Raw genomic sequence first — 131506 nt, 5'->3', positions numbered from 1 at the left:
ACAAGGTTAAGTACTTGGGACTAATTTATGATAAAAAACTTATTTTCAAAGAGCACATTGAGAGTATACAAGCCAAGTGCATCAAATATACGAGATGTTTATATCCTCTCATTAACAGGAATTCTAAACTTTGTTTAAAGAACAAACTTTTGATTTACAAACAAATTTTTAGACCAGCAATGCTTTATGCTGTACCGAAACGAAGAAAACGCTCCAAAGGTTTCAGAATAAAATTCTGAAAATGATTTTGAAGCGTCCTCCTTGGTTTGGTACACTCGAATTACATAGACTTACTGGTGTTGAACCATTAGAAGCTATGTCAAATAAAATTATTAACAATTTTCGACAAAAATCGTTGCAATCCTCAATTGCTACGATAAGCTCTCTTTATAGCCAATAAGTTAGCATTTAAGTTAGTTGTAAGTTTACTTCCCCTTTCCTGACAAGTAGGTTTAAATCCCTACGAATGATAAGTCCTAATTGCGAAAGCAAACAAATCCTAACAATTAAAATTACAAATTTCTAACAGTGTTGAGAAGTCACCATTTGTGATTGGACACACATACTCATTATTTACTAATATTTATCATAAATACTTATGCTACTAACAAATCCCTTCTTAAAAAAAAAAAACCTCACGTCTGTAACGTCTGAAAAGTGCCGTCCATCAATCAGAACGTGGTCAATTTGAGAGCAAAGCTCTCCATTCGGGTGCATCCAGGTGTGCTTACGTATGTTCCGGCGTGCAAAATAAGTGCTACAGATAGCCATCCCCCTAGCTGCAGCGAAATTAACAAGCCTCAGGCCATTGTCGTTCGTAGTAGAGTGGAAGCTTTCCCTACCAGTTACGGGGCGGAAGAAGTCTTCCTGCCCGACCTGTGCATTTGCATCTCCGATGACAATCTTTATATCGTGTCCTGGGCACTCATTGTATGTCTTTTCCAGGAGCTCATAGAACTCCTCCTTTTCGTCATCGGGTTTCTCGTTGGTCGGTGCGTACACATTTATTAGGCTGTAATTGAAGAATTTGCCCTTAATTCTCAACACGCATATACGGTCACTGATCGGCCTCCATCTAATGACACGCTTCATCTGTTTTCCAATTAGCACGAAACCGACTCTTCTTGCTGCTTTCACGCCGCCACTGTAGTAGATGTGGTACTTAAATGAAGTGTCCGCAATAGGATCTACTGCTCGGAATTCGCGTTCTCCCGATTTCGGCCACCGCACCTCTTGGATAGCTGCAACCTCCACATTCACCTTCGGCAGCTCTCTAGCCAGGATACTTGCGCGTGCCGGTTCGAGTAGAGTCCTTACATTCCAAGTACCGAGTTTCCAATAATCGTTGACAGAGGTGAATGACCACAATAGGATCTCAAGTGACACGTGTCCAACCATTCGCCAACCTGAACGAGCTACTATTCCTCTTGAATAAAATTCCAAGTTTTTCCAAATCGGCCGTTCCAGTGCTGAGCACACGAGCATTTTCAAAAAAACAAGTTTCGTCCCGGGTCTTAACGGGTTAAATAAATTTGATTAACCATATTGCATACGTGTTAATTGCATACGTGTATCGGTGTTATGATTTTCGGCCTGTGTGCTCGGTGCCAAAATTAGCATGATTCAGTTTCGAAAAATCTATTTTTATTCTTTTTTTGCTCAGTGATATAATGTGCAAAAAACACTATTTCATGATGTTTCTATTTCTTCATCACAACGATTCCTTAAAATGATAGTGAATGTTGTTAGGTTCATTGTGCGAAAACCACGAAAATATAACACGTTTTACTTTATACTGAAATCGTTTCACTTTCCACAAATTTTATTCTCTGCCAGAATTGTAATTTTGCTATCTTTAACTTAATCTTAATCGAAACCAACAAATTCAAAAAGGTCAATGAATTACTCATAGACTTATTTCCCATCAGCCACGTATAATCAGTTTTGATGATTAGTTTAATCACTCGTCATATGGATTCCTCATTCATCGATAATCTTAACAAACAATCGAAGGCTTCAAATTGTTCGACAATGGAAAATCCTAAATGAAGAAACATTGTCAAGATTCAAATTAAATTTAAAGTTGAGTTTCGCAAGGGAAGGAGATAAAAATATTTATTTTTGGAAGAGGAGCACAGAAGAAATGGGTTCTATGAAATATTTCGAAAATAAGTTTGTGCGAATTTTTTTTACTGTTTGTCACCTGCGCTAATGACAAGAGCCAGAGAAAAGTTATCAAGGGATGGTTCCTAGAGGATACATGGTCATTAGGGCGCCAATCAACGTATGGAAAAAAGTGACCAGAAAATTAAAAAAAAAACCTATACAAAATGTTTACCTGCTCGAAAAAACACCCTTTGCAAAATTTCAGCTCAATCGGACTTAAAATGGAGTGGCGCAAAGCGATTGAAGTTTGGCTTTTTTGAAAACTGAAAAATCGCCCAAGGGGGGGGTACGTGGAATTTTGGTTTTCGAAAAATTTTTTTTTGATGCCAAATGACTTAAAAACGCATGAAACGTCGAGAATTGGTGTCATCTGGAAAAAAAATGTGTCTTAAACTTTTAAATGAAACGGTGGGAACTGATGGAATATGTTATATTACTTTGTTAGAAAAATCTACTCTCTAAGACACTTGCACTCGTCTTTCGAATGTTGTACCAGACAATTTATTCGTTTTATTTACCACAATAATGTCCTTTGCCAACACTTGATTGAACACACAGTGCTCTGGCTTATATAATCGGACAAAAGACTGTATCGATGTTATTCAGTGATAATGAGAGTATAGGGATCTCAATCAGATACGCAACACAATTGACTCGTTGTTGCTGGGTTTGCGTCGTTTTGACAGTTCGACCGTACATTTTCTGTCAAGTTTACATCATAAGAACGTGAACGTGCCCATTGGCCTAAACTTTGCATAGACGTTTTTATAGGCAAAAGATGCCATTTTGTGCTATTGGTTTAATTTATTGAAACACAACTCATTTTTCATTCATTGTCTTGCTTTCGTTTCGAACAGACGCAAATTGTTTTACTCCGGTTGATTCGAAGTATAACAATACGGCACACGAGTTGTCGTTCGACGGGTATTGTTTTATCGGTTCGTTCTTGTGCAGTGCCCTGTGCGACAACAATAGCCTGCAGTTTATCAGCAGAAGCATCTTTTGCGCACTGGCAGGCTACCCCACCATTCGCCGGTCTGGTCACGCAGCTGGAATCATAGCAGCAAAAACATTCCCTCGCACCGCTGGTACCCCGTTAGCAGCACGGATCTCCATACGGCCGAGTGAGTGGATTCAACTGCAAGTCTCATCTACAAGGCCGCGCGCAAATAAGACCACAGTGATACAACACAAACGGGATCATTCGATGTCGGCATTGTTTGTTTTGCTGAGACACTCTTCCTGATTGATCCAACTAGCAGCCATCAGGTCGTGCAGGCAAAAGACCTAGACGTTCGGTGAAGTATTCGCTTTATAATTATAAATTTTATTTTCATTATCATTATTATTATAATTGTTATTATTATTATTATTATAATTATTATTATTATTTTTCGTCCCCAATACGATTGTCTTTTTTTTCATTTGATCCATCTTAACTTGAAAAATTGTTTTTTTTTTTATTTAATACCAATGATTTAATACCCCGTATATTCGGATAATTATCGTTTGTGTGCGGTAGAGCGTAACGCTCCCGCAAAAATGGACAACAACCAGATGGAACTATTCCTGGATGTGGAAACAAATGGGGAAGAGATTGAAATCTCCCCCTGTAGTTTCCCCTGCCTTCCGCGTTCCATCCCCGCTACCTAGCTCTGTACCAAGGGTACTTGAAAAACGGGTGAAAGCTTACCCAGATGCTTCGAAAGGTCCGTCCACAGTTTTTTCAGGCCCATTAAGAAGCCTCTAATACAAATCGGCAAGGACCTGACAAAACAGTTTTCGGACGTAACCGAAATTATTAAGGTTAGACCGAGCAAACTGCGAGTTGTCGTGAGTAGCTTGAAGCAAGCAAATGCAATTGCTAGCTACTAGCTCTTCATGAGAGAGTACCGCGTGTACATCCCTGCCAAGGACGTGGAGATCGACGGTGTGGTTACCGAAGGAAACCTCACGGTCGATGACATTTTGCGTCACGGGGTTGGCTGTTTCAAGAACCCCCTGATTCAAAATGTAAAGATACTGGATGTCAAGCAATTGCATTCAGTATCCATCGAAGAAGGGAAGAAGAAATTCCTCCCTTCGGATTCCTTCCGTGTAACATTCGCCGGATCCGCACTGCCGAACTACATCTCTTTGGACAGGGTTCGTCTGCCTGTACGCCTGTTCGTACCGCGGGTCATGCATTGCCAAAACTGCAAGCAGTTAGGTCATACAGCCACCTACTGCTGCAACAAGGCACGCTGCAGCAAGTGCGGAGGCAATCATGCTGAGACCGCTTGCAGTGAGGATACTGAAAAGTGTCTTTACTGTGAAGGAACTCGGCATGACCTTTCGGCGTGTCCCGCGTACAAACAGCGCGAGGAAAAAATTAAGCGTTCCCTCAAGGAACGATCAAAGCGTTTTTTTTTTTGCAGAAATGCTTAAGAGGGCTGAGCCACCCTCGACAGGAAACATCTTTTCCTTTTTGCCAACCGATGAGGGTACATCTGACGATCCCGTTGAAGGGTGTTCTTATGCCATGCCAGAAGGATCTAGGAAGAGGAGAATGCTTAACTCTCCTAATCTTTCTCGCAAGAGTCGTAAGATAACCCCTAGCGGAATGACCAATAAGCCAACACAAAAAGGAAGTAGTGAAAAAAAACCGAAGCAAGTACCTCCTGGTTTTAATTTCAATTCAAACCAGGAGTACCCACCGCTTACTGGGGCACCAAAAACCCCTCGTGCACCCTTTGCTCAATCAGAAAATAGAAAAGAAACAGGGTTCATAAATTTCTCTGATATTGTGGATTGGATATTCAAAACGTTCAACATACCAGATCCCCTTCAAAATATTCTTCTTGCCCTCCTCCCAAACAGTGAATACCTTTTTGAAGCAACTAGCAGCAACTTGGCCCCTCATTTCAGCTATCATATCTTTCGATGACTAATACGTCGAAAGAGGTTAGGTATTTTATCACTGTATTACAGTGGAATTGCAGAAGTATCATCCCAAAATTCGATCTATTTTCTCATTTGATAAACACACACAATTGTGACGCGTTTGCGCTTTGTGAAACTTTTCTCAATTCAAACGATCAACTTAATTTCCACGATTTCAACATAATTCGTCGAGATCGAGACTCACACGGAGGAGGGGTACTTTTAGGGATCAAAAAGTGCTATTCTTTTTTTAGAATCGACCTCCCCTCGATCTCAAATATTGAAGTCGTTGCCATTCAAACGAATATGAATGGAAAAGACCTATGCCTTGCTTCGATATATATCCCTCCGTCCGCTCCGGATTGAACAGAGGCAACTTATTGATATAGCAGAGTTGCTGCTAATTTAGAATTAAAAAAAAAATGTACTTGGCTCAGTTAAACATAAATTGTATCGTGCCGTGTCAAATAAACTATTTTAAACTAAAAAAAAACACAACTCATTTTTGAAAAGCTATTGAAAAATGCTATTTCGGATAGGTATTGATGATTACAAAAATTTTTAGTGCCAACACGGTTCATTTGAGCGGTGTGACATCTTCGGCGAAGTTGTAGATAATAGTTTTGTTTTTTAAAAAAAAACCTAAATTAATCCACCTAGCGGTCAGACCCAGCCTTTCTCATTCAATTTTTTATTTGTAAAACTAGATTTACATGAATGCTTCAATCCAATAAATGTATATTCACTCTTTAGGTTCTAAAATATTGATGTTGTAATCTTTGCATATAAAAATGCTGCAGTCAAGTCTGTCTGTCTGTCTGATCCATATAGGCCCGAAAACTACCGAACCGATCGACGTGAAAATTTGTATGTAGGGGTTTTTGGTGCCGATAAAGATTCCTATGATAGTTTGAGACCCCTCCCTCTTATGGAAGGGAGGGGTCCCATACAAATGAAACATAAATTTCTGCACAACTCAAGAACAAATCAAGCAAATGAAACCGAATTTAGCATGTGGATGTTTTAAGGGGTAACTAATATGTCCATAATAGTTGGATGAAACACAAATTTGTGCAGATCTCGAGAACTAATCAACCAAATGGAACAAAATTTGGCAGGTAAATGTTTTTAGTGGTAACAAATATGTACATATTGGTTTGAAACCCGACTCCCTCTTCTATAAGGGAGGGATCCCATGAAAGTGAAACACAAATTTCGCACAGCTCAAGAACCAATCAAGAAAATACAACCAAATTTGGTATGTGAATGTTTTTTGAGGTAACAAATATGTCCATAAAGGTTTGGCGCCCCTCCCTCTTCTGGAAGTACATGTTTCTTCACAAATTTCTGCACATCTCGCGAACTTATCAACTAAATGGAACCATATTGGCAGGTGAATGTTTTTAGTGGTAATAAATGGTCGGTGTTAAGTCAGACCGGACCAAGTGCTATTTTGATCATTTCGAGAAAAACGAGTTTGAAGTTTGCTGCTCTGGGAATTTTGAAGTTTTCAATATTTTTGCGCAGTTTTGATGTTGTAAGTTGGAGTAACTCTCTAACTGTATCATACAACATGACAATTGGAAAAAAGGAGTGCCGTGAGCACAAAAAGGACAGGTTTGTAACTGATTAAATGTACTTGGTCCACTCTGATTGAATCAAAGAAGAATCATTAATGACTTGGTCCATTAGGACTGAACAATTGAACAAATAATTTTTGTCCATTGATCGTCGAACAGTCAAAAAGTTTTTAATCTACATGGTTAGCTTCTGCGACATCAGAATTATTGAAAATAGTTTGAATAAACTTTAAACTGTGTTTGTTTCAATAAATCAATGGTAGGAGCGGAATGTTTTAATGGAACAAAAATATGGTAAATTCACTCAATTAAGTTATTCGTAATCATCCACTTTCTCTGCAACTTTGGCCAAAATTGCCGTAGAATTGATAATGGACTGGATGGTTTCCTCGTGTTTTGGTTCTGGGATTTCTGTCACGTTTGGATGTAGTGCTTCAAGGACAGCTTCATGAAAAGTTGGCACAGGTTCTCCATTATTGATTAGAAAATAATATTGAATAGATATTGACAACATGCTTTACACACTCAAATGTCAATCGAGTCAGCATCTTCTTGTATTAATATGAAAGGTCTTCTCCAAACAATCGCTTGTATTGCCTTTAGCTTCGTAACTCCATTACGGTCATAAATCTAATAAGCTTACATAAAACAGTAACAAACATACACTTACCACTTATTTCAACCTCCTGAGGATATAATTCATTGGTAAAATCATCAAGTTTTAAGTCGGTATTATACTACTGTAACTTGAACTTGTTTCTGCAATTGTGAAATGTTGTGTCACCCACACAAATGACTAACGTTTATCATTTACGTGTTCAATCAGAGTGGACCATGTACATTTTCCTCATTTACTGGTAAAGTATACTTTTTTGACTAACGGGCAAAGAAGCATTCCGATAAGTTGCCTGATAGTGTTAAAAAACATTTATGTTGACTTCGAACCGATGCTGTAAATTCCGATAATTTCAACTTTTTTCTGCTTAACACATGGTTCACTTTGTCTGCACACTATAAGGCATAATATCAGGTCATGTTAGTGACAGCAATAAACGGTCTAAAAACACATTCAAAACCACGGCAGTGCGTGAAACTTTACAGATTCCGATGGGGGGTAGGTGAAAAAGATCTCTGATACAAAGAAATCCGGAAAAACCCTTGAAAATTCTTCCGTTCGTTCGCTTTTATCAATAGCTGACAGAAGGCAGTCTCCTTGAAAATAAACACTTGGTCCATTCTGACTGAACACTGTAATCGCTTTTCATTGGTCATGCAGACAAAAATCATGCTGTTATTTCTGCTGTTTTACAGATAAATAAAATCTGATTGTTGTGTGATGTAGCTTAAGAAAATCTTTATCCAATACTATTGTTAACTCGTTTTTTTCCAATTTTGCGACTTGGTCCGGTCTGACTTAACACCGACTAAATATGTTTCATAATCGACCTCAGACAACATTTTGGATTGTAAGATGGCAACTTCCGGTTTCTGGAAAACAGCCGAAAATGGCCGATTTCCACCCAATATAATAATATTCGGATCTAGAATAATACACAGGAACTAAAATCGACTACAGATAGCATTTTAAATTCTAAGATGGTGACTTCCGGTTTCTGGAAAACAGCCTGATATGGACGATTCCCATTAAATATTAGTATTTCTGGAACCAGAAAGATGCACAGAAGCTAAAAATTGATCACAGACACAATCTTGAATTTTAAGATGGTGACTTCCGGTTTCTGGCAAACAGCCGGAAATGACCAAATACTATTCAATATGAATGTTTTCGGAAGCAGAATTACGCCCAGATGACAGAAATTGATTTCACAGGCAATTTTAAAGTCCAACACAGCCCAAAACCGAGCAACATGGCGACAAATTCTTGATACAGCACGAGCCACCACGGCTCTCGTCTGATTGGTAAAGTAAGGTAAGGTAAGTTTAAAGTCCAAAATGACGACTTTCGGCTTCTGAAAAACAGTCCAAAGTGACCAAATATCACCCAATATGAGTTTTTCTTTAACCAGTATCCTAAATACCATTTTGAAATCCAAGATGGCGACTACCGGTTTGTGAAAAACAGCCTAAAATAAACAAATACTATCCAATATGAGTATCTCTGAAACCAGAATGATGCAAGGAGCTAACAATTGACCTCAGGCACCATTTTGAATTGCTAAATGGAAACTTATAGGCAACAGTCGGAAATGACCGAATAATACTCAATATGGATATTTCCGTAAACGTGATGATGCATAGAAACCAAACATTGACCCTGGACACTAATTTGAATTTGAAGACGACCACTGTTAGTTTCTGGAAAACAACCAAAAATACCTCCCAATATGGGTATTTCCGGTGTCAGATTGATGCCAGAAAGTCTGCTGATAATGACAGAATACCACCCAATATAAATATATTCAGAACTAGCTGACCCGGCAAACTTCGTACCGCCGCCTTGAGTTTTGTTGACTGTTGTATTGCAAAAACTGAAATATCTAACTGCTGCTAAAAAACATACCTACGATATGTTTTGGCTCTGATTTGTTTTTAGTTTGTTTTCTCAATCCCGCGCCCGAAAAATTATCCGTTTTTATTTCATTGAACATTATGAAGCACCTTTTAACCATAATCAAATCATTTCAATACATTTTTGAAAATAACAGTCATTCTTTTAAATATTCTGAAGGAAATTATTACATTATTTTTTCAATTATTCAAAAGCTTGGCTTAATGCAAATATAGTAATACCCTTCTGCCTGGCCAATCTCACAGGAACAGATTTTATAAAAAACTTCAGAATTCTAAATAATTCAAGCTTAAAACTCGTAATACAGTCATACCTCGCTATAAGGCAACCTCGATATAACGTAACTCGATATAACGTAACTTTTACCTCGATATAACGTAACTTTTTAAAATGTATTGAAATAGAAAATTAATGATACAGCAACTGTTTTTGGGCTATAAATTGCTTCAAAAAATGTTTGTAGTAAGTTTTGAAACCAATGAAACCAATCCGAAAATTGTTCAAAATGTGCATAAGGAAAGTTCAAAAATACTAATAGATGATGGGAAATAGGTCTTAACGCATCTTTCAGTAACAACTCACAGTCTTGCATCAATTAGAAAAAAAATTTGTTTTCTGCTTGTTGAAATTTTCTCTAAATGGGCATAAGAAAGGTTTAAAAATACTGACAGGTGACGGAAAATAGGTTTTCGCCCATCTGTGAGTAACCACTAACAGTCTTGCATGAATTAAAAAAAATTTGCTTGTTGAAAATTGTCCTAAATGGGCATAAGAATGGTTTAAAAATACTGATAGGTGATGGGAAATAGGTTTTCACGCATCTTTGAGTGACCTCTTGTATCAGTTGAAAAAATATTTTTTTTGCTTCTGGAAATATTTTTAAATGGGCATGAGAAAGGTTTAAAAATACTGATAGGTTATGGAAAATAGGTTTTCGAGCCTTTTTGAGTAACCATTAACATCCTTGCATAAATTAAAAAAAAAAAATTTTTTGCTTCGATATAACGTAACTCGATATAACGTAATGAAAATAAAAATAAAGGTGCCTTATATCGAGGTATGACTGTATACGAAACATGTGAAAGTGGTCGAGGCGGTCCTAGCCACTAAATTCTATATATTCTACAATGTCGGGGTCAGGGTCACGTGAACATGCGACATAGAGCTGTCCATGTGAGAAGCATAAATACTCGGAGTTTATGCCACAAATTTTCAGTGACTGTCCTTGGGTTTTATCAATAGTCATCGCGAATGCGCGACGCACGGGATAGATCGGGTAGTGGCAGCAATGCATCTGTTCGGTGGTAAATTTGACCTTGAATCTATGAAGTAGTAGTATTTGAAAATATTTGATTCACATTTTTTTCTCAATTGAGTGTTTAAGTTATTATACTTTATTTTTCTTTTGTTTAAGACTCGTTTAAAGACTATGGAAACTAAGTGTGTAACTGACGATTTTGAGATATATGAGGTGTTGAACGTCGTGCATTTCGAGCTCGTCTTGTTCTTAACCGATCAACTTCTCTTCGGGACTCGTATATTTCCTGACTTTTTAATATTTTATCTTCAGTGTTGCGCAGCCTGACACTTCTATTGACCTGCTACTACTCGTGTCTTAACTCGCAAAACTGGAACAAAAACAACGAATTTAATTTTAATTCAACGGCATGTTAAGTATTTGAACATTCCACTTACAACAACTTCATCTGAACAAAAAACACTTCGACCACAGCAGAAATTTGTCAAAGTCAACTGGAAGATATGCAAGAATCAGTTTGGTCATGTAGATTAGGGTACATTTCTTTTATAAAATACCCTTAGCAGCACCTTCGTTAGGAAGCATTCCCACTACATGTGGAAGAAAATCATTCGAAACAAACTGAAACCAGTATGAATACTCCTCAGAATTCTCGCAAAACCACATTATTATTTTTAAACTATTATGTTTATTACGTACCGACAGTGTCTTCTTCTTTCTTGAAAAACAGTCACAGCACAAATTAACAGCAACCGACGTTGAATTAAAGTGGCATCAACAGAAACCAATACGTAAATCGTATAGAACTATTCAATAAAATATTGAAAAAAATGAAGGCTATCGTTTAAGTACGCCCCGGTGATGAAAACTTGGTTCGAATTTTTCCGATCAAAGGCAACAAAAAATCGTTACTCACTAAAACTCACAGAAAACCTCTCAGAATCTCAGAAGGGCTGGAAATATCAAGGGTTGGTTTTTAACGTTTTATAACTTTTCCAGTTAATTTTCGTTATTGACAATTTGGTTTTGTCCTGAACAAAAATTCTCGCAAAATCTAATAGCCAACCATTTTTCGGGTATTTTTTTTTTTTTTCAAACATACATGATACCAATTGTTTTTCACGTGACCATGTGATATAAAGCTGTTTATGCAAGAATATACATGTTTTAGGTTTAATGCCACCAGTTATCAGAACTTTGGGCATTATCGATTATCACCAAACTGCGGGGCGCGAAGGTACATACAGGCGCTTGAAATTAAATGGTGAATTGGTAGGTACACGGAGCTTCGAAATTCTCGCTTCAATGACATTAATATTTCATCTGCTTTTTGAGGCAGATCTGCTGCCTAAGAACAGTGAAATTGACACTTCGCAACATTATAGTTTTCAATTCAACATTAAACAATTAATTGTAAATCCAGAGATTAGTAGGAATGCAATAGTGCCTATTTACCGAAACATGAACAGAAATCAATGTTTTTTGAGAAGCAAAAACTACACGTTTATTTTACCAGCTAACAGAATCATTGCAGCATGAGCAAATGTCAATGATCTAAGTCAGTGTGCATTTTGGAGAAAATTGAACAGATTGATCCGATCCGTGCAATGGTAAATTAAATTATCACACATGTAGCGTTATTCTTGTTCTTTCTGTTCATTTATCAGATAAATAAAACGATTATATGCAACTTTGCTCAAATAAGCCAGAAATTTAATTTACATTATCAAGTATATGCCTTTGAATAAAATCAAAGCCACGTTGAGAGTATTCACATGGGGTAAACAGGTATAATACGCCCCCCCTAAGGAACATCGTCAATATTGTAGCTATGTTTATCACAAACAACAAATCTTTCACGCAGTTGGATACACTATTTAGTTGGTAATGCACTGCTATTATTTTGTTTCGTAATTACTGTTACACAAAAACGCCATAATTTTATTAAAAAATATGACAAAATTGCAAGCTTTCCAATCTACCGGGGCAAAACGCCCCAGATGCAGTATAATATGCCCCATGCAGTAGCTTCATATGGCAGCTCAGCACGCGAAGTGAAACAGCGCTTGAAGTCTCAGAAGCAGAAGCTCAGTGCGTCTTGAACTGTCCTACAGATCAGACGTTTTTTCGGTTGCTTGTGGACTGGTCTTTGACTGCCTATAGCTTCAAAGTTTGTGTTTTGTCAGTGTGTCTTTTAAAGACTACCTGAAAGTTATTTCCCATCAGTCTTTCTCAAGACTACCTACTTTTGAATTTAACATTTGTTTTAACTTTTTTCGTATCACCTGAAATGGCTGGACGGAAAAAGAAACCTCGCATCGCTGCGGGGAGGAAAAGAGAGGCATCTCTTTCTGACACATCGAGTGTCTGTAGTGACAATCCTTTTGATATTTTGCCTGAGCAAGAAGCTGGTGAAATGGAAGTTACCAATAATGAAACTATACAAAATATAAAATCTTTAAAAAAGGAGAAAGTTCCACCTATTGTGGTAACTATATCTTCTGAATTTAATATATTCAAAAAGGAACTTTCAACGTTTGTTTCTGACGTTAAAGTTACCTATCAAATTGGCCGTAGAGGTGAATGCCGCTTATTAGCCGACTCAGTAAAGGGTCGTGATCGTCTTGTTCAGTATTTAACTGACAAGATGTACAAATTTTTTACATATGACACCAAGAACGCCAAGCCGTTCAAGGTTGTCTTGAAAGGTCTCACCAACGATCAAACCGTTGATGAGATCAAACTTACTTTAACAGAATTACTTGGCATAGCCCCTACCCAAGTAATTCTAATGAAACAAAAATCACGAGGCGAAAACAGTCAGAGAGCTGGAATTTCCCTTGTTAATTATTTAATTCATTTTAACCGCAATGAGGTTAACAACTTAAAATTTTTTGAAAAAGCACATGCTTTGTATAATGTGCGTGTAAAGTGGGAAACTTATAGGAAGTATGGCGGAGGTGAAAAGCATATCACCCAATGCCGTACTTGCCAACGTTATGGCCATGGTTCCAAATTCTGTAACATGGACCAAAAATGTCTTAATTGTGGAGACTCTTCTCACAAAAAGGACACATGTCCTGTGAAAGAGAGTAAAAATTTTCGCTGTGCGAATTGTAACGGCAACCATATGTCAAATTTTTATCAATGCCCAGTCCGTTTAGCAATTGTTAAGGCAAGGCAAGGTAAACAAAATTCAATTTCTCAATTAAAACCAACTTCAAAACAAAATTCTCCAAGCGTACCAGTGACGCATAGTTTACCTACTCCTTTGCATACCCGTTTAACTTATGCACAGGTTACAGGTAGTTCGAACATTATACCGCCTAGTGTTGGTAGTTCGAAAATGACCGTTAATATGGGTAAGCAAAACACGCTAAAAAATAATTGTACACCTATTACTCCAGCTAATATTGCTGCCGAAAATATTTTTTCTAATGTCAACTGTCTGGGGCCTATTACGGCAGGTAAACTTTCTTTTTTGCAACAGGCAATGTTCGATCTTATGAACGCCATGTTGCAGGCAAAATCAATGTTTGAAGCCATTCAAATAGGCACAAATTTTACTATTAAAATTGTTTCTAATTTAAAATTTAGCAATGATTTTAAATAAAACAATTAAAATATTAAATTGGAATGCTCGCTCATTGAAGGCCAATGAGAATGAGCTTTTTAATTTTTTAACAGTAAATAATGTGCATATTGCAATTATTACTGAAACATTTTTGAAACCTAACATAAAATTAAAACATGATCCCAATTACGTGGTTCATAGATATGATAGGATTCAGGGTTCCGGCGGTGGAGTTGCAATTGTTATTCATCGCCGAATCAAACATCGTGCTCTTCCCCATCTTGAGACGAAAGTTATTGAAACTTTGGGAATTGAAGCTCAAACTGAACTTGGGATTTTATTTATTGCCGCAGCATATTTACCATTTCAATGCACACGCGAGCACAAAAATTATTTTAAAGGTGATTTACAAAAACTCACCAGAAATCGTTCGAAATTTTTTATAATCGGCGATTTTAACGCTAAACATCGTTCATGGAATAATTCTCAAAGTAATTCCAGTGGCAAAATTTTATTCAATGATTGTTCTTCAGGATACTATTCTATTTTGTCTCCGAATAGTCCTACATGCTTTTCTTCTGTAAAAAACCCTTCAACAATTGATTTGGTGCTTACAGATCAAAGTCATGTATGTAGTGATTTGATCACACATGCTGACTTTGATTCTGACCATCTTCCAATAACTTTTTCTTTATCACATGAATCAGTTTTAAACCCTATGAGCTCTGTTTTTAATTATAACAAGGCTAATTGGGAAAGATACAAAACTCATATTGAGAGAAATTTCAATAATGGGCTTGATTTGCAAAACGAAGTGAATATTGATTCCGCTTTGGAAGCATTAAAATGTGCAATTGTTGATGCCAGGAATTATTCTGTTCCAAAGGCTCAAGTGAAATTTGATTCACCAATAATTGACGAAAATCTTCAACTTCTAATTCGTTTGAAAAATGTCCGCAGACGTCAATATCAACGTTCTCGTGACCCTGTTTTTAAAACTATTTATAAAGATTTACAGAAAGAGATTAAACATAGATTTACTCTTCTGAGAAATCAAAATTTTGAGACTAAAGTTGAAAAATTGAAACCATATTCAAAACCATTTTGGAAGCTGTCGAAGATTCTTAAGAAACCTTCAAAGCCTATTCCAGTTTTAAAAGATGGTGAACGTTTTCTTGTATCCAATGAACAAAAGGCTCAAAGACTTGCTCAGCAGTTTGAGAGTGTTCATAACTCAAATTTGAATTTTGTGAGTCCAATTGAAAATGAAGTCACACGTCAATTTGATTTAATTTCTTCCCAGAATTTTTTACCTGCAGAAATAATTGAAACTAACTTGAATGAGATTAAATCAATTATTAAAAATTTCAAAAATATGAAAGCACCTGGTGACGATGGAATCTTTAATATACTAATCAAACATCTCCCTGAGAGCACAATGGAATTTTTAGTGAAAATTTTCAATTGCTGCTTCAAAATTGCATATTTTCCCAAATTATGGAAAAATGCAAAAATTACTCCCATTTTAAAACCGGATAAGAACCCAGCTGAAGTTTCAAGTTATCGACCAATCAGTTTGCTTTCTTCAATAAGTAAACTGTTTGAGAGAGTTATTCTTAACAGAATGATGTCACACATCAACGAAAATTCAATTTTTGCAAATGAACAGTTTGGATTTCGCCATGGGCATTCCACAACTCATCAATTGCTCAGAGTTACTAATATGATACGAGCTAACAAATCTGAAGGTTATTCCACTGGAGCTGCTCTTTTAGACATAGAAAAAGCATTCGACAGTGTTTGGCATAAAGGTTTGATTGCGAAATTGCAAACTTTTAATTTTCCAATTTTCCTAATCAAAATTTTAAAAAATTATCTTACTGATCGAACTCTGCAGGTTGTCTATCAGAATTCAAAATCTGATAGATTTCCTGTCAGAGCAGGTGTGCCTCAAGGTTCAGTCTTGGGTCCAGTCCTGTACAACATATTCACTTCAGATCTTCCTGATTTGCCTCCAGGATGCACAAAGTCATTGTTCTGCGATGACACAAGCATTTCCGTAAAAGGAAAAAGTCTTCGTGTCATATGCAGTCGATTGCAGAAAAGTTTAGATATATTTTCTTCCTACTTGCAAAAGTGGAAAATCTCTCCCAATGCTTCTAAAACTCAAATGATATTTTTTCCGCATAAGCCTAGGGCTTCTTTCCTCAAGCCAAACAATAATCACGTTGTCAAGATGAATGGGGTTATTTTAAGTTGGTCCGACAAGGTTAAGTACTTGGGACTAATTTATGATAAAAAACTTATTTTCAAAGAGCACATTGAGAGTATACAAGCCAAGTGCATCAAATATACGAGATGTTTATATCCTCTCATTAACAGAAATTCTAAACTTTGTTTAAAGAACAAACTTTTGATTCACAAACAAATTTTTAGACCAGCAATGCTTTATGCTGTACCGATCTGGTCAAGTTGCTGTTCAACAAGGAAGAAAACGCTCCAAAAGATTCAGAATAAAATTCTGAAAATGATTTTGAAGCGTCCTCCTTGGTTTGGTACACTCGAATTACATAGACTTACTGGTGTTGAACCATTAGAAGCTATGTCAAATAAAATTATTAACAATTTTCGACAAAAATCGTTGCAATCCTCAATTGCTACGATAAGCTCTCTTTATAGCCAATAAGTTAGCAATTAAGTTAGTTGTAAGTTTACTTCCCCTTTTCTGACAAGTAGGTTTAAGTCCCTACGAATGATAAGTCCTAATTGCGAAAGCAAACAAATCCTAACAATTAAAATTACAAATTTCTAACAGTGTTGAGAAGTCACCATTTGTGATTGGACACACATACTCATTATTTACTAATATTTATCATAAATACTTAAGCTACTAACAAATCCCCCCTTAAAAAAAAAAAAAAAGTCTCAGAAGCAAACGCTAAAGCAATGAACAAATCAGCCCGGCTAGCGGTGGGGCATATTGCCCGGAGCTGTAAGGTAGCAGAAAGCATTAAAAACTTAAGCAAATTATACAATTTTTATCGTTTCTTCACTAGATACAGCTGATTAGAGGTTCATTTGAGATATATAAGCGCAAATACCAGGTAATAAACTTTATACGCTAGTGAAAAAACGTTACGGAAACGCTGCAAGAAATTAGATCTGAAGCAGCTCAAATCAAAATTGATTTTTGTTTATTTTTTGCTGCTAGTGACAATTATCAAACTTGCACAGAAGGTTGGTCCTATGACTCGCTACGGATTCCCAATAGTCTCATGTTTTATTTTTTGTGTGTTTCCGAATAAATGGACTGGGGCGTTATGCCCCGGGGGGGCGTTTTATACATATTTACCCTGCATGTCGAGTTTGCTGCTATCACACTATAGCGCTTTTGCATAGAAAAGGTGTAGTAGGCAGCGAAACGAATATCACTTTATATGTGAATCATTAAAAGGGGCTTGTTTACTCAACAACGACGCCTCAATAACGACGCTACAACAGCTTGTCTACCACTCATAGCCTGCAATCATAGTAATCTAATGACGTTGTTTTTGGTGTAAAAGGCGGGAAAAGGCGAAAATATATTTCATTTTTTTTTTAAACTTTATCAGTTGATTATGTTATTTTTATGGCTTATTAACTCGTCGAAGATCCAGACAAAACAAACACAAAAAGAATCATTCAAATATTTTGATTCTATTTGGAGTGAAACGCCGTTATACAGACAACAACTTATTTTTATTTAATAGAAGATTAAGGCGATGTAAGACGAGGATGTTGTCATTTCGATAAAACCAATCATTTCAAACGATTTGTTATTTGACTTTGATCATATCCTATGGCCGATTCGTCGTGCATTTGCAGACTTCAAACAAATCGCAAGGAATCAATGAACTTGGAACGTTCAAATAGTACGATACCACATTTAAATTATGTTGAGGCCACATATATCGATCAAAGCAGGTTTAGTTTTAAATAGTCTTTGAATTTCTCTTCTTTCCATAACTTTTGAGCCACATATCAAATTGTTATGAAGTTTGTTATTTGTGAGTTTGAGAGATGACTCGTTCGTATGACACTAGTTATGTTCAAATAAGTCATGTAATCTTTGAGATAATAGACTTTTGTTGTTTTAATAACAATTTAATGCATAACGGTTGCTTAAGTTCGATTATAATCAAATGAAATGGGAACGTGTAGGGCAGCCAAACTTTGAAACCACGTGTTCAATCATAATTCATCAGTTAACCCTTAACTAGCCCGCTCATCTGATAATAATAATCAAATCGGTTGTGTAGATTCTGAGATAATGAAGTCTCGTGATTTTCACAAGTCGGCACATTACAAATGAAGTTACAGTTCGATTACAGTTAAATTCAATAGGGTCTTCTGATGCAGCTAGACCATTCATTTGACACTAATTTTGTGGAAATCGGGTCAGCCATCTCTGAGAAAAGTGAGTGAGTCCAAGTAGTCTTCGGAATATGTTCCTTTGCATAGCTGGATTTCCCATTTTTAAACATAACAGGCAAAGTAATAGTCCGATTGCAAAACAAATCAATAAGGTCTTATGGGGCAATTAGACCTTCCATTTGACACTAATTTTATGAAAATCGGTACAGCCATCTCTGAGAAACATGAGTGAGATTAAACAGTCTTCAGAACACGTTTCTTTTCATAACTTTTGAACCACAAGTTCAATCTTCATGAAATTCACAACTTAAGGGTTTTCCAGGTAGCCCGTTCTTTTGAGACCAATTTTGTTCAAATCGGTTGTGTAGTTTCTGAGATATTAATGTTTCATGATTTTCACATTTTTAAACATAACCTCTAAACTAAAAATCCGATTACAATAAAATTCAATAGGGTCTTATGGGGCAACAAGACCTTTCATTTGCAATTATTTTCATGAAAATCGGTCCAGCCATCTCTTAGAAAAGTGAGTGAGAATAAAAATCTGAACATACACACACACATACACACACACATACAGAAAATGCTCAGCTCGTCGAGCTGAGTCGAGTGATATATGCCATTCGGCCCTTTGGAGCACTTTTATACTCTCGGTTTTGCAAGTGATTGCTATACCTTTCTAGGAGAAAGGCAAAAAATATACACTCTGAAAACAAATTACTAATTTTTAAAACAAATAAAAGAAAGTTATAAATTAATTATCGAAAACAGCCCATTTAAAAAACCGATTTTTTTTTTATAAAAACTACGAAAGTTTTCCTGAACAATGAAACCGGCCATGGAGAAATCAGAAAAAAAGTTATATATTTTAAATTATTTTTTTTTTCACAGGGTTAATTTTTTTTTGAGGAACGAAGTTATTATTTACAACTTTGCCAGATACACTATGCCAATCAAATAAACCGTCGGCAAAGTTGTAGATAATATTTTGTCCTTTCAAAAAAAATATGCCTCTTAAAAAAATTATTGAGAACAATTCTTTTTTTCAAAAAATATATATTTTTTTTAAATGATTACTTATTTTTCTTAATTTCTATATGATCGGACTGGTTTAATTGTTTTGGTAATCTTTCGTAGGTTTTATTTAAAAAAAAATCAAGTTTTTAAAAAATGAGCCCTTTTGAATAATTAATTTTTAATCTTACTTCTAACTTTTGAACGATTTTTTTTTTGAGTGTGATTGTTTTGGCAAGGCCGAATTATTATCTACAACTTTGTCGAAGACGTCACACCAATCAAACGAAACGAAGTACTTTTTTTTATTTTATACTCATTTTTCACAATATTATGAACCACCCTATGCCGAATAAATGAACCACCCTAATGAAACATAATGTATTCGATGCTAGTTATAGTGTATATCATTATAAAAGCTATTTCGAGAGACTAGTGATCAATTTCAAAAGATAAATTTTAAACATTTTGAACTCCGCCTTCCACAATTGAAAAAACGGCTAAACGACTCTGGGACAGAGTAAATTTTTGCAAAAGAAATTTTTTTCAGATGACACCAATTCTCGACGTTTCATGCGTTTTTAAGTCATTTGGCATAAAAAAAAAAATCGAAAACCGAAATTTCACGTGGGTGATTTTTCGGTTTTCAGAAAAGCCAAACTTCAATCGCTTTGCGCCACCCCATTTTAGGTCCGATTGAGCTGAAATTTTGCACAGCGTGTTTTTTCGAGCAGGTGAACATTTTGTATATGTGAATATGTGAATGACATTTTGTATGTGAAATTCGAGATGACCATTTTGGCTGGCACCCTAATGGTCATCTAGAAGCCATTCGAAAACGTTTTTGTTAGAAAAACTTTTTTCCTCAAGATTGCCCACCTTGGTTTGTTCAGAAGAGTTTCAAGCAACTGAATAATCTATTTTAACTTGCTTCAAAAGAAACCTGAGATGACTGATTTTTTCATGCTAATTTGTTTCAAAAAAGGTCAGTGTAGGATCTCCTGGTATTTTTGCACAATTGGGCTTAATACTCCACAACACTAAAAATGTACATGGTGTCACCGTGAAAGTGAAACACTTTTATAATGCCATAGTATTAAAACAGATGAATATTTCTTATCTGGTTCTTTTTCATTATCATGGTAGAGTAGTAAAGTTACAGTTGAATTGCATTGGTTTATGGCCCGCAAGCGCCTCTCAAAATATCATAAGCCGCACGCACGACTTCGATCGGCACTTCATCCCAAACTTTTCCTAAACGGTTCTTAAAAGTGTCCAACGTCATGTGTTTTATTCCACCTAGCTCTCCTACAATGTATCCCCAAATGCTTAAGTCCAAAGGATTCAAATCAGGTGAGAATGTGGGCGTTCGGAAAATTGGTTTGGTCTCAGCTTTCTAATGCTTGTCGCGAACAGAGTCAAAATCGCATTTTTCTGATATAATCCGAAATGGCAGTTAAATTCAAGATAGCGGGCAAAATTCTGATCACTCCAAATGAGTGCCATATCATTCCTCTTTACAGAAAAGTGCTTCTTGTAGTAGGTTCCATAACTAATTTAAGAGATATAGCTCAAATTTCTAAATTTCTTGCTAAAATTTCATCTTTTCTAGAAACTATTTCACCCCTTGATAACCGAGGGGTCAACAAATTCGATCAATCGACAATGGCATTATCAATTTTTATCTATTTCTATCAACTATATGCGTTTGTATCAAATTCGAAAGACCTTGTGCACCTAGTGGCATGGTATCAGCGAGAATTTCTCATTAAGAAAAATACTCAATATTTTAAAATCTAAACACAACTTTCAATCCACTTAGCGGTGAAATTGTTATAGCGTCACTTGGATTATAATGATTATGAAACTTTCTTTTATATTGCTTTCCCCTCATCAAAAATGAGGAAATCACTTGCGTAGCCTTTCAAAAAAACCATTTCCGAGGTTATCAATTCTGGTTTTCGCCTTGCAAAAACCAGTATGTACTAGGGAAGTGAATGAACGATGCAGAGCTGCACACTGTAATTCAATTACTGTAGTTTGTATGAAAATAACTCACGAACAATCTTCAGAACATTTAATTTGTAATGCTTTCGTAACTTATAAACCATCCGTATCGATTATTTCCGATTAACTTGCTCAGTTGTTTGCTTTTAATAGGGATATCGCATTACGATAAACTAGTCATTTCAAATCACGATTCCTTTCAAACACCACAAGATATTCAAATATATTGGGAAAAACGAAATTGTGAAAAAAATTCTATTTTGGTTTAATCTGGTTTATTTGACACGGCACGATACAATTTTATGTTTTACTGAGCCAAGTACACTTTTTATTAATTCTAAATTAGCAGGAAAAGGAGGGAGGCACTTTTTTTATTTCTCGCGGCCGACTTCGAGCTAGTGGGGATTAAAGGTGAGAGGAGGGGAGATACAATTCTTGCTTAAAACTAATTGAGATATATAATCTATTTGTGTTTCGACTGGAGTTCTTTTTGTTTTTCAAACATATATGTAGGCTCTTCGTGTTCGTGTCTCCAGCGTCGTATACGGGTATTCTGACAAATAGACAAAAGAATTTTAAATTTTAATGTCAGCATTCTTCAAAAAACAGTACAGCTGTGTCATCCCGGTAATTTTTATCTGTTAAAGCACTCAAAAACCGCCGTATTTTTCCCAGGAAATACGGGGTGTGCTTCACAGTCTTCATCGATTGCAGAGCCTCAATGGCACTGGACTGTCTGTGAAGATGAAGTAGTGGTCTATGGGCAGGGTTTCGATGATCCCAAGAGAGTACTGAATAGCAGCAAGTTCTGCGACGTACACGGAAGCAGGAGCATCGAGTTTGTAGGAGGCGGTAAAATTTTCGTGGAAAACACCGAAGCCAGTGGACTCATCTAGATTAGATCCGTCAGTATAAAACATTTTATCACAACTAACATGCTTAAGCTTATTTGAAAAAATCTTAGGGATCTCTTGTGGGCGCAATTGATCCGGGATACCAATAATGTCTTCTTTCATGGTGTCATATAGTCATATAGTCAAAATATAAAGTCATAAATCTGCTTTGGGATTGAAGGTCTACCAACCTCTCGAAATTTTCAATTACTAATGTGTTCATGATTGTACATCGAATTAGTAACCGGTAAGAGAGATTCCAAAAACGATGTTTCAACGGAAGAATACCCGCTAGCACTTCAAGACTCATTGTATGGGTCGACTGCATGCAACCCAAGGCAATACGCAAACAACGATATTGTATTCTTTCTAGTTTCAAAATATGCGTGTTCGCGGCGGAGCGAAAGCAGAAACAGCCGTACTCAATAACTGACAACATCGTTTTTGGTATAACCTTAGAAGGTCTCCTGGGTGATCACCCCACCAAGTTCCGGTAATCGTACGAAGAAAATTAATCCTCTGTTGGCATTTTCGTGTCAGATACCTAATATGGCAAGCCCAGGTGCATTTAGAGTCGAACCAGACCCCGAGATAGTTAGCGACTAAAACCTGAGAGATCGTTTTACCCATTAGTGGGAGCTGCAGCTGAGCTGGGTTATGCTTCCTAGAAAAAACGACCAACTCAGTTTTCTCCGGAGAGAATTCGATACCCAGCTTAAGAGCCCATTCAGACAAATTGTCTAAGGTATCTTGCAATGGTCCTTGCAGATCGCTAGCTTCGCTACCAGTAATGGATACAACGCTATCGTCTGCAAGTTGCCGTAGCGTGCATGAATTTGCAAGACATTCATCGATGTCATTGACGTAAAATTTATGTAAGAGAGGACTTAAACATGAGCCCTGGAGGAGGCCCATGTAACTAATTCGGGAAGTTGTCGAATCGCCATGTGAGAAATACATATGCTTTTCTGACAACAAATTGAGCAAAAAGTTATTCAAATTTGGTGAAAGTCCCTGCGAATGAAGTTTCGCGCTTAAAACTTCTACAAAGACAGAGTCAAAAGCCCCCTTAATATCCAAGAACGCAGAAGCCATTTGCTCTATTCGAGCAAATGCGAGTTGAATTTCAGTAGAAAGCAACGCTAGGCAATCGTTCGTCCCTTTGCCCCGGCGAAAGCCAAATTGAGTATCTGAAAGTAAACCGTTCGTTTCGACCCATTTGTCTAACCGTAAGAGGATCATTTTCTCCATTAATTTCCGGAGGCAAGAGAGCATCGCAATCGGCCTATATGAATTGTGATCAGAGGCAGGTTTCCCGGGTTTCCGAATAGCAATGACTTTTACCTCCCTCCAGTCATGCGGAACAATATTTAGCTCAAGAAACTTGTTGAACAAATTCAACAAGCGTCTTTTTGCAGAGTCGGGTAGATTCTTCAACAGGTTGAATTTTATTCTATCTAACCCTGGAGCCTTATTGTTGCACGAGAGGGTGCCATTGAACATTCCAACATCGAAAATGGAGGCTCTTCCGTAGTAGCCCAGTGCCTCGTACTTTCGAAGTAGGTTGACAGTGCCGTACTCCCGGTAGTTCTTATACGCCGCGGACCTTCGCGCGTACAGCTCAGAGCACTCTTTGTCCCACCATTTGTTGGGAGGGCGCTGTCTAATCGTTACCCCGGGTATCGGTTTCGTCTGAGCTTGAGTCGCGGCGTCGATTATCAAGCCAGCTAAGAACGCGTATTCTTCCTCCGGAGGAAGTTCCTCGTGAGTCTCGATAGATTCCGCTATAATAGACTCATAACGCTTCCAATCAATATTACGTGTAAGGTCGTAGGAAATATTGATTGGGTTCGGTGGAGTTGAACCATTAGCAATTGATATAACGATTGGAAGATGACCACTACCGTGAAGATCGTTGATTACTTTCCATTGGTAATCTAACGCCAGTGATGTCGAGCAAAGGGAAAGGTCAAGCACGCTTTCACGTGCTGGAGGATTAGGTACACGTGTCGCTTCCCCAGTATTCAAATATGTCATATTGAAGTCGTCGTTCAAGTTACAGATTAAAGAAGATCGGTTGTTGTAGTACAGCGACCCCCATAGCGAACAGTGAGAGTTAAAATCTCCCAAAATCAAAAAAGGCGCGGGAAGCAACTCTGCTATATCAGTAATTTGCTTCTGTTCAATCCGCGCGGATGGGGGAATATATAATGAAACAAGGCAAAGGTCTTTTCCATTCATATTCGTTTGAATGGCAACGACTTCAATATTCGAGATCTAGAGGAGGTCGATTCTGTAAAAAGAGTAGCACTTTTTGATCCCTAAAAGTACACCTCCACCGTGGGAGTCTCGATCTCGACGAATCGTCTCACAGAGCGCAAACGCATCACAATTGTATGTGTTTATCAAATGAGAAAATAGATCGAATTTGGGGATGATACTTCTGCAATTCCACTGTAATACAGTGATAAAATTCCTAACCTCTTCCACCGTATTAGTCATCGATAGATATGATAACTGAAATGAGGGGCCAACTTGTTGCGAGTTGCTTCAAAAAGGTTTTCACTGTAGGGAGAAGGGCAAGAAGAATATTTTGAAGGGGATCTGGTATGTTGAACGTTTTGAATATCCAATCCACAATATCAGAGAATTTTATGAACCCAGTTTCTTTTCTATTTTCTTATCGAGAAATGGGTGCACGAGAGGTTTTTGGTGCCCCAGGAAGCGGTGGGTACTCCTGGTTTGATTTAAAATCGAACCCGGGAGGTACTTGTTTCGGTTTTTCTTCACCGCATCCTTTTTGTGTTGGCTTAGGCTTATTGGTCATTCCGCTAGGGGTCATCTTCAACCTTTGCGAGAAAGATTAGGAGAGTTAAGCATTCTCCTCTTCCTAGATCCTTCTGGCATGGCGTAAGAACACCCTTCGACGGGATCGTCAGATGTACCCTCATCGGTTGGCAAAAAGGAGAGATGTTTCCTGTCGAGGGTGGCTCAGCCCTCTTAAGCATTTCTGCAAAAGAGTGCTTTGATCGTTCCTTGAGGAAACGCTTAATTTTTTCCTCGCGCTGTTTGTACGCGGGACACGCCGAGAGGTCATGCCGAGTTCCCTCGCAGTAAAGACACTTTTCAGTATCCTCACTGCAAGCGGTCTCAGCATGATTGCCTCCGCACTTGCTGCAGCGTGCCTTGTTGCAGCAGTAGGTGGCTGTATGGCCTAACTGCTTGCAATTTTGGCAATGCATGACCCGCGGTACAAACAGGCGTACAGGCAGACGAACCCTGTCCAAAGCTATGTAGCTCGGCAGTGCGGATCCGGCGAATGTCACCCGGAAGGAATCCGAAGGGAGGAATTTCTTCTTCCCTTCTTCGATGGATACTGAATGCAATTGCTTGACATCCAGTATCTTTACATTTTGAATCAGGGGGTTCTTGAATCAGCCAACCCTGTGACGCAAAATGTCATCGGCCGTGGGACTTCCTTCGGTAACCACACCGTCGATCTCCACGTCCTTGGCAGGGATGTACACTCGGTACTCTCTTATAAAGAGCTCGTAGCTAGCAATTTCATTTGCTTGCTTCAAGCTACTCACGACAACTCGCAGTTTGTTCGGTCTCACCTTCGTAATCTCGGTTACGGCCGAAAACTGTTTTGCCAGGTCTTTGCCAATTTGGATGATATTTAAAGGTTTCTTTATAGACCGGAAGTAAACAACGTAGGGACCGCTAGCTGCATCTGGGTAAGCTTTTACCCGTATTTCCGGTACCCTTGGTACAGGGCTAGGTAGCGGGGATGGAACAGGGGAAGGTAAGGGAGAACTGCTGGGGGAAATTTCAATTTCTTCCCCATTTGTTTCTATATCCAAGAAAAGTTCCATCTGCGTGTTCGCCATTTTTTGCGGGAGCGTTTTGCTCTACCGCACGTACACGAAAAATATTTCAATGAAAGGGGGGGGGGGGGGGGCAAGTAATTGGTATTAATTTTAAAAACAATTTTTCAATAAGTTGGATCAAATAGAACAAAAGAATAAATATTGTAGAAGAAAAAATATTTATATATATATATATATATATATATATATATATATATATATATATATATATATATATATATATCATGGCAGAGCGGTATGCCACCACGGGTCGGTAATTGGCGATTACCGAAGGCCACGGAAGTGCTCACTGCTAGCAAGCAGTCCCGGACCATCAGCGGGAGCTAGCCTAGGTCGTGGCGAGATTCAGGCACTGGACCGCTAAATTCTCGCAAAAGCCACACTGGCCGGAAGCAGCTCCGACGGAGCGAGTAGTGCCGCTCCCACCACCCAAATGCACTATACCGCCCATTGGGACTGATGCCAGTAATGTTCCCAATTACGGCAACTGGTCGCATCACTATAGGATAAGAGTCGGATTTCGTTTTCGTACCATGATTTTGGGCTGGCACCTGCGCCGAGCTCCCTTAGTAATGTCGTGTGATAACGGCTTGAAACGGCGAGACAACAACCGGTGCAGGGGTCTCCGTCCCGTAAAACCTGGCAGGCCTTCCAGTACGTTCCGAGTCCATTGCCTGGTGGGAACCCGGCAGGAGTAGGATCAGATGTCTTTTCCTGACTTGCGCCGGTTGGGGGTGTCATAGTTGCCCATAAGGCGCTATGGCAGCCGCCCCTAGCCATGGCCTCACTGCTCCGGCATAGACTACCTTGGGACCATTTAGGCGACTACTCCATTATGGATAAGGATAGCGGCTGGTAGGAGGACCCAATAAACAAAAATGCAGCAAAACAAAACTCTGGAGATGGGGGCAGATGGGTTGGAAAACCCATTTGCGCGAGGTGGCATCCAGCGGTCTCCGCCTAGAAAAGTGGAGACGGATGCAGTGAAGGTCGCCTGCGAAGACGGTAAAGGCAGTACGCCTACCGGATCTTCGCAAGACATCGCGGTGGCTAGTCCACAGCTATTAAAGGCGGTCGGAAGACAGCGGGACACGCTACCGAGGGTAGTGGCCCTGTCTGAGCAGCTCGATGCTATAATCGAGTTTGCAAAAAGTCGCAGCAATACAACGAAGTACTTGAAGCAGGCCCTCTACATGCTTCGGTCCTCCGTCGATGCTGCGAAAAAGGAGCATGCCGAGCTCGAAATGAAAGCTGCGGCTGCGGAGAAAGAGGAGACGAAGGTGACCGAGCTGGCGACGAAGTCGGTCCAAACGGACGCCAGCACGTTTGCGGCGGTTTGCGCGGCAGGACCAGCTGCCAAACGAACGCGACAGTCCCCGGGAGAGACGGCCCCCGGGGGCACCAAGAAGCGTTTAATCGCAAACAGCCCTCAGACCGGTGTAGGAGTGGCGCAAGCAACGCCCACGGTGGCAGCCAAGGAGCAGAAGGCTCCCGGTAACCCGTGGGTAACGGTTTCGGGAAGGAGTAGGAACCAAAAAGTGGTGGCCAAAAAACCGCGCCCGGTTATAAATCCTGCGACGAAGAAAGTTAAAAATAAGGGCGACGCACTCATCCTTAAGACAGAAGAGTCAAAGTACTCGGAAGTCCTTAAGGCAATGAGAGGCGATGCGAAGCTCAAAGATCTGGGGGCAGATGTGCGCAGCATCCGCCGATCCCGCAAGGAAGAAATGATCGTCGAGCTCCGCAAGGAAGCCAGAAACAAGGGCCCAGCCTATCGGGCATTGGCTCAAGAAGCGCTTGGAGATAGAGTGCAGGTTCGGGCACTCACGTCGCAGGTAACCCTACAACTTAAATACCTGGACGAAGTCACCGAGGCATGCGAAGTCGTGGATGCCCTTAAGGAGCAGTGCGAAGTGGTTGTGGCACCAGAGGCAGTTCGACTGCGCAAAGGCCCAGTAGAAACCCAGACCGCCACTGTCAGGCTTCCGTCAGTAGACGCAAACCAGGCGCTAAAGGTAGCGGGGCTCAAAGTGGGCTGGTCAATGTGCCCACTCAGCATCAACCAGCCGCCGGAGGTCTGCTTTCGATGCTTCGAGCAAGGACACAAGTCCTTTAGCTGCAAGGGGCCTGACAGGAGCTCCCTATGCAGGCGGTGCGGTGCTGCAGGCCACAAAAGCAAAGACTGCGGAGAGCCCCCGAAGTGCTTGGCGTGCGCCGGGAAGCGTGACGCGAAGCACATAATGGGAGGCCCGAGGTGCACGGCCGGTAAGCCGACTAGCAAGCCACGGGCGTGAGAGTGACACAGCTAAATTTGAACCACTGCTTCGCGGCTCAGCAACTGCTATACCAAGCAGTCACTGAGTCGTTGTCGGACATCGCCATAATCCCGGACCCCTACCGAATTCCTTCCGGAAACGGTAACTGGATTTCGGACGGGTCCGGTATGGCGGCAATATGGACGACGAGCAGGTTCCCGGTTCAAGAGATAGTGTCAACTTCAAACGAAGGATACGCGGTTGCCAAGGTGAACGGAGTGTACTACTGCAGCTGCTATGCTCCGCCTCGTTGGTCTACCGAGCAGTTCGCAAGGATGATCGACCGAGCCACCGATCGGTCTATCACCGTTGGTAGTGGCGGGCGACTTCAACGCATGGGCAACTGAGTGGGGAAGTCGACGCACAAACCAGAGAGGCCGGATCTTGTTGGAGGCTTTGGCGAAGCTCAACATAGATCTGGCCAACGTCGGCTTGAAGAGCACCTTCAGTAGAAACGGCGCGGAGTCGATCATCGATGTGACATTCTGTAGTCCAGGATTGATCACGAACTGGAGGGTAGACGATGGCTACACTCATAGCGACCATCTGGCGGTCTGTTATAGCGTAGACTGTAAAACGAGACCGCATGTGGCGAGTAGAATTAACACTCCAGGGTGGAGGATATCCCACTTCAACGAAGAGGTATTTGCGGAAGCAATTAGACTAGAACACGAGGCGAGCAGAACTCGTAACCTGAGCGCTGATCAACTTGTTGCATTACTTTCGCGGGCGTGCGACGCCACTATGCCTAGGAACCGCCAGCCTAGGCATGGAAGGCCACCAGTCTACTGGTGGACCGACGCGATAGCGGACCTCCGCAGAGCGTGTCTTCAAGCGAGAAGAAGGATTCAACGTGCGCGAACCGACGAAGAAAGGGAAGATCGTCGAGGGGCATTCAGTTCCGCAAAAGCGGCGCTTAAGAGAGCAATAAAAGCTAGTAAACGTGCGTGCTTCGAAAGACTGTGCGCTAGTGCCAACACTAACCCGTGGGGTAACGCCTATTGGATGGTGATGGCCAAGACTAAGGGTGCGATGGCGCCCGCAGAAAAATCACCAGCGATGCTTGAGTGGATCATAGAGGGACTCTTTCCACGCCACGAGCCAAATCCTTGGCCTCCGGCTGGCGAGTCACTTCACCGACGTTCCAGTATCTCAAACTCAGACCAGAGGTGGTCGGCCAACCTGCCGAACACCCAATATATGAGTGACGGCGTTAGCCGTGCCGAGGCAGAGGAGGCGGAAACGGTTACGAATGAGGAACTCATCGCGATCGCCAACTCCCTGAAGGTGAGCAAGGCACCGGGATTGGATGGGATTCCGAATCTGGCTGTGAAGAAGGCCATCAAAGAGGCCCCCAGACTATTCCGGGAAGTCATGCAGAAGTGCCTGGATGACTGTACATTCCCAGAGAGATGGAAGCGACAGAAGCTGGTCTTATTGCCGAAGACAGGGAAACCACCTGGTGACCCGTCGGCATACAGACCGATATGTCTGCTCGATACGGCGGGTAAGGTGCTCGAGAAGGTTATTCTCAATAGACTGGTTAGGTACACCGAAAATGCAAACGGTCTGTCGAGTAACCAGTTCGGCTTCCGAAAAGGCAAGTCTACGGTGGATGCTATTCTGTCCGTCACCAAAACAGAAGAGGTAGCACTCCAGCGTAAAAGATGGGGCATTCGCTATTGCGCAATCGTCACGTTGGACGTGAAAAATGCGTTCAATAGTGTTAGCTGGGATTCCATAGCCCACTCGCTTCGGAAACTAGACATTCCGGTATCTTTGTACAGGATTCTGGGAAATTATTTCCAGAATCGTGTGCTAGTTTACAGCACAGACGAGGGTCAAAAATGTGTCCCAATTACCGCAGGGGTTCCACAAGGTTCCATCCTGGGCCCGGTACTGTGGAATATCATGTACGATGACGTGCTGAAACTAAAGCTCCCCCAAGGGGTTGTGATCGTTGGGTTTGCGGACGACATCACACTTGAGGTCTACGGCGAGTCGATCGAGGAGGTTGAGTTGACGGCTTCGCACTCTATAAGCGTCGTCGAGGACTGGATGCGCTCCAAAAAACTGGAGCTGGGGCATCATAAGACGGAGATTTCAGTTGTCAATAACCGCAAGTCGAAGCAACAGGCGTTGATCAGTGTCGGGAATTGCACCATCGCCTCTAAGCGCTCCCTGAAGCTGCTGGGGGTGATGATCGATGACAAGCTCGCCTTCGGGAGCCATGTCGAATATGCCTGTAAGAGGGCTTCAATGACTATTGCAGCATTATCTCGCATGATGTCCAATAGCTCAGCAGTGTACGGCAGCAAGCGGAAACTTCTAGCTAGCGTGACTTCGTCCATACTGAGATACGGCGGGCCAGTGTGGTCCAAAGCACTAGGTACTAGTAAACATCGGAGTAAGTTGGAAAGTACCTACAGGCTCATGTGCCTGAGGGTTGCGAGCGCGTATTGAACTGTGTCAAACGACGCAATCTGCGTCCTGTCCGGCATGATGCCTATCAGCATAGCCATTAAGGAGGACGTAGAATGCTTCGATCAACGTGACACAAGGGGCATACGAGGTACCAGAAGATCATTCTCGATGATCAGATGGCAGCAGGAGTGGTCCAATTCCGTGAAGGGTAGATGGACGCATCGACTTATTCCGGATGTATCCGGATGGGTCGGGAGGCGCCATGGAGAAGTGAACTTCCATCTGACACAGATTTTGTCAGGCCATGGTTGCTTTAGGCAGTATCTACACAGATTCGGGCATGCGGGGTCCCCCATGTGTCCCGAGTGCGCGGAAGCGGAAGAGACTGCTGAGCATGTCTTCTTCGTGTGCCCTCGTTTTGTGCATGCGCGGAGCGACATGATGGTAGTGAGCGGGCCAGACACCACTCCGGACAACCTAGTTCGGAGGATGTGTAAAGACCCAAACATTAGGAGGGCGGTTTGTACAGCCGCCTCTCAAATAGTTTTAGAATTGCAAAACAGGGCAGACATAAAGAACCAAGAGGGTGCACAGAGCACAAAAGCTGCTCCCCGAAGCAATACCTAGCGGTGGTCCCGGGGAGTATTATGGGCTGGAGACTGAAGGGGTTTTAGTGGGTCCGGTCACTGATTCAAACCAACCCCACACTCCCTGAGGTTGGTCACCTCAGGGGTTTGGATGCAAATTTCCCCTTCACCTGAAACAAAAAAAAAAAAAATATATATATATATATATATATATATATATATATATATATATATATATATATATATATATATATATATATATATATATATATATATATGTATATATATATATATATATATATATATATATATATATATATATATATATATATATATATATATATATATATATATATATATATATGTGTGTATATATGTTTGCATAATAATAACGTGAATACTTCACCGATCTTCTGTGTTGTTATCGTATAAGACACGACCTCGTGGCTGTTAGTTGGATTAATCCTTCTAAGCTCCTAGCAGGATGAACAATACACCGGCGGCAGGCTGAAGAGATCATCCACGCCGCTAGTGGGGTAGCCGGCGGCCGGCGGCGCGAGAATTTCCCCGACTGCTAGATGCCTTCTGTTGTCACAGCACCGGAATCAAAATCACAAGCAGCACCCGTTCTATCTGCAAACAATGCACAATTTACTTCCAGCTACTGGATAACCAGCGCCCGGCGACGCGGGGAATTCGCTCCGGCTGCTAGACAGCTATTGTCTAGTCAGACCGGTATCGAAAAACACAAGCGATACGCGTACCGTACACACAAAGCGGTATTGTTTTTTCGATCGAGCAAAATAATCACGAGCTATCTTCAGATGCTTCTGTTCTCGACGATAGCAGAGAAACGAATGAAAAAAAAACTATGTATTACATGGAAAAATACAAAAAATATATCATTTTCAAATAAGAGGACATTCGTTGTTTCGCCTTCGTCTCGATTAGACGCAAATTGTTTATCTCCGTTTGGTTCGCAAAATAACAATACACGAGTTATCGTAGGGGTGTTTTTTTTCGATTAGTTCTTGTGTGCGATAACAATAACCTGCAGTATATCGGCAGAAACATCTTCTGCACACTGGTAGGGGCAGGCTACCCCGCCAGTGATCTGATACGCAGCTGATACATCAGCAAGAATAATTCTCCCGCACCGCTGTTACCCCGCTAGCAGCACGGACCACCATACGATCGAGCGAGTGGAAGTCAACTACAAGTGGCATCTACAAGGTCGAGTGTAAGATACGGCCACTGTGTCACAACACGAAGCTGGGTCGTCATTGTTTGTTCTGCGGAAACACTCGATTAATCCAACTATCAGCCGTGAGGTCGTGACTTAGACGTTCGGTGAAGTATTCACTTTAGAATTTTTATCATTATTATTAATATTATTATTATTATTATTATTATTATTATTATTATTATTGTTATTATTATTATTATTATTATGATTATTATTATTATTATTTTTATTATTATTATTATTATTTTTATTATTATTATTATTATTATTATTATTATTATTATTATTATTATTATTATTATTATTATTATTATTATTATTATTATTATTATTATTATTATTATTATTATTATTATTATTATTATTATTATTATTATTATTATTATTATTATTATTATTATTATTATTATTATTATTATTATTATTATTATTATTATTATTATTATTATTATTATTATTATTATTATTATTATTATTATTATTATTATTATTATTCTTATTATTATTATTATTATTATTATTATTATTATTATTATTATTATTATTATTATTATTATTATTATTATTATTATTATTATTATTATTGTTATTATTATTATTATTATTATTATTATTATTATTATTATTATTATTATTATTATTATTATTATTATTATTATTATTATTATTATTATTATTATTATTATTATTATTATTATTATTATTATTATTATTATTATTATTATTATTATTATTATTGTTATTATTATTATTATTATTTTTATTATTATTATTATTATTTTTATTATTATTATTATTATTATTATTATTATTATTATTATTATTATTATTATTATTATTATTATTATTATTATTATTATTATTATTTTTATTATTATTATTATTATTATTATTATTATTATTATTATTATTATTATTATTATTATTATTATTACTAGTATTACTATTGTTATTAGTATTAGTATTACTGTCTTTTTTTTTTTTGATCCATTGTAGTTTGAAAAATTGTTTTTAAAATTTAATATCAACTACTTGAACCCCCCACCCCCCACATTCGAATATTTATCGTTTGTGTGCGGTAGAGCATAACGCTCCCGCAAAATGGACGACATGCAGGTGCAACTATTCCTGGATGTGGAAACAAATGGGGAAGAGATTGAGATCTCCCCCATCAATTCCCATCTACCTTCCCCGCTACCTAGCCCCGTACCAAGGGTACCGGCAACACGGTTCAAAGCTTACCTATATGCTTCGAAAGGTCCGTTCGTAGTTTTCTTTAGGCCCATAAAGAAGCCTCTTAACGTTATACAAATAGGCAAGGACCTGGCAAAACAGTTTTCGGACGTAACCGAAATTACAAAGGTTAGACCGAACAAACTGCGAGTTGTCGTGAGTAGCTTGAAGCAAGCAAACGCAATTGCTAGCTACGAGCTCTTCACGAGAGAGTACCGCGTGTACATCCCTGCCAAGGACGTGGAGATCGACGGTGTGGTCACCGAAGGAAGCCTCATGGTCGATGACATTTTGCGTCACGGGGTTGGCTGCTTCAAGAACCCCCTGATTCAAGATGTAAAGATACTGGATGTCAAGCAATTGCATTCAGTATCCATCGAAGAAGGGAAGAAGAAATTCCTCCCTTCTGATTCCTTCCGTGTAACATTCGCCGGATCCGCACTGCCGAACTACATCTCTTTGGACAGGGTTCGTCTGCCTGTACGCCTGTTCGTACCGCGGGTCATGCATTGCCAAAACTGCAAGCAGTTAGGTCATACAGCCACCTACTGCTGCAACAAGGCACGCTGCAGCAAGTGCGGAGGCAATCATGCTGAGACCGCTTGCAGTGAGGATACTGAAAAGTGTCTTTACTGCGAGGGAACTCGGCACGACCTTTCGGCGTGTCCCGCGTACAAACAGCGCGAGGAAAAAATTAAGCGTTCCCTTAAGGAACGATCAAAGCGGTCTTTTGCAGAAATGCTTAAGAGGGCTGAGCCACCCTCGACAGGAAACATCTTTGCCTTTTGCCAACCGATGAGGGTACATCTGACGATCCCGTCGAAGGGTGTTCTTATGCCTTGCCAGAGGGATCTAGGAAGAGGAGAATGCTCGACTCTCCTAATTTTTCTCGCAAAGGTCGTAAGATAACCCCTAGCGGAATGACCAATAAGACAACACAAAAAGGAAGCGGTGAAGAAAAACCGAAGCAAGTGCCCCCCGGTTTAATTTCAAATCAAACCAGGAGTACCCACCGCTTCCTGGGGCACCAAAAACCCCTCGTGCACCCATTTCTCGATCAGAAGACATAAAAGAAACAGGGTTCATAAAATTCTCTGATATTGTGGACTGGATATTTAAAACATTCAACATACCAGATCCCCTTCAAAACATTCTTCTTGCCCTTCTCCCTACAGTGAAAACCTATTTGAAGCAACTCACAGCAACTTGGCCCCTCATTTCAGCTATCGTATCTTTCGATGACTAATACGTCGAAAGAGGTTAGGAATTTTGTCACTGTGTTACAGTGGAACTGCAGAAGTATCATCCCCAAATTCGATTTATTTTCACATTTGATAAACACATACAATTGTGATGCGTTCGCGCTCTGTGAAACTTTTCTCAATTCAAATGACCAACTTAATTTCTACGATTTCAACATCATTCGTCGAGATCGAGACTCACACGGTGGAGCGGTACTTTTAGGGATCAGAAAATGCTATTCTTTTTTCAGAATCGACCTCCCCTCGATCTCGAATATTGAAGTTGTTGCCATTCAAACGAATATGAATGGAATAGACCTTTGTCTTGTTTCATCATATATTACCCCATCCGCCCGGATTGAACAGAAGCAACTCCTTGCTATAGCAGAATTGCTTCCCGCACCTTTTTTGATTTTGGGAGATTTTAACTCTCACTGTTCGCTATGGGGGTCGCTGTACGACGACAACCGATCTTCTTTAATCTGTAACTTGATCGAGACTCACGAGAAACTTCCTCCGGAGGAAGAATACGCGTTCTTAGCTGGCTTGATAATCGACGCCGCGACTCAAGCTCAGACGAAACCGATACCCGGGGTAACGATTAGACAGCGCCCTCCCAACAAATGGTGGGACAAAGAGTGCTCTGAGCTGTACGCGCGAAGGTCCGCGGCGTATAAGGACTACCGGGAGTACGGCACTGTCAACCTGCTTCGAAAGTACGAGGCACTGGGCAGGCAGATGAAGAGCTTAGTAAAGGCGAAAAAACGCGGGTACTGGCGGCGGTTCGTAAACGCGTTGTCGAGGGAAACAGCGATGAGCACTCTTTGGGATACCGCCAGGCGCATGCGGAACCGTGACGTTTCGAATGAAAGTGAGGAGTATTGAGATCGCTGGATACTCGATTTTGCCAAAAAGGTCTGTACCGGAACAGAAAACCTTTCGCGACGCGTTATTAGTAACTACGAAAGAGCCTCCATTTTCGATGTTGGAATTTTCAATGGCTCTCCTCTCGTGCAACAATAAGGCTCCAGGGTTAGATAGAATAAAATTCAACCTGTTGAAGAATCTACCCGACTCTGCAAAAAGACGCTTGTTGAATTTGTTCAACAAGTTTCTTGAGCTAAATATTGTTCCGCATGACTGGAGGGAGGTAAAAGTCATTGCTATTCGGAAACCCGGGAAACCTGCCTCTGATCACAATTCATATAGGCCGATTGCGATGCTCTCTTGCCTCCGGAAATTAATGGAGAAAATGATCCTCTTACGGTTAGACAAATGGGTCGAAACAAACGGGTTACTTTCAGATACTCAATTTGGCTTTCGCCGGGGCAAAGGGACGAACGATTGCCTAGCGTTGCTTTCTACTGAAATTCAACTCGCATTTGCTCGAAAAGAGCAAATGGCTTCTGCGTTCTTGGATATTAAGGGCGCTTTTGACTCTGTCTCTGTAGAAGTTTTAAGCGCGAAACTTCATTCGCAGGGACTTTCACCAAATTTGAATAACTTTTTGCTCAATTTGTTGTCAGAAAAGCATATGTATTTCTCACATGGCGATTCGACAACTTCCCGAATTAGTTACATGGGCCTCCTCCAGGGCTCATGTTTAAGTCCTCTCTTACATAAATTTTACGTCAATGACATCGATGAATGTCTTGCAAATTCATGCACGCTACGGCAACTTGCAGACGATAGCGTTGTATCCATTACTGGTAGCGAAGCTAGCGATCTGCAAGGACCATTGCAAGATACCTTAGACAATTTGTCTGAATGGGCTCTTAAGCTGGGTATCGAATTCTCTCCGGAGAAAACTGAGTTGGTCGTTTTTTCTAGGAAGCATAACCCAGCTCAGCTGCAGCTCCTACTAATGGGTAAAACGATCTCTCAGGTTTTAGTCGCTAACTATCTCGGGGTCTGGTTCGACTCTAAATGCACCTGGGCTTGCCATATTAGGTATCTGACACGAAAATGCCAACAGAGGATTAATTTTCTTCGTACGATTACCGGAACCTGGTGGGGTGATCTCCCAGGAGACCTTCTAAGGTTATACCAAAAACGATGTTGTCAGTTATTGAGTACGGCTGTTTCTGCTTTCGCTCCGCCGCGAACACGCATATTTTGAAACTAGAAAGAATACAATATCGTTGTTTGCGTATTGCCTTGGGTTGCATGCAGTCGACCCATACAATGAGTCTTGAAGTGCTAGCGGGTATTCTTCCGTTGAAACATCGTTTTTGGAATCTCTCTTACCGGTTACTAATTCGATGCACAGTTATAAACCCATTAGTAATTGAAAATTTCGAGAGGTTGGTCGACCTTCAATCTCAATCCAGATTTATGACTTTATATTTTGACTATATGGCTCAAGATATTAATCCTTCTTCATACGATTCCTCCAATGTCGTACTTTTAGATACTTCTAATAATGCTATATTCTTCGACACCACCATGAAAGAAGACATTATTGGTATCCCGGATCAATTGCGACCCCAAGAGATCCCTAAAAAATTTTTCAATAAGTTTGAACATGTTAGTTGTGATAAAAGGTTTTACACTGACGGATCTAGATCATCTAGATAGATGAGTCCACTGGCTTCGGTATTTCCACGAAATTTTTACCCCCTCCTACAAACTCGATGCTCCTGCTTCCGTGTACGTCGCAGAACTTGCTGCTATTCAGTACTCTCTTGGGATCATCGAAACCCTGCCCATAAACCACTACTTCATCTTCACAGACAGTCTCAGTGCCATTGAGGCTCTGCGATCGATGAAGACTGTGAAGCACACCCCGTATTTCCTGGGGAAAATACGGCGGTTTTTAAGTGCTTTAACAGATAAAAATTACCGGGTTACCTTAGCGTGGGTCCCTTCTCATTGTTCCATTCCGGGCAATGAAAAGGCTGACGCTTTAGCTAAGGTGGGTGCTATTGATGGCGATATTTATGTAAGACCAATTGCTTATGATGAATTTTATAGCATTTTGCGTCAGAGAACACTCAACAGTTGGCAATTATCATGGAACTCACATGAACTGGGACGGTGGCTATATTCCATTTTTCCTAAGGTATCGACGAAAGCATGGTTCAAGGGGTTGGATGTAGGTCGGGACTTCATTCGCGTGATGTCCAGACTTATGTCCGATCACTACACGTTAAACACGCATCTCTTTCGTATAGGGCTTGTAGACAGTAATCACTGCATTTGTGGCGATGGCTACCATGATATCGAGCATGTTGTTTGGTCGTGTACCGAATACTGTGGTGTTAGGTCCGAGCTTATAGATTCCCTTCGGGCCCGAGGAAAACAACCGAACGTTCCCGTTAGAGACATTCTGGGAAGCGGTGATCTCCAGTACATGACACAGCTGTACTGTTTTTTGAAAAATGCTGGAATTAAAATTTGATTTTTTTTTATCTATTTGCTAGATTACAATTCCCGTCATAAAATGAATGAAAATGATACACCATGGTGGAGACACTAAAACGAAGACTCGGCTCCTTCATGTTCACGCAGACACCTCAGACCAAAACTGCTCAAATGGAACATCACTGCTTAGCCATGCACAAATAAATGAATCCTGTAACTCAATATAGTTAAAATCAAAATTGTAACTCCCCTCCTCTCACCTTTAATCCCCACTAGCTCGTAGTCGGCCGCGAGATATAAAAAATGTGCCTCCCTCTTTTCCCTGCTAACTTAGAATTAAAAAAAAATAGTACTTGGCTCAGTTAAACATAATTTGTATCGTGCCGTGTCAAATAAACTATTTTAAACTAAAAAAAAAAATATGAGGATGCTTCTTATTTGCTACTAGCTGACCCGGCAACGTTGGTCTCGCCCTTTGTGTCTTTATTTAAACATTTTATTTTAAACATTTCAAATTGATTTGTTTATAGTCTGCAAATGCACGTCGAATCGGCCATAGGATATGATCAAAGTCAAAAGACAAATCGTTCGAAATGATTGGTTCTATCGGAGTGACAACATCCTCGCCTTTTGGCTTTTGTACATCACCTTGATTCTGGAAATATCCAAAATGGGAGGAATTCGGTCATTTTCAGTTGTTTTTTTTTTTTTGTACCGATCTGACTCCAAAAATACCCATATTGGGTGGTATTTAGTTATTTTGGCTGTTTCCCAGAAACCGAAAGTGTTCAATGCTTGGCTTCCATGCATCATCTCCAATACGGAAATATCCATATTGAGTGGTATTCGGACTTTTTAGGCTGTTTCCCAGTAGCTGCCATCTTACAAATCAAAATTGTGTCTGAGGTATTGGGATAGTATTTGGTCACTTTTGGCTATTTTCCAGAAACCAAAAGTCGTTATCTTGGATTTCAAAGTGGCATGGGAAATCAATTTTTGGCCTCTGGGCGTCATTTTGGTTCCAGAAATATTCATATTGGATGGTATTTGGTGATTTTCGGCTGTATCACAAACACCGGAAGTCGCCACCTTTGAATTCAAAATGGTGTCAGTGATCGAATTTTAGCTTCTGTGCATCATTCTGGCTCCGAAGTTTTTTTTTTTCTGTGTGGACTTATCACTGCGACCAGAGATTAGATCTATTGTGATATTGCCCAGGTGTTTTCTGTACACTTCATATTATTGGCAATATCACTAGTGAAGTAAGTGACACGCTTATCATTTATATCCGTGCTTGTGTGTAATTTTTTATCTTTCCGTTTCAAGCTTACTGCTCTACTAACTATACCGAGCCTTTGTCCATCCTAACAATATCGCCTAATTACAATTCCCTGGAAAGTTCACTGGAACTTTCATACGTTACTAAGACCAGTTTTATTATAAAAAGGGTTTTATTTTTGTTAGAAGGAAAGTCAACAGGGGTACTGTAGAATTCAGATTGAAGGGAGGGTACGTGGTGGGGAGCCTGAGAAGAAACCTATGCTAAGCTGAAGTCCTTTGACAACCAAATGGCCTGATTCTACTAAGATTCGAACAATGCGGACTCTGTAACCTTGCGGCTACGAAGCTCCTCTTGGTTCCGAAGTAACTTATATTGGGTGAAAGTCGCAATCCTGAATTTTCAAATGGCATTTGTAGACGATATCTGGCCTCAAGGTGTCATTCTGATTTAGGAAACATGCATACTGGGTGGTATTTGATCATTTTTGGTTGTTTTTTCAGAAACCGGAAGTTTCCATCTTCAATTTCAAAATGGCGTCTGGAGTCCTGATTATTTCAGGATGTTTTCCGGGAAAACTGGTTGAAATATCTGTTTAATTTGTATGGGAGACCTTCCCCCCTTTCAGAATACGGAGGAGTGTCAAGCCACCATAGAAATTTGTGTTTGATTTGTATAAAAGCCCTTCTATCCATAAGTGTCGAACTACCATGGAAATTTTTTTTGCTCCTAAAAACTTCCTCATGACAAATTTGGTTCCATTTACTTGATTAGTTCTTGAGTTTTGAAGAAATTTAAGTTTCATTTGCATGAGAGCCCTCTCTTTCAGAAGAGGCAGGGATGTCGAACCACCATGAAAAATGTTCTTGCTCTGTGTGATTTGTGTTTTATTTGTATGGGACCCCTTCCTTACGGAAGAGGAAGAGATTTCGAACCATTTTGGACACATTTGTTATTTAGGGGTTCACATTCACATGCAATAGTTGGTTCCATTTACTTGGTTAGTTCTCGAGATGTGCAGAAATTTATATTTCATTTGTATGAGACCCTTCTCTTCTAGAATAGGGCGAACTATTTTAGGGGCCGTCCACATTTCACGTGGACAGTTGGCATTTACAATTTAATTTATTACTCTTGGAGCAGATTTCTGATTAATTATGGCTATGTAACCTTTCAAATACATTTGCATTTCTATCGAGTCAGCGGCGGCAGCGGATACCAGCAGCGGTGGCAGCAGCGGGCACTAGCAGTGGTAGTGGTAGCAGCATCAGCGGTAGGTGCGCGTTTTTCCTAACACGGTCGACAAAATATTGTACCTAGTTAACCGGGAATGCATCCTGTATGAGGTCCTACTTCAGGAGACTTTATTGTTTGAAATTTGTTTGGATTCTTCAGCTCAGCTCACACAGTTTTAAATTTTGACGAAGGTATATTTTTTAGGATATAGAATATTTGAGTTATTAGCGTTCAAGATGCGTCTCCATCAAGTATTGCAGTAACCAAGAGCCTGCATTGAAGAGTTACAGTGCTTTTTTTCTTTTTTTATCGCCTCGTTTTGACCACCCATATTCCATTTTCCGCGTTGTTACTTCATGCTTTCTCAGAGACAGGGTGAGAGATGCTGTACATTAGGGTGCCAATCACTTATATGGGAAAAAGTAACCAGAAAATTAAAAAAACCTACATAAAATGTTCACCTACCCGAAAAAACACTCTGTGCAAAATTTTAGCTAGATCGGACTTGAAACAGGGTGTCGCAGAGCGATTGAAGTTTGACCTTGAGATATTCGAAAAATCAGCAGAATCGTGATTTTGCGTATGCTATCAGATCTCGACGTTTCATGCATTTTTAAGCCATCTGGTACCAACAAAAATTTCGAAAACCGAAATCTCATGCACCCCACTCAGCTGGGTTAATTTTTGGATTTTTAAAGGCCAAATTCAATCGCCACCCCATTTTACGTCCGATTGAACTGAAATTTTGTACAGGATGTTCTTCGGGCAGATCTCCCAGACGGTCTCGAGGTACGATGCTGGCCTAACTAGCCAGTCGTCGTAGGTTAGAGTCTCGGCTTGGGAGAGACTGTTAGTTGCTAGCCCCGCAATTGTCCTGTGCATAAATAGTCGGCTGCGAAGTCTGTGTATAAATATAACAGAAGGTCGAGTTCCGAATCGCTTTTTGCTTTTTTGTTTTTCGAGCAGGTGGACATTTTGTATAGGGTTTCACAAAATGACCATTTTATTGGCACCCTACTGTACATAGTCAAAACCCCACCTGAGTTTTTTTACTTTTAAACATATTATGAACATTATTCGCACGATGATCTTACAGATTTTATCCGAAAATCTTACCGGCAACCACATAACGAAGTGTCCTTCTGGCCTCTGTCCAACCAACTTGGCTAGTATCATTAACCTTGCGCTCTAGGATTGACGCACTACTGGTAATTTCGGCCCTCGTCTTGCCCGCAACATACTACAAAGCACCGACTATATGGAAAAAACGAAACTTGATAGCAGAAAGCCAGAACCAATTTTTTTTGTTCTATTTAGGGCTCCAAACAATCCTAAATTATTCGGAAGTCGATTGGTTTTGTCTCCGCTGGGCGCATTGCATTTCAAATTTATATGGAGATTTGTATGGAAAAACCAACTTTTTTGCATAAAGAGCTCAAAATCGCTCAGGTTCGCATAAGATTGATGACTTCAAATGGTAGGTTTTTTATGCCATACAACTTGACCGAAGACACTAAAGAGCTAGGGTGTCCCAAAAAATACTAGAGCTGTTAAAAGTTGAGAATATCGAAATTTATGTTGCAAATCATTTTTCTGCCAACACTGCCAGCGTACAGGCGTTAGCCAGATTTCCATCAGAAGTAACCTCTGAAACACGTTGTAAATTCTACCTGCGCTCAGAATATTGACCTAAATTTGTTTGCTTCATCCAGCTGAGTGTATAAACTCGTTACGACAGGTTACTTTTGATGGGAATCCTACCCAAGTAACAATTTAAGTCGTATTGCTTTCTTTTAGCGGTTTTCATGACCAATTTCGCAAAACTGCTGTTAAAACTAGAAATACTATCAGAACCTCCTGATAACCTCTATAAGTTTGCTTTACAGCCAGGTGGCCCACCCATGCCGAGCTTATTGAAGCAATTATAAGAATGGCAATAAAACTGCTTTAAAACCACATGGAAAGAGTACCGCATGCTATAAGCAGCTGGCATTACCTCTTTAAGAGCGCAATAAGTTTGGTTGCATTATTGCGCTCTGCTACTTGCCACAATAAGTCCAATTCAACTTTTCATTGCTTGACACCGTAATAAGTTGGTTTGTTGTGCCGTTCCTGCACTTACACCAGAACATCACGCCACTTTTTTAATAAGAAAATCTCGCGTCGCGGGAGAAATGTTTCACCTGTGTTGGTTATCATCGTGCAATTTTATTTGATGGTGGTATTGTAGAAAGATAAGAAATAGAGAGGGGGTTTTGGTAGGTTTTGTAGCTCTCAAGCATATGCATGAAATTTTGTCGTGCATTTTGAGAACATAGGCGCTTAAAATTTATGCGCCATCAAAATAGTACGAGCTTACAAAAATGATTTCATTGTTAGCAAAAATGAATTGGATTGTTTCAGCTCGGTTTTTCAGAAAAAAAAATCTAGCCGTGTTCTTTAATACAGAGATAGATCAAAATCAACTTTGGATGTTCAATTTATTTGTTAGTCAGACGACGATTCGATTTTCGTTTCAAGGTCATAAAAAGTCTCAAGAATATCAATATGGCGCGGTTGGTAATTAGTTAGTATCAATGGTAGCCGCAATAAGCCTAGTTCAATGATATATATTTTGTAAAATGCGGCAAAGGTGGGATGCCTGTATTATTAAAGAAAAATATGGTAAATCCCTGGGGCCTAGACAACTTTATTTTTATGAAAAATCTGACAACACACCGACGATAATGAGGAATCAACGAGCTTTGATATAAATAGAGGTGCACGAAAAATGCTTGTTTAATTGAATATTGAATATATTTCCAAATATATCAATAGTGTCTTGCCCCTATCTTATTTTTAAGGACGCATAATTTAACGATACAGGAAATTATTTTCAACCGAAACAAGACAAAACTGGCGATAAAATTTGAGAAAACTACTGAACAGTACTAAGTACTAATACTAAATTTGCCGTGTTAATTTATTAGATTTATGGTGTTCTACGTCATCAATGTTTACAAATGCGCTGCAAGTTGCTCTAAAGCATTTTACACACATCTTACGGAGACTGTGACAGAATTCTGCATCACACTAAACCAACTAGGCCGCTTTTATCTCACCTGTATGTATATCATTGCCTGCATATATTTGTTTACAAGTTTGACAAGTTAAAACTGTGCACTTATTAGAATTTTATAAGATATTTTTCATAGCCAACTAGTAGTTTTTTAGATTTTGAATGATCGCAATAAAACTGGTTTCTATGTCATATGACAGCAAGCTGGAGTGGTTTTATGGGGCAATAGATAGTAATAATAAAACCAATAATAAAGCAAAATCGCATTGACTCTTGCCGGTTTCATTATAAGTTTTATTATTTTTTATTATAGTGTAGTGCATTATTAGAGCATTATTGAGCTCTCTAGAAAGGAATTTATCTACCTGCAAAAAAGTAGGTTTTCTCATATAAATTTTCATAGGAATTTAAAATGCAATGCGCCAAGCGGAGACAAATCCAATCGACTTCAGGTAAGTTTAGGGTTGTTCGGGGCCCCAAAAGGAACCAAAAAAACTTGGTTCTGGAAAATCGATCACTTTGCCCACCCTAATACTCAAATACAATGCTCAAAATATGGTCGCAATGGTTCAGGCTTCTACAAGGGAAAAAATGCTTAAATACATACGCCCGCTTGAAAAACTACTATTAGGTCTAAAAAAAATTTCCATCCTCGCAAAGTACTCAGTTCGCTAAGCCAAAAACTTGTGCAAAGGTTCATTTAAATAAAAAATGGTCGAATTTATACTCAGTCAATGATAAAAATTTCTATTTCATTTGGGATTTACTCAGTGCACCCATTGCTTCGAAAATACTTTCCTTTCAACGTGCAGATTTCGCTGTGCGAGCCAATGATTGTTTTTACTTCATTCGAAAAACATGACTTTTCGAAGATAAACATAAACTCGGCTATTTTACTCGGAACGAGACGCGCGCGCATCCACCGCCAGCCGAAGCCGCGTGTACCAATCGCACGCAGACAACTACCGGTATGAAAGAGAAAACCTACCACCCACCGCCCACACACCCCAGGCGGTAAAACGCCCCAACGAGGATAACTCGAACCATGACAGGTCGTCGGACGGATCGCATTCTGATCGGCCACCGAGTGCACACAGGACCCCGCCGAATATATTTTAAGCGAAAACTTTCAACCTTTTCCATTACGAGCCGCGCTCAGTTACGAGCGGACCTCTGACGGGAGCGGAACTTGAAAAAGTCCGCCCAACAGCCAGAACAGAGATGATCTTCTCGCGGATCAGGAATCTAGTGGCACCGCTGTGCTGTCTGTTGGTTTTGAGTAGTTTACTAGTGAACAATGTAGATTGTGCGAAAAAGGCTACCCCGAGCCCCTCGGACGCCACGATCGAGGAAGTTTCGGCGAAACAATTAGAACGGATACTAGAGGATAAGGATTACGTCGCGGTGTATTGGTGTAAGTGCTCGATGTACTCGAATTCGTAGCGCCGGTCTGCGAGACTGGAGCTACAAGCATCCAAATGTATATGGAAAAATTTGTCGACTTGGAAGTGAACAAAAAGTGCCATAAAAGGAAAATTAACTCGTATTGCCATGTTTGGTAGTGAACAGAGAATGGATATCTTCAACGATATCTGCAACAATTTTATTCAATGAAAACCATTTTCCAATTGAGTTTTTCTTAACGAATATTTCGAGAAGAAAAAGCATTGCGCAACCGGAATTATAGAGAGCTAAATTATTTTTAAAAATAATCGTGAAAACCGAACATGTAAAATGAGAGGAAAATCTACGAGAGAAGAAAACAGTGTGCTGAAAGTGAATGGGGTGTGATTGGGAAGAAGAAAAAGCAAATTGACAGTTTGGCAAGGTGGAAGATTGCTCGAACGATCCTTAGACAGCCTAATAGATAGACAAGATACGTCAAACTGGACGATTGACGTCCAGTCGTGACAGGTATTCACCTCTCAAGTATGGCGCTAGTTTACAGTGTTCATGTCCCACCACATATTATAATTTTGTAGCAGAGAACTGTCGAATTGTACCAAATATTCCTTCAAATTATTCAGCTATAGTATAGCTAATCCATACATGCTGACAGTTCACTCATATTCTCGCTGTGTGGCTCTATCCGCTTCCTACATACTACAATCAGAACAAAGAGTACAAAAATAACCCACCTAAGATTCAGGATACTGAAATAATTCAAAGCGACCAATACGCAACAGCGAACGGTCAGCGGCGGTTGAGCGCTTAGCTACACAGTTAACCTCTGCGGGCATCTAGGCAAAGCAACCGACACAAATTGACACCCGAACCAGCCGAACGACCAACGGAAAGGCAAACGCAACACACTGATCTGACATATAGTTTGCAGGACAAGGAAGGAAGATTCACACAGTGAGAAAAATCGACGCAAAAGAAAGTGAAAACCCGGTGAAATTCTTCATCTGTTTCCCGACCCGATCTACATTTCTGTTGGGACAAAAACCAGATGCCACTTTGCCTCCTAGTTCACTATATAGATGTTAAGCCGCACGGAGTAGGCGTTGAAAGGGGCACGCACACGATCTCTTTTTGAACGCTCTTACCAAGGAACTGAACTAGTTTTCTTCTGTGCAAACAGGTGGAAAAGAATGCCGCTGAGTAGCGGCGATTGCCGACCTCATTATCCCTCTGGAATGGTAGCGTAAGATTGCTGTTGAGAGATGCGTTGCGTACGGTAAATGTGTTTAAAATTTTGAAAACATGAAAGAAAGGCTTTCGTTGTTATCTGCGAAGTCTTTTATGGCAACTTTAGACTGAAAATAATCAATGTATTTGTGCAATTTATTGTGCACGAACTTTTGGACTCTTTATATCTTGGCAACATTCTGAACCAAAAGAATGTAGTCATGAAGTTACCATAATCTGGAATCTAATCTAACAAGACAACCCCAAACACATCATGTCATGATAGAAAAACGATCTGTTCTGGCAGAGCACCTCTGAAATGAGAACAGCATTCTAATTCTGACAAAAAAAACTTCAAGAAAAATGCAAAGGTCGAAAGCACATTTTTAATACTACATTCAGCACATGTTCAATTCATGTTAGTACCACATGGTTTCTTGCCTAGAAAAGCATAGCAGCCATTGAAAAAACTTTTTTTTTGCTGGTCGCATTATATCGTGTTCGAATAAAACGAATAAAACATTTGGCTAGGTCAATCTAGTTCATTATTTTTATATGTGCGCATGTATGTGCAGAAGCAATACTCGAAGTCTACCCCTCTTTTCTCAGAGATGCCACGTGAATCACATTCTAATTTCGTGATAAAAAAGGCTCCTAATTTGTTTTCATGTAATTTACAGTTGGTAATATTTTTCACACCACAATGTAGTTAGAATTGGATTGGGTTTGTGGTTTAGGAGTTATGAAAAGTAAATATTAGAGATAATAAAATTCTTTCTTTGAAATGGTTTTAGCCCACAGATATTCGCCTCCGATTAAAACAATTGATTTTCGCACCAGGACAGAGTTTTTCACTTTCATCGTCATCATTGTCTTACGACTGAATAGTGTTTTATTTTAAAGCTGCTCGATGTTTTATGATGAGCCCAACTTTATCCAATCGAGCACAAAGTATGCTGGTCTGGAGGTTCTCTGCTGATGCAATAAGCCGTCGAATCACGGCTTGGGAGTAACTGTGAGAACCAGATGGTTCGTGGCCCCTGCAATATGTAATTACGGGAATTCAAGTTCCGGTAGCGAAATCTTGAGGCCTGATGGCTTTGCTTTGTATACAAAGCATGACAAAGCAATATTCGTGTGTCCTTGTTCTTTTTAGAACAACTATTTCGAGCTGTACGGAAACTTTTTTCGCTTTTATCGGCCAGTGTAATCTTTTGCCTACTCCCTGGAAACTTTATATGAATGTGTTGTTCTTCAACATTTATATTATTCTTTTTGTAATGCACCTAAGCATCCTGAAGGAATTCAAGTTAACACCTTTAGTAATAACAGTCTCAGACAAATCCCAACATAGACGTTCTGGGAGTGCATTGCAACACTCGGGGAACTTTCCCGTCTCAACAAAGTTATGCTACTTCGGATACCCAGACAATGTGGAATCGAGGAAAAATAACATGCCGACAGCAAGACAATGATCAGCTCAGCAATTTATTGGACCGGAACCGTTTCTGGGTACCTGCATAACCGCTATTAAAAGCGAACTAAGTAAAGTACATGGGAAAAGCTAGAAATAGCATCTCATTGGCAACATACGCACGGTTGTAGACAAGCTAAACAGTTTATCTACCCCAACCTTGGTTACCAAAAGGCTACTTAGTTTAACTCGTAGTGAACTACGCATCACCACGGGACTCCTTACCGCTCTCTATCATCTATTCGTAAAGTTCCAGCCGACAATTGCCGCTTCTGCTACGCTGAACCTCAGTGCTCAGAACGCTCAGTGAATTTTCTCTGCTATTGCAGAGCTCTTGCTTCATCGAGGTTCAACTTTTTCGGAAGTTACCTCTCAACTAGACATACAAAGAGAGAAATTCGATGTTAAAAAGAATCAGACATTTCTATAGCATTTAGCAAAATTAGAGAATTAGTGATTCACACGTCAAACTTTTGGCAAAGCTAACAGTTTTGTTAGCTACCTTAAAGTATTAGTCAAAACCAGGGATGGTATTCTACGCGATTTTTCGGGACTCGTAAGTAATCTACGTAGAAAACTGTATTCTACGTTTTTTACGGTAGAAAACCTCTTGCAAGTAGAAAACTCTCAAACACTCGAAAATTCACAGTATGAGTAACGAAATGCCTTTAGCTGTGCTGATTAAATGTATCCAAGTTACGGGAGAATTAATATAACAAAAAGAAAGAAACACGACGAAGCAAGAAAGTGTATTTCCGGACTACTTTGTGATTATGGCGAAACAAGCAATGATAAAGAAACTCAAAAAAGCAAACAAAGTTTACACGCAATAATTTTAATCGCAATTCACCGTTCAACAACATATTTGTTGTCATCCAAAAATGCCAAAATCGCATAATATTTATACGTCACAAACAAAATCAGTGCAACAGAAAAGGCGCATCAAGGCCTGATTTCTACAGAATTATGCTATCGCTGTCAAATGCAATTAGATCATACAATCAGTCATACAATTAGAGCGTACCCAACATCTCAATGGTTCATGGTTCCCTTCACATATATAAGAAAAGCCCACCAAAAATTCTATCCACCTTTAACGGTCGCAGGAAGAATTCTTTACACCCTCGGGAAAAATAACTCTAAAATCAGTATGATTTGACGCATTTTCGTAAAAAGTAAAACAACTCATAAACTGAGTAACTCCGTAAATACGCATAATTGAGTAGCAAGGCGTTTTAAAAACTGAGTGATTGTTACTCACTTTTTGGGTACAGTATTATTCAGTTTTGAGTTAAGTAATTACTCATTTTTTGGGTTCTGTATTGCTACTTAATTTATTTTACTAATTTATATAAAGTTTCGAAGATAAAATTAAACATATCTGGGTTTGTTGTTTGTACTGGCTAGAAAGCACTAGAATGTTTTGCATACGGGAGGTATTTCTAATCCGAAAACTTATAAAACACATCAAAAGCAAAATCAATCGATGGAGATTAAAAGCAACGATTTTAAATGTCATATTCGTTCTCAACTCACACAAAATAGTCATCACAATTAAAAATGAATAATATTTTTAAACTCAAATTTCCTTTATTCTTTATGTAATTCACCACAAAAATTTCTCCGCAGGTTTTCGTAGAATACTCGCTTTTGGTTAGGTATTCTACAAAAGGTATTCTACGTAGAAAACTCGTCGAAAACTACATGAGGTTTTCTACATGACATCCCTGGTCAAAACGCTAATTGAAAATTATTAAAGATTTAGTAAATGTTTAGCTGTTTAATGTTTCACTTTTCCGAGACCCAATTTTAAGCGATATTATCAACTAAAATAATAGTAAAATCACTAATCGAAAACAAGCATCATAACCTGCAACTTTGTTTCGTATTAACGTAAGAACAATTTATGATTACGATATAAAGGATCAGACGCCAACACTTATCAATCTTACTAGTTATGCAAGGGAAAATTTAATTACTGTCGATCGTTTCCGATCAAAATTGTGTTCAGCATTCAGCATGAGGCCTGACGTCGGATGTGGGTTGGACACCTATTTTTACCTATAGAATAGGGTTGTTTAGCTACTCCCCGGTTTCTAATATTTATATCAGGTAAAAGAGTGTAATTTTTATCGCAAAATGTGAAATCATTGTCCTTCGTTTTTTAATTGAAAAATAAACATTATTCCGAACCGCTACAATGACAGTTGGTATATAAACGAGTTGTCATTGTGGCGATTTTGAGCAGTTTTAATTCGTGATTTAAAAATTGAATGACAACGCTAGATTTTTTTTAGCTCTTTCAGATGACACAAAAAACTATTATAGCTAAACAACCCAATTAGTAAGAATGATAAGTGTTGGTGTATTTACTACTATGGTCCTTGTTATCGATACCGTTAATTACCTTTTCGCAAATCTGCAAACCTAAAAATGAACGCCAAGAATATTCTTAGTAGATCAATTGTTTCTGCAAAATATTTGATTAGGAATTCATATGGAAACAAACGCGTAGCACTTGGTCAAAATGAGTTTTAATTTTCAATAAACATCACTTTGGGGAGAGCTTATGGTGTCAACATTTCTTAAAATTGCTTTTGTTTAGTGGTAGGCACCGCAAACTGAAAATTTAAAATTTTTAAACAGGAAAATTTAGCTCGATAATCGCTGAACGCTAAGCCCATATTAGCGGAACTTTCGCTAATTACTAATCGCTATCTCATTAATACGCAAATTGCCATATGGATATGTTTATAGCTCATAAAAACACATGAATATAATTACTTTTGAGTGCTATTTAGAGGTTCAAATTCAAGAAACGATCGTTTTTGAGGATTTTGTGAAAATAAGAAGACACAAAAGTGATTCTGCTTGTGTGTAAAATAAATGCTTTCAGGAACGTTTTCGTAACGCATGAAGGGGGGGAGGGGGGTTGAGTCTGCGTTACTTATTGTTACATAGGGGGAAGAGGGGGGGGGGGGGTAGTAGGGACAGTTACGTACCTACGATGTTGGCTCGAAATTGAAAATCTTGAGGGGGTAAGGTTGTTCAGCGTTACGTAATTAGCGGTTAGCGTTTCAAAGGCCAAAATTTTAGCGACGCTGATAGTCCGCTAACCAGCGCAAAAATTTGCGAAATCACTAAACTGCTAACTGAATATTAGCGTCGCTAATTAGCGATTAGCGAATTAGCGGAATTGTGCCCACCACTGCTTACGTGTGAGAACCTTATGAAAAACTAGTACCTACAAAACCTACCAAACTTAAATTTCATCTAAATCCGCCGAGATTTTAACAGTTGGAATGGGATGAAATTGATCACCCAAAAATTTTTGATTAAAAGTACTCATCAAAAAACACTGATTATTAGGGTAGGGAATCGGTATATGGAAAAGACGAAACTTGATAGCAGAAAGCCAGAACCAAGTTTTTGTTGTTCTATTTGGAGCCCCAAATAATCCTAAATTTATCGGAAGTCGATTAGTTTTGTCTCCGCTTGGCGCATTGCATTTCAAATTTATATGGAGATTTGTATGGAAAAACCAACGTTTTTGCATTTTCCATTCTAAAGAGCTCAAAGTGGCTCAAACCATAGGTTTCATGACTTTAAATGGTAGGTTTTTTGATGCCTAACAGCTTGGCCGAAGACATCAAAAAGCTAGGGTGTCTTAAAAAAATACTGGAGCTGTTCAAAGTTGAGTATGTCGAAATTTATGTTGCAAATCATTTTTTCTGCCAACACTGCCAGTGGTACCGGCGTTAGTCAGATTTCCATCAGAAGTAACCTCAGAAACACGTTGTAGATTCTACTTATGCCTAGAATATTGACCTAAATTTGTTTACTTGATCCAGCTGTGTGTATAAACTCGTTACAACAGGTTACTTCTGATGTAAATCAACTTTTACTCAACTTTGAACAGCTATAGCTCTTCTTATGGACATCCTAGCTCTTCAGTGCCTTCTGCAAAGTTGTTAGGCATCTAAAATACTATACTTTTACATAATGTAGTGCATTATTAGATCATTATTGAGCTCTCTAGATAGGTAAATGCAAAAAGTAGGTTTTCCCATATAAATTTCCATACAAATTTGAATTGCAATGCACCAAGCGGAGACAAAACCAATCGACTTTCGGTAAGTTTAGGGTTGTTTGGGGCCTCAAAAGGAACCAAAAAAACTGGGTTCTGGTAAACTGATCACTTTTCCCCACCCTACTGATTATACACCCAGAGCCTGACAAAGTCATTTTCAATTGAAAATTCTCAGGTTACAGTGACGCTGTTAACCCTCGCTTTCAATTGAAAAACGTTTACTTCATTTTCGAGCAGTTTGTGAGTCAAAGAAAAACTACTCGAATGCCCTGTTTTTGATTTTGACAACTGAAGAGCTCGAAAACAGAGATACCAGATGTGCAGATTTGTCTGAAAAACGCAGATTTTCACATTCCGTGCGCACACTTTTATTGATATTTATAGTTTTTTTTTTTTTCATAGTTTCCGCAGGTTTTGCAGAGTCTTACCATGTTTGCACAGACTTTCTCAAATATTTGCAGATTTTTACTGACTTTTGCTTGGACGAGCGCACGGAATGTTTTTGAAGATTTCAAACAGATTTTTCCGGTTTTCCTAGTATTTACAAATTTTTCAAAAATATCAAAAAGTAAAGAAATGATTTTGAATTACAAGCAGAGATTAGTAGCGTAATTATCACCTGGCAATTGTCAATTGAAAATTGTTTTGAGGGTTGACGGAAACAGGAGGCTTCTATGCAGTACTCCACGCATATAGAGGGAAGAGGGAGTAAAGAAAATTGTGACCCGAAATATTGGTCGGGACTTGCGTGACGTATTTATTGGATGCCTTTGCCGTTTCAACTGCGGCTTGCGAAAACTATCATCAAATGACATGATGCGATGCTAATTTCATGGTGCGTATTTATTTCAAATTGTGTAATCAAAATCGCGTACGGACAAATCCGAAAACCATTTTTTTATAAGATTTGCACCACTGCGACCATTATTTTGATCTTTTGCGGTAATCTGTAAACCATAGTTGTGATTGTCATACCACTGTTGATAGTGATAGGTAATGGAGCGAACTAAAAAAACAACGCGTAGTTGTCATGGCAATCAAACAAACCTGTTTAGTAAAGTGTCACTTTCCAAAATTGAACCGTAAAATAGGGTAAATTTGACCGGTGCGTTGAAATTGATTACTTAAAAAATCAGAATAAAAAAAAATTGATCAAAAGATACTGACTTTACAACATTTACGAGCATCATATACCTACCTGTCTAACTTAACCCCTAAGTCCACGGAGTAAGTTTACATATTTTCGTTAAATTTCTCAAATTTTCTCAACCCATTTTGATTGAACAAATTTCAAAATGTTATAAACTTATTCAATTTATCTGAAGTCAAGTCAATTAAGGGTAAATTACATTGAACTTAGAAACTGAGTAAAGTTTGATAAAAATGCTAGCTAAATTCCTAATTTAATTTTTGATCTTATGTAACAAACAGAATTCAAATCGGTCGAACGACGATGAACTGAGATTTCATTAATTTATAAATTTCATTTCGTGAGCCCCAGTGAATAGAATCAAACCAGAATTATCGTTGTTTTAGTTTTTAAAAGTCTGTGATTGATAGTTTTCAGTTCAACAATTCACATTCACCATGCACATATCGAACAACAGCACATTTCTTTTTCAATAGCACATTTCATTCTTCATTCACAGAATGCATAGATTTCATGGGTGATCAATTTTACCCCGATTGATCTTATAGAAACTTCAAGAATTCTCGAATTCGTTTCATAAGGTGAAGTTAAAAAAATTAATCATAACAGTTCCTTAGGCAAAAGATTATACCATGCCATTAATGCAAAACTGATATTTTACCGTTTTCAACAAAGCTGTGAATGGCATTTTAGAATCAAAGAATCATCATATAGAATAATAGCACATTTCCAATAGATTGGGTCGATTTAATGGATGATCTATTTCAGTCCGATTTATCATACGAACCTTGGAAAACTCTTGGGTTTATTTCATGAACTAAACGATAGAAATTTCACTCATAGACATAAAGGTTTTCTTGGGTAAATACAAAATCGTTTTCAGTAATTACTGTTTTAGGAAAAACTAACATGAAGCGAGTTATTTTGAAAGTATTGTAAAGATAACATTATTATAATATAATATTTTCTACGATTATGCTAAGTATTAAGAACAGTTTTCTAAATAAAAACTGGCTTTTGAGCTATGGCACTTAGTAAGAAAAATAGTATTAGGATGATCCAATTGAGTAATTCTTGCTGAAACCGCCCCACTGGTAAATCGAGGTCTTACAAAAAAAAAAAAGTTTTGTGTCTAAATGATTAAAAGTAGTGAAAAAATGAAAATATCGCTTTGGTTAGTTCATATTACTAGATCCCTCGGGCACCATGGGGTCAAACGGGTTTTAAAAAAGCTGTATTTTTCGAACTACCAACACTAGGCGGTATAATGTTCGAACTACCTGTAACCTGTGCATAAGTTAAACGGGTATGCAAAGGAGTAGGTAAACTATGCGTCACTGGTACGCTTGGAGAATGTTGTTTTGAAGTTTGTTTTGAATTTTGTTTACCTTGCCTTGCCTTAACAATTGCTAAACGGGCTGGGCATTGATAAAAATTCGACATATGGTTGCCGTTACAATTCGCACAGCGAAAATTTTTACTCTCTTTCACAGGACATGTGTCCTTTTTGTGAGAAGAGTCTCCACAAATGAGGCATTTTTGGTCCATGTTACAAAACTTTGAACCATGGCCATAACGTTGGCAAACACGGCATTGGGTGATATGCTTTTCACCTCCGCCAAACTTTCGATATAATTCCCATTTTACACGACATTATATAAAGCATGTGCTTTTTCAAAAAAATTTATGTTATTAACCTCACTGCGGTTAAAATGAATTAAATAATTTACAAGGGAAATTCCAGTTCGCTGACTGTTTTCGCCTCGTGATTTTTGTTTCATCAGAATTACTTGGGTAGGGGCTATACCAAGTAATTCTGTCAAAGTTATTTTGATCTCATCAACGGTTTGATCGTTGGTGAGACCTTCTAATACGACCTTGAACGGCTTGGCGCTCTTCGTATCATATGTAAAAAAATTATACATCTTTTCAGCTAAATACTGAATAAGACGATTCCAATCTTTCAATGTTTGGGCCAGTAAACGGCATTCGCCTCTTCGGCCAATTTGATAAGTAACTTTGACGTCGGAGAGAAACGTAGAAAGTTCTCTTTTAAACATATTAAATTCAGAAGCATGGTTACCACAATAGGTGGAACTTTCTCCTTTTTTACAGAAATTTCACTTTGAATAGTTTTACTTTTGAACATTTCAATTTCGCCGGCTTCTTGCTCAGGCAGAATATCATATAAATTTTCACTGCATAAGCTAGTTTCAGAAAGTGATGCCTCTCTTTTCCTCCCTGTAGCGATGCGTGGTTTCTTTTTTCGTCCTGCCATTTCAGGTGATACGAAAAAAGTTCAAATATAATATCAAATTGCAAGTATTGAGAAAGAAAAAAATAGGTAGTCTTGAGAAAGACTGATGTAAGTCAACTTCCAGGTAATCTTTAAAAGACACACTGACAAAACACAAACTTTGAAGCTATAGGCAGTCAAAAACTAGTCCACAAGCAACCGAAAATACGTCTGATCTGTCGGGCAGCTCAAGACGCACTGATGCGTCGCAGTAGGCTTTCGCTAGCAAATGGAGAACAACTGTCGCATCTCGCACAAAGAAAAGATGGTCAATACACACTCGCGCATCACAGAGATGCACACTGTCATTCGTTTGGCTATGTTATTTTGGCCTATTTCTGTTTATTTTTTACCAGATTGAAATAAAATAATTATTCATGGAGGGTGCAGCTACAGTGAGATTCCACCTGTTTGGTATATATGAAATATATTTAATTTAAGCTCAAAATCAAAACAGATCTGGGTTAATTTTGGGACATTGCACTACTAATTTCTCAATAATAATACACAATAATATCTCAAATAATATATATCTCTCGTCATCCATAACATTCAAAATCAAAAATTCATGCTCAAGACCTGAATTCACTAATATCTAGCTATCTATTCGGTTTCTTAAGACGCGTCGGTTGTTTTGTGCTCTACATTTGTAACCAAATTCAATCGTTACTTGGCACCTACTACAGTTGCCGATTACGTACAAATTGCTTTGGCTGCATGCCGATATTGCTTCGACAGACTGCTCCGGATGACAATTTATTTTCATCAGATAATTTCATGAATTAGTATTTGGTTTTTCTCCGCTTTCCGGTAGTAGCAAAAATTATAAATCGGTTGAATATCGAGCACTATATTCACGACTGTTTTCAATCCAAGAAATTGCAATGTTTCTTTGTGTTTCTGTGCGCTGTGTATATAACATATGAGAAGTGCCATTCAGAGATCACTGAATAACAATCACGATGAAATTATCAAACGTTCTAGTAAGTCATCATCGTTTGTAATTGTCATATAATCGATTACAACTACTGTTATAGCAACCAAGAACAAGTTAGGTATCTTAATAGCACCTTGTTACGTAATCTTACTAAATGGAATAGCTTATCAATATTATAGAAAAGCTCGACGAAATCGGAAATCGATAGCCATACACCATTAGTGTTTTCTATTAACTGTCTACGCTTCGACTGAAAAAGTTTCAGTAAATCAAAGAACTGTCAAACTAGAAGGCCAAGACTATCACAATGGGGTTTTAATATTGGTGATATCTGAACCACAAAAAATTATTGCTGCTATGAGTCACTCCACATTGATATTGTTGACAAATTCAGCCCTCGAATTGGAATCCTATATTTTTCGTCAAAACCTTAATTTTAAAAATATTTGATTCAATGTCATATTTTCCATTTATCAATACGAAATTGGCACTACTATTAAAAAATGTTGCTTTTTTTCTCGCATCACATAAACAACAGCAACTCGTGAGATTCTTTATTTTTTCGTTCAGTCTGGTAAACAAGTACAAATATTACTGGTGTGAAAATTTTAATTATTGGTGGCCAGTTTTCCTGTCATTGAAACAGTATTTTAATGATGATGGTACACGAAGGGTTGTATTGAGGAGGCATTTTGCTGTCAGAAATGTATTTAAAATATAGAAGTAATGGATGTATTGTAGGATTGAATTCACTTCATACTATTGACGAGATATCAAAAAATCTATACAGGTTATCCCATTTAAAGTTTATTTTTCAAACGAAGCGTACGATATTTCTGGACTAAGTTAGTATGATAATTAGTACACTAGAAAAGAACACTATCTTATTTTGCCATCAGGTAATCTTCGAAAGTTTCTTCACTTTTTATGTAAATGTAACACATATTTAAAGTAGCTTAGCACTAAAACCAGTTTGTAATTATGAGCGCAACTAGAAGCTAGAATCCCGACAGCAATGAATGAAAATATTACGGCATCCGTTGAAGTTTATACAATTACCACCCACATGAGACATAGTGCAGCTCCCGGCAAACATCATCCCTGTCAGCTACAATTAACGACCAGCAACTGACGGCATTAAACAAGAACGTCTGCTGCTTACCCGCTCCCAACTATGACACACGAACGCGTGTAGTCTGCTGGCACCAGTAAGATTTAAAAATAACGCAGTTTAAAACAAAAGCAAAATTATCTAACTTTACGGTGCTGAAAATCCGCATCGGAACCGATCACAAAAAAACTCGGTTCTACGGTGAGCGATAGAAATAACGGGTTGCGTGAAAAACTGACGATTGTCGACCCACGGCCACTAGCAGAATTCATGTTTCTGCCGTAGCCGACGCCGCCGCCAGCGAAAAAATGTGAGTTTTAATCTTCCGTTGCAATACAATGTCTTATTTAACAGTGCAAATAAATTGCCTTCCTATGTTCCTCTCCCTTTCGCCAACCAATTTTGCAAATCGCATAGAAATTTAGTGAATTTTTAACTTTTGTTTGAGCAATAAATTTTTGTCATACAACATGTAAAGCTGTAATGCAACTTCAAAATAGAAAACGACCAAACAGAAACGAACAAAATTTCGAATAGATATACAGCCCGCCACAACGATATACTTTAAACTCACTGTTCACTTCTAACTAGAGAGCGCAAATATTTATTAACACATAGTTCAACTTAAACGATAAACAGTTGAGATATAATCAGAACCAGCTCTCATTCATTTGTTTGGTATTTGGGATTCATGTTGGAGAGTAAAATTAATAACCAATTCACTCATATTTATACGAACAAACAGCAATATTTTGAGATGTCCCTAATATCATGAAGAGTCACAAATTGCCATTGAAAGACGAAAAGGGTCAAAATATTTCAGAAAGTTCGTTTTTAAAGTGGTGAAGAAAAAACGTAAAACCGGTATTTCTTGAGTTTTCAAATTGTAGAATGTTTATTATCAATTTGATGATGAACGCTATGCCCACTTTGTATTGCAATTTAATTTTTAGTACAGAAAAACGCAAGTTTATACTGAAATTGTTCTTTAACTAGTCAAAAGGGTGCGCCGTAGGCAGTAAGGATGGTTCGTGAATATTTCTGATGACTACTATTTGGCCAAAATCGTATAAATTCTGAGATTCTCTCAGACCTTGATTTCACGTACTAGAAAAATATTTTACCAGATTGATGATTAAAACGACCTTCTTTACCATTTACTCAAATGTTAATACCTCATCTTCTGAGAAATGAAAAAAAAAACTTTTTTCAATGCCTCGAAAATGGATAACATGTGCTTAAGTACGTAATAATCGAGAGTATTTAATTTCTAAAACCTCTATGCTGAGTCAAAAAGCGTCGTTTACATGTGAAAATAGTAAAATTCAAAAATTCACAGAAAGTTCTTCTACTAGAGCAGGCTTGTCGTTTCTCTTTAGAGAATCACTAGCGTGCAGGAAAATAACTGCTCTCACAATGCACAATGAAACCGAATTTAGGGGGAAATTTGGATGAAGAGGTCGAAAGCATTATTTTAGATTCAACCTTTCTGCTACAAAGTTGTTAAATACAATAAAGTGCCTACTTGAAAAATTTCAATTTTTCTCTATTTTTTAAAGTGACCGATTTAGATTGAAAAAACACAATTTTCGTTTTTTCGTACTTTTTTACTTTGATATTCACATTAAAATTTGAACAACTTTTGGGGCTTTCAAAGAGAAACAATTTGCAATTCCGACATCGTAAATATCAATTCTTCTCAAAGTTATTGATATTTTTCATCGAAAAATATGCCTTTTTTATTTGTTTGTCGTTCTTTTTGGGGCAAACATAAACAAAAAACCTACAAACAACAATGTTGCACGCTAGCCTGGGGGCTAATGCGGTCTCGATCAACTAGATTAGTTGAGAGAATTCGTTATCGATTTTGTTTTCGGCACATTTTGCACGTTGCAGGATAAGTACAACGATACACCGTGCCCCAGTGCTGAGTCGAGAAAATTTCCAGCTCGAAAAGTTTCTCGACCTGATCGGGAATCGAACCCGATATCACAACCGTATGGGAGAGCTAGCCGACCGACATCGCTAACCACAGAACCACGGGGACCACAAACAAAATATCTACTGGTCTTTGTTTAAAGGGCACATTTGACTTTATATAGAGAAACTTTCAAAAATATGTTATTATATATGTTATATCTCAATTCTTCTCAAAGTTATTGATATTTTTCATCGAAAAATATGCCTTTTTTATTTCTTTGTCGTTCTTTTTGGGGCAAACATAAACAAAATATCTGTTTAAAGGGTACATTTGACTCTATATAGAGAAATTTTCAAAAATATGTTAGTTTTTAAATTTGAGTAAATTTAATTTGAAAACATGACAAAAATTGTAATATTTTTATGTTTTTTGCATGTAAAAGCAAACAGAATTACGTTTTGAGTATTTTTTTCATAAAACTAGAAAAAAAAAACCTTTAATTTGATCAAAAAAGATCAAAAATCGATCAAGTGATTCAAAAGTTGCGAATTTTTTAAATAAAATGCATCAAAAAAACCGTTTTTATTGTCACCCTATTTCGAAAGTGGTCACCCAAAGTGCTTCAATTGTGCACATTGCAATCTTAATTGCAATGATAGATCTTCGCCAGAAATATTCAAACCTGTATTTTTTCGTAGGGTCGGCGACGAGTTCCTAGATAAAAAAAAACCCTAAAAGCCCTATTCGATGTATTTTATTTTCAAAACTTCATAACGTTTGAACCAGTTGATCGATTTTCGATCTCTTTGGATCAATTTAAGTTATTTTTTTTCTAGTTCTGGAAAAAATGTTAAAAAATAATCTGTGTGCTTTTACATGCAAAATCGATGAAGTTTATATAATTTTTGTTATGTTTTCAAATCAAATTTACTCAAATATAAAAAGTAAAATGTTTTTGAAAATTTCTCCATGTATAAAGTTAAATATGCTCTATAAACTGAGATCAAGAGATATTTTCTATGTTTGCATCAAAAAGAACGACAAACAAATAAAAGAGGAATATTTTTTAATGAAAAACATCAACAACTTTGAGGAGAATTGAGATTTTTACGATGTCAGAATTGCAAATTGTTTCTCTTGAAAATCCCTAGAAGTCATCTGAAGACAATTTTAACATAAAAAATTTAAGTGAAAAAGTTAGAGCGAAAAATGTGGGGTTTTTGTTTTTCTTTCTAAATCGGTCATTTTTAAAGATAACGATAAAGATTAACGGATCTATAACATTGTAGAGCATCTTTTTCTTCTATCTACAAAGATAAAAAAGTTAGATACTCAATTTTATCGAAAATTCGAGTCACCCTTATTTGTGATATTTTTTCAGTAGGCGCTTTATTATATGTAATTACTTTGTAGAAAAAGTTTCTCTCTAGAATATTGCTTTCGAGCTCTAGATCCAAATTTCCCCTTAAACTCGGTTTCTAGACCATTGTGAATTAGGGGCAAAGCGACGTACTTGCTTGAAAAGAGCAGCGAATCGTGTGTATCAGAGGAGCTCGCAAAAAACACCTGTGTGGAATCTGAAATATCTCTCACACGAGAGGACGTACTAAAACTACACGACAGAGCTCACTGTTGTGCTTTTACTGTGTGTTTCTCAAGCATATATCAAATGAGGCTAGCATCTAGGTAAGAAAGTAAATTGCGTTGTTTTCTTTGCATCCCGAAGCTAAAAAAAAAATCCAGCCGAACGTCGCGCATGTTTGCTCTTCGATTGCTATCGAGTGTATGTCCGCAGTGTGCACCGCGGTGTATTTCTGTGTATTTTCACTAGAGTGATTTACCACTCTTGATTAACTCAGCTGTGGTGTAAGCAACAATTGTGTTAATTTTTCTGCAAGTTCGTTGTTGATTGAAAACAGTTTTTTTTTTGACTTGTACTAAACAAAAATTAAATTTAAAAAAAGCTTTTTTGTATTTTTTGCGGTGCATTTTTTTTTAAAAAGAGTAAACTTATTATTTACAACTTTGCCAAACACGTTATAAATCAAATATACATTCTAATCAGATTTAGAGTTCAAACATATTTTGCAGCAAATATGGAAGCAAGCAAAAAGCAATTGTTTCGATACCTTATGTTCTCACACAATCAGCGACAACATTTATTATAGCCTCAATCGTGTATACAAAAACACATCTAACACATCTGGAAAAATTGCATCATTAGTATTGATATACTATGGAGCACGCGGAACTGATGGCATCAGGATTCCACTTATACTTCGTATGGCTGTGTAATAGAGTACGTGTTCTTGCAATTCATAGCAAAAAACTAGATGAAACTTGAACAGTTTCACAAGCTTTCTCTCTTTTTTCTTGCTACTGATGAAGAGAACCAAATGATGCCCGGTTGACGGGAAAGAATCTGTGAAAGTGAATTCACATAATTGAATTCAGAAACATGGTTAAATCGTTAATGAACCAAAACAAAAAAAAAATATTTTCGAATGACAAATCTAGATGAACATTTCAAAAGGTCCTATCTGCTTTAATCGTTTTTCCGGAGCATCCTTTCATTTTGGTAATGGTTCAATTTTAGTAACGCTCCCAAGCGTGGTTTTCGTTCAGAAGGTTAGAGGGATCCCTCCGCTATCAACTGATGCAAATAACGTGTCATAAAAGGTGTTCAAAAAGTTGTGGTGATTGAATGAAAGTGATCGATCAAAAAATCGATCAAAGCAGATAGGACCTTTTGAAATGTTTCTCTAGAAATAAAATATGGTTCAGCAAATGAAAACTAGATGTGCTTTATTTGATACGATGTTTATTTTATAAACAAAATTCACATCGTGTACCTAATAACCCAAATCTAGAGAAACATTTCAAAAGGTCCTATCTGCTCTGACCGATTTTTTGACCGATCACTTTCATTCAATCACCACAACTTATTAAACACCTTTTATGACACGTTATTTGCACAAGTTGATATCGGAGGGAACACTCTAGCTTTCTGAACAAAAATCACACTTGGGACAGTTACTAAAGTTAAACCATCATACAAATGAAAAGACTCTCCGGAAAAACGATGAAAGCAGATAGAACCTTTTGAAATGTTTATCTAGAAATAGCATAACAAATGTAGGTATTCACCATCAATTAAAACATGCCTTGTATTAGAATAAAATCTATTGCGTTATTAGTCCCGCAAGTAATATTCTTTTTATTCAAAATAGAACATTTAGTGGAAATCTTACCTGGACCTTTTGAAATGTTTTTCTAGAATTGTATTTCAACAAAATTAATAACGTTTAAAATCTTCCACAAATCAATATTCCTCTTAACATAATATACATCAGAATAGATTACATCGCAAAACTATATTTCGCCCTGTAAAGCTTCGAAGTACCACGTATAAGGTATGAAGTGCATCACATATACAAGATGTTTATATCCTCTCATTAACAAGAATTCTAAAATTTATTTAAAGAATAAACTTTTGATTTTCAAACAAACTTTCAGACCAGCAATGCTTTATGCTGTACCCATCTGGTCAAGTTGTTGTTTTACAAGGACGAAAACGCTTCAAAGGATTCAGCAGAAATTCTGAAAATGATTTTGAAGCGTCCTTCTTGGTTTGGTACATTCTAATTAGTTACATAGACTAACAGGTGTTCAAACATTAGAAGCTATGATAAATTAAATTATTACCAATTCTCGACAAAAATCGTTGCAATCCTCAATTGCTACGATTAGCTTTCTTCATAGCCAATAAGTTAGCAATTAAGTTAGTTGTAAGTTTATTTTCCTTTTTCGACAAGTAGGTTTAAATCTCTACGAGTGATAAGTCCTAATTGCGAAAGCAAACAAATCCTAACAATTGAAATTACAAATTTCTAACAGTGTTGAGAAGTTACCATTTGTGATTGGCCACGCAAACTCATTATTTACTAATATTTATTTTAAAAACCTAAGCTACAAAACCCCCTTCAAAAAGCACGTATAAGCAGTGGTGGGCACCATTCCGCTAATTCGCTAATTCGCTAATTAGCGACGTTTAAATTCAGTTAGCGATTTATCGATTTCGCTAATTTTTGAGCTGGTTAGCGAAACTGTTAGCGTCGCTAAAATTTTGGCCTTCGAAACGCTAATCGCTAATTCGCTGAATTTTGTAGAGAAGCGACAATAGAAATATTTAGAAAAACTGTGAATTGCTGATGGCGTACGTAAATTGCTTCGAAAGATGAACATACTTTAATGCGAAAGTTACGTTTGTCAGTTTTTTACCCTAGAATGGAGTTCCAGTTATCGTACAAGCCACAGGAGCATTTTGAAGAACAAGGTACAAGTACTTTGGTAAATTGCAATGCGCTTGAAATTCTGACAACTTTGGTTCTACTTTTTCGATTCAGATAATATTTGAATTTTTATGAAAACATTCCTAAGAGTATTTTCAATGCAAGCTAAACAACTTTTGTTATTCTTGTTTTTACAAAATCAAATATGGATACCGTTTCGTGAACCCCCTACTGTAAATAGCTTTAAAAAGTAATTGTTTTCATTTGTTCAACCAAAAAAGATCAAAGTGGTCCAAATCTTACAAAACACGAGCAATAAATATAACGATATGACTATTTATATATTGAAAAGTTAGCGATTAGCGATTAGCGAAAGTTCCGCTAATGTGGGTTTAGCGTTTAGCGTTTAGCGATTATCGAGCTAAATTTTCCGGTTAGCGACTTAGCGATTAGCGTCGCTAAATTTTCGATTAGCGGTGCCCACCACTGCGTATAAGGTACACCCTTCAAAGCAACGTTTCTACTGTACTCGACCGCCTATCGGCTACGGCTGAGACTGACGCATAGTCTGACGTACTGCAATATTCTATTAGCAGAAGTATTTTTAGCTTACTCCACGGCAATGGAAAACATCGACCCCGCGCAGCACTGGTTGATGACTAACCACCCAACCAGCGGCAGTAAACGGCCACTCCCCCGTACTTGCAGTGTCAGACAGGCGGGAAAGCTCAGCGGGGGAAGGTACAGTACAACAGCGATCGTTGCCAAAAGTTGAAAATTTTTAACACCAAACCTGTAGATTATTAAGCAGAACAGACCCTTGACACAATGTACACGTTAAAATTTTACTGCATCAACTCTTCCTGTTGCTGGAATCATTCGTTGAAGCACTGCGAATTAAAAGCATGGTGTGCTGAAACATACTTTGTTCTAAAGCAACCACCTTTTGACTCCCATTAGCTTGTTCACAACCAACCTTAGCTGACCACCAGCAACAAGAAAAATCTACAGGAATGCACAGCTAGTGTCGTGATAAAAATAGCATGCAAAGCATAGAGACAGAGGAAACGATCAAGATAGAATAGCTGTTGTGTTTTTATCTTCAGTAACATGCAGTTGAATGTATTTCGAAATCACAAATGGGTGCTCGTTGTTAGGAATTATTAAGATGAATATGAAAAAAGGAATGCGCACAGTTTTCTTAGCCTCAAAATAATATAGTTTGTTCTCCCGTTTAACGACGATGGAATGTTTGGAAAAAAAGTTTAGCATCAAATTCTATGCAAAATCGAAAAGGGACTCGTGGTGTGACAGAGGCGCCAAGCTCGTGACTGACACGTTTCTTGTGAAGAGTCCAAAAAAACACATGCGAAAAACAACTTGCAGGAATCTCCCCTTTCAGTGATTGAATGAATGATCTCGATCTGCACAGACAGCCAGTTGGCACTGGTTATGTCGAGGACGCTGCAAGCACAGTTTATAAGTACAGTTTTACTTCTCATTTACCTATTGGTAGTTTGTTACTCATCTGTCGATATTCTTACCATCGACAGAGAGCGTTAATGGTAAAATAGTACCATAACAATTTGCCTTTGAAACCGGCTTGCCCGAGAATAAAAGCGAGCATGTAATTTAAGGTAGTACGAATACCGCAACTAGAATTAAACCAAGGTGTGGGTTAGCAATAAATAACATGGTGAAGAAAATCAAAATATGTATGTATGAAGGTATATGAATGTTAAAAAATAACAACTGCCCTAAAATTAGCGGAACAGGTTGAAATCAAACACTATGAGCGTGTCTAGCGTTGCCAACCCTTCAGTTTTTCCTGGATATCTCTAGTTTTTTGGGCACGCCAGCGATAAAGCTAAAGGTGAAACATCTCCAGCTTTTAAAAAATTGTTCCAGTTTCATCCAGCTCTCTATTCGTCACCTTATTTATTGAATTCATTCCCTTTAAATTTTTGGTCTTTACAAGATTTCGTGCATTCATGCCCTTCAGTTTTCTGGTTTAAATCGAAATTCCAGTCGCATCCTCAAAATTTCGAGTACGCCAGACTTAATTCGCCCTGACCGAATCAAATCAACTCCCTCGCACACATTGAACTGCCCGTATGCGAATTTTGGGGAAAATTACCAAAATGGTTATTGTTACATTCACATTTAATTGTTATTTACGCAACTTTTTTGAACCGAGAATCAAACAAATTTCTGCAGAAGCTTCAAATTTCTATGTCCAGTTTTCTATAGTTTTTTTTTTTGTTTTGAATTCTTCCAGTTTTTCTTGAAAAAAGGTTGGCATCGCTGAGTGTGTCGATGAATCGAGCATAAATGCTTAGCTTCGCTTAGGTTAGGTAGACTGCTTGTCGTTGCACTCTGTGTTTGGTCGAACTAACAAAATGCAAAATTAACCGGATGAAAGGTGCTTGGAATGGAACTAGTAACACATTATCATTGTGCAATTTTCATTGTTAGAAACGGTGGAACGACCAAATGAGTATAAAATTAAAAAAAGCACTTCGGTTCGTTTGATTGGTGTGACGTCTTCGACAAAGTTGTAGATAATAATTCTGTCTTTCCAAAAAAATTACACTTAAAAAATTATTTATTCAAAAAAAAAGTTAGGTTCTCTTGCAACCCTCCCACTCTCCTCCATCGTTGTATTACATCACAAACTCAGACCCGCCTCTAGATAATTATGTAGCTTTATAAGAATCCCCCCCTCTATGAACATTTTTTGTATATTTTAGTATTAAAAACATACATTGTTTTATTTTTTTCTCAGTTTCATATTTGCTACGTAGCTTGGCCTGAACCCCCACCCTCCCCCTTGTCGCATTTCGTTACAAAACTGCTACCCCCTCCCCTCCTCCTCGAATGCTACATCATTTATGGATGTTCCCTTACATTATTAAAAAAAAATTGGTTAGTTCTTCTGCGAAAAAACGAATGCTCGGGTCTTCCTTTTGCAGGAACGGCAGGAGTCGTTTTTGGAGGCACTCGTTAACGTAATTTTCCTGGTTGGTGGTGCCAGTTTTTTACAAAAATGCTGCTCTTCTCTCCACACGAGCATATCGCCTTCCAGTGCAGATATTTCTTTGCGAATTTTGACAATTTAGTGTTTATAAATATCTCTGCCACCTTGCCCCTTTTCGTCGTTGTGTAGAATTCTAGAAAAAAAAATAGAACAAGGAGCACTCAGCTTCTGGTCTTCGGATGTTGAACTGAACGCCGTATCTCTTGTAAAACCAAAATTATCCACCTAGCGGTCAGACCGAGCCTTTCTCATTCAAATTTATTACGTGAAATTTCGGTTTTCGATTTTTTCTTATGCCAAATGACTTAAAAACGCATGAAACGTCGAGAATTGATGCCATCTTTTTTTTTGCAAAATTCTACTCTCTGGGACTGAGTCGTTTTTTCAATTGTGGAAGGCGGAGTTCAAAATGTTTAGAATTTATCTTTTGAAATTGATCACTAATCTCTCGAAATAGCTTGTATAATGATATACACTATAACTAGCGTCGAATACATTATGTTTTATTAGGGTGGTTCATTTATTCGGCATAGGGTGGTTCATAATATTGTGAAAAATGAGTATACAATAAAAAAAGCACTTCGGTTCGTTTGATTGGTGTGACGTCTTCGACAAAGTTGTAGATAATAATTCTGTCTTTCCAAAAAAATTACACTTAAAGATGATTTATTCAAAAAAAAAGTTAGAAGAAAGATTAAAAATTAATTATTCAAAAGGGCTCATTTTTTGAAAACTTGATTTTTTTAATAAAACCTACAAAAGATTATTAAAACAATGAAACCAGTCCAACATTTAGAAATCAAGAAAAATAAGTTATTTTTCGAAAAAAAAGTATTAAAAAAAATATATTTCCAATTATTTTTATTAAAAGGCATATTTTTTTGAAAGACAAAATATTATCTACAACTTTGCCGAAGACACTATACCGTTTCGACTGCAAACATATTTCAATTTCCAATAGAGCACTTAATGAGGAATTCAAAATATTTTTACAGTCAAAACGGTTTATTTGATCGGCATAGTGTATCTGGCAAAGTTGTAAATAATAACTTGGTTCTTCCAAAAAAAATGTACCCTGTGAAAGAAAAAAGTTTAGAAAATATTATAACTTTTTTTTCTGATTTCTTCATGGCCGGTTTCGTTGTTCAGGTAAACTTTCGTAGTTTTTATGAAAAGAAATCAGTTTTTTTTAAATGGGCTGTTTTGGATAATTAATTTAGAACTTTCTTTTATTTTTGTTTTTAAATAATAATTTATTTTTAGAGTGTTTTGTTTTTCTTTTTTTTTTAAAACAAAACTATTATCTACAACTTTGCCGAAGTTGTCACACCGCTCAAACAAACCGTGTTGGCTCTAAAAAATTTTGTAATCATCAATACCTATCCGAAATAGCATTTTTTAATAGCTTTTCAAAAATGAGTTGTGTTTCAAAAAATTAAACCAATAGCACAAAATGGCATCTTTTGCCTATAAAAACTTCTATGCACAGTTTCAGCCAATGAGCACGTTCACGTTCTGAAGATGTAATCTTGACAGAAAATGTATGGTCGAACTGTCAAAACGATGCAAACCCAGAAAGTACGAGTCAATTGTGTTGCGTATCTGATTGAGATCCCTATACTCTTATTATACTGAATAACATCGATACAGTCTTTTGTCCGATTATATAAGCCAGAGCACTGTGTGTTCAATCAAGTGTTGGCAAAGGACATTATTGTGGTAAATAAAACGAATAAATTGTCTGGTACAACATTCGAAAGAACAAGTACAAGTTTCTTAGAGAGTAGATTTTCGAACAATAAAATAAAACATATTCCATCAGTTTCCACCGTATCATGTACTTTTAAGACACTTGGAATCGAAAGCATTTTTCAAATATTCAAATTCCATGTATCAAATATTCAAATTCCAAATGACATTAAAGCATTCACTATTTACCGGACCCAATCTTAATTTTGGTTGAGATAATTTTTTTTTGCACAGAGTAGTTTGATACATTTTGTAAATTTGTTTTGTAATATTTTGCCATTTTACTTATAATTTTTCCGATTCAACATTGCCACCCTAACGACAATGATATAACAAATATTATATTTTCAGGAATTTTTCTATTGGTATTCAGTGAAAAGTGATTTTTTTCATTTTATACTCATTTTACACCACCCTATGAACCACCCTATGTCGAATAAATGAACCACCCTATGTCGAATAAATGAACCACCCTAATGAATCATAATGTATTCGATGCTAGTTATAGTGTATATCATTATACAAGCTATTTCGAGAGACTAGTGATCAAATTCAAAATATAAATTCTAAACATTTTGAACTCCACCTTCCACAATTGAAAAAACGACAATTGAAAAAACGACAGAGAGTAGATTTTTGCAAAAAAAAATTTTTTCAGATGACAGCAATTCTCGACGTTTGATGCGTTTTTAAGTCATTTGGCATCAAAAAAAAATCGAAAACCGAAATTCCACGTACCCCCATTGGGTGATTTTTCGGTTCTCAAAAAAGCCAAACTTCAATCGCTTTGCGCCACCCCATTTTAAGTCCGATTGAGCTGAAATTTTGCACAGGGTGTTTTTTCGACAGGTGAACATTTTGTATAGGGTTTTTTTTTAAATTATCTGGTCACTTTTTTTCCATACGATGATTGGCACCCTAATATTGATGTTGTAATTGAAGTATAAAATATGAACACATTTCACATTTTTAAACATAACAGGCAAAGTAATAATCCGGTTGCAAAACAAATCAATAGGGTCTTTTGGGGCAACTAGACCTTCCATATGACACTGATTTTATGAAAATCGGTTCAACCATCTCTGAAAAACATGAGTGAGATTAAACAGTCTTCGGCACGTTTCTTTTCATAACTTTTGAACCACAAGTTCAATCTTTATAAAATTCAAAAGTCAAGGGTATTTCAGGAAGCTCGTTCATTTGAAATCAATGTTTAAAACGGTTGTGTAGTTTCTGAGATAATGATGTTTCATGATTCTTACATTTTGATACATAACCTCTAAACTAAAAATCCGATTACAATAAAATTTAATACGGTCTTATGGGACAACAAGACCTTTCATTTGCAATTAATTTGATGAAAATCGGTCCAGCCATCTCTGAGAAAAGTGAGTGAGAATAAAAAGTTGCACATACATACACATACAGAAAACGCTCAGCTCGTCGAACTGAGTCGAATGATATATGCTGTTCGGCCCTTTGGAGTATTTTTATACTTTCGGTTTTGCCAGTGATTGCTATACCTTTCTAGGAGAAAGGCAAAAAGATCTCTCCTCTACCACAATTAGTGAGCCTATACACAGAGAGAAGACAAAGTGCTCACCGTTATGAGAACTGTCACAATAAAACGAATAACGACAATGCAAAATCATACAGCTCGCTGATGTTATCAGTTCCATCAGTTCTCTCTCTATGTATAGGCTCCCTAATTGTGGTAGAGAAGAGATCGGTTTTTACCACAATGCTTCACCGCCATTTGTTTCCTCTCGCTTTCGCACGAACTGCACCAAGGTAACGAGAAAACGAGCAAAAAAAACATCCGACAAGTCAAAAAACACATCTTCGAATCAAATTTTCACCAGCTTGTTTTGAATGAATTTTATACATTGCACATGCGACACCCCGAACTAAAAAAGCCTACACAAATTTAATAAATTATTACCACACAAATCATTCTAAAATCACTGAATAATAAAACGATTAAACTCGAGTAGCAATGTAGGTTATATCAAAGGTTTATAGTGCTTCTGTCAAACAATATCGATTTTACACCGTTCTTGTCGCGTTCGGGGGCGATGAGAAACTTGCTTGATAATCAGACGAAGGCCTATGTGGCCTTTGCTGTTTCTAAGAGCCGCCGCCATTGTACTCAATGCATGGCTGCTCGTCGCCACTCCTTCAGATTGCGTAGGCTGCGGAGATCTCCTTTCACTTGGTCGATCCACCGTGCACGTTGCACGCCACGACGCCGCTTTCCTATTGGGGCGTTACCCAGAACCTTTTTGAATGGGTTCTCGTCGGACATCCTTACGACATGCCTAGCCCACCGTAGCCTCCCGGTTTTAGCCGTATGGACTATAGTGGCTTCCCACAGCAACTTATACAACTCGTGGTTCATTCGTCGTCTCCATGTCCCATCTTCCATCTGCACCACACCGTAAATCGTACGCAACACTTTCCGTTCGAAAACCCCAAGGGCACGCTGGTCCTCCACGAGCAAGGACCTACCGGTCTTATAAGTGTTTTGTAGATGGTGGATTTGCGGAGGGGCGAGTTTTATTCGATCGAAGCGTTTTCCGCAGTCCAAAGTAAGCGTGATTTCCGGCCATAACGCGCCTTTTAATCTCTCTGTGTTGGAAAGCTGAGAAAAAATGCTTTAAGATACATTCAAAACATTAGGTGAGCATTGAGTTTACTTTGTCATTCTGGCCACTTTCCAAAATCGAGCTTCGAACAGTTCAACGCATGACGCGCGGCCAATATCAAATCAACGCAATATGCTGAGCCTATGGTGTGCGTATGATGTGGACAGTCAGTATTCCTAGTCCACAGGTAGTGCGTGCACCCACGCACCGTAATTTTTGAGTAGTCTTTAATCAATTGGCTGAATTTCTTAAGGGAGCGAACGTACCCATTTCGTCGATAAAAATTAGCTAGGGATCAAAAAACTGATGATTCTGCTCTTACTTTAATTACGCTGGCATACGCAAATCTTCTCCATATTACTCGGGATATACTCGGGATAAAATCGGTCCACGTGGAATATGGATGGCCCCGAATATACACTACACACAGACACGCGCCGCAGGCTCAGAATATAGCGTTGATTTGATAATGGCGTTGATTTGATGAAGCTCGATTTTGAAAAATGACCAGAATGACAAGGTAAACTCAATGTTCAGCTAATGTTTTGGATGTATCTTGAAGCATTTTTTCTCAGCTTCCCAACGGTGATGTCAAATTTAAAATCGGTGGTTGCAAACTTGCTCAAAAACATGTTTTTCTGATGAAATCCAATATGGCGGCGATATCCAAGATGGCGGCCAATTTTTTTCTACTTCAAATGAAAGCTCTATCATTCCTCTTCAAAACTGTGTGTTGGTTGCAGGGGGTTGAATGACAAATTCAAGAGAAATAAATCAATAAAACGATCAAGAATTACACAAAAATATCATTTTTTAAAGACCTCATGTCACCAGTGGGACGGTTTCAGCGAAAATTGCTCACGGGCGAACTGTATGGTACGTTCTGGTGTGACAGTTCCGTAACGGTTAGTGCCTTGTATTTTCTAAGTATAGGCTCATTAGTTAATGTCAGATGTTCACTGAGCAATTCACTTCACTTATCTTCCGTATGCGGATGAGTTAGTTACAAAAGATTCACTGGACTTTGCTATATCAAATTAAGAACGTTTTTTCGCCAGATAAATTTTCACTCTCCGCTGCTGCTCTCTCAGCAGCAGCAGAGGGTATGATGCACATCAAAAAGGTACTCACAGTTGTTAGGAAGGACGAAAATTCGTTCCTCTTTTATCTATTTTATCTTTACGGACTAGAGCGAACAACAGCAACAAACCGGCTACCGATTCAACTTGTTTGTATACTTCAACATCGGCTGTGCTTAGGAAGCAGGCCTTGTTTCAGCTCTGATTGGTCAACACATGCATTCAACAAGGCTCTACATTACCAATATTACAATAGTTAACACCACAAAATCACAATTTTCCGCATTTTGGTGGAGGCAAAGATGATTTTCCAATCGATTGCTGTAAGAACGAATGGTATCCGTTGGACTGACTGAGTTTTGAGCATTTGGAAGTGGACCGTTCTCGTGACGCTCGCGGTGATTCGGGTTTTTTGCCTTTCTCCTAGAAAGGTATAGCAATCACTTGCAAAACCGAAATTATAAAAGTGCTCCAAAGGGCCAAATGGCATACACTAAAGTCGCTTTTTACGCGGGAAATTCGTGCCGCGTAAAAAAACCCTGCGTTAATTTTGCAATCCGAGTGAAGATAAACCGAAGTCCGAGCAAAAAAAAAAATACCGCGTAAATTCCGGAATCCGCGTAAAAAAAACGCGTAAAAAAACCGCGTAAAAAGTTACCTTAGTGTATATCACTCGACCTAGCTCGACGAGCTGAGCATTTTCTGTATAAGTGTGTGTGTGTATGTGCAGATTTTTATTCTCACTCACTTTTCTCAGAGATGGCTGGACCGATTTTTGTGACATTAATTGCAAATGAAAGGTCTAGTTGCCCCATAAGACCCTATTGATTTCATTGTAATCAGATTTTTAGTTTAGAGGTTATGTATCAAAATGTAAAAATCATAAAACATCATAATCTTAGAAACTACACAACCGATTTGAACAAAAATGAACGAGCTACCTGAAATACCCTCAACTTCTGAATTTTATGAAGATTGAATATATGGTTCAAAAGTTATGAAAAGAAACGTGTTCTGAATACTGTTTAATCTCACTCATGTTTCTCTGAGATGGCTGGACCGATTTTCATAAAATCTGTGTCAAATGGAACGTCTAGTTGCCCCATAAGACCCTATAGATTTGTTTTGCAATCGGACTATTACTTTTCATGTTATGTTTAAAAATGTGAAATCCAGCTATGAAAAGGAACATATTCCGGAGACTACTTGGACTCAATCATTTTCCTCAGAGATGGCTGACCCGATTTCTACAAAATTAGTGTCAAATAATAAGTCTAGCTGCCTCATAACACCCCATTTAATTTTACTTTAATCGAACTGTAACTTCGTCTGTAATGTATCGAAATGTGAAAATCACGAAACTTCATTATCTCAGAAACTACAAAACCGATTTGATCAATATTATTATCAGATAAGCGGGCCAGTTAAGGGTTAACTGATGGATTATGATTGAACACGTGGTTTCAAATTTTGGCTGCCCTATACGTTCCCATTTTAATTGATTATAATCGAACTTAAGCGACCGTTATGTATTAAATTGTCAATAAAACAACAAAAGTCTATTATCTCAAAGATTATATGACTTATTTGAACATAACTAGTGTCATACGAACGAATCATCTCTCAAACTTACAAATAACAAACTTCATAACAATTTGATATGTGGCTCAAAAGTTAAGGAAAGAAAAGAAATTCAAAGACTATTTAAAACTATACCTGCTTTGATCGATATATGTGGCCTCAACATAATTTAAATGTGGTATCGTACTATTTGAACGTTTCAAATTCATTGATTCCTTGCGATGTGTTTAAAATCTGCAAATGCACGACGAATCAGCCATAAGATATGATCAAAGTCAAATGAAAAATCGTTTAAAATGATTGGTTTTATCGAAATGACAACATTCTCGACTTTTGGCTTCTGTACATCGCCTTAATTCTGAATATATTCATATTGGGTGGTATTCGGTCATTTTCAGCAGATTTTCTGGCATCAATCTAATACCGGAAATACTCATATTGGGAGGTATTTAGTTATTTTGGTTGTTTTCCAGAAACTAACAGTGGTCGTCTTTAAATTCAAAATGGTGTCGAGGGTCAATGTTTGGTTTCTATGCATCATCTCGATTACGGAAATATCCATGTTGAGTATTATTTGGTCATTTTCGACTATTCCCTATAAGTTGCCATTTAGCGATTCAAAACAGTGCCTGAGGTCAATTGTTAGCTTATTGCATCGTTCTGGTTCCAGAGATACTCATATTGGATAGTATTTGTTTATTTTAGGCTGTTTTTCCCAAACGTATTTAAAATAATTTTTTGCATCTGAGCGTCATTCTGGTTGAAGAAAAACCCATTTTGGGTGTTATTCGATCATTTTAGGCTGTTTCCCAGAAACCGGAAGTCGCCAACCTAGAATCAAAAATGGGGTCTGTGGTCGATTTCAGCTGCGGTGTATCATTCTATCCGGAGATACTCATGTTAGACAGAAATCGGCCATTTTTGGCTGTTTTCCAGAAACCAGAAGTAGCCATCCTACAATTCATAATGGTGTCTGAGGTCAACTTTTAGCTTCTCGCAACATTCTGGCTCCGGAGATACTCATATTGGGTGGTATTTGGTCACTTTGGGCTGTTTTTCAGAAACCGAAAGTCGTCATTTTGGACTTTAGAATTGCCTGTGAAATCAATTTCTGTTATCTGGGCGTAATTCTGGTTCCGAAAACATTCATATTGAATGGTATTTGGTCATTTCCGGCTATTTGCTAGACACCGGAAGTCACCATCTTAAAATTCAAGATTGTTTCTGTGATCAATTTTTAGCTTCTGTCCATCTTTCTGGTTCCGGAGATACTCATATTTAATGGGAATCGTCCACTTCAAATCGTTTTCTAGAAAAGGAAGTTGCCATCTCACAATTCAAAATGTTGTCTGAAGTCGATTTGTGGCTCCGGTGCATCGTTACGGTTCCGGAAATACCCATATTTGGTGGTATTTGCTCGTTTGCCGCTGTTTCCCGAAACCGGAAGCCGCCATTTAGGATTTCATAATGACATTTGAAGACAATTCCGATCGATTTTAGCTCCTGAGTATTATTCTAGATCCGGATATTATATTGGATGGAAACCGGCCATTTTGGTTGCTTTCTAGAAACCAGAAGTTGCCATCTTACAATCCAAAATGTTGCCTAAGGTCGATTATGGAACAAATTTGTTACCACTAAAAACATTCACCTGCCAAATATGGTTCCATTTAGTTGGTTAGCTCTCGAGATATTCAGATATTTGTGCTTCATTTGTATGGAACCCCTCCCTTCCGGAAAAGGGAGGGGTGTCGAACCATTATGGACATATTTGTTACCCCTTAAAACATCCACATGCCATATTCGGTTCCATTTGCTCGGTTTGTTCTTGAGTTGTGCAAAAATTTATGTTTCATTTGCATGGAACCCCTCTCTTCCAAAAGAGGGAGGGGTTTCAAACTATCATAGGAACCCTTATCGGCACCAAAAACCCCTACATACAAATTTTCACGCCGATCGGTTCGGTAGTTTTCGAGCCTATATGGATCAGACAGACAGACAGACCGGACTGCATTTTTATATGTATAGATTACATCAACATTTTAGAACCTTTAGAGTGAATATACATTTATTGGATTGAAGCGTACATGAATCTATTGAAACAAATAGAAGTTTGAATGAGAAAGGCTGGGTTTGACCGCTAGGTGGATTAATTTAGGTTTTTTTTAATTTGTACCCCTATATATGTTGCCATAAGACGTAATTCTACGTCAAAAAGTTAACTACGCAATGGAAAAAGATCAATATGAAAGTCGAACAAATAGAAGTATTCCGTTAAAAAAGTAAATCGGAAATCGGAGTTATCGGAGTCGGAGTTAAATATGGGTGACAAAATAGCGTTAAAATAGTGATAAGACTACACTATTCATCATAGAATTTGTAACTACAATAACAAAGAGAACAGGATTAAGCGTCATCACTGGAAAAAGGTACCGTGTTATTCTCCCCACTTTGTTTTTTGAGCTAGGCGGAATCGCTGTCTTATGATGGCAAACATTTCCTTTTTTCTCATTGAATTTCGTTGGCGTCACTTTTCCTCATTTTGGCAAAATAAATGTCAAAAAGGACAATGTTGGCGAAAATTTGGAGATTTTTTTGAATGAAACGACCTTAACATTTTACGCGAATCCACGAGCCACTCTCGAGTGACTCTCTTTTTCATATCAGTTTTGTTGAGGGAAACCTGTTCAAATTTAAAGAATCCTCCATTGCACAATGGCCCAGAAACCAAATTTAGGGGGAAATTTGGGTCTAGAGGTCTATAGCAATGTTTCAGAGAAAAACTTTCTTCTACAAAGTTGTTACATATGATAAAGCGCTTAATTATCAAAAATTAGGGTGACCAAAATTTTCGATGCAATCAAGTATCTAACTTTTTTATCTTTGTAGATAGAGGAAAAACTTGTTCTACAATGATATAGGTACAAAAAATTTAAGTTACTTTGTAAAAAAAGTTTTTCTCTATCTTTGAAAACAACCGATTTATATTGAAAAAACACATTTTGCGCTCTAACTTCTTAATTTCAAGTTTCACCTCAAAACTGTCTTTGAACGACCTTTAGAGCTTTTTAAGAGAAACAATCTGCAATGCTGATATTGTAAATATCTCAATTATACTCCAAGTTATTAATGGTTTTTATAAATAAACATGCGTTTTTCATTTGTTTGTCATTCTTTATGGGGCAAATATAAAAAATATCTCTTGGTCTCATTTTGAAGGGCATGCTTGACTCTATAAATGGAGGAATTTTAAAAAATATGTTATTTTTAAAATTTGAGTAAATACAATTTAAAAACATGACAAATATTTCAATAGTTTTATATATTACGCATATAAAAGCACTCAGATTTATTTTTCGGGTATTTTTTCTCATAACTAGAAATAATTACCTTTGATTTGATCCAAAAAGATTGAAAATCGATCGACTGGTTCAAAAGATATGATTTTTTTTGAAATGAATACATCGAACACAGTCGTTTTTTATGGTCACCCTATTTCGAAGTTGGTCACGCAAAGTGCTTCGATTGTACGCAAAATCGCAGGGATGAATCTATGTTGGAAATAATCAAACCCGTATTTTTTCGTTGGGTTATTAGAGGGACTAGCTCCGAAATAGGGTGACCATAAAAAACGGCTATATTCGATGTATTTTATTTCAAAAAAAACTTTTGAACCAGTTGATCGATTTTCGATCTTTTTGAATCAAATTAAAGGTGATTACTTCTAGTTGTAAGAAAAATTATTCTTTTTTTTATGAAGTTACTCAAAATTTTTGTGGCTATAACATTGTAGAACAAGTTTTTCTTCTATCTACAAAGATAAAAAAATTGGATACTTGATTGCATCGAAAATTTTGGTCACCCTAATTTTCAATAATTTTTCAATAAGTGCTTCATCATATGTAACAACTTTGTAGAAGAAAGTTTTTCTCTGAAACATTGCTATAGACCTCTAGACCCAAATTTCCCCCTAAATTTGGTTTCTGGACCATTGTGCGTTGGCGTAACTACGGGGGGCTAGTGGGGCCTATAGCCCCCTTTAGGATTTCTGTAGCCCTTTCTAAAATTGATCATACCATTACTAATTTTGCTTCTCAAAATTGTAGGTACAGTTGCACAGTACAATTACTCAGAACATCAAACCTGATCAAAATTATTCTTAAATATTTTTGGACTGGAAACGTATCATGGGTCGAAAACATAGTATAATAAATAGTTGTGACTAAAAGTTTCATGGAATAACCGAGTGATTTGTTACTTTTCTGATTATGTATTTCCCTGGCAATATCGAGGCTATTTCTAAGTCTTTTAAGTTTACAGATTGATTAATCTAATCTTCTTTGACAATCCCCATAGTTGGTTTGATGAGAAATTACTACGTTGCACTTGATTGTTTTGAAAATAAGTGAACGGTACGGAAGCATCGAATGCAACAACAGAAAGCTAAAATTTCAAAGATTTCAACCAGCTGTAACAAAGGTAAACAATACTTCTGGATGCTCATGAAGCTCATGAAAGATTCAGTAGGCATCACACTTCAAAATGAGACTATGCAGAACATGGTTAATAAACTTTTGCTTTTTGACTTCTGATCAGGTTTTTATTTGATTTACTCCTATGAGTTGGCACAAAAGGACTAGGAATTCCTAAATAATAATGATTTCTTTCATCGACCACACCAAAATAGTTGTGAATCTACTTCAACTAGACAGCAATTTAATAAAAATAATGACGTCATTGGATGCGCATTTACTCCTCACCTCTCTATCTCTTCCTCTGGCTTCATTGACGAGCGTTTTGAATTCATCAACAATTAGTTGTTAAAATCCAAAAGCGATCATTTTCCCGAATCGTTTGAAATTTGGTTCTTCTGATTGCAATTAAATGGAATCGCCGATTCCGGTAAGTGACTTCAACTATGCACTTCTTGTATGAACGAAAAAAAAACTATGCACACAAATCAAATGTTTCCCAAAAATAAAAAATAATTAGCACACTAGAACAGATATTCGGTAATTTTTTCGTCGCCTTCTTCCAGCTAGTGCTGCAGTGCCGAAATCAGATTCCACGAGAAACACAAATACCGTTTTTGCATAAAAAATTAATCAAATTACCGAACTCATCAATTCAGTGTTCCCTAACTAGCATAATTTGGCAGTTCTCGCACAATTTACAAAAATAGCAGCAATCACACGACAGCAAAACAAATAACTGTACAATAAAATCAAAGGTAAACTTGTTTATGGCCTAACAATAAATTCTAAAGGATTTAATGGAAGGGGAAACTGATCTTTCCACGGTTGCGTGTTTCTGCAAACAGCATAAAGTTTTTCGAAAGCCTTCACCAATACAAGTACAAAGACACAAGAAGATACTAAATCCTGTATTTTTTCATTGCTGCATTTTTTGTTAACCAAAGCATCGGAAAAAGTATGACTATACGCTTCACAAACATTGCGTTAAAGCTAAGACACATTCCTTATCCAGGTTTCGAATTAAATAAAAAAAAATGCGCCTAATTCGCACAATTTGGATGTGATTACATCCAAAAACATCCAACTTTTGTAACAATTCATCCAATCGAACAATCAAGCTTCCTCCTCATTCAGTTGTGAGCATATAGTCTTCGAACAATTAGTGACACAATAATTCCTTGCATTCCTGTGAAGAAAACTTTCTATCTGTCAAAAGCTTGTGAACACTCTACATTTTAAAAACTATTACTTTCTGTAGAATAAAATATTTATTCAGAGTTAACGGTTTCTCACCATCTGTTGGAACTATTTTCAAACAAACTTTAATATTTGATAAGTCCGACAAAAGCTCTCGAAAATTCCGGTTGACCAGCAAGCAATCGGTGTAAAATACTCCGAGTTAAAAAGGTATAATTTACTTCATTTTACGCAACGTTCTTCAGATGCACGCAGCTGTACGACATGCGACACAGTATTAGCCGAACTCGAGCACATAGACGATGACACCGATTCGTTCGGTGTTGATTTTGTGAAAATCAACGACAAACGACTAGCGAAACAGTATGGCATCACGAAATTCCCCGCCCTCACCTACTTCAGGTAACGTCAGGTGAAATACGCCACCAGCTTCGAAAATTCTTCTTCCTAAATTCTGAACAATCGTGTTCTATTACTCTCTCGACAGGGAAAAAGAACCCATCATCTACGAAGGGGACCTGATGGATGAGGCCGGCGTGCTTGATTTCCTCACTTCCCTCGAAGCAATGGATCTGCCGGATCGGATCGAGGAGGTCAACTCCAAGATTCTGTCGAAAATCATCGAGGACTCCGACTACGTAGCCGTTCTCTTCTGTAAGTTTTTTCGTAATAATATTTTTTGAGATACATAAAATAAACTACTCAGAATGAACCGGAATTGAGAGTACAAAATTTCTTATTATACATATTTTTTATATTGACTACACCTAACTATGAGTATATTAGATTAGTAAAACTAACCTTCACAAGCCACCATTTTCTCAAATTTGTGATAACGTGTACAAAAACAAATCTCACATTGCTCATTTCAGCACCGTCACAATATTCTTGAATTATGATTTATTATTTATTCTCTCTTTTCTTTCTCTAACTTGCAAAATATGCTTCTGCACACAATTCACTGTGTGTGTTAAATGCAATTATGAATGTTGATAACGAATGCAAAATGCCCCCCAAACCGCGTAGGCACAAATCACGAAAATTGTCCACCCGGAAACAACAGTAAGTGTACAACTTTTGCACCAGCTACCAAGCGGAAAATGCATTGATCCCAAACCCCTTCTATCAACATAGGAAATGTGAACTATTATGTTTTCTGTTCTGTGTTTATTGTCCGTTTTTTATTTCTCAATTATGTTCTACCTTTCATGTGTTTCCGTTACGTTCGAAACCGTAGACTGTAAAATTACTCGGCAGTTAATTACTTTCTCCTGGATCGTAGAAAAAACAAACGAGACTCTTCCCTTTGCCAAATAATTTCTTGTAATAATTTTCGTCCTTACACAAACAAAACTCTTTGCGTATCGCTAATGTTTACTGGTAATAGAAATCAAAATCTTTCCTTCCATCTCTAATTGCAGAAATTTTTATGTTATTTGTTTCGTGGTTAGTAATAATCAACAGGTTCTGAGCCCACCCGACTTTTTGGGTTAATTTCAATGAAATTTTCATATTTAGAATAGCTGAATTTCAATCAGATGTGTTAAAAATAACTTTGAACCATAACGTAACAAAAACTTTGAAAAGTTATTAATCCTCCGAAACAGTTTGAAATTATTTCTTCGAAATGCAGTAATTATAGTAGTTAAAAAACGATGAGCATAACTAGCTTCTATCCACGAAAGAATAACATATCGTGTTCACTGCTTCCGACAATCCAAATGTCTGTCCTTTTAACGCTTACGGTTTGTATCACCCCAAGTTGCACATACTCGTAACAAGCCAACTTGCGAACATGATTCTCAAATTCACACGTCGACTTCTAAAAAGCCATTAACACAGCAGAAGTCTCCAGAAAGGTCTATCCTTGATCTCAAAATGACTCCAAAAGATGCAAAAATTCTATTTCTGAAAGACATCGTCTAACCTACGCGGATCAACAAATGAAGCCAAAGTATGTATGACATAGGGTGGGTGGAATTCCTGAACGCGAACTACAAACTCAAAACAAAAAGTATCATGTTTATACAGCACTAAAAATGATGAAATATATTATTTCAATTCACATTAACTAACAAACCGTGAAGGTGAGTAGCGTTTCCTAGATCCATGCACACTTTCGCACAGATAATTTGGTCAACCTATTGGATCTGCCCTAGGTAATTCGCGCTTTCACCCACGTTAGGCAAATCCAACTCGTGCATTCACAAACTAGCAGACGTGTCGAGAAAAAACTATTAACCTTCGCCAACAGTCCACCGCGATCACTCCGAGACCAACCGTGAAAATCGGATGTAACATTGAAAATGGAACATTGAGACATCAACGCCAGCGGCCACAACGAGCGTCAAATGATACTGAGAACTGCGGGGTTGTGAATTTACGATGTTAGCATGCGTAGTCCACCCACCTTCTTTGCAAGAGGACATGACTGCCAGGAGGGTGTAATATTTCGATGGGTACTTTACATTTCGAATAGAAACCTATAATACTTGTTGGTTTCATAGTTGAGCGCTTAAAACATTTTCTGCAAATTTGGATAGTTAGTTGTGGCTTTGAAATACTTAGTCCATAATTATAAGTTCAGTTCAGTATTTGAACGATGTTTTTAAGAAAAAGTTCAGTGAAAATTTTCCGATTCACTGAATGATAATTTACTACAGAAATTTTTATTGCACTTTTTTTCGCTTTTGTCTACCAGTGTAATATTCGGTTTGGTTACGATTAATAAATATGATAGTTCTCTGCAAGGAATCGTGAGTGGGGCATGAGCAGCGATGGAAAAAAATCACCTCTAGCGATTTTGAATACATATAAAGGAAGCCTAAGATGCGTTGACATCGTCGTCAGTATGCGAATAACAAAGTATCGGTGTTGGTTCACTCTCTTTGCTTTCCTTTTTACGATATATTGCTTGTCGTTAACGTACACCACAACATATGGTTCTCAATTTGCACAACTCGGTATATGAAGTTATTCGTCTCTGTTACACAGAGCGATCAGATCTTGTTACGTTATTCGCGTTGACTGTGTTGCTGATATTTGTTTGGTTTCTGCGTGCGAAAAAGAGAGAAGGAACTATTTTTACTTTTGTCATCACGCACATTTTTACAATTACATACGAGAGTTCACGTAGGTGCGAACAGCCTTCGAAATCTCTTTCAACGCGAATAAACCGAATTACCCATGAATAAGATTTTTTGTCAGAAAAAGAAAGAAAATGACAATGTATGCTCTCCTACTCTCGCTCAAGTCAACCGTTGCCGAAGTAGTCCCTTCCCCCACACTTTCCTTCTCACCGCACCACACCTCTGCTGCTGCTCAGGCGACATATTCTTTTGCTGCTATTCTTTGTTCCCCTAACGACCGGCATATGGAGAGACATACGCAACGAGCGAATCGCTTCTCAGAGCAGATGTAGTCTAGTCATGTGTTTATTTTCTCCCAGAAACCTCCGCACCATATCATCATTTCATTATATGTTGAGAGGATTCAAGTTTAGTCGCGGTCTGTAACACTTCATGATGTGTACAAGTGGAGATTAAACGATGATTGCATCATATTAGTTTCGTTTCCATCACTGGGCATGAGATTAGTTTGAAGAATGATATTGATTATCGATATGACTCTTGAAAGAATAAATCCTTCTTATACTAATAAAACTGCCAAAGGGAATTATGGTCCTTCCTAAGAAATTAAAACTGACGATATTGGCAAAAGGAACGAGGTTAGGTCGCATTACCGATAACCTCTATTAGAATTGAACTGGTCAACTGGAAAAACGTTTGTGAATTGTCTCCAGCGAATTTAATTAGCGGTAATGACAGGAGAGAAGAAGACTCGGTATAATAGAGCAGTAAATATGAAACGAAAGGTTAGAAACTCACACTTGTACCTAAAATACAAATACAAAATGATAAGTATGGAGAGCGAAGCATAGAAAACACTGGGGCAATGGGCACAAAGGATCAAATGTTTCTGGTCACAGTGATGAGTCTATACAAAGAAAACAAAAATTAAGGTTAAATATGGTACCCAAACGAGCGGAAATTCAACTTATTTTTCCTGACTTATTGTTGCGACCGGCCACGTTGGCTAATTGTGATAATGTGTTGGCTGTAGTTACCTCTCCTAGCTGGTCTCTAGGTACGATGCTGGCCTAACAAGCATGTTGTTTTCATTCCAAAAAATTAGAAAAAAGTAAGGTCAAATTGTCCCATCTTGAAACAAATCGCATATTAGTTCCACCAAATGTTTTTCCTGAGAATGGCCATATTTTTAGCTTCAATCCATATAAAACATATTTGGTGTTGTTTTTTAAATATTTCAATGTTGAAAACTCATCAGTTAATCAGTGAATTATCGTTTCGAAGAAATTTCACATAAAAATTAATTAGTGAACACTGAAAGTGCAACTTTTTCTGGTAGTTCATTCCAGAAAGGTTTCATGCTTCGTCAACCAAAAGAATAATAGTCTCGTTCGATACTCCTTTCGGTGAAATGTGAATTCTCTGTAAATGATCTGCTCGCTTCAAATGATCATTCAAATTGTTAGAACTAAGAGGAAACATTTTTAGTTGCTTAGCTGTAAACAGCTTACATCTCTTAGCTGCTTAGCAGTAAACAGCTTGCATCTCTTATCATCGCCGTCATCTTCCGTCAAGTCGCTGCTGTAGTGAAATTGAAAACTTCCCTTTCTCAATAACATTTTTCCAATCTGATAAATGTAAAGTATTGTGTCATGATCGAACAATTTAGACTAGGTACATAGATTTTCATGTCACATGTTAATCATTAATATCACATGAAATCATAAACAATATCTGCCTACATAGTTTACATAGTTCAATGCTATTCCGATCGTGATACAAAACAGGCCTTGTAATTCTCCAAATAATTCCAACTTCAGAGCAAATATTTCGCACAAGAAGTGTTTCTACATGAAATTAAAATGTTCTATTAGCATTTTACTGAAAAATATACTGTATTTTTCAAATATTTAATTCAATCATAACTGCTTGAAAACAAGACATGACAGCAATCGTAAGGATGAATTGTGCTCAAAAATAGATCATTTTCTAAAACATTCTTACTAATAGTATTACTTAAAAATTGTTGTATTAAAAAAAATTGTACTTAAAAAGGTTGACGTATAACTACATAAGGTTGTTTGTTATATTACTTGTATTGAATATGTTTGCAAAATAGGAGCTGAAGTGCTACCGAAGGAGTTGAAGTGCTACCGCTATATATCACTGAACAGTAATGGAACGCAAATTTCATATCGGATATAATGTTGATTGCATTTGTGTGTTATTCCGATAGAGGGGACTGAGGCATTTTTCTGACAACACAGTTGAAAGCTGTTTTCACACTGAAAATTTGACAACCCATATATTTTGAATCCCAAAACGTTTGTGCGTTGTCAAAATACGGCAACTTTTTATTAGAGGAAGTGCCGGCTCATGTATCCACTACTGATGCTGCCCGCTACCGCACAAAGGCAACTTTTATTAAAAAAGTGCCGTTGCATCAGCTGGCCCTGCCATTGTCGATGCTGATACTCGCTGTAACTGTTATTGCTATCCGTTGCCGTTTCTATCCGCTGCAATGATGCTGCTGCTAAGTAAGAACTGTTGTAGTCGCTGTCTAGAACTAATATGAGCAGTTTATAGGTCAAACAGCACATTCCGAATTACTAGGTCTACAATTTTGTCCACCGTGCTTGGGGAAGCAATCATATTACGACCAATCAGAGCAATCGAAATCTGATTTTGAACAAGAATTTACCATTTTCAATAGTATAGTTGTTTGCCATATTGAAGCCTGACAATTTTTAAAGTTTGATTATGTGACTTAATTTTTATGCAGATATGAAGTGTTGCATATTACTGAAGGAGAAGAAAATTCAGTATTTCAGAAGTCATATTTGTAACTATTTCATCATTCAAAACAAAGTGTAATTAATTCGAGAGAAAATATTAACTCTTCAATTGGGCATTTAATTTATCCTGAAAAGGACAATTTGCTGTTTAATTCAATATCGGATAAGATGCTGATCTCATCTTTACGTTATCACTGACAGTGCTAATAAGATATTCCAAAATGAGTCAACTTTTCATTGAAGGAAGTGGCCGGCTTATGTATTTACTAGTGTTGCTGCCCATTGCCGCACAAAGGCAGCATTTTACTTAAGGAAGTGTCGCTGCATTAGCTGGCCCTACCACTATCGTACCTTATACCCGCTGCAACTGTTGCTATCCGTTTCACAGCTGCTGCTTCGATCCGCTGCCATTGCGGCTGATACTGCTAAATGAGGACTGCTATTGTCGCTGTATAGAACTAATATGAGCAGTTTCGGCTGAAACAGGCTCTTATATAGGCCTTATAGAATATTCCAAATTACTAGGTCTATAATTCTATCGACCGTGCTCGAGAAAGCAATCATATTACGACCAATCAGATGTCGAATTTTGCGAATTGGCTCGACAATTTTCAATAGTACAATACTTCGAATAATAAAATTACAATTTTCTGCATTTGGGAAGGTCTTTAGAAGATTTTCTAATCTTTTGCAGCAAGAACGAAGGAAATCCATCGAAAACTAACCGATTTATTAGCGTTTGAAATTGGACATATTTTTCACTTTATCCGCCGAGTATGTAGCCGAACTTCCTGAGAGACGTAGTTCTACGTCAAAAATCTCAGGGCTCATCCACATACCACGTGGACAGATTTTTAACGATTTTGACTCCCCCCCCCCTTTCTCCCTCCGAGGACAACTGCCCATATAAATTCTAAAAAATTGTATTGCTGGAAGTATACCGTTAATGGTGATGCTGTCGGAGGGAAAACTAAAAAATGTGTCTATGTTTGGTGCTGGGTTGTTTGTGGGAACGGCCCTTATAGTCATAATATCAGAAGGAATGCGTTCATTGTACGATGAAAGCAATCTTGAAGTTAAATACGTGGGCACCTTCCTAACACCGGACAATAAACACAGCGCTGATGAGCATTTATCCACAATTGGGCTCTCGCTAGTGCTGGGCTTTGTCTTCATGCTGCGGGTCGATCAGATGTCATCGCGACGCAAGGAAGGATGATGCGTAAATTAACAGTCACAATCTGGTAAACTACAGCTCCCGCACAAATGTTAACAGAATTGTAGCTTTTTTCCACGAAGCAATGCGGAAGATACGAAAATAATATAAAATATTAATAATTAGGTAACTTGATATGATATAAACATTTTAACGATTTTTCTTACGTTGTTTTCAAATTTTAATTTCCGAAATTCTTATTGTTTTCTTTTGCGTAGGAACGTCAAACTAACGAAACCGAGTAACAGTTACTCAATTTGACTAAATCATGCTAAATTTGAAATGAGCAAGTAGTACTCAGTTTTTGACATTTATCCATGCTACTCAAAAGTGAGTAACTCATGGTTACTCTGTTGAGGGTAGATCCACTTTTAACGAAATTGAGTCAAAATTTACTCAATTTAGAGTAAAAACGGCAGAGCGTTCATGAAATTGCCGAAATCGATTTTTTTTTCAAACCAAATGCCTTAGAAATTCAGGAAACTTCGAGATCTTAAACTGTGGGGTGTTTTCTTAAATAAGTTTTGGCAGAGTCTTTCAACTCAAAAATTTTATGACTCTTAGGAAGTCCACTTTTTGACGTGGGACTACGTCTAACCGCACTATATTGAGATACATTCCGCGAAAACTACAACCAAGATGTAACGTCGGAATGAAAGATTTCAAACGGTTTTACTGATGTAACCACATGATGGATCACAATAATCAATATGTCGTTGGATTGATAAAATGATGGACAATTTTGTGATTCTTCAATTTTCATTATCACTTCATTGTTAAACAGTGAAAATTGAATAAAAGTTTCAAGGTCGAATTTTCACCAACAATGTACCAATCATATGCGAGCACGCCTGGCACAGACTTCATGAATAACACCAACTGCCTGCTGTGATATCCTGTTAAGCAGTGGCAAAGAAAAAATTGACATAATCTCCCCGTCCCAATAGGTCGACTAATGTTAGCTTCCAAGAGCTTAGACTATTTTGATGTCTTGAAAGTGGAGCTTTTTCGGAAAGTTCGTTACCACCTCCACTATCAGACAGTATTACGTTCTGCTGTTAATAAATATGTTAATGTTAATAAAACTGATGTCTTGAAGGAGAATATGATGGTACAGGCAACAGTACCGCACCAAGCAATGTATGAACAGAGCGCTGGTTACTCGTCGTCTATCAGTGCAGAAAAACTCGATATTCATTTTTGGTTAGTCAAGCCAAGTGAAACTACATTGCCGCTGTTGATGCACAGTGGGGCGTGGAACACAATCGAATTTCCGGTTGATTTGTCTTCTTCTTCTTGTTTCGTATAGCAGCAAATATCAGAATTCAATATGATTTCTCGGGTGCCGCAAAATACACTGCGCCGCCGGGGACAACAAAATGCGTTGTTTATTTTTGAACTACATATACACTCTGCTTTTTTCAGATTTATTTAAATAACTAATTATAGGGTATTTAAAAGACAATAGAGAACAAAAATGCTCCGTACAGATCTTTAAATAGGTAAATAAACGAGCTGTACTGATGATTATATTTTACTAGCTAAATTAATTTAGTCCAATATGACAATACTAGTTGCATCCCGCAGTGGCGGTATAGGTATATTAGTATTTGTATTTTTCAATTGAAATTTTTTTTGAATTAGCATTTGCAAGAAAATATTACTTTCCATAACCTTACTTGTAATTGAACAACGCTATGCAAACATTAATTGCTGAGGCTAATGTTGTGCATCACTCTAGCCCAGTTTATTTTCGAAGATAACAGACATATAACTTTCAAATATGGTATCTTCGTTGTTCTTTGGTATCTTGAAACTGATCAATTTTTTTCTGATTGATTCTGTATACTGATAAATACTACTGATCTTGAGCTTAAATTGGTTAAAATAAATCAAGAGTAAAACGAGCTCGAACCAAACATAGCTTCAAAAGAAAAATATAAAATTATTGTAGTCCTACGTCAACTGTGCGGTCGTGTCTTGGATACCACCCTCCTACTCTTTCAAAGACAGCAACAGATTTTGTTAATTCGTGCATTTCTAAGACAGTTAGCATCAATTTGGTGGTGAGGATAATGGATGAGTGTTTTCCTGCTATCATTAGCGATACCGCTCACCGCGCAAAGCACGTGCTGTTGGAAGAAACCGTTGCGTAGTTCAGTTAGTGGTCAATTGAAGAACAACATTCGAATTGTTGTTTATCGCATGACGTAAACAGCAGGGTACCAATGGAAATTGACTTTTCAAATTAAACGTTTCGTCACCTCAAAAGAGGCCCTATGCAAAATTACAGTGCAGCAGCCTCTTTCCCAGGTTTATTCGATGCAACCTTCCATTGCACAGTCTAAAACAGTATATTTTTCCAACATTCCTTCATAGGAATAAAGTACTGATACTAGACACCTTGTTTCCCGTGAAAGAAACAACGAAGGCGCATGACAGTGGAATAAACTTATTTAATTTAAAAAAATAATGATAAAATTTTCATTTCATGATAACTGTAGGTGACAGGGACAAAGCGAAGAAATAAAAAGCTAGAAAAGGACAGGGTTGAAAATCCGGAAAAGGAATTGTTTTTCACCGGGGTTCTAGTAAATTAGGTTTAAGTTTAGTTTGTTTGATAAAATCAATCTAGCAAGCAAACTTGATTCCGGACGTTTGTTATTTTTTCCGCACGAACGGAAACTTCTGTATTAGAAGTCTCTGCAAAGGTCTAAAAGATTAGCTTTGGCTTTGCAATCGGACTTCCGAAAGTTGTTCTCAAAGCGATTAAAGTTTCACTGTTTTGGCCGTTGAAAAAAAAAGTATGAAATTTCCGATATCGAGCTGAAATTTGCATGAGGGCTTTTTTCGAGAAGATAAAACTTTCAAGCCCTTTTTTAAAGAAAAGAAATACTTTCGGGAACACGTGCGGTCTAAGTTCAACTTTTTTAGTATTGTAGTTGAAGATATTGGTAATATCGATTATTTTATGTTGAATATCTTAGAAATACAGGAAACGTCAAGACCTGAAGTATATTAAAAAATCAACTTTCTAGGGCTTAACAATTTTTGAGCTGGAAAATTCTGTGCATTTGTTCATTAAACTGGAGTTTTGCATGGGGCTTTGTTAGAGAAAACAAAACATTCAAACCATCTTAATAAAGTACTCAAATCGATTTATACTGCCGCCCTTACGGTCATATTATCGGATTACCTCAAAACCATAAGAAATAGCATGTTGTAAACAGAAAATCACACTACGTCGAAATAGAATTAGTTCCGGGATTCGGAGAGATTAACCTACACACAATAACTCTAATACCTAATTCTTGAGCGCCTTGATATCACCATAGATGGGTTAAATTACAGATTTCTCACACAATGCTTCAACGTCATTAAATGTTCCCAGACTGCAGCGTGGGATCTAAAAAAAAAACAAATATTTTTTGATTGTTTGTGCTTAGACAATTACTTTTTTCCTCCCTCAAATATTGGGCCACAATATTCACATGAAGATGCTCGTAAATGAGAAATGAAAAACAACCGAGTTCGACTGTTTGTTATTTCGAAAATCGATAAAAAAAACAGTAGCTGGTAATGAAATATCCAGTTAGATGTTGCCTCACACTTGTACCAAACTCAATAAAGCCGAAATGTGTAAAACGAAACCACTTCGTAGAAGAAGGAAACAACGGCCAGTGGCGGTCCGGCCGCGTCGAAGTTATTCCGTGTTCAACGGTTATATCTATTTATATGCGCTGCGGCAGGCGGCAAAATTTTCTTTTTTTTAGACAGCCAATATTTTCCTTCGCCCATTATTCGGGTTACTACAGTCCGGCAGCTTGTGCTGTGAGCTCAGTAGCCAACGCGGTACAATTAATATACAAGAATACTTATAGAATTCTAAAACCGCACTAAGCAACAGACACATTCACAACATCCTTCACATACGGACGAGGAAATCGTGCAGCTCGCCGTAAAAAGATGCAGGGCACCATAAATTTCACCGTTTAAGAATAAACATATACTTTGTATGAAACCAAGACAACCTGTTTGCTGTGAGTTCAAATCACGCACAACCACGCAGTTCGACGCACGACATTCTTTAGCTACTAATACTATGCCGACAATGCGATTAACTAATCAACTAACAAGTTTGCACACCGCGCAAATTATATCACATTAGGATGGTTATTTATAGTAACCATCGGCAATGGCACATATACATCAAGAAACTTGCCTTCGAGCTCAGTCTATGTATTCAACACCCATCAACTACAGAGGTGCAATGCAGCTGTAGACATACCAAGGACGCTCCGCGACTGCCAACCTCTGGTACATAAGTACTCCTTGCTCTCCCGAATGCTGCCGTATGCACCCTGCTTGTGTGTCTATGTTCAATATTCTGCTTACCTTAGTTGTATGCCAGTTGATCTAGTCCCAACTGATCTCACCTCTAGAAACCTAACCAAAAGAGACCCACTCCAATTGAAACCAGCGAGATTTCGCTTGAATTTTTATTTTTCTACACAGAACTAGCCAAATAACCTTAAAATCTTCTCCCAGACAAGCCTGAATGTAAAAAATGCATTAAGGCACTGCAAGAGCTCGAAAACATCGACGATGAAGCCGACGAACTAGACATTGGCTTTGTGAAGATCCACGATGAGGATCTTGCTGAAGAATACAATTTGGGACAACTTCCGAAGCTGGTATACTACCGACATCAGACCCCCATCGTTTACGAGCGTAAGTTCCTCAGAAACACTTCGCATGCCCCACAAAAGGCTTATGAATTTTCACTCATACCCACAGATGAACTTCAAAGAGAAGAAGATGTCCTGGAATGGCTCATCGAAAACAAGGCCACCGGCGACGATGACGATGTTATCGAGGAAGTCAACGCCAAAACACTGAAGACTTTGGTAGCCAACATTGACAATCTTGTCGTATTATTCTGTAAGCGTCTCATGGGGCACTGTATAATTATCAGTAATGAAAAATCGATACTTTCCAGACGACGAAGGGGACGAAGAGTCGGAAAAGGTACTGCACGAGTTGGAAAACATCGATGACGACTGCGCCAAGCACGGGATCCAATTCGTTCGGATCGATGATGCAAAGGTGTCCAAGGAGTACGGTATCGATGACGTAAGTGTACCTGAAACATGTTCTGTACTTTAGTGTTTGTTAAAAATAGTACCAGTTTTACCACCTTACTAGTAGCCCGACAGATTTATTTATAGTTAAACTGAATTCGGTGACGGGCGTCAACAGACCGTCACACATGCGTACAAGTGGTCTCAGTTACAGCTTGCATTCGGATGCAGGCCGTTAAAGCGTACATTTGAGTGCATTCCGATAGCGTTGCGGCTAGTGGCAGCTTCGGCTCCGGCCGTAGCTGCCCATTGTTGGGTCGCTCCGAAATTGCACATTCAATAATTCAAGTAATTCAAAGCAAAAATCGGCCAGTGCAAAGTTGTGTGCTATTAATATTGTCGTGAAAACAATTGCTTACGCATGAGTATCATCGTTCAACATTTTAGATCCCGGCTATTGTCTATTTTGAGAAGGAGATTCCAAACGTCTACGACGATGACCTCAGTGACGAAGAGGAAATCCTGCAATGGTTGTTGTCTCAGCTGGAGAAGGACGAGATCGAGGATGTTACCGACGAAATGCTGGATAAACTAATCAAAGAGGGCAAGTCGGTTGCGGTCCTATTCTGTGAGCTAATATTCCTACAGTGTATTACATAAGACAGTTGATATGATGTTTCGATTCTCGCAGATGATAACAACGACAAAAAATCGGAGAAAATCCTCAATGAGCTGGAAAACATCGACGATGAGTGCGACCAGTTGGGAATTAACTTCGTCAAGATGGACGACCTCGATGAGGCTAAGGACTACGGTGTGACGAAATTCCCTAAGCTGGTCTATTTCGAGCAAGGAATTCCAACAGTGTTCGAGGGTGATATGGAAGACGAGGAAGAAGTGCTAGAATGGCTCGAGCGCCAAACAAGTTCTGATGAGATTGAAGATGTCACCGATGAGATGCTGGATATGATTATTGATAAAATGACCCACGTCGCGGTACTGTTCTACGACAAAGATTCCAAGACATCGCAGAAGGTGCTGGCAGAACTGGAAAACATTGATGACGAATGTGATCAAAATGATATAGCATTCGTGAAGATTGACGACGATAATGAAGCTAAGGAGTGGGGCATTGAAGAACTGCCAACTATGGTAAGAACAATGAGGTTAAACTGCAATAAAAATTTAAATAAACTTGTTTTATATTTCTTAGATCCTTTTTGAACGCGGCATTCCACATATATACGAAGGAGATCTGATGAAGGAAGAGGAACTGTTGGGCTGGCTCGTACATCAAAAGAGGCATTCGGAAATCCCAGAGATCACAGATGAGATGAAGGATAAACTGATGCGTACCTATGATCACGTTGCAATTATCTTCTGTAAGTTTCTTATTAATGATAGAAAAACTTTAATTACTATCTGATGAATGATTTATTCGCAGACGACAAAGATGATAAGCAGGATATTCGTGTGTTGAACGAGCTGGAAAATATCGACGACGAGCTAGAGAAAGAGGAGATCGTCATCGCTCGCTTGGACAATGCCGAGGAAGCCCGCGAGTATGGTCTGGATCATCTACCCGCGCTGGTGTACTTTGAGAATGAAATCCCTGCCATCTACGAGGGTGACTTGATGAATGAAGAGGAGGTGCTCGAGTGGCTTAAGTTGCAGAAGTACTCCGCCACCATTGAAGAGGTGACGGATGAGATTCTGCAAGACCTAATCGAAGATCATGAGTACGTGTGCGTTTACTTCAGCGGTGCCTGTGAAGAGGGCGAAAAGTGCGACAAAATCCTTGACGACCTGGAGAATATCGACGATGAGCTAGATGAAGCCGGTATCATATTCGTAACCACTGAAGATACACGTAAGTTGGTTTTGACTGAAAAAGTCGACTGAAACTAATGTTCTCATTTGATCGATAGTGACCGCCAAAAAGTACAACGTCAAAACACTGCCAGCTCTTGTATTTTTCCGAAATAAAGATCCACTGATTTATTCCGGTGATCTGAACGATGAGGATGAAGTTCTAGCGTGGTTAACCGATGAAGAAACTTTGGAAATTCCCGGAAAAATTGAAGAAGTTAACATTAAAATGCTAGAGAAGATTTTGTCAGAGAACGATCACATCGTTGTCTTCTTCTGTAAAGATTTTGTTATCAATTCATATCGAAATAGCAATGATCATGTTCGTTTTTTATTTTTTAGACCAAGACGAAGACAAGAAATCGTTGAAAATTATCAACGAGTTAGAGAACATCGACGATGAATGTGAAGAGAAGGATATAGACTTTGTCAAGACATCTGATGATGACATTGATAAGGAGTACGATTTGGAAACACTGCCAGCCCTAGTATTCTATCGCCACAAATTCCGCACAATTTACACTGGAGATCTGATGAACGAAGAAGAAATCCTCGAATGGGTTCTGCAGCAGTATGGATCGAAACCTGAGGTGATCGAATCGGTTGACCGAAAAACTCTGCAGGTACTCGTCAACGAGGTCGAACATCTAGCTGTCCTGTTCTGTAAGTATTGCTGAATAACTACGTGAGGTAGACACATTTCAATAATAAAAATTCAAAACTTTTGCTGCAGATGATGACGATTGTGAAACGTGCCCAAAGATTTTGGAAAAACTAGAAACCATTGACGATGACACGGATAAGCACAATATCCAGTTTGTGAAAGCCAACGATGAAAAACTCGCCCACGAAATTGGCATATTTTCTTTCCCTGCTCTGGTTTACTATGAAACTGGTGTCCCGATTATGTATGATGGTAAGAATTTTGATTTGAAAGTTTCCTGTTTCCAAATCCCACAATCACAGCCCTGTGGAATGGCGAACGTTAAAATAACCTTAATGTGTGTATTTCTCTTTACTTTTACCCCAATTTAGGTAATCTCAAAAATGAAAAGCGCATCTTGCAGTGGCTAATTGATCACAAAAGTAAGAACCTTTGATGTAACTAGTAGTTAACTATATCCTAAAAGTTAATCAAAATGTTTTGATTCCATATCCGCATTATTTTGATCCATAAAATTATTTGAGCCCAGTGCATTCCAGATTCTCATCTCGAAACCAATCAAGCAGTGTAAACCCTTGTCGAATCGGAATATCATTTTCATTGCCACAGCTTTGAACACGTCACTGACTTTTGTGTTAAACATTGCCTTGTAAACCGGAAATCGTTCTGATCCTACTTCACACACATTCCTTCCCAGATTTATATTCGTACAACCAAAGCTTCAAATGCCTTTTCTCTGTCTATTCCATACATTATATATGACATCATTCCGTTACCCCTCTCAACCTCTGACCCTATGAAAAACAACCAAAAACTTCCTCAGAAAGGTATGATATCAAATTAAAGTACAGCGACGGTCAAAAGAAAGAGCGAAAGCTGGTAGTTTTCTCTGATCCAGAAGAAGAAGCGCGAATAGCGCTCGAACTAGCGGAGTTGCGAGCACGGTCAGGCGTGCCAGAAAAATCCATCCTAAAGCCTCCGCCAGGCACCCCTGCCAGTATACTGTACAATCCTAAACCATTAGGTAACCAACAGCATGTTAAGATCTTTAGTTGCCTGTCATTTTGTCTGTCTCTTCTACGGTTAATGCATAGTTGAAAATGTCTAGTTGCACTTGGCCTTTATTACATTACCAACAATCGGACTAAGCGCAGCACACATTAAAATAAAATAAGAACCCCCCTAACAAGAAGGTCCATGTCCATCTTATCGCTTCCAAATTGGTCATTGAATTATGTTAGCTCAAGTGTCTTCACTATTTCTGATCGCCTAGTTGATCGTGTCGAATGCCACTCTCTTCTGTAGTCTGCTGGCTTTTTACCATTATTGTTTCCTCAGTAGCTAACATGTTCTTCAAAACGTAAATCGGCTCCAATATGACCTGTAGAATAGATACCTAGAAAAGTTGAGCACATTGCACGAATGCTTGACAAACGCCTTGATTGGTCTTCGTTGCTCTACACTTGGTGTACAGTGAATGCGGAACTGTAATCTTAGCTTCTTGCTATCATTAAAAAACACTCGTTCACGTTTTGCAGATACTAAGTTACCGAAGTCTTCCAAATCAAAACAAAAAGAAGCCCCTGCGTACGTAGACAGAGACGATCGTATCGACAAGCGCCGTCCTCGTGAAAAAAAATTGAAACCAATTCCCAAGTTACAAACTGCCACCAATGTCATGACCACATCCACCATGTCTGTATCATCATCCAAAAAGACCAAAAATAAAAGTCAAGAAAAACCCAAACCGTTATTCAGACCACTGCCTAAACCAGGGGATACAAAACCTCCACCCGCTCCCGTATCCGTACCGGCAAAAACCAGTTCCGGCATAAGGAAATCCGATGACGAAGGTACCGTTACTCTGACACAAACAACAATACGTTCGCAAGCGTTCACCGTCATAATATAAACTGTTCGTGTAAATATTGCAACCTAACCTTGATTAATCATAGCACTGCTCTATGTAATTTTTTTTTTGTAAGCTGCTCTCTCCAGTTTTCGCTTAACTCAATATTTCTTAATCAATTTCCGCATGAACCGATAGAAAGCAAACGTTTAAAAGTAAGCCAACCGAATGATTGTTATGTTTTGCTGAACTGACAGAAGAAAATCTCGTTGGATTGGTTTATATTGCAAATACGCCTTTCTGACGGTTCACGCTAAAAAATCTATGCCACACTGTAAATAAACAATCTTTATCGAACGATGAATGGTGAAAAAATCTACAAATAGGGTTGAAACTCTTTGGATTTTTTTTTTCAAAGTGCAGTTTTGAAAAATCAGTTTGTTTCTTCCCCTTCCAATTTTCCACATTTTTTAAAGGCGGGGGTCCTAAATACTATCACAAAAGTACCATCTTAAATTCCGCAAAGTATTTCAGGGATCCATTAATGAAAAAAGGTGTAGTTTAACGCTTGACGAAGGTTGGGTTTCAGCTACGACATATTCGCTAGGCAAATTTTCAGATCTATTCGGATTTTGTGGCAATTTTGTACAGTAAACAATACAACTATTTTTTTTTGCCTTGGCTTCTATATATGATCTATGGATTTCGATGCAAAAACGAAATTCCCTGAGTATAGACCTATTTTACATTAAGGGGCAACAATGGTGTCATTTTAAATTTTTAAAAATCAAAAATTTTCAGTGTGTTTTCGACGCCATTTTGTTTTAAAGCCAAATATCAAAATTCTAAGAGTTTGTCCACATAATAGCTTTTTCTTACTCATCTTTTAAAAATAACTTGCTTGACTTTACCTTACTTTGTTGGCTAACGGACCGTTCACCGGGCCGAACGAATTAGAGATGTCCATCTTCTTCTGTTTTGAGCAGCCGTTCTCCAGTCTCCTCGCACACCAGCAGATCGTGTATCTTCTTCCACTGTGTGCGAGGCCAACCACGGAGTCGACGGCCTTTTCATGGTTCTCTACTGAAGATAGTTTTGGCGGCTCTCTCGTCAGGCATTCTGGCTACATGCTCAGCCCACTGAAGCCTGCCCCACTGTTCAACCTTCACTATATCAGCATGTTTGTATACCTGGTACAACTCATGGTCCATGCGTCTGCGCCACACAAAACGTTCCCCATTTACTTCCACTTCAGCACCAACACCACGGGAACTCCCACACTGCATGCCAGCTACCAAGTACTTTGTTTTGGTAGAGTTAAAGACAAATCTCAATCTCGCTGCTTCCCTCTTAAAAGCCACGACGGCCCTACGGTCGATACCGATGACATCAATATCGTTCGCAAAATCAAGGAGCATGAGAGATTTCGTGATGCTAGTACCGTTTCTTTGCACGTTTGCTCTTCGTACTGCACCATCAAAGGCGATGTTGAACGGTATTCCTGCTCTGCTCATCCGGCTCCTCACCGTTCAATAGCCCCCGAAAATGCTCCTTCCACCTGGCTGCAACCGTCGGTTTATCAAAAAGCAGGTCGCCGTCCTTGTCATTACACATGACCGGCACAGAGAAATTCCTGCTTCTGACTCTGTCGACTGTTCTATAGAAGCTCCGCACGTCGTTTCTAGCAAAGCTGTCCTCTGCTCTAGCGAGCACATGCTCCTCGTCCTCGCGCTTCTTCCGACGGTGGACTCTTTTTTCGGCAGCTCTGACAGGGAGTCAGTATCTCTCTCTGTTCTGACGCGTAGCCGCTCTCTGGCACGTTGAATCAAGCCAGCCGTTACGCTGTCTTCCACACGTCGTACCTACCACCTCTATCGCAGTCGTTTCGATGGCACCATGGATACTGCTCCACAACCCATTTATGTCTTCCTCATGCTGTTCTGCGATCCATTGATCCAGCTCTCTGGCGTATTCTGCTACCACACCAACAGCTTCCAACCGCTGATTGTTAAACCGCGTCGTCCTCTCTGTGCGTGATTTCCGAATATTTAAACGTGGGAAATAGGAGCCATATGTTCCATTCCTCTGGCCGCGACAGAGTTTATCAAACTTAGGCCGTTTTCATTGGTTGACCAGCGGAGGCTATGTCTTCCAATGACCGGACGGAAGAATTCCTGCCTCCCAACCTGTGCGTTTGCGTCTCCGATGGCGACTTTTACGTCGTGTTTTGGGCACTCGTCATAGATTCGTTCAAGCTTGTCATAGAGCTCATCTTTGACTTAATCGGATTTGTCGTTAGTCGACGCTTGTCGGTGCTTAGTTGTTGATTACACTGTAGCTGAAGAATTTACCCTTGATTCTTAACACACATATACGGTTATCTACCGTTCTCCGCCGGATGACTCTTGTTTCCTGATTCCCCAGCACTACAAAACCGACACCCCATTCCGCTACTTGGGCACCACTGTAGTAGATGTGGTACTTCAAGGAAGTGCATGCAATAGGGTCTACTGCACGGAATCGCTGCGATTTCGACTCCCTGTCGCTGTGGTTCTTGAACAAGCAAGCCAGCTCACGCCGGTTCATTGAGAAATCAGACGTTCCAAGTACCCAATTTCCAATCGCTAACATTAATCTTTTTCCGTGTTCGTAGCCTAAGTCGTTGCCGATTGATCCGTTCCGTATGCAAGCCAGCTCACGCCGGTTCATTGAGAAATCAGACGTTCCAAGTACCCAATTTCCAATCGTTAACATTAATCTTTTTCCGCGTTCGTAGCCTAAGTCTTTGCCGATTGATCCGTTTCGTATTTCTGATTTTATTGTTCGTGGTTGAAAAAATAGTAGGAGGGTGGTATCCAAGACACGACCGCACTGTTGACGTAGGACTACAATAATTTTATATTTTTATTTTGAAGCTATGTTTGGTTCGAGCTCGTTTTACTCTTGATTTATTCTAACCAATTTAAGCTCAAGATCAGCAGTATTTATCAGTATACAGAATCAATCAGAAAAACATTGATCAGTTTCAAGATACCAAAGACCAACGAAGATACCATATTTGAAAGTTATATGTCTGTTATCTTCGAAAATAAACTGGGCTAGAGTGATGCACAACATTAGCCTCAGCAATTAATGTTTGCATAGCGTTGTTCAATTACAAGTAAGGTTATGGAAAGTAATATTTTCTTGCAAATGCTAATTCAAAAAAATTTTCAATTGAAAAATACAAATACTAATATACCTATACCGCCACTGCGGGATGCAACTAGTATTGTCATATTGGACTAAATTAATTCAGCTAGTAAAATATAATCATCAGTACAGCTCGTTTATTTACCTATTTAAAGATCTGTACGGAGCATTTTTGTTCTCTATTGTCTTTTAAATACCCTATAATTAGTTATTTAAATAAATCTGAAAAAAGCAGAGTGTATATGTAGTTCAAAAATAAACAACGCATTTTGTTGTCCCCGGCGGCGCAGTGTATTTTGCGGCACCTGAGAAATCATATTGAATTCTGATATTTGCTGCTATACGAAACAAGAAGAAGAAGACAAATCAACCGGAAATTCGATTGTGTTCCACGCCCCACTGTGCATCAACAGCGGCAATGTAGTTTCACTTGGCTTGACTAACCAAAAATGAATATCGAGTTTTTCTGCACTGATAGACGACGAGTAACCAGCGCTCTGTTCATACATTGCTTGGTGCGGTACTGTTGCCTGTACCATCATATTCTCCTTCAAGACATCAGTCTTATTAACATAACAATATTTATTAACAGCAGAACGTAATACTGTCTGATAGTGGACGTGGTAACGAACTTTCCGAAAAAGCTCCACTTTCAAGACATCAAAATAGTCTAAGCTCTTGGAAGCTAACATTAGTCGACCTATTGGGACGGGGAGATTCTGTCAATTTTTTCTTTGCCACTGCTTAACAGGATATCACAGCAGGCAGTTGGTGTTATTCATGAAGTCTGTGCCAGGCGTGCTCGCATATGATTGGTACATTGTTGGTGAAAATTCGACCTTGAAACTTTTATTCAATTTTCACTGTTTAACAATGAAGTGATAATGAAAATTGAAGAATCACAAAATTGTCCATCATTTTATCAATCCAACGACATATTGATTATTGTGATCCATCATGTGGTTACATCAGTAAAACCGTTTGAAATCTTTCATTCCGACGTTAAATCTTGGTTGTAGTTTTCGCGGAATGTATCTCAATATAGTGCGGTTAGACGTAGTCCCACGTCAAAAAAAGCTTTCGGTATGCTACCTTACCATGATCGCGTCGCGACATCTACATCCTGCTGATGGAACTGCCATCTTAGGTGTAGCTGGCGGGATACAGCATTCCATAATTCAGCCGCCTGCTACGGGTCAGACGCTGTTGTATGCCGCCCCTAATATGGGGACACAGCCGCATACGACCCCTTCCCAGTCAGTATACGATTATAGTTTCCACCGGGTTGGTTACCCGATAAGGTTACTCGTATCCCGATCGGCATTCGTGGAGGTTGGGATAAGAGTTACTGGACAGAGGTGAATGACCACATTAGGGCCTCAAGTTACGCGTGTCCAACCATTTGCCAACCCTTTTAAAAAAATAGACAGATCTGAAATCGGACAAAAACTGACTTCAAATTGGTGGTTCTACGGAAACAGTTCTGGCATGGTTTTAATATATTTCAAAGAGCAACATAACTTGATTACCTCATTTAAATATTAGCAGATCCATTCTCTACATACTTGATATTATTTTGATGTTTTCAACTGCCTCCAAGGTCCGATTTAAGGTCTGTTTTTATTGAAAAATGAGTAAGAAAATGCTATTATATTGACAAACTTTCAGAATTTTGATATTTGGCTTAAAAACAAAATGGCGTAAGAAATATTTTAAAATCAATTCGATTTCTTGAAAACTCTAAATGGCGCCATTGCTGCCTCTTGAGGTGAAACGGTGTTGAAACCACAAATGGTCGACTTCGAGCCATTACTTTATATTTTCAGAAACGCAAGACTCGGTAATAGTTATTGCGTCACCTGTAAAAACGCTATTTTTGTTTGCTGCGGTGAACAATAAACAATATCGCACGCTTAGCCTGGGGGCTAATAGCGGTCTCGGTCAACTAGATTAGTTGAGAGAATTCGTTATTGATATTGTTTTTTTTTTTGGCACATTTTGCATGTCTAGGATAAGTACAACGATACACCGTGCCCCAGTGCTGAGTCGAGAAAATTTCCAGCTTGAAAAGATCCTCGACTCGATCAGGAATCGAACCCGATATCACAACCGTGTGAGAGAGCTAGCCGACCGACATCGCTAACCACAGAGCCACGGTGAAGCAAACATAAAATAGCGTTTCCACAGAGAACGCATGAACTATTTTCGAATTTTGTGCGTTCAAAAATTCGAAGTAGGGGCTGGAAATCAGCCATTTTTGGCATCAACACTGTTTCACCTTAAGGTGAAATAAGTCCAAACTCGGGGAAATTTGGTTTTGCATCAAAATACATAAAAAGTAAATTTTTGTTGCACTGTGTTAACGATGTGGTTTAACTTCATCCAATTTTCGCGCGTACTCTCAGTTACGGTACTCTTGGGTAAGCTGAAGCACTACCTGTATTCTCCATTTCGATCAAAAACAATCTGATTAGAATTACTGTTATGAATTCTGCTCGAGCTGTCTTTCAGGTTGCTCTTGATGGAAATATTGAGTATGACTAAATTCTGAATTTGATTTTGCGATGAGAACTCAACTTTTGGTTTGGTTTTGACAGCAACGGTGAGCTTTTTGACAACTGTAAAGTCAGAAGTCCCTGAAACTGTGGTTCAGATCCGCCACACGCTTCTCTTCTTACGCTATTTTCGATTTGGACGTTCAATTGATAACCCGGTTCAAACTAGCTGTGGCTTGATGTTTTTTCCTTAATGAGTTATCGCACAAAAATTTAACCAACATACAAAGAATTTGAAACAGATTGTAATCAGTTATGTAATATATAATTTGACACGTTTCTGTTAGACATATTTTTAGTTATTATCGACGGTTTTCGCTCACGATTTCTGATTTCCTAATTAGTTTGTACGTTCGTGAAGTAACGATCGCTCTCTCCTTCTAAGCCAATCTCTTCATGTAGCATTTTGTATTATACGCATGTTTCTCATCTGTTTAAAAACACACGTTTTTTTTTAGCTTCACACATAATTCACCTCACGACACCTGAATTTGACTAACCTATAAAATAGTACGGCATATAAAGAACATTTCTCTAAGAAGAGACAAAAGCGGATTAATTTATGATTAATGCTGACATAATGTTTTTCGGGCAAATGATTTGAAGTATGCTCTATTCTTGAACCGAAAGAACAATATATAAGAAAGAATTTAAATTTAATCTGAATCGTAAGGCAATATCAGTCTAATATGCAATAGCAAATTAGTGTCTAGTTGTATTTTTAGGCATCGCAGTGTTTCATTGTGCCAAATATGATATTATTTTGGATTGCATTGTGAGTAGCACCGGCCGTCAGACGTACATTACACCCCAACGGACATCCTGGCTCCCAACCTCTCTAAAGTCCTGACGACAGCACCCACGGCCACAATGCGACACAAAATAATGCCTCCGTTACTGTGTTTATCGAAACAACCAATTCCCATTGCGCACTTCTTCCGTCTAGTTTAATGCCACACTCTCTCTCTCTCTCTCACTTTTTTTCTCTCACTCTCCGTTTCTTATTTTCGATTACTACATTTCAATTGTTCGATAACGCTTCCGATAGAAGCACGTTTCTAATGTAAATCTCAACTAAGGCGAAAAATTGTACCTGAATATTCGGTTTGGTTTACAAAAAACATTTTGTCAGTTGATTCATAAATTAGCTGCTTAGAAGATACACATTACCAGTAATGATGCAGAACTATAACTATCAATAACAATACTTACTGTTGCAAACGCGAAAAAATATGACAATTTATACAGAACATCAGTGTCCAGCTAATATTTGTTCGAAAAACAGGAACTAAGCTCTTTCTCTCTAAGCGTAATCTTGCATCCATGAAGTTTATTCTCTTCCAATATATAATATCAATACATATTAAAATGAGTATGATACTATCAAAACATAAATTAATTTTACTAACCTTGAAATAAAAAAAAAACAAAAGCGAATATTTTTTTGTCTATGATAATTTAAATGCCACGACTTTTGAGTATCTTTAGTTTTTATACCCTAATAGTCTAATGCAAACAGTTGAACTATCCAAAACAACCAAAGCCCAACCAAAATTTTAAAAAACGTATCAAACCCAAATCTGACAAAATGTTTTTTGTATACACACAGATGACGAATGTTTCTACGTTGGATTGGGTCATGCCGGGCGCGTTACCAAGAAGGACAAAAAGTCCACCAAGGAAGACGATTCTTTCCGCTGCTGTCCGGCCAAGGTTGAGAAAAATACGCGCGTAACTCAGATGGCTGCCCAGAAAATCAGCAGACGCGATAGTGAGGAAGCTGAAAGTCAGTTCGCGTTCAAGCAAAAGAAGCTGGCAGATGTCGCGGACGCTACGGCAGCCGCCGCCAAAGAAAAAAAGGCCGCCCAGGCTAAAAACACGATCGAAGTCAAAGTGAAAGGAAAATCCTCCAAATCCAAGGGTAAAGGTAAAAAGGATGACGACGACGATGACAATGATGGGCTCTTTGGCAAGCTAGGATGGTGGTAGAACATCCCAAGTAACCATCTGTCTCACTCACCCAATAGCGTCCATCTTTTGTTTGAGTTATTACCAAAAACACACAGAATACCTTTTTAGGCCCAAAAAAACACCACTGGCGAACAACACATGCCGTTTGAGACAGAAAAACAAAAACCAATCAATCAATTGTCAAATGGTTAACGTCTAGATGTCTAACCGCCCTTTCTATCGCCACAAAAGACCCAATGTTTGACCCGTGCAAACCGCTCCTTTAGTAAAACACTCTTACTCTCAATTTCCGCGTGTGTGTCAGAGCTTCAGCAATAATCCATGTTTTCTAAACAGCAATCTCTTCGTTTTGTTTATTTTCCCCGCCAGATGCACCTTAGTAAAATGTTGATTGGAGTATATAACTGACATCCCAACTATCATAAACTGAGAAGAGAAAGAAAGAGAGAAATATTTCTTAAACTATTATGCAATACTGATTAGAGTATAACAATTGAGGATAGTCGATAGGATGGTGTTATGACGAATGCAAAATTTGAAGAAGGACGAGAAATATTGTAGCTTAGAATTAGCTTAGTAGATACAATAAATAGCAATAAATCAATCGAAAAAAAACTGTAGCAACCAGCCTGCGAAAGTGATCACTTTATGACAGAGTAGCAAAATTAAATCGCACCATCACTGTAACATACACACACACATGAAACAATAATCAGTAGTCACCAGCAGTTAACAATTCGCTTACGCACACACGCACTACTAGAGACACAAAGTGAATGCATCCGATGCATATTCAAACCTCGCACATTATCGGGCAGAGATAATATTTGTTTCGTAAACGTACAAGATTCGTTTATTCTCGAATAGACTGCAATTTGTTGTTATTTACAAAAAATATATATTTACAACAAGAACTAGAACGCTAGGCAAATTTAGAGCGAAAATTTCAAATTTTCTATTCTAGTTGACACGATGTACTAACTATGCTAGAGTGATCTTTTATTTATGAAAAATAGTAACTACAGGACGTAACATTACACTAGTTTAACAGACTGCAGAATTTAAGCTTTTCGTAGCGATCGAAAGCTCAGCGCGCGCTTACTTACACTATGACGCACTCGCATTACACACGCAAACACGCTCGCACGCTCACCACGATGACCACAAGACAACATAAGAATCAACAACGTTGATTGATTCAATTTGATGAGAGATGGTTGACGAATTCGAAAATAAGTACAGATCTCTATTAAGCACGATCAAGTAAGAGTAGTAGTAAACAAACTGTTTGATATTGTTACCTTGGAAACAGAAACACGAAGAACAGATTGCTCGATACACTGCCCTCAAATGTAAACGGTGATCAAATTATAGCATGTAAATAATTATTGGCAGGTATTGGTTTGTAACTTCTTCGACTAAACAAACTTTTCAATGTTTTAGCTGTCTTGTTGATTAGATTTATAATCGAACAAATAGCGATGTAAAAGTTTAGATTTGCACCAATTTTTTAAATACGTGATTAAAGCCACCGTCTTTTAAACCTTATGAAACAGCGTCCTTGTTCCAATACGAATACGATCCTCAACTCATCATAGATACAAAATCGATAACCGATTCATTCCTTAATTTCGTATTTTTCCCATCGATCAGAACCCGCATCATCAAACGAATTTGCAACGAATATCATGAAAAATATTCAAAATAACCGGACAACTATTTTGGAAACATTTGCTCTTTTCATTCAATGTAACAATTTAGGCAAAACAAAATACTTTAGAAAGGATTTGAAACGATTATGGCGAACTAATCTTTCAACTCCCTGTAGTTCATACCTAATCCTACTAAGGAGGCGAGAAATAAACTGAAACACCCTGATCAGTGGTAATTTAAGGCTATAGTATGAACAGAAGAACTCACTCTATTGAGCCGGATAATTTTCTGTCACAATTTCATACACTTAACACACGCAGTTATCAGTATCTATCTAGATAGTGTGGTGCAGACAGCAAACTAAACTTTTTAAAGCTAGCCAGACTTGAAATATTTCTTACTCAGCAAAGCGGAAACCCGTCCTGAATAATAATAGTTAGTTTCGGTGAAAATCTAAACAATGTCAGTCAGCGATAACGAACCGCTGCCGTAGTCAGATTTGAGTCAACCTGAAAGAAGGAGACGAATGAAATTAGGCGACTAGGGAATCTATTTATATTACTGTTATTGCCTTACTCTTTTCTATTATATTTTCAAACTTTAAACTAATAAAGTTTTGATTAACTTAAACTTGCGCGGGAGTCATACTTTCTAGCATTATCCCGAACTATCCATTTTATATTCTATTTTATTGACTGTGATCATTAGCCTGCTGCAAGATGTAAGTATCACTACGAGAATTTCTTCATTCATGAAAAAATAGCATATACTGAACAATGTATTTACAGGTGATCTTCTAAACGAATACGACGTAGTAGACTGGATGAAGGATCAGAAAACAGACGAAAGTATTATGGAAGTCGATCGAGATGAACTTCTAGAGTTCATCGAGACAAAGGACTTCCTTGCTGTTGTTTTTTGTAAGCGGGGTATTTGATCGGGCTCAAAACTTTTTACCTAAATAATATTATTCACAGATCTGGAAGACGATGAGAATAGTCCCAAGATCCTTCGACATATTGAACTCATCGACGACGAAGCAGCCGATTACGGTATCCTGCTGGTAAAGTGCTCCGACAAGCTGATGGCGAAAAAGTTTGGCTTCCGCAATCCCCCGGGAGTAACGTACTTCCGCAAGAGTAAGGCCATCAACTACGATGGGGACATCGACGACGAGGAGGAACTGCTCGATTGGCTCACCAATCCGCACAACATGGAGATGACAGATCACATCGAGAAAGTCAACCGGAAGATGTTCCAAAAAATTCGACAGGCTTCCGACTACTTGGCTGTATTCTTCTGTAAGTTTGCTTGGTATGAAGCACACATATTTGGTGAATTACACTATCATCTGCAGATAGCGACGACTGTAAGCAATGTCCCCGAGTTCTGGCAGAAATCGAACACATCGACGATGAGGCAGACGGAGCCGGCATCAACTTCGTCAAAATTGACGACAAACAAATGGCCAAAGAGTACGGTGTTTATGCTCTACCGGGTATTGTGTTCTTTAAGCTCGGTTCGAAGGACCCCGTAATTTACGCGGGAGATCTGAACGATGAAAACGAAATCCTCAACTGGTTGATGACGCAAAAGAATCCAGGCGGAGACATCATCGAAGATTTAAGCGGAACGAAACTGTTGAAACTGATTGAGGAATCCAGTTCGTTGGCTGTTTATTTCTGTAAGTATATACTTCGCTTACTTATTGCTCACTGTGTAAACAACTTAGTGCCCGATATTCTGGTCATATTATAACACCACGTATATGCACACTACTATGGACTGTTTACACAATGATTGATTTGTGCACTATGACTAACATGAATTTTAGGGAACAAGACGACTTGCGATATTTGCAATTCGAAACTCGCTCGTAAGCAGCGAAAAGTGAAGGAACGTCGAAGCTTTCTGCCTGCTACTTCGGCAGAAGCAGCCGAAGAAGTAGTCACAGAAGAGGCACCCGCATCAGATAGCACCACTTCAACGACAACTGAGGGTATTACGGATCCGTGTGGCATTCCATGACCTGAGTTTTAAACGCCGCTTCCATTCTCTTGCTCCATGTACTTCATCGAAGCTAAACAGCCAGCTCGACTCATTCGCGCCTGCCTGCCTTGTCTTGTATCTTTTTGCAGATCTAATACCCTTACTTTTGATAAACGTGTGAACCTAGTTGCTTAACTACTGCAAATGTATGTTGCTAACTCTCATCTCTGATATTTCTTAGATTCCGACAACTGCGATCAGTGTACTGGAGTGCTAGAATCGTTAGAAAACATCGACGACGATTGCGACCGGCATGGAATTATGTTCGTAAAGACGGACGACTTCACTATTGCGGAGTATTATGGCATTTTCGAATACCCGGTGATGGTGTACTATGAAGATAACGTCCCGAACGTGTTTGAAGGTTTGTTTTTACCACTACTATATTTTCCTTTCTATCAACCTATGAAATTGGCATAGGTTCATTGGATGAGGAAGAGGAAGTATTGCAATGGCTCATAACACAAAAGACCGAAGATCGAATCGAACTAATCACCCGGGTTATGCTGGAATCTATGGTTGAAGAAACTCAGTATCTTGCTGTATACTTCTGTAAGTATCGATGAATTCGTTGCGTTTTTTTGCATGCTTTATCAGCACAATGAACACCGACAAGTGTAAAGTGTATCACGCAGTAAATAATGACTTTTACTTTTATCACCCAAAAAACACTATCACCTGAACCTAAAATCGGTTATCAACTTCACAAAACAAAATTGATCGCAATCGTCAAACTTCTGCACTGTTTTTGGCTCAACCGATTAAAATACCAACTGTCAGATAAAAACCAACCACCCTCTTACTGCCGAAGTTTTTGTTCAGCTGAAAACATTCGTAAACGACAGGAAATGACTCGGGTGGGAATATCAGGTATTATCAACTCCCCGATGCAAGATTACTGCAACCAATCGTTTCAAATGTAATTTTCTTTCCGCTTCCATCTGGAATGTAACCGTTCATTTTGTCCTGTATACTGCACCCTAATGTGTCGTCGCTCTGTCCTTCCTTATGCATCGGACCTGTATCTTTCGCAGCATTAAGAATATGCTTTTACACAAAAACCCCCGTTCTTTAGATGGTCCTCCAATAAAAAAAAGCAAATGCTACAGCAAAACAAGAAATACTCTCTAACATCTGAATGAAAGTCTTCGGCAGTTGGCAGAACGCATCCTTGACAGGACTAACTAATGCACGCATTCGTAGCATGTATTTCACCCTCTTGGTCTTACCTGCACAATATTTATTCAAGTTTTACTCAGTGATCATTATGCCTAACCTGTAAAGTATATACGCTACTACTCAGTCTATTTTCTGCGTTCTAAGGAACTACTATGAATTAATCTCTTGTCAGTGCATGTATTTATATGATCGCTTAAACAAGTTCATTCTTAAATTTTAAAATGAATGAAGACAATCACAGTTTCTAAAATAGAATAAAATTAGGTGCACCACTTTTATGGTATTTTTCACGAGATAACATTGTTGAATAGTAAAAAATGATAGAACTAGCACTTCCTACTAGACCTAAAAGTATGATGCCAGTCTAACAAGTAAGCCATCGTATTTCCAAATCTTGGCTGAGATAAGCTGAGATCACCAACCTTTTATTGTTAGAGGATATATACTTTTTGTATGCGTCAAAGGCATTGGGTAGAAGTACTATGAAAGTCATGGTTGTCCTTTGTAGCTGGCCCCGATTACTTTACATTACAGATTACAGACAGATTACATTACAGAGTTTACTTTACAGATCATAAGATGCTCGAACTCATTGATGAAGTTGAGTTTGTTGGATAATAAAACCAGTGACCGTTGTTGGATTGGTACTCCATACTCAGTATGGAGTTGAGACTTCAGAAGTAGTGAAACCTCTATGACGCAAGAGCCCCGCAAAAGCAGGGCAAATGCGCTGATATCTCAGATTCAGCGTTGCAAAACCGACAAGTGTCGATTGGGACTTCGCCGATTTCCATTAACTGATAAAGAGCAGGACAGTGTCCAGTGATGAGCACCGTGATGATGCGGTTTTCACTACGAATTAAACTAAGGAGCCCTTTGACCGCAAGGTTGAGATAGATAAACCGTTTAACTTCTCTGCAACACTGCACATGTTGTCATTGAGATACCACTGCTAGCTTTTCCCTACTTAGTTTGCCTTTAATGGAGAGTGTGGAGCCTGTCAGCATGTGTGTCAGCAATTCCGCAGTTACCGTGTCAAGTAGTGCAGCCTTACCTTACGTTATCGTAACAAACAGTCCCAAGCCGTGATGTGGCCTTTGCTGTACGTAAGAAACGTCTCCATTCCACTCGGTCCATGACTGCAGTTCACCAGCTCTGCAGTCTGCGTACGGTCCGTAAGTCGTATGATCGATCCACCTTGCCCGCTGTGCACCTCTCCTTCCACCCGAGGACCACAAGAGCGCGTTGGTCCTCCACAAATATAGTCCATGTCTCATGGCCGTAGAGAACTAACAGTCTAGTCAGCGTCCTGTAGATGGTCAACTTGGTGAGGCGGTAAATTCTATTCGATCGGAGCGTCTTTCAGGGACCAAAGTATGCGCGATTTTCTGCCATAATGCGTCGTCTATTGTAATCATATAACTCGTGTAGGTATCAGATACACTCAAAAGCTCAAGTTTTAATCATCCAATGTGTCCTTTCAATTCGCACAGAATTCGCTCTGACTTCGCACAACCAATGCGTGAAACGCATAACGCAAAAGTTGTACAAGGAATACATTGACAGAGATCAAAATCGGAATATGTATCATATACATAAAAATCGTAATGTCTCGGTAAACTTCGGCTTCGGGCGAACGATCAGTTTCGCGGCGCTCAAAAAACCGTTTTTTACTTTCGCAAGCCGCATCCCTAAAAATCTTAAGCAACCAATAACGAGCCTTGTTTCCGCTGGCGCCAGTAACGCGGAACCGACTTCAACTTCCACTTTTGCGTGTAGGAACTCGTGAAGACCAGAGCTAAGTTCGACGCTCATTCCAGGTTGTCAACCAACCTTTTGAAGGTTGTAGACTCACCATTTGAAGCCCAACTGCAACCTAACTGTCTGAAAGCTTTCGATTTTCGCACACATTCGTAGGACAGATGTATGTTGCGTATAGCTCTGCTTGAAAGACGGTTGGCCACTTAGCCAAAGAGTTAGTTGCCTTTGTACCAGGGGTCCCTAGACTTCTGATCCAGTCAGGATTCCGATTGTTGAACCAGCCGTGAAGATTCGACCCTCAAATGTTCCACATTGAGCGATCTGTGTCAATCACTCTGTAAGGAACGTCCATATTGGGTCTCACTACCAACCAGTTTTTTGTATGGATTCCATTGCATCCATTAATTCTGACCTTTTGTGGAATCCGCAGATATCTTCCTGTTCGTATTTTCTGTTTTTTTTTTTCTTTTGCAATGTCACTTATCGAAAAATCATCCTGAAAATAAACCCATACTCAGGTCCTTTGGCTTTGAAACGCCTGATTTCACTATGATTAGAACCCATGACTATCCGCCTGTCAAAGCGGATTAGCGGATTTTGTAGCCTTGCGGCCACGAAGCTCTCCCTTCAACCAGCCAGAGACTGTTGTTACTAAATGTGTCAGCTTGAACTCTCTTGAGACGCTAAGGAGACACGTTAGGTCACCTTCGAGCATCTTTACATTTCTTCGCAGCCTTAGTGCACTAAGCTCTGCTTTCTTCTTCAAATAAATATGTATAGGCAGCAAGCATCATAGTATGGTTTCTTCGGCTGCAGTCGGCGTTGTGCGCAAGGCACTGGTAACTGAACGACAGGCCAGTCGGTGAACTTTTCAAGTTTTGCCTGAGCTGTCGTTTTATTTATCTTAGGCCACCATGTAAACAGGGCCGGCGTCACACTATTTTCTAAAGTGGATAGTAAGGAATAGCGAAGGTTCATGGGTGGCCTTCCAGCAGCTGACCGCCATGGCGGACGAAAACATTCGTTATTTTCAATTTTCGCGACAAAATTGTTGGGGCAGATCTTACGCTTCAGTTTTCCCCAGAAACTCTAGATGGGGCCATCTAGGGGTCACACCATCTCCTCCAACGCTTGCTCCAAGTAGTGGGCCGACGGCAGATCCAGCCAGTACAACGCGTTTTCGCCCTTATGGTATTTCTTGATGGACAACGCAACTTTCGGCAGACACTGCTTTCTATAAATTTACCCGTTCACGGCCAGTCAGCGGTTTTGACATCCCCTTCTCGCTGATTGTCAGCTACAGCAGCACTTTCTTGGGGAACTTGGTGTGTCCAATGTTCTCCACCTCGGAGCTCACTTCCTTCGGGGAGAAAGTAAAATACGAAGTGCGCTGCCGGTTGTTGCCATCCATGTTCGCCGGGTAATTTTAACAGTTTGGCCGATGGCACCAAGCTCCCGACCAAGCGCACGCAGCGATGTAGCCACTTTTCCCTCGGTTTTCCTCTTAAGCATCCTTTAAAGCTTCTTATCGCTCAGGGTCATCGACCGTTCGGAACCGGTTTTTTGTTCGATGCTTTGATTCTTCTCAAATTGTGCCAGGATATTATAGAGGCCAAAACGTGCGTACCTGGCGTCCACAAAAAAAGTGTCACACGATATCCGTTTTTGACGTGGCGGGGTACCGTTCTTTAAATGCGCACACTTCTGAATAAAGTAGATTCCAGATTCATGCTGACTCAAGGGTTACTATGATTGATGTTGCATGGGTTGTTTCGTTAGTGCATGTGAAGGTAAATCCATGAAAAATAGACAATTTTTGTGCATTTTTTAATGCAAACTCAAGACTCAACAGTTTCGTCTTCTCGAAAAAAGTCTCCATCCAAAATTTAAAATTAAGTGGACTTCTGGTAAGGCTTCACTTATGCCTTGTTCAGACTACGCCGCTAATCACCTGATATCTCTCAGATGATATCGTATATCACCTCGGGTGTTCACACTACAGTCAGATGATATGGTTTGACACTTGATTTGGTAATTGAAAAGATATGAAAACAAAAACAGGTCAATGCAAAAACAAGACAACAAGAGCAATGTAATTAGGATACAGATGTCAGCTAGTTGGCTCGCACCAACGCAAACTCTCATATGCAATTGTCAAAATTTGCGGGATGACAAGAGCAAAAATATTTCCTTCTTTTTCGCATGCAACGCTAATTTCGAAATTTGTAGGGTTGCATCTAATATCTTTTGGCCGTGATGCCAACTGCTGCAAATCTAGTTTTTATTGGTTTTCGAACATGATATCCGCGATATCATGTAGCCGAGGTGATATCCGATGACAGCTCGATTGTATAGGATATCAAGTAATGTGGATGGTGATAGCACGATTCACCTGATATCAGGTGATATGCGGTATAGTGTGTGTTACAGTAGAGAAAGTCTCATTTGTTTGACCAATGAAAAAAATGCACAAGAGTAGCTCTTGAAGTTTTCGAAATCGAAATTTTGTTTAATAACAAATTGCTTAGAAATACATTAAATCTGTAGCTTCATAAACTCGATAAACTCGCAAATTCGAATCCCAGCTGGGAGGGACCGTTAGAGTCAATAGGATCGTGGCGCTAGCCCCGCAATTGTCCAACAGAGGCAATTTTCAGCTCAACAGAATTGCTTTCCCAGGGTTTGTCTGTTGGTGGTAATAAATCGACTTTGTGTTGGCTAAGCCAAAGATTTTGGTGTCGTGGACCCATACTTCTTGGATCAGCGCGACGGATAACTGATCTTTGGAGAACCACCGGCAAAGAGCACAGATGCATCCTCATCATGATGGAGATTCACCTGAACGCAGTGTGAACCGCACACGTTCTGTGGACGACGCGTTCTTTCATCGGATCTAGTTTGGAGGATGGTTTTCATCAGCGGTGACGCTGTGTTGTGCTGTTTACCCAACACCAGCAACAGGCTTCCGTTGCAGCAGACGACATGTGGCAGAAGTGCCAATCTCACGTGTAGGCGGATTGCGGCTCGGAGGATTGCGCCTGTACCAAAAAACTTTCTGCTAACCTGCCGCATGCGAGCCTTGCCGTATAGTTCAGCAGGAAGCTCGGTGCCACTTTAAGATTGGCAGTGTCGATCCAGCTCAACAGACAGTTCGACAGTTCTACCAGTGACATTGCGATGGCATACTCGTCATGCACATGTAGGGAAACCGTCGTTCTGGTTTTGAAGTAGACGGAGAGTTTTGTCGCGGGTGATTCCTGGTCCGCGATGCAGTCAAGAATAGCGTCGCGAACAGTGTTTAACTGTTCAGGGGTATGTAGGAAAGCTGGATAGTCGATCGAGGTGATAGACAAGCTTGTGGCCTTTGACGTTTGTCGCAGTGCATGCATGCTCCCGAGGCTTTTTGCTCTTATGTTTGGTCGAATGAGTCAGCGTATTCAACCGATCGCAACTAAGATCTGACCTGAACGGTCAGTCTGGTTGACTGATTAGCAAACTAAGCATATGGTCTTCTCGTGTGCGTGGCATAGGCTTAGTAGTTTTTTCAGACACCGCCGTTGCTATTGGAAGGCTGGAGGGGTAAGGCTAGAGATGGTGCCAGGTACCTTTGGGCACGGGTCGCATCGCATGAAAGGTTCTTGTGAGGGATTTTTTTTTTCCTTGAGAGTGCACACTTTGGTTTGTACAGAATTCCAGCTGTCTTCACGAAGAAGTGCACGCAGGAGACTAAAGCCCCTCTCATAAAAAATCTAAACCTTTCGATGCTGCAAGCTCGGTTTCCTTCAGAATGGAAAAAATCGACCATGTTTCCAGTGTTCAAGAAAGGTAAAAAGCAGTGAGTTGAAAATTATCGAGGGATAACGTCCCTCTGTGCTGGCACCAAAGTTCTTGAGCTAATAGCTAGCGACTCTATAATGTTTAACTGTCGCAGATACATTTCTACACAGCAACTTGGATTTATGCCTGGCAGATCAGTTGACAGAAATCTTCTGGAGTTTACTTCACTGTGTTTTGACGGATTTTCCCGAGTGTTACAACACTTTGGATTGGATGTGGTTTGAAATCATTACCGAAAACCAATCGGTTGCTACACGGTTGCTAAATTTAGTTCAAATCCGAACACCGAGGTAACCGAGTCGATGCAATTTATACCGATTCGAAGGCCGCTTTTGATCGTATCGACCACGACATAGCTCTCAAAAAGTTTAAATAGCTCTATTTACTTTTGTGGCTGGCTGGAATCATACCTGAGACAAAGGACATTCAAATCAAAATTGGTGCAGCTCTCTCCCAAGAGTTCACCAATTACTCCGGCGTGCCTCAAGGCAGCAATCTTGGGTCAATTCTGTTCATTTTATTCTTTAACGATGCCAACCTGCCGAACCTATTCACCGGAAGTTGCAAGCTCGTTTATGCTGATGACTTCAAAATGTATGCCGAAGTGAAAAGTTTGGCTAATTGCACTCTACAGTCTCGTCTGGAGCAATTTGCTGCGTGGTGTATTGTCAATCGAATGAAGTGCACCTCAAAGCTTACTACTATAACTACAGGGTCGTTGGACACTCGCTCATTGATTGCAATTCATTGTTGGAACAGCTTCACTTCAGTGCCCAATCCAGGCGTCTGAGATCCAGAGCCGGTTTTCTCCGTCGCCCATTAGTAAGAACGGATTATCTTCAAAACTCACCGCTACACTCGATGAGTGCAATATTCAATGGTTATTTCCATTAATTGAATTAGGAGAGAAAGCTGAATTATTCCGACGGAAGCTGCTTCAACAGACGATTTGACAACGGATATTCATTCGAAAGCGTTGTTTCCGAAAATGTTGAAAGGAATTAAGAATATGCCGCTTTTTATATTTGTTTTGTGTTAGATCTAAGTTTTCATTTTCATGCCATAAAATATCAAAAAACTACTGGTCGCAGTGAGGTCCATACAAAAACAATAAAACAAAAGTTTTCATAAGATGTTAAAAGATATGGGGTTTTTATGCCTAACTGTTGGCTATTTTAGACAACTTAAATTTTTTTAATAACTTTGTGTTATAATTTGTTCCAGTGTATGATGTCAAATTCAATTTAATCAATTTTTTAAACGATAGTTCAGACAATTTCCTATAAGTTAACTCTTAAGAACCGGATCCGGAAACAGCAACTAGAGCCGCACGATACTCTCAGGTCCCGAGGGAGACAACCCAATATGCCAGTCCGTAATATCTTGGCCCAGCAGCGGAACATGTGCTTACCTATGGCAATAAAAACCATCATACAGTAAACCAGTGCTTTTAATGCAAAATATTATAGCCTTAAGTTACATTTAGTTTCAGCTCGTAGTCGGCAGCGAGGATAAAAAATTTGCTTTTAGTTATTAAGATACTTTAGAAAGTAAGCTACCAGATATAATTGGCGCCGTTAAACATTGAATTGTATTTGTGCCGTGTCAAATAAATTATAGATGAACAAAAAAAAACTCTTAAGAACTTCCATCTATTTCTGGTTATAATTCAAGTTTTTATGAATTTTTTTAAATCTTATAAAAATAACTTCAGTTTTTTTCAAATGTTTCAACAGATAATTTTTCGATAAAAAAAGCAAAGTTGCTTAAGGTTTGCGCTAAATTTTTATGAATTTTTATAAATCTTATAAAAATAACTTCAGTTTTTTTTTAACTGTTGGAACAGATAATTTTTCGATAAAAATGCAAAGTTGCTTAAGGTTTGCGCTAAAAAAATGGACAAAAATTACCGATTTTTCATGCGTTTACCTTTACACGCACTGACGAAACTACGCATGCAGCAAGAACAAGTCAGTTGAACTCTAAACGTGATGGCGAAAACAGTGAAGCAACTCCATTCAGACGTGTGCGCGTTCAAAGAACGGTACCCCGTTGCGTCGAAAAAGGACATCGTGCGGCAGTTCGTGGACACCGGATATGCCCGTTCCGGCAGCTACAATATCTTGGCACTATTGGACAACAATCAGAGCATTGAAAGAAAGCCCGGTTCCGGACGGCCGACGACCCTGAGCGACAAGAAGCGCCAAGGGATGCTGAAGACGAAGACCGAGGGAAAAGTGACTACATCGCTGCGTGCGCTCGGACGGGAGGTCGGTGCAACCGGCCGAACAGTGAAAAAGTGCCTGGCGAACACAGACATACATGTCAAGGAGCAGCAGTCCCGTTCACTATTCTCGGAGCTGCAGGCAATAACGCAGCGGTAGCGGCTGAATAAGATGGTCAAATCGATTTTCTTGGCGAATCACGACGTGGCGGTGGTGATGGATGACGGGACCTGTCTCACCCTGGATGGCAACGACTGGCAGGGCACTTTGTATTTTACTTCTTCCACAAAGGAAGTGAGCACCAAGGTGAAATTTCTTTCACACATCAAGTTCCCCAAGAAGGTACTGCTGTGGGTGATAATCAGCAAGAAGTAGATGTCAAAGCTGCTCTTCTTTCGCTTCGGACTGGCCGTGAACGGGGAAGTTTATAGTATGAAGTGCCTGCCGGAAGTTGCGTCGTTCATCAAGAAATACCATAAGGCCGAGACGCGGTGTTTTGGGCGGATCTGGCGTCGGCTCACCAATCGAAGCGATCGTTTGAGAAGATGAAGCGGCTGAACATCGATGTGGTACTCAAGTTGGTGAACCTGCCCAACGTCCCCAAGTTGCGCCCCATCGAGGATTTCTTGGCAAGCCTGAAGCGTAAGATCTACTCCAACAATTTTGTCGCGGAAACTGAGGAGGAAATTATAAATAAAACGAAGAAAGAATTAGAAACCATGCCTACACGAATGTTTTCCTCCGCCATGGCGAATGTCCCGGTTAAATGCCAGAAGGCTGCACGCAAGATCATAGAATTTTTTTGCGAGTAAGCTCACATAATTACCTTCTATAGGAAATCTATCAAACTCAATTGTCTATCTTAGTTATTTTTTCACAACCATCCAAAAAAAGTCCGTTTTCTGAGCGCATACATTAGGAAAGTAGGGACAACACACCCACAAACCATCAGTTTTTCCGCCTAGTTGTTATGAAATTTCAAGTTAAGGTAACAACATACTTGTAAAAATCTCTTATTTCAAAAGCATTCTTATTTCAAAAGCAAAAACAAATCAAAATAAATGAACTTTGTAGTAAACCTTCCGTCCATAAGATATACATCGTAATTTACCTGCTCGAATGACTCTACTAGTTGTTCTCCGCTATTGCTTGTATCGCTTCCTTAGCCAAATCTCTCGAAAAAGGCTCCTGAACTCACATCCCTAGCCAAAATATTTCACCTGTACAGCATACTCACGGCAGCGGTAATATATTTATTTCGATTACCTCACATTAACCCTAAAACATAAAACAACATCTACAACATAAATCCGTTCCAACGGAACTGAATTTCAGACAAAATCAATTGCAACATCTGCGATCAGATACTGGAAGGCCTGGAAGTGATCGACGATGAACTGGACGTGTTCGGTATTCACATGGTCAAGATTCAGGACCCGCAACTGGCAAAGCGATACTCTATTAAGACCTTCCCAGCGTTGGTTTACTTCCGGTACTAAAAGCGAAATCTCTCTAAAAACAGTTCATCGAATGCTTCTTTTTTTTCTTAGAAACGGTAACCCACTAATCTACGAAGGGGATTTGCAAAGTGAACAGTCAGTTCTCGAATGGCTAATCGATGACGACAACCGTGAGCTGGCCGATGAAATTGAAGAAGTTAATGAACGCATGTTAGACCGATTGATGGAGCAATCTCCTTTGCTTTGCGTTTTTTACTGTAAGTACCGATCGATCTTGTTGAAGATATAAACGCAAACGAAGTTTTCCTCCCAGATGACGAGGACTGCCAGGAATGCGAAGATATTCTGGAGGAACTCGAGCTTATCGACGGTGAGGTAGACCAGTACGGCATTGATTTCGTTAAAGTGGCGAGCCTTGATGCTGCCCATAAATACGGAGTAACTACCATTCCTTCACTGGTTTACTACAGGTTAGATATGATGTACCTCTCGAAGAGGAGTAATTAGTAACTTACATCACATTACAGGAAACAAATTCCCATGCTATACGACGGAGATCTTCACGATCATGCTCGCGTAATGAACTGGCTAACATCGCAAGACGTTTTCGAAATCAAAAACGAAATCGAAGAAGTTAACAGAAAAATGCTAAACAAGCTGTTGGATGAAAACGATTTTCTTGCTATCTACTTCTGTAAATACTAAGCAAACTGTTCATTTCCACCCAGTGGTTATTTTTTTTTTCTTTTTGAAGACGAAGAAGACCACGCGGAGAGCGAAGCTGTTCTGCAAAAGCTGGAGCTAATTGACAGTGAAACGGACAATTTGGATATCACCTTCGTCAAAATGGGAGATCCACGGTATGCTCGTAAATGGGGTGTGACCAAGTTACCAGCAATCGTATACTTCCGAAAACGATTCCCGAGTATCTACCGTGGAGACTTGTACGACGAACAGGATGTACTGGATTGGCTACGAAAAAACCGATTCCGACAACCAGAGCTGAACGTTCTCATGTACGGATGCATTGCAACCGCATTGGGATTTGTTGTCTACACCGCATTTTTGCTGCAGTGCTTCAAACCTACACCACCAGCGCCAGTGCAGCATCCCAAGCAAAATTAGCCATCTCTAACGGCTCCTTCAATCCCAAAATCCCATCCCAGCGTCGTCCAGTCCTCTGACAGTAGAAACTGTCGCAAGACATTTTTAAAACTATTCTTAGGATAATATAGAAAGAAAACAAAAATTTCGATAAATTGTCAAAAAAAATGTAAAGATGGAATAAACATTATTCAAGTAAGGTACAGTTGTTTCGGAATATATTTTTTTTTTTTACCATTCACGTTAACGACACTGAACAATTAGAACATTTTCATTTGAACTTGATTAAAAAAATAAGCATTGCAGAGAAAGAAAAATTATAGATAACAGGCAAAATTTATTGAAATTTATTACATGCATTTTAAAATAAACATACTGTACTGATAAAAATGAAGCGAAACTTTAATATTAAGTCATGATAATTTTTTTCAATTCATCGGAGCGAACCATGTTGAACTAGTTAGAGCCGAATCGTAACTTTAAACGATCAAATCGAACTTAATAAAGCAAAACAGACGAGCGATTTTTAGAAAATTTATCTCGGTCCTAACATGTTTCATTATTTCTTTGTTTTTTACTGATCGTGTTATGAACTTAATTCCATTATATTAGCAGAACCGTTTAGTTTGTCAAAATCCCTACGAACTTGACTTTGTGAAACTTTCCCGGAATCATGAAAATTGTAAATATGATAAAACTACTTTGTAAAATATGGTTGTTAAATTATTATAAATATGCTCTGACAGTGTTGCTCAAACGAAGCTGCAAACTTGTTCTCTCTGTTTACCAAACCAAAATCCGGTATTCGTTGAAGGATCCAGCAATGCAATGTTCGGTTTTTATAGTTGTTTTCATTATGTTCAAGGCCAGCCGTGTAAATTCATTGTAAGGTGATGGAAATATAAATCTCGTTTTTGAACGTTCTATTGTGTGATATACCGAATCTTATGTATCCTGTATTTATTGATCTTATTGTATATATCTTTACCAGTACAAAATCGCGCATGTTTATACTACTCATGAAAATGAATTCATTACACAGTGAGTGATTCAGAAGTAGTCTTGTAATGTGCCGGTTTTCGAATTTGATATTGTTTTTCTTTTAAACTTTAGTAATGAAAAAGCCTGAAGCTGTTAGGGTAGCGGAGCACTATGGCAGAGTGTTTCTTCGCCCGAATTTTGCATTAGAATACTGCAAAAAAACAGCCTCAGTACCCATTCAATAAAAATTAAAAAAATAAATTTAAAAAGTGCCATTTTTTCGAATATGGGTTTTCATGCCAATTTGTTCTTTATTCAAAGACCTACCTTTTGGTACCTTCCTTTTCGTTGTTACTCATTCGTACGTTGCATAAAATCGAAAAAAAAACAAAGTGACGTAGACACACATTTCAATACAAAAGTGACGAGAATTTCATTCGTTTTTGGGCCGTACTGAAAAACTGATCACTTGGATCTACGTCACAATGTCATCTCACGGCAGCGTGGGACCACTCCCAAGAAATTAGCAGGCGTTGAAAGAGGTGACTTTCAGTTTTTTTTTAATAAAGGAGATTTGTTAGTAGCTTAAGTATTTATGATAAATATTAGTAAATAATGAGTATGTGTGTCCAATCACAAATGGTGACTTCTCAACACTGTTAGAAAATTGTAATTTTAATTATTAGGATTTGTTTGCTATCGCAATTAAAACTTATCAATCGTAGGGATTTAAACCTACTTGTAAAAAAGGGGAAGTAAAATTACAACAACTAACTTAATTGCTAACTTATTGGCTATAAAGAGAGCTTATCGTAGCAATTGAGGATTGCAACGATTTTTGTCGAAAATTGTTAATAATTTTCTTTGACATAGCTTCTAATGGTTCAACACCAGTAAGTCTATGTAATTCGAGTGTACCAAACCAAGGAGGCCATTCAAAATCATTTTCAGAATTTTATTCTGAATCCTTTGAAGCGTTTTCTTCCTAGTTAAACAACAACTTGACCAGATCGGCACAGCATAAAGCATTGCTGGTCTAAAAATTTGTTTGTAAATTAAAAGTTTGTTCTTTAAACAAATTTTAGAATTCCTGTTTATGAGAGGATATAAACATCTCGTATATTTGATCAGCGTTGTTAAACTCGCTCGCAAAAAGCATGCGATACTCCAAGTGGCGTTCTCGCCGCTACCGAAATCTCACACTAGAGATACTCCTGTCGTACTGTTTCTCATTCTCTTTTCCTTTTTTCATTTCACACTACCGAGCGTTGATGCTTGCGAGTTTTCTCATAGGCCGACACGCACTCTCGCTCGCGTACTTTCCCACTCGCGTGTACCTCCCTTTCTCGCGAGCACAACCGTCAAGACGCATTATGACGATACGGAGTGACAAGGTACGACAAAGCGGAGTGGCGAAAAAAATATTTCGATGGGTAGGCAGGGATGCCACATATACAGATTTTTCAGTACTTATACAGATTTTTGCGTATTTTTTATACAGATATCTGTATATACAGATTACAGATTTTCTGGAAATAGTACAGAACTATACAGATTTTTTTTTTTTTGATTTTCGTGGATCGCGAAACAAACTTTTCGATATAGTTGAAAATCGAAAAAGAACTCAAATGCTATTGAGCGTATTGGAGGTTTCATTATCATTATATGTTACGCATAAACGTGTGCATAATTGTGTTTTTATTTCAAGGGATATGTCCAGTACATATGCAGATATTTATACAGATTGAAATACCACCAAGGTGATTTTCTGAGATTCGAAATACAGTTGAAATTGTGGCATCACTGCGAGTAGGTGGTCGAATATCATACACGTTCAAGCATGCGATTCTATATAGATTTATTACCCCACTTTCGCTCGTCGGTGCACGATGCAAAACTGCTTGGCATCAGTTTAGCGATGGACAAGCCGCATGCGTGAGTCGGTGAACGAAGCATTTTCGTTTTCGGGCACATTTTTTCAAGCACTCCTAGTCAAGTACTCTTATTCGAGTACTCGCGTATTTGGCGTGTGTAAAAAAGCAAAAGAGAATTCGCGAGCGGCTGTATGCTGGCTGCTGCTCTGGCAAATGCATGGATAATAAAGAGTTTCTCGAAAGTGTGTGTGCGAACGACTGGAGAAGCGTAGCACACATCTCAGTCTCGAGCAGAAAGGAGTGGATATGTTTTGCTTCTCGCTCGTTTAGCAACGCTGTATTTGATGCACTTGGCTTGTATACTCTCAATGTGCTCTTTGAAAATAAGTTTTTTATCGTAAATTAGTCCCAAGTACTTAACCTTGTCAGACCAACTTAAAATAACCCCATTCGTCTTGACAACGTGATTATTGTTTGGCTTGAGGGAAAAAGCCCCAGTCTTATGAGGAAAAGTTATCATTTGAGTTTTAGAAGCATTGGGAGAGATTTTCCACTTTTGCAAGTAGGAAGAAAAAATATCTAAACTTTTCTGCAATCGACTGCATATGACACGAAGGCTTTTTCCTTTTACGGAAATGCTTGTGTCATCGCAGAACAATGACTTTGTGCATCCTGGAGGCAAATCAGGAAGATCGAGGTGACTTTCAGTATTTAGACGGTTTACCTATCTACCTTTTGGTGGTTAGCATTGAGATATTCGAAATTTGAATCAAAACCGAATTCTGAATTCTCCTTATTTTCATGTACAAAACATGTTTAAGTCTATATAAATAGTACTTAATTGTAACAAAAATAACAAAAAAACAACATGCTATACCTTTATTATAGACGAGAAAACTAATTTTTCGTTGATTTTGTAGTGTAGTTACATCATCGCTTGAGTGTTCGAAACTTGATGCAGTACGATATATCCCAAGTAGGTTATTGAGTACGTGTTATAGTTATTTGTTAAATATTTAAGTTGTGCCAAGTTTATGCCTTGTTCAGACTACGCCGCATATCACCTGATATCGCCAGATGATATCGGATATCACCTTGAGTGTTCACACTACATTGAGGTGATATGGTTTGACATTTGCTTTGCTAATTGAAAAGAGAAGAAAACAAAACAGGTCAAAGCAAAAAAAAACAACAAGAGCAATGCAATTAAGATAGAGGTGTCAGCTAGTTGGCTCGCACCAACGCGAACTCTCATATGCCATTATCAAAATGAACGGGATGACAAAAGTAAAAATATTTCCTTCCTTGCTTTTCGCATGCAACGCGAGTTGCGAAATTTGTAGGGTAGCGTCAAATGTCTTTTGGCCGTATTGCCAGCTGCTGTAAATCTGGTTTTTATTGGTTTCGAACATGATATTCGCGATATCATGTAGCCGAGGTGATATCCGATGACAGCTTGATTTTTTTTAAAGGGGGGGATTTGTTAGTAGCTTAAGTATTTATGATAAATATTAGTAAATAATGAGTATGTGTGTCCTAGAGATCCTCAGAGGGAGAGATAAGCGATGAAAAAAACCGCTGATTTGGCAACTAGGTTTCACATATCAGAGGTGCCAGATCTCTGCAATGTTCACTAACTTTTGCCTTTCTCCTAGAAAGGTATAGCAATCACTGGAAAAACCAATGGTATAAAAGTGCTCCAAAGGGTCGAATCTCGTATATCAATCGACTTAGTTTGACGAGCTGAGCATTTTCTGTATGTGTGTGTGTGCGTATGTGTGTGTGTGTGTGTATGTGTGTGTGTAACGCTCTCCCAATCTCACTCGATTTTCTCAGAGATGGCTGGACCGATCTTCATGAAATTAATTGAAAATGAGAGGTCTAGTTCTGCCCATAATTAAAAAATTGGCTAATATGCCATCTTTACCAAAATCGAGAAAACAGTTTCTCGTGATGGTACACACCCTGAACAAGGTCCCTACGGAAGCCGATTGTCAAAAAATGCATTTGGGAAGGCAGCACACGTGAAACAATTTTGGCTTATATCCAAATTAATTGAGAAGTTGGCTAATATCCAATATCCAATATGAACCTGTGGCATGTTCACGAACCAGTGTATTATTACTGAACTGTGTTTCTTCTAACTTTTGAAAGTGTATTGTAGCTTGGTGGTTACTGGCGACAGGTGAGCGATCGTAAGGCCCTTGTATCAAATTTGGCTTTTTTCACGAATATTTGATGCTACAAAATTTATTTGTTGTACTGCGAAACCCCATGATCAAAACGTGTGACTGCTTCCTTCTGTCATAAATCTTTACATTTAAAAAAATGATATTTAGCTCTTTTACTAGGAGTAATATTAATAAAGAGAAGACTCAGATTTCATTTTGGATTTGATGAGAGAAAATAGGAAAGTGGATTGAGAGATTACCATGAATAATAATATTTTCGTTATATTATTATATTGCTGCACGTAACAATTGTCTCGTCGTCCTTTTCATCCTCACTTGTGCTTCCGTGATGTTTTATTAAGTTTAAAACCATTTTCATCACCAACGAGTACGATATAATTCACATCGTATGGATTTTAGCCAAATTGCACACCGTTTTGTCAACTGACCTTTCGTTTATAATTGGAGAAACGGATACTGTGTTAAAAATACATGGCGGATGGAATTTTTTCACAGATTTCTCTGTTTCAACTCAACGGCAAGGTTCCAGCATATATGAAGGGTGATATACTCAATAAATAAGTTGTCATGAACAGTCAAAATATGTTGTACCGACAAAAAACTTTCAAATGCGTTTTTCTCGATTTGATGCCTATGGCATATTAGCCAATTTTTGAATTATGGGCAGAGTTGCCCCATAAGACCCTATTGAATTTCATTGCAATCGGATTTTTAGTTTATAGGTTATGTTTAAAAATGTGAAAAATACGAAACAACATTATCTCAGAAACTACTCAACCGATTTTAACAAAATTGGTTTTAAATGAACGAGCTACTTAAAAAACCCTTAACTTTTGAGTTTCATGAAGATTGAACGTGTGGTTCAGAAGTTATTTAAAGAAACGTGTTCTGGAGAGTGTTTAATCTCACTCATGTTACTCAGAGATGGCTGGACCGATTTCCACAAAATCAGTGTCATTTGGAAGGTCTAATTACCCCATAAGACCCTATTGATTTTTTTTTGCAATCGGACTATTACTTTGCCTGTTATGTTTAAAAATGTGCAATCCAGCTATGAAAAGAAACATATTCCGAAGACAACTTAAACTCACTCACTTTTCTCAGAGATGGCTGAACCGATTTCCACAAAATTAGTGTCAAATGAAAGGTCTAGCTGCCTACACCCTATTGAATTTCAATGTAATCGGTCCGTTACTTTGTCTGTAATGTATCAAAATATGAAAATCACGAAACTTCATTAGCTCAGAAAGTACACAACCGATTTGAACAGTATTGGTATCAACTGAACAAGCTAGTTAAAGGTTAACTGATGAATTTTATAGTGATTAAACACGTGGTTCAAAAATTGTGAAAAGAAACATGTTCCAGTGACTTTTCAAATTCACTCGTTTCCCAAAAATGGCTGGACTAAATTCAACAATATTAGTGTCAAATGAAAAGTTTGGCTTTCCTAGAGGTTCCCATTTTATTTGACTATAATCGTATTTTTATTCCAACCGTTATGTATTAAATTATAAAAACAACGAAAGTCTATTACCTCAAAGATCACACGAATTATTTGAACATATCTAGTGTCATTTGAACTGGTTGTCTCTCAAACTCACAAGTAAGAAATTTCATAGCAATTTGATATGTGGTTCAAAAGTTATGAAAAGAAACGAATTTCAAAGACTATTTAAAACTGTAACTGCTTTGATCAAAACATATGGCCTCAACAAAATTTAAATTTGGTATTGTGCTATTCGTACGTTCCCGCTATTGCTCGTGATTGAAGTGTACGAAATTCAAAGTCATTTCTTTTATTTCGCTATTTATTAAGCACGAATATTTTACTCCTAATGAATATTTTTTTTAACTTTTTGCCTTTCTCCTAGAAAGGTATAGCAATCACTAGCAAAACCGAAGATATGAAAGTGCTCCAAAGGGACGAATGGCATATATCTTTCGACTCAGTTCGACGAGCTGAGCATTTTCTGTATATATATGTGTGTGTGTGTGTGTATGTGTTTGTGTGTGTGTGTGTATGTGCAGATTTTTATTTTCACTCACTTTTCTCAGAGATGGCTGGACCGGTTTTAATGAAATTACATGCAAATGAAAGTTCTAGTTGCCCCATAAGATTCTATTAAATTTCATTGTAATTGGAATTTTATTTTAGAGGTTATGTTTAAAAATGTAAAAATCACGAAACATCAATATCTCAGAAACTGCACAACCGATTTCAATGAAATTGGTATCAAATGAACGAGCTATCTTGAAAACTCTTAAGTTTTGAATTTTATATAGATTGAACATGTTGTTCAAAAGTTATGAAAAGAAACGTCTTCTGAAGACTGTTTAATATCACTCATGTTTCTCAGAGATGGCTGGACCGATTCCCACAAAATCAGTGCCATATGAAAGGTCTGGTTACCCCATATGACCCTATTGATTTTTTTGCAATCGGACTATTACTTTGCCTGTTATGTTTAAAAATATGAAATCTAGCTATGAAAAGAAACACATTCCGAAGAATACATAAACTCACTCACTTTTCTCAGAAATGGCTGAACCGATTTTCACGAAATTAGTGTCAAATTGAAGGTCTAGCTGACTCATAACACTCTATTGAGTTTTACTGTAATCGAACTGTAACTTCGTCTGTAATGTACCGGATTGTGAAAATCACGAAACTTAATTATCTCAGAAACTACACAACCGATTTGTTCAATAGTATTATCAGATGAACGGGCTAGTTAAGGGTTAACTGATGAATTATGATTGAACACGTGGTTTCAAAGTTTGGCTGCCCTATACGTTCCTATTTCATTTAATTACTCGAACTTAGCAACCGTTATGTATTAAATTGTTGATAAAACAACAAAATTCTATTATCTCAAAGATTACACGACTTATTTGAATATAACTAGTGTCATACGAACGAGTTTCTCTCAAACTTACAAATAACAAACTTCATAACAATTTGATATGTGGTTCAAAAGTTATGGAAAGAAAAGAAATCCAAAGGCTATTTAAAACTATACCTGCTTTGATCAATATGGCCACAATATAATTTAAATGTGGTATCGTACCATTTGAATGTTCCCGGTATCGCTCGTGATTGAATTGTTCGAAATTAAGAGTCATTTCTTTTATTGCGCTATTTCTTGAGCATTTACATTACGTCAAATTTCATATTTTATACTTCTATTACAACATCATTATTTTAGAACCCAAAAAGTGAATACACATTTATTGGATTGAAGCGTTCATGTAAATCTATTTTTACAAATAATATGTTTGAATGAGAAAGGCTGGGTCTGACCGCTAGGTGGACTAATTTAGGTTTTATTCGGGTCGTATAACTGATGGTGACGGTGAAAGTCCTGGGGAATAATAAAGTGCATCATAAAAACCGTGAAGGTGTTACATTTTATGTTTATGTTTGATTTTATATACTTTCATCATTATTCTGTAGCTTATACAAAGGGTTTGTGAACCACCAGTTAAAAATCACTGTGATGAAGCAACTTTGGAGCATTCTCAATTCATGTTTTAGCAATGAAACATGAAAAACGTGTTAAAATAAATATATTCTTTATTGAACCTTATTACAATACCTTTCAATGTGTTACCTTTCTTGTTCGTTTGGATCGAATTTTGACATGTTCGTTTGGCTCACAACACTTTCTTCGCATATCTCTCCCTCTGAGTATTGCTAGTGTGTCCAATCACAAATGTTGACTTCTCAACACTCTTAGAAATTTGTAAGTTTAATTGTTAGGATTTGTTTGCTTTCGCAATTAGGACTTATCATTCGTAGGGATTTAAACCTACTTGTCAAAAAAGGGGAAGTAAACTTACAACAAACTTTTGACTAAAATTGTTAGTAATTTTATTTGAAATAGCTTCTAATGGTTCAACACCAGTAAGTCTATGTAATTCGAGTGTACCAAACCAAGGAGGACGCTTCAAAATGAAGCGTTTTCTTCCTTGTTGAACAGCAACTTGACCAGATCGGTACAGCATAAAGCATTGCTGGTCAAAAAATTTGTTTGTAAGTCAAAAGTTTGTTCTTTAAACAAAATTTAGAATTCCTGTTAATGAGAGGATATAAACATCACCTTCACTCGTATCATATAAGTAACTCTGAGCAATTGATGAGTAGTGGAATGTCAATGGCGAAATCCAAACTGTTCATCTGCAAAAATTGAATTTTCGTTGATTTGTGCAATCATTCTGTTAAGAATAATTCTCTCAAACAGTTTACTTATTGAAGAAAGCAAACTGATTGGTCGATAACTTGAAACTTCAGCTGGATTCTTATCCGGCTTTAAAATTGGAGTTATTTTTGCATTTTTCCATAATTTGGGAAAATATGCAATTTTGAATCAGCAATTGAAAATTTTTAATAAAAATTCCATTGTGCTCTCAGGGGGATGTTTGATTAATATGTTAAAGATTCCATCGTCACCAGGTGCTTCCATATTTTTGAAATTTTAAATAATTGATTTAATCTCAATCAAGTTAGTTTCAATTATTTCTGCAGGCAAAAAACTCTGGGAAGAAATTAAATCAAATTGACGTGTGACTTCATTTTCAATTGGACTCACAAAATTCAAATTTGAATTATGAACATTGTCTAACTGCTGAGCAAGTTTTTGAGCCTTTTGTTCATTGGATAAAAGAAAACGTTCACCGTCTTTTAAAACTGGAATAGGCTTTGAAGGTTTCTTAAGAATCTTTGACAGCTTCCAAAAGGGTTTTGGATATGGTTTTAATTTTTCAACTTTAGTCTCAAAATTTTGATTTCTTAGAAGAGTAAATCTATGTTTAATCTCTTTCTATTAATCTTTTTAAATAATTTTAAAAACAGGGTCACGAGAACGTTGATATTGACGTCTGCGGACATTTTTCAAACGAATTAGAAGTTGAAGATTTTCGTTAACTATTGGTATATCAAATTTCACTTGAGCCTTTGGAAAAAATAATTCCTGGCATCAACAATTGCACATTTTAATGCTTCCAAAGCGGAATCAATATTCACTTCGTTTTGCAAATCAAGCTCATTATTGAAATTTCTTTCCCAATTAGCCTTTTTTTTTTTTATTCTCGCTTATTTTCCGTCGGTCTAGTTCCGCCACTGTTGTGGCCAATCACCGACGCCCAGGGAGGCGACTCCATACCCAGGACCCTAACTCACGACCCGTTTATAAACGGACCGGCGCCAACGGCTTTACTTTCTCATGCGATGGAAGGCATGATCCCAGAGATTTTTCGACTCAGAAAATCTCCCGGTGTCGGCTAGGATTGAATCTAGACCAGTTGGGTTGGTTGTGAGTGGATCACGCCACCTCACAACCATCGACACCTATGTCGGCGGTGGGATACGAACCCAGGCATCGAGCGTGGTTGGCAGAGACGTTACCAACCACACTAGGCCCCCGCTCGCTGCCAATTAGCCTTGTTATAATTAAAAACAAAAAAAAATAAAAATCGCTCTAAATCGCTACAATGACAGTTGTTATATGGGCGAACTGTCATTGTAGCGATTTTGAGCAGATTTCGAGCAGTTTTAACTCGTGATTCAAAATTATTGAATGACAACGATAAAGAATTTTTGAAAATCACGTTCAGATGACATTTAAACTGATATAGGTAAACAACCCAATTGTGGCTCGAAGCTGGTCATTTGTAGCTTCAACACCTTTTCACCTTAACTGAAGAATAGAAACTGCTTGAGATCTGTTGAATGACAGTTGGCGCAGGGGTCATTTGAACTTCGAGTAGATTTCAAGCAGTTTAAATTCATGATACAAAAACCGATGGACGATATTTTTTTTTTTTAAATATCACGTTTTGCTCAGAAAACAAAGCGTTTCCGAAAAACATATAAAAACTTGGTATAACTAAACAACCTACACGCGTTTTTTACGCGGGTTGCTTTTTTCAATACCTTCAAAAAACGGTACATAATATCGACCGCATAAATACTGAAAATTTATAATATTACATTTTGGCCACTATCATATTCAGTCAGACTCTAATTGCATGGTACTTGATTTTAACTCATTTTTAAACTTCAAAACTTGCACTCGATTGCTGTGCGAAAGCTGCGTTGCGGCAAGGTTACAGAGTACGCTTTGACAAGCAAATGGTCGTGGGTTCGAACGCTGGTAGGATCAGGGCCATTCGATGTCTAAGGACTTAAGCATTCTCAGGCTCCCCACTTATCCTACCTCCTCGTTTAACGTTATAACACAGACAAACAGACGTGCCGATTTCAACGACCAGAAAAATAACCATAATTTTGAAATTTTGCTTAGTCGGCAATAATGCCGCTAGTATCGCTATAAGCAAGCGTGTACATTCATTACCAGAGACAAAAACCTTCACTAATGCCGCTTGTGTTTATTTAAGCAAGCGTGCGCACCCATTAACAGATACAAAAACCGTTTTACGAAAATGAGTTAAAATTTATTCACTCTGTTCGAGCGTCACTATTATCACTACACTTTACACTTTTTATCCACTTTCACTATTTAATTCTATAACGTGATAGAATTAAATAGCGAAAGTGAATAAAAAGTGTAAAATGTAGTGAAAATGAGTTAGAAAGCAATAAGCTCACATGGTGGCGCATGAGTGTAACGTTTCGAATAAGGACGAAGATTTTTCAGGATTTCTGTTCGAAAAGTCACGTCTGTTTGTCTGTGGTTATAATACAATCAATGAAGAACGTTTTCAGTTGAAATGACATGAAATTAAATCTACCCAAATTAAAAGAAAACTATCTTCTTATTAGTAAATAACAAATTTGAAAATATCTCACATTTAACTCACTCAAGACGATAGAGTCTTGAGCGGTAGTTTTGGATATGTTTTCGTTTATTTTAGGTTCTTTAAATATGAAACGAACGAAAATCAGAAAATTACTATATTATTATGTGTATAGTTTTTCTCGAACTTTATGAAAAGTGTTTTTCACACTGTTGTTAGTTTATAAGTAATTAAATATATATTCAGAATATAGATAT

The 131506-nt window shown here is 38.3% G+C and overlaps 1 protein-coding gene across 6 annotated transcripts; it reads left to right on the top strand.

Moving 5' to 3' along the window:
- The first annotated feature begins 45350 nt into the window (after positions 1-45350).
- LOC129719507 (uncharacterized) lies at positions 45351-119643 on the top strand. Of its 6 annotated transcripts, XM_055670897.1 has the most exons (26): positions 45352-45643; positions 80140-80296; positions 80382-80548; positions 80921-80956; positions 91543-91725; positions 91792-91935; positions 91994-92127; positions 92523-92703; positions 92767-93227; positions 93289-93457; positions 93520-93945; positions 94004-94222; positions 94287-94607; positions 94678-94860; positions 106617-106748; positions 106806-107129; positions 107186-107512; positions 107663-107827; positions 108059-108241; positions 108298-108429; positions 108658-108747; positions 118215-118371; positions 118430-118596; positions 118653-118809; positions 118867-119033; positions 119094-119643. In XM_055670897.1, exons 1-26 carry the CDS (start codon positions 45451-45453, stop codon positions 119462-119464), a joined length of 5346 nt encoding a protein of 1781 aa, XP_055526872.1. In that variant the 5' UTR covers positions 45352-45450; the 3' UTR covers positions 119465-119643. The 6 variants fall into 6 exon arrangements, with proteins under 6 accessions (XP_055526873.1, XP_055526872.1, XP_055526875.1 ...); XM_055670898.1 differs by lacking the exon at positions 80921-80956 and having other exon boundaries at positions 45351-45643; XM_055670900.1 differs by lacking the exon at positions 107663-107827.
- The last annotated feature ends 11863 nt before the right edge of the window (positions 119644-131506 follow it).

Source organism: Wyeomyia smithii, chromosome 2 (assembly GCF_029784165.1).
Source record: "Wyeomyia smithii strain HCP4-BCI-WySm-NY-G18 chromosome 2, ASM2978416v1, whole genome shotgun sequence".
Taxonomy (NCBI): Eukaryota; Metazoa; Arthropoda; class Insecta; order Diptera; family Culicidae; genus Wyeomyia; species Wyeomyia smithii.
The sequence above is the reverse complement of the archived record's forward strand: the minus strand, read 5'-3'. Positions and strand labels throughout refer to the sequence as shown.

Bases quoted from the DNA above. Each gene is read 5' to 3' on its own strand.
- LOC129719507 (XM_055670897.1), top strand. From the start codon at position 45,451: ATGATCTTCTCGCGGATCAGGAATCTAGTGGCACCGCTGTGCTGTCTG. The intron at 92,704-92,766 runs GTGAGCTAATAT...CGATTCTCGCAG, and splicing joins GTCGGTTGCGGTCCTATTCT to ATGATAACAACGACAAAAAA. The intron at 107,513-107,662 runs GTAAGTATATAC...CATGAATTTTAG, and splicing joins TTCGTTGGCTGTTTATTTCT to GGAACAAGACGACTTGCGAT.